Source organism: Rhinichthys klamathensis, unplaced genomic scaffold, assembly GCF_029890125.1.
Source record: "Rhinichthys klamathensis goyatoka isolate OS25496 unplaced genomic scaffold, OSU_Roscu_1.1 h1tg000098l_1, whole genome shotgun sequence".
NCBI classification, from domain to species: domain Eukaryota; kingdom Metazoa; phylum Chordata; class Actinopteri; order Cypriniformes; family Leuciscidae; genus Rhinichthys; species Rhinichthys klamathensis.
In genome coordinates, this window is record NW_026606637.1 from 4,008,173 (window position 1) to 4,123,954 (window position 115,782).

Consider the following 115,782-nt stretch of genomic DNA (forward strand, 5'->3'; position numbering starts at 1 on the left):
AGGGAATGCTGTCACTGACAGCCTAGTGTGACCTGACGGTGAGTGGTTCTAGCGTTTCATTTGAAATTGCTGGTTCTGACAGTTGTCACTGCCTTTGGGCATGCACTCCCCTCAGCATGGCGGAGTGGGTATTTCGTTCCCCATAACGTCGATGACGTATTGTTGAGTTCCCTTCGAAAGGGAACGTCTCAGGTTACGAATGTAACCTCTGTTCCCTGAGAACAGGGAAACGAGACAATACGTCTCCCTGCCATGCCTCGGGGCTTGCCTACCGTACAGTCCCTTCAGACGATAAGGTGATTTGTCATGTTTGCAAGGCGCCCTTATATACTTCCAGGTCGCACGTTAATCATTCACGTTAATGATTCACGGGCTGTCGCCGGTCAATGTGATTGACGTGATTTGATAGTGATTTCAGACACCTGTCACGCCTGAGGCGTTCCCCATAACGTCGATGACGTATTGTCTCGTTCCCTGTTCTCAGGGAACAGAGGTTACATTCGTAACCTGAGACGTTTTTGCTCACCCTCAAAAAGTGACAATTTTAACATGCTGTAAAAATATCTGTGGTATTTTGAGCTAAAACTTCGCATACACACTTATTTTTACTTATTTTACATCTTGTGAAAAGGGCATTATAGGACCTCTTTAGTCTTTAATGGTTATGGTTAATAATAACAAAACATCACATATATTTTTGTTTGCTGGTTACAGCCTTTCAGCAAACATATGGCAAAATCAAGTGTGGAATCTCCTCAAAACCAGTTCAAACACAATAAACACCTCTTATATAGACCCGGATTGCAGACCATGATTAGCCAGCTATATATATGCATTTTTATGCAATTTTTAACCATGCAGCTCTAGCTATAACACACCTTTTCTTACTTGTTTACTATATGAGAATGAGACTCACTATTATGGCATGTCAGTGTAAAGCTTTAAAGGTGCACATTGTAATATTTATGTTGCACTGGCCGATATGGTCATCTAAATAACATTCACAAATCCCAACTGGACACAAGACCTGCAATAACTATAAGACTTTGATCAGGTTTGAATGTGAACTAGCATAAATGAGATTTGAGACATACAGGAGACATACAACATTCCGACACTTATTAATGTTTCCTTTTTATTTTGGAGTGAAATATGACATGGACACTTTCTTGACAGGCTTTGTGAGCTTCACACACACAGATCTGTAAGGTGTTGAGGTAGAAGGCTGTTATGAACAAGTGTCAGAGTTTTGAATTTGATGACTTGAACTAAGCTCTACATGTCCAAAAGTGAGCAACCTTGGTTTAAGCCAACTATATTGTTAATTTCTTGCTTTATTTCGTGGTTAATTTCACACATACACAAAATTACAGAAAAAGTAAATACTACAACAACAAAAATATATGATATTATAAACAATACTTCTGCTATACATTTTCACTTTTTCTCTAAAAGATTATTAAATTTCTTTACCCATCTGCAAGTTAAATATTTTGCTATAACGTTATAATATATAATTTGACTTTTTTTTCATAGAGCATAAACCATTCCTTATATGGTTTATTGTAAGAGAGTACTGGTTAACCTAACACGTCTCATTGTGCAGAGCATTGGATCTAACCTTGTTGCAAGTGGAACATGTGTGATAATATTGTCATCAGAGAGACCCTGACCTTCATTTGCAGTTTGTCTGTCTACATACAGGGGGCAGTAGTACAGGGATGAGGAATTACAGCGTGAGCTTTTAGAAGAACAGATCCTGTCACGTTTGCTCTCTACAACACTGACCCAGAGGGGTGGGAAAGGTGAAAGTTGAGGGGACTGAGTGTCTGTAAGAACTCCAGAACCTGGATCCCATAGCGCCCCCTGGAGCTCCAGTCCAGACAGACATATAGCACTTGGGGGTGGAGAAGATGGTGATACCGTATCATGTAGCACCTGTGTGAAAAAAGGAGAAACAAGCTAGGTAAATCATATAGCTCTTTCCATGAATACAGTATACTTTGGTGTACTTAGAGGCAAAGTTCCATGTTTGTTTGTTTTTTAGTCTTGAAAGAACTACAATCACCCGCTAGCCTGGGAAAACCCAGACAACTTCCGGCAAATTTAGATTTGCTCTGAAAGTCAGTCTGGCAAAGAGCTCATTCAAGCCCATTTCCAATCCGTCGAAATCGCGGCACCAATCAGAAACGTTGGGGGGGGGCTTTACACGATGACGACAGCGCTGGGATTTTGAAGCAGATTTTGTAGCCTACATTACAAAGATGGATGCCGCCGTCGAACATCACTCGTTCGAATCAGCTATCGCGTCTGTTTTAAGCGATTTTAACGTTTCCTTTTTTTTTTTAAACGGGCAAAGAACAACACTCTGAGATGTTTCTCCGCCGCTCTGCATACGTCATCTCCTTCATCGCTCTGATTGGTTTTAGGTCTATCCGCGACGTCCGTTGGTAACGCGCCTCTGGAAATGATTTGGCTATGACGCTTTGCCAGACCATAACTCAGTTACAACTGAGAATGGTCTGGTTTTAACCAGGCTAATCACCCGCCACTTTATTAGGTACAATTGTTCAACTGCTCGTAAACGCAAATATCTAATCAGTTAATCACATGGCAGCAATTCAATGCATCATCAGATTAGTTATGTAGGCATGGTCAAGACGATCTGCTGAAGTTCTAACTGAGCATCAGAATGGGGAAGAAAGGTGGTTTATGCTGCCTTCACGTGCAATCGAAACTTCCTACTTCCCACTTCTGAATTTATGGGTTCAAGTTCAAGAGCTGGGATTGTTGTCGGAAAGAACAGGGATCATGGAGGACACCAGGTTTATTCTTGCCTATTTATTGGGAAAATCTTATTAAAGCCAAAATTATATTTAGTGTTCCATTCATTGACAACCATATATATATTCCGGTCAAATACATGCTATTTTCACTGTGTATTAAACATACAATACACTTCATATGATTATTCATTGTAAATATGCACTACTTTAACGACAAAACCAGGGAATAGCTGTTGTGGATCATTGTCCCCTCCGTCAACTTGGGAACTTTGGTATCAAAATTATCCCAGAGGTTCCCAATGGTAAATACAACTTGAGAGGGCATTAATTTCCACATTTTCACTATGAAATTCATATTTAAGATAATTCTGATTGCACGTGAAGGCAGCAGTGAATGACTTTAAATGTGTCATGGTTGTTGGTGGGTCTGAGTTTCAGAAACTGCTGATCTACTGGGATTTTCACGCACAACCATCTTCTATAGGGTTTACAGAGAATGGCCAGAGTTCAGAGAAGAATGACCAGACTGGTTTGAGCTGATAGAGAGGCAACAGTAACTCAAATAAACACTTGTTACAACTTTGGTCTGCAGAAGAGCATCTCTGAATGCATAACATGTCATACTTTGACGCAGATGACTTACAGCAACAGAAGACACACCTGTCAGCTAAGAACAGGACACTGAGGCTACAAGCACTGGCTCAGCAAAGTTGGACAGTAGAAGATTGGAAAAATGTTGCCTGATCAGTCTAGATTTCTGCTGCAACTCCAATGGCAGGGTCAGAATTTGGCATAAATAACATGAACGCATGGATCCATCCTGCCTTGTATCATTGGTTCAGGCTCCTGGTGATGGTGTAATGGTGTGGGGGATATTTTCTTGGCACACTTTGGGCCCCTTTGTACCAATTGAACATTGTTTTAATGCCACAACCTATCTGAGTATTGTTGCTGACCATGTCCAGCCCTTTATGACCACACTGTACCATCTTCTGATGGCTACTTCCAATAGGATAACGTGACATGTCACAAAGCTCAAATCATGGTGGTCATCAACTGGTTTCTTGAACATGATGAATTCACTAAACTCAAATGGCTTCCACAGTCACCAGATCTCAATCCAATAGAGCACCTTTGGAATGTGGTGAAACGGGAGATTTGCATCATGGATGTAGAGCCGACAAATCTGCAGTAACTATGTGATGCGATCATGTCAATATGGACCAAAATCTCTAAGGAATTTTTCCAGCATCTTGCTGAATCTATGGCATGAAGAATTAACGCAGTTCTGAAGGAAAAAATGGGGTCCAACTAGGTACTAGTAAACTGTACATAATAAAGTGGCCGGTGAGTGTACAGTATATGTTTGATAAAATGTTAAATAACGTGAAATTAACATAAGTAGCTAGTTTTAAACAAATCCAATGTCTGTATTTTGCCATTTTCCATAATATTTTGTTCCATTTTTACACAAATTGAAGTGCCGACTCTATTCGTCATCAGTTACTTTAGTAACAACCCTGTTACTGAATTTAACTGAGAGGAAAAGTTATAAAACAAATATTTTTATTCAATTCATGGTAAATATAAGTATCAATAATTAAAAACCAATTTATTCCCAAATAGCTAGCCCTTATTGAGTGACAGCTTAATTTATGATAAATTTGTAACCCTGTTTTTTAACCATGTTGTCCATTCTGGCATAATATTTTAATTTGATACATTTTTCTATTTTATTTTGAAAATCACACAAATCAGAGTAACAGAGTTGCAAAGATTGCTTACCTCATAAAAAAAAAATATATATATTTAAAACAATCAACATTTCAATCTCTAGGTTAAGCAACTCTGTTTACTGACAAAAAAACAGCAACTTCTTTTTAAAGAGTTTCAGATTCTATTCTGTACCCTATTTGTGGAATTTATCTGGCTGATTTTTCCAGGCTGTGTTTGAAAAACTGAGATTTACCTTGAAATGCAAAGAGTAAAGACTGATATCCTTCTTTTGGATGTGGGCTGCATCTCTGATCAGCGCTACCAGAAAGCCTCTGGGATTGAAAAAGGCAGCCAGTCGATAAACATGAGGCGCAACACTGGATGACTTCTCCCAAAGGTATGACCTGAGCAGGTCTGCTTGAGTCTCCAGACATGAGAGAGCTGATGATGTTAGATATGCAGCAGTGGAGCTTGTCATGTTATATTTAACTGGCTGAAAATTGTTCAAAAGGAGGAAAGACACCAGCGAATCCAGACGCTCCCACTCTGCCAGGAAGAAACGATGCAACGGACCAAGAGAAGCAGATTCCATTCCCATGCCAATGTGCATTTTCCTCAGCTTGTCTTGTAAAGATAGCAATCTTTCCCAAGACGATCTATAGTCTAGAAGTACTTGGGGTTGCATTAAAACAAGACTGGTGTCTCCTCTGACATCAGCATAAATGTTCTGTGACTGATGCAGTAGAATGTTGAGGGTATGACTTTTTAGCTTCACCAGTTCACCTGCCATACCTGGACTAAAGCCCAGAATTAACGGGTCCGTACTGCTAGTGATACATTGAATATGATGTCTCAAGTCTTTCAATAGGCTCCCATTTTCTGGAGGAAAAAAGGAAAAAAGTTGATAAATGTGTGTGATGAATAAGTGAAGTAATTATTATAGGAAACTTAAAAAGTACTATATAACAGTGGTTCTCATTTAAATGTTTGACTCCAAGGCCCCACGAGTGTCCACAACAATATTCGAAGACCCCCTTCCCCTTTAGGCTAATAGGTTTCCTCTGGTACATCTGTCGTATTGACAAAGTTTTTTTTTATTTACAGAATCTTTAGAGTTCCATAGATAAAAATGAGTAACTTAAATAAGTATAATTAAAATAATATAATTCTAATATAAAATAGTTTAATTATATAGTATAATTGGAATAATAAAATTTCAGAATAAGCAATGTTTTAAGAGCTAAATATAAACAAATAAATGTTAACCAATTTTTTAGCCAATTAATTTACATGACGTTTTTACATGACTGTCTGTGATTTATTAGACAAGACTTAAGGATAAGGATTTAAAAATATATATTTCTTAACAATTTACTAGAATTTTTTTTTTTAGATTTAAGATTTTTTAATTTACATGACTTTTCCAGATCTAGAAATATCAAAATAACCCTATTTTATCCCAGAAATGTCACGACCATTATCATAACCGTGAGATTCAACACATTATTGCAATAACTCAACCAGGCATCGGCTCTTTTTTTTGTGTATGCCATGTTTTTTTTAGAATTTTTGGAATTGTTTAAATGAGGGATATTATGACATGTACGTTCCCGAAAGAAAACTGAAGACTGAAGCCCAGTGCAAGTTAGAGGAACCGAGGCCTACCTCGGTGATGGTGGGGTGTGTGTGTGTGGGGGGTCGGGTTAGCTTTTGGAAGCATGCCTACATGTTCATGTTTGCCACCGCAGGGCCCCCTAAAGTTGCACCTCCTAAGGACGGTTAAGGACGGTCTTTCAAGGAGTTCAGAAATAGTGCTTACTGATATAGAGAATAACTCCCTTTGGAATGGACTTTGGGTAACACTTTATTTTAAGGTGCTTGTAATAAGCAGTAATTAACAGTTAATAAGACACTTATAAGATGCATATAAGCATTAACTACTTCATATAAGGGTTAATTAAAGGTCCAGGCCCTGAAGAGATCAGGGAAACTACTCCCTCTTGGGAAGGTCAATTTTTAAGTGACTGGGAGTTTGTGTTACCATTTCTGTTTGTTCGGCTGTTCTAAAAGTGCAATGTATTGATACTTGAGAAATTTATTATTTTATTTAATTTATTTATTATCATTAGTTAATGCTTATATGCATCTTATATGCATTTTATAAGGTCTTATAAGTGTCTTATTAACTGTTAATTACTGCTTATTACAAGCACCTTAAAATAAAGTTACCGGACTTGGTAATGTGTGAGCATGAAAAATGTCTAAGCACAATCTAAAGAAAGTTGAAAATGTAAGAAAGGATAAATAGGCCCTCTTTAAAGCTTGTTTTCCCTTTTTTTTTTTTTTTTTTTTCATTTTGGACCACTTGGAAGTTTGCTAAGGCCCCCAAGTGGGTCCCCCTGGCTAAGAACCACTGCTATATAGTTTTTGGAAATTTAAGTCATAGTGTGTGCTTGCATACCAAATCTTCCTGTAAAGTTATTGATATCTGAAAGAATGTGTTGCCCACGTCCCCATAATGTAGACGGCTGACTTAGACATGCCCTAACCACACTCTGCACAGCTGCTAGATCAGCATGGTCTGACACGTGGCTCCCATAAACCAGGTGACCTGTTGAGAGAACAGATCAACCAACATAATTTGTATTGAACCAAGAAAATGATTTTAAAGCATTTCATGTGCCAGCAGTACCTGCTATGTACTCTAATGCTCCAGTGGGATCACTACAGTGTTTGGTTATGCGGTGATGTGCATCAATCAGAGCAAGTAGATCTTCCTGAGTCCTATGAATGGAAGAAAGATTGAGTTAGAATGATTTATAATGTATTGTACAGTGATGTGAGTTCAAATCCTCACCAAAGGTAAAGCTGTCCTTGACCAAGGTGTTTGAATGTTTGTCTCTGCAGCAGGACAGAGTGCAGGATGGCACACTGAATGTGCACAGTGTCTTCAGGAGAGAAGAAGAGTGTCTGTTTTACTGAGGACCACAATTCATCCTTCAGGTCCCAGGAGGAATCGCACACCACGTGCAGGGCTCTAATCCTAACAGCAGCTGTATCAGATAATAGATTATGTACATCAGAGAGCATTTGTATGCTGTGGACTCCAGAACTGCAATCAACCCATTTACTTTCTCTGAAAAGGAACACATGCTTCTTTTTTTTCTTCTTTTTTCCTGGGATCTGTTCTTCGTACCTCGCTTAATACATCTGAGATGATTTGACAGATGCCAGATCTTCTAATCGTGATAATTGATCTCTGGTTAATTTGGTTCTTCAAACTAATTTGCGGATTTGATTAAAATATCTGGATTCAGTTGTGTGATATTCCTGCGTGTTCTTGTGTTCATTGGAAAGGGCAGATATATCGATATGTAACAATGCTTCTGTCAAGACTGTTGTAATGACATCATATAATAAAAACAAAGGCGTAGCTTGATGACGCTGTTAATAAGTGTGGATTCATGGAAGCTGTCATCTTCAACTCCACAGCCGATGGAAAGGAATCCAACGGACTCGGGCGTGTTCACGGATGAGCTAATGTATTAAATTTGAACGAGGTCGCAGGGCAGAATACTAATGAAAGACATGATCTCTCTGATTATGCTATGTTAGCCACTTGACAAAACTGTCTCTAAAGCATGGTAAAAACATGGTACTCGTGGTAAATCAAGAAAACAACTGATTCACACAATAAGACTATATAACAATGATTAGTTTTCTGTTGATAAATGTATCCAAACAGTTGGAAATAGAAAATTGCGCTTTAAAACTGGAAATAGAGGGAAACGCGGATATGATGTCATTGACAGGCGACGCACGGACACGGTCCGTGTCCTGGTTAAAATTCCTTATTTCTCTGGATTTAAACACTGTTGGAAATGTTTGGGATACTGTACACAAGTAAGTACACAAGTCAACAAAATATATAACATTGTTTAAGTGATTTTTGGATATTTTAATCTAATAATCTTACATATTGTGCCTTTAAGAAAATAAATATGGTTTTATTTTATGTCGACCTTTTCATTACACCATGGTGCAGACATTTGACTGATTATGATGTGTAATGCCTACCTGGGACTGAGTGAGGTCTGTCACCTTTAGTTATCAGCCACAGTCTGAACTGGGGATGCACAGGTTTTTCTGCACTTCCACCGATTCGAAGAAGCCCACCATCTGTCTCCAAATCTGTCAAATGCCCAGGTGGTTTACAATGAGATAATGAAGTCTGTATAGTTCGTAGGTGTAGTTTGTATGGTTATTAGAGTCACCTTTTGTAGTGCAGGACACTACTTGTGTTAACTTGTTCACAACTCTGACATCCCAACAGTCCAGCAGATGACAGTTGTTCAGGACTAACCAGTGGCCATTTTGGACAGCGCTGTCCAGTGCCAAAAGAACGGCATCTCGATGACAACCAGATCCAAAAGAAATAACACTCAGCTTCACCTGTTGAAAATAATGACATAATTTAAAGGCATAGTTATATTCATTATAAAATAATGATCACCCCTTCTTGAATAATAGTATATGTGTGGCCATGATAACCTAAAGATATATATTTTTCATGAGCCATTTTTCCACCGTCAACGGATCTAAGAACAGCAAGGAACAATTCCCGTTATTTTTCTATTTGAGCTTGGTTCGGCAAGGCATGATTACAAACCCGGCCCGTAATTCTCAGCACGGTTGGCTAACCGTAGTAATGTAGTGATGTCGCCACTCAGGATTGGTCACTTGTCTGTTGCCTGGCTACCAGTTTCTCTGTAACTGGCTAAGTGCACTAAGCAAAATAGACACAAGTTAATAATAAAATTAAAAGAAACTGCTCTTCCTCCATAACGCGGTCGCTATAGACCTTATTCAGAGCACCGCCATGACAGGTATGAAAGCGAGGCTGTGAGGGAGAAAACTTACCGTGTTTTCAACGGTATCCACTGTAAAAAGCTGTATAAAGCTTCTAGATCACTTTTAATTTTACACAGCTCATGTTGTCTGGAGTTTTTTTGTCTATTGAAATTTCTTGGAAAGATATCTTTGCAGTGTTCCTTCAGCAGAACAATCCAAAAACAGATTAAATAATAGTACAACCCACTGAAGAGACGGATGTCTATCCCTCACAGCCTCGCTTTCATTCAAAGGTGGTGCTGCTGTGAATAAGGTATATTTACATCTCATAACGTCTGTAAACTCTTGCGTTAACAAGGCAACAACCGACGCATTTGTATTACATTCCAAAAAGCTCTGTTTCCGCCCCACAGTGGATAATGAAACCATACGGCACGGAATGGAACGGTTAAGCAATGAGAATTGTTTGGATCGACTGTAGAAACGGATAGGGGGAGAGAAAGGTCGTGAACTGATGAGGAGAGGAGGGGAAATGTCACAAGTTGGATTGAGCAGCACAGAGCACATGTACTAACCACTAGGCCAAAGCTCTGACTTTTAAAAATAGACCTTATTTATTTCCACATGACTACACCAGTGAAATTTGTTTCCACTACATTCATAGAACAGTGCCATGACCTTATTAGATTGACAATCCCCCTGGAGTAAGTACCCTGCTCAAGGACACAATGGTGGCGAACCAGCAACCTTTCGGCTATCAACCATGAGCCTAAACCACTACACCATCCATGGTCATTTCTACTAACCAGTGTTATTTTTAGGGGTGTCTTTAAATTAAGTTACATTTTTAATTAGTTTTTGTTATTTTATATATTATTCATTATAAATTGATTTTATTTTGTCATTTTAGTACTTGAACTTATTTTACTTCAGTTTGCTGCCAAGGCATTTTCAAAATTTAAATTTTTTGTTTCAGTTAAGTTTTTCATCAAATATTTATTTTATTTTATCTCTCTTTTATTTCAAATAACTTACCCCTTTGTTGTCCGCTTGGCACTGAGCAACTTGTTTAATCAAGTGGAGAGGGTAGACGCTTACTGGCACTTCATTTTTATCTGGTAAATGTACAACTACAGGACCTTCATTGTTGGACAAAAGGTTGGAGATCATTTCCACAGAGCCCATTGGAGGGTCTTCAGCAAATGAATGCAGCATATGTCCTTGCGCACAGGCTGTAAGGTCCTCTTCCACTGCTGCTAGCCAATGAGGACACAGCGTCTTCCAGAGAATAGCCCGCTGCATTGTGGACAAATGAGAGTGAGACTGACAAGGGACTGGTCCAATCACTGTGGAGGAAGGAAACCGCACGTATTCCCGCCATAGATTGGACGAATTTACCAGAGATGACACGAGACCCCTGAAGGGTGCAATCGTCTCTAATAGATAGACATCATCTCGAGAGTGTGTTTGAATCCAGCTTGGCAGCTTGGGGATAGACTGTGTGGATGGTGATAAAAAACACTCTGAAGATTTCCAATTGCTTAATCCTCTGAGGAAAGTGACTCGTTCTACTTCAGGGCAGCCCTCATTGTGCACAATAACGGCAACAGATACCAATAATCTGTATAAAGCAGAATGGGTCTGGAACAAGCGGGGTTTATACTGAGAAAAGACATGAGACACAATCCTGTAGGTAATCTCTGATATGACAGCTCTGGGTACCATCTCTCTGTGAAACCTCACGTCTGGGCTCTCCAGAGCTAAAGCTGACCGTAACGTGTGCAGGAATCCGTGAAGAGTGAAAAGATAACATGGTGAAAGTCGGGACACGTCCTGGAGAGCGTTGTAAAGGGATAAGGTGAGCTCTGCTATTTGATAAAAATCATCCATCAGGGGTTTGTGCTGATCTGTCTCTTGAGATAGCTCCTTGATTTCTGTCTCAAGTTCAATAGAGACACTCTGACATGTATACACGTGTGGAAGGAACTCAGGGTCCTGGAGAAGTGGGGCAGATGCATGCATGACATACTCCATCAAGGAAATCTGCGATCATAATAAAATTGAAGTTAGGACATGTGCTGTTAAGAATATTTCATAAAGCTTAGCTTTCCAAAAAAGATCTAAACTTCTTGACCAGCCAACCTTGTTTTGAAAAAGTTTATACTGAAGCATCTGCTTTTTTGTCTGTATTTGGTGATGTTGTTTCCACAGTTCTGAACACTCAGTCTGCATCAGTTCTGTCAAAATAAGGTCCCGAACTTCAGATGTGCTTGGAGAAAGATCAATCATTTGAACCTCCTCCAGGATAGAAGGGTGAATTTCTAGCAGAAAATGTGGAAAAGAGTTGATTAAAAGGCAACACCTTACAGCAGGGGTTTTCAAACTAGTTCATTGGAAACCCAAATAGGTGCTGGGGGTCTATGTAAATATGTGAATGGGAAAAAAAAGAAGTTTTGTTAGGGCTGTCAAAGTTAACATTTTCACTTAAGATATTAAAATACATGATTAACACGTTTAAAATGAGATTAATATAAATGTATTCTATTGAGAATACTAGTTATTTAATAGAAAGAAATACATTTTGTAAAAACAAATTGCAACTGGGATGAAAGGCAATACTCCCTGTAGAACTGATTTTTGGACTATATTTATTGTGAAAACACTACACAAATAATTCTGAATTCATCTAAATATGTTGCTTTTCAATAATTTAATTAATATAATATAAGGTTTCACTTTATTGTGATGGTACCCTTAAAACATTCTCTTGACTATAAGTAACTTTGCACCTACATGTTGACTAACTCTCATCAGAGTGTTAGTAGAGTATTAGTAGACTGGTAGGGTTAGGGATACAATAAGTTGACATGCAGTTGCAAAGTTTCTTATAGTCTGTAGAATGTCTGTTGGGGGAGCATCACAATATAGAGTTAGCAGATATTAAGCATACTACTAATACTCTAATGAGAGTTAGTTGACATATAGTCAACAGAATGTTCAAAAGGGACCATCAAAAGAAAGTGTTTCCAAATATAATATAATATAATATAATATAATATAATTTTTTTTAAACAGAGATAAATGAAAATGTACATAGATGCCTTAATTTTTTAGGAAAAGAGTCTTACAATCATCATATTTGGGGGTTCATGGTAGGAAACTTTTTGGAAAATTCCTGCTTTAGAGACTTCTAACAGGATCATACAATGAGTATCCTGTCTGAAACAACACGATATAACACATCCTTAATCACTCACCATGTATCAGAGTTCGAACTGGAAGGGAAGTGCTCATTACAAGGTGAAAGTCAGGATAAGCAGTTTTAACTGGGTGGCTCTGACCAGGAGAACTGGCTGGTGTAACAAACTCCTGAAGGATTTTTAGGTTTGATATTGCTCGTTCAATATGCGTCACCAATACTCTTAGACCTGCAGTGGATGAAAGCAAGGTGAGATTAAAATTATTCACAGTGTAGATTTTAAAATGAAACTGAAGATCAAAACGAAGAAGACATGACAGATGACTGACCTTTTTTTGCTCCGTGGTTTAATTTATCAAGTAACTCTGGATCATCAGCAGAAACTATAAGTCCATATTTATCCAACTTATAACCTTTTTCTTCACCTCTTGTATATCGACCTAAAAAGAAATTTCACTATAACTGAAAGATATTTCTAAGTAGTAAGACATATTAAAAAAAGACAGATTTTCATACTGACCAGGAGGAGACCATGTCTGAGGTTCCTCATCTTTCTGATGATCTGCTAGTAGAGGACAGCGATGAGCCCAAGCAACTTTGTTCCCCCAGTGAAGAACACTTCGGACCAGATCAGAGGAATCTCCATGGATGCGATGCAGATCTAGTCCAAGTATTCGATTTAAAGCAATTTGAAATGTCTTACTGATGGGAATGGCCACGTAGTGTTCACAAGTTGTGATTGGGGCATCATTGAAAAGTGCTGCATTTGGGTATTCCCGTTTCATTTGAATTTCACCAGTCAGACAAAGTTTGTGCCACTTCTGGAGCAGCTCTTGTCGAACATCAGGCCCGAACGGACCCAAGTAAGTAACAGCAGCTGCCAAAATCAGGGCGTCACCTGCAATGCATTGTTTAGCCAACTCTGCTTCCTGTAATACACCAAAATATTGAGTCAAATAATGTCTTGTCTAGTTTCATTTGATCAATATGCACATTGCTTGAAAAATTCTGTTGAAATACCCATCGACAACTTTAGCTACCTTTCCTTCTGATGTCCAATATTTAATGTGATGTTCAACCAGTTTGAGAGCAGCACACGACTCTCTCTCTTGAGCCTCTGCGGTACTAAGCTGGGTCTTCAGCAACTCCATGTCTCGTCTGTTGAGCTCCTGTTGTCTCACCAATTCAACTAGTCTTTCCCGCTCTGACTCCTCCTGCAGCCTCGTAACCCTCAACCGCGCTAGACTCTCAGCCATGAGCTCATCTAAATTGCACTTTTTAGCCTTTTGAGGTGCCATGTGGCGCTGTACGCAAGCATACTTGTATACTGCTGTCACCCAGCGACACAAAGATTCACAAGCCCGGCTCACATCTCGCACAGAGCTTGGCTGAAAGGCTGGTGCCTGTGTTATATGACCCAACTTTTGAATCGTCTCATCAGTTAATTTAGAGCAATCGAAAAATTCCAGTTCCTGTTGGAGCACAAGAGGGAAATGATACAAATCTCAAAACAAGTATGGCTTCAAAGGGTTCAGTAAGGGATTATTTTTACCTGAAAGAAGCTGGATTGCACCAAAAGTTGTCTGCTACTGTCCCAGCCACATGGACGGTTGAATAACATGCATATAATGTCCATGACCATGACGACTCCATCAGGCGGCATCCTGTAGTGCCGCATCTCATCCAAGTCAGACTGGCTCAAAGACTGCAGTGCATCCACAGCTGCTCGATACAGTGGACTCACCTGCACACAACCAGCAACAATGAAAAACCCATTTCAGTGTGTCCAATGTGTGATCATAATAATCAAACCAGACCTGTTTAAAGGCATCTTGAACTTGTTGCTGAACTCGATGTGACTGATTCTCTAGATCGGAAAGCCACTCTTCTTCCCGCAAACTTTGGTTATGGGTTTGTTCCAAGATTTTTTGTGACGCATCCACCGATCTCTGCAGCTGGTCTAGACACTGCAATGATACATGAATACATAGTTTACAATAGTGAAAAAAAAGGACATTGGGATTATTTTTGATCTGAGCTATTGACACAAATGTTTCAGGTCCAACCACTGCTCCATTTTCTTCGAGAGCCTGAACAAAGTAAAATCACTTTTTGAACATAATTTACAACTACATCCTACTGCTTCTTATGTACATCATAAGAAGGATGGCGTCTACGCTAATATTAGTCTCTCTGTTTATCCCGAGGGACCCTCTATGGTGGACCTGCGCCTGGACACATCCCAACTCATCCTGAAGTGCCAGCCTCCTCAGCCCTGTGAAGGCCTCATCGACACGACGCCATCAGCTCTGATCCTCAACAACAACTTGTCTCCATACCGGCGTGATTACTTCAACTTCCAAACAGATGGAAATGGATAAATACTCGAAAAGTTCCTATCAAATCTGACTTGTAATGCTGCCCGAATCATACACTGTTCCTTCGTTGGCCAGAGGAGAACTGGCCCCCGACTGAGTCTGGGTTCTCCCAAGGTTTTTTTCTCCATTCTGTCATCTGATGGAGTTTTGGTTCCTTGCCACTGTTGCCTTGGCTTTTGGCTTGCTTAGTTGGGGACATTTAATATTCAACAATATTATTGATCTGCCTTACTTAAGGTGGACGTTGATGCAATTTTCTTCTAGAAACAAACTTTGTTGTATTATTTTCATGTTATCACTGTGAAGCTGCTTTGATACAATCTGTATTGTAAAAAGCGCTATATAAATAAAGGTGACTTCACTTGACTTCTCCATTCAACCATTGCTGCTGATATGTACCTTCTGTTTTGCTTCACATTTGGCCCTAAAGCTCAGAACGTCCTGAGTGTCCCTTGCAGCTGTGTCGGTCATGACCTTCACATCTGCTAGCACTTTTGCCAACCTAATAAGTGAATAAAAAAACAAGAAACAAACACAATCATTTTTTTTCAAACATTTCATACATGCATATAATGTTAAAATGTTTTAAAATGGTTTAAAAGAAGTCTCTTATGGTCAAGGCTGCATTTATTTCATAAAAATATAGTAATATTGAGAAATATTACATTTTAATGTATTTTAAAAGACATTACTCCAGTCTTTAGTGTCACATGATCCTTCAGAAATAATTCTGTTTTGGTGCTCAAGATACATCTTGTTATTATTCTTATCTTATCATTATCACAGTTGAAAGGAGTTGAGCTAATATTTTGGTGGAAACCATTATACATTTTTTACAGGATTATTTTAAAAATAGAATGCTCAAAAGAACAGCATTTATTTGAAATATTATAAATGTCTTTACTGACACATTTGATCAATTTAACGCAGACTTGCTGAAGAAAAACGAACTGACCCCAAACTTTTGAACGGTAGTGTATGTGTTTAAATACAATAGCTGTACTAGCAGTCCTCTCACCGGTTGTACTGAACTCCGCTTTGCTCAAAGAGGTGCCGGCAGAGAAAGAAGAAGCGATCCATCAGCTCTATGTAGGACCGAGGGCCAAACGGTTCAAAATGAAGCAGTGTGACAGCGTATTCTGTAGCCAATAGATGTATTCCAGCCATCGCCTTAGAAATACTATAAGCTAAGCTATCCTTGGCAACTAGAAATGCAATAAAAAAAACACAAACTCTTTTTTTAAAAATCACAAAATTATCCATTTGTTAAAATTAGAAATATGATTATATTCAATAGATTCACCTGTACTTTCTGTCTCTGGTATCTGCTCACTGGCTTTTAAATGATACAAGGCACTTTCAGCGAAAGACTTAGAGGTCCAAGGTTGATACACTTCTACACAACAGCAGAGACTCACAGCCTTGGTGACATGCGACTCCAAATCTGAAGATTTTCCGGTTTGTCTTTCATGATTGTCCGGGAGGAGAGGATAAAGAAGGAATACGTGCGTATTTCTTTGGATGTTTTTGAAATACCTGCAAAAAAGGAATTATATTACATTAACTTTACTTTCAATTGGGAATAAACGCACAATATCAGTACTATATAAGCTATCAGCCAATATTAAAGAATTAATTGATCGGTATCGCTTGATACTAATTATTTATTTGTGCTTGTTCATTTCACATATTTTTACATTAAGATTACCTTTGTCGTGTCAAATAATACATTGAGATTACTTTTGATGTCTGTTAAATGTATTTTTAGAAGATTTCAAATTAAATTTTTCATATTGTACATTATAATGTGCTGAATATGTGCGGCCTAATTTCAACTGTAGCATTTAAAATGATTGATTTTATCTATTTATTTATCTTTTGTGATTTATTAATTTATTTAAACAAAATAGCATATCACATAAACTTTGATACCAGTCATTTACTGGTTATCAGCCACAACATTAAAATAAGTATTCATTTATCAGTATCTTCATTAATTTTAATATTGGTACATCTTTACTTTCAATGTCTTGATCTGCTTCAAAATCACAAGAAATCCAAGTATAAAAATGCAAAAATATTTCAATAATGAGATACAAAATGATGAACAAATAAATAAGCTTAATTAAAGAATAAACTGAAAAAACATCAGTATCTCAAATAAATGATATGAAAATGATACTTATACCCTACATTTCAAGAGCTTGGTCATCCCTCAAATGGCTCCATGTTTTCATCCTTAGCTTCACTTTCTTCAGTTCTTCATCTGAATACAGTCCAGGCAAGATTCCATTCGTCATCATTACCAGCAGTTCATCCTTAACAGCCTGGCTGGTGTTCTCATGAACCAGTAAAACCAAATGTACGGCATCCACTCCAGTTCCGCTCCAAACCGCTTTCATCATTTCCCACAACTTGGTCTCATTTCCAGGATGAACCTCAATTAGTTGGTATCCTGTCAGAGCAGCTGCTAGACGAACAGTGGTCTTTCTGCCTGTTTTCTTTGTTGCTCCAAACAGAGCTCCGTGTCCACCAGGAATAAGAAAAGCTCGGATGACATGCACAAGCTGATGTATGTTCTGGTGATGCACAGCCCATTTAGGACTATAATAAGTGTCATCAGATTTTTCCATTTTATTTTCCTCTCTGCTTTCAATAGTATGAACCAGTTGGTCCATCAACATATCTACATCTCTTTCCAGATACACACAGTTGCGTTTAAAATTATGATGCTGAAGAATGTTGTTCAATGGCTCACAAAGTTCTGGACTGAAGATCACATTCTGGATGGAAGAAGTTGTTTCCTGTAGAAGCTGCAGAAACTCTTCACGTGCAGCTGGTTTTTGGTTTATGTAGTCATATCTGTTTTCACCAGATTCAGAATGAGAAGAAAACATCATTTGAAATGAACAACTTGAGGATTCAGTTGCAGATTCAGATTTACACTCTGATGTTCCTGGTTCTCTCTCAACATGTCCATCATCTTTTACTTCATCTTTACTGAATGAGGATCCATCCTCACCAATTCCTGGGCTATACAAGCTGGGGTTGCTCTCTACAACATAGCTCTCTTCCCTCTCTGTCTGAACTTCTGTCATTCCAAGCAAGGGAATCACATTCTCTTCCAACTGGGAAGGGGTTGAATCCCGTTGCTGGTTTCCATTATGTTTGTTTGACACAGATGATTGATCTGTAGGGCTTGATATATCTGCTGAAGGTGTTTGGGAATCAGCTGACAATCTAGTGCCAAAATTCTTCTCAGAAACTTCAGCTAAAATTGAGATAAGTTTTCGGCATGCCTCCTCTGAAGTTAGGCGATCACCAAAAGTGCGCAAACACTCATGCATCCACAGACGGGCAATGTTGAGATCAAGAGCTACATGACCAACAACAGATGGAAAAAATACTTTTTTCTCAGCTGAAGAGAAACTCCTAAAACCCACACTACTCTGAAGAGCCTGCTGGACACCAAGTCTTGGCCTCCAGAGGTACATCCCTTGAAACACTTTATGAATATCATGCAAAGAAAAGATGAAGTTTGGACTATGTGACGCAGCATTAAAATATGTACGCACTGAAAAATACATGTCAAGAGTTGAGGTTATGATGCCGTTTGCTATATCTGCAACCCTCTGCATGGGTTGTATTTCTTTCAGCCATGTTTGCAATTTCGAGGAATGAATAGAAAACAGGATTTCAGAAGTCATGCTTGGGAGAGACAACGTGGTGAAGAGTCGAGAGAGCCGTGGAGACATCCGACTGTTCTTGCCTGCATTAGGAGCAATGCAAGTGCCTAGAAAATGAATTGCTCTTGATTGAATCAGCTTGAAGTGAGTGTCATCGGATATCAACACTTCACCTCTAGAAATACATTGACGCAATGTCTCTAGAGTCATTGATGTCTTTCCATAAGCATCTGCAAAAAAGAACAGAGACGCAAGCTAAAGTTCATAAATGTTAACCTTTTGTTAAAGTTTTTTTTTTGTCAATGAAGTTGGAAAATGTGCATCATGATGATTAATTGATGCTGTCTGAAATCAGATGAGAAGTACTACTAATTATGTTTTTCAAGAAGAAAAATCTTTCAAGAATACAATATATGATATGATTACCATATTGTACTCGTTTATAATGTTACTTCAGGAGCTCAAGTAAATAAATAGAAAATAATGAAAGATATATATGGATGATTGATATTTTGGTTTATTAAAACAAATGTTCCAGCAGCTGACTCAATGTAACTTTTTTAAAGACTCACCAAATGGTGCTTCACTAAGGTCATCAATGAACAGAAGAAGGTCTGGCTGCTTTAAGACCTTCATGTTGTTTATTTGAGTATCCTGGTATCTAAATTTCTTGAGTGCCTTGCACAAGTCAGAACGGTGAAGGCCTGGACTGGCTTGTAAATGCATGTGTGGTCTTGCTCGTGATATTAAAGACTTGCACAGCATTGTTTTGCCAGAGCCAGACTCTCCCACAAGAAGTGCTGGCTGTTGAGCATCCAGAAGCATGTCCAGTAGATATGCATGTATTTCATACTATATCAAGGGCAAGAAGTACACAATTTAATCACCTGCTGAATGAGGAAACATATCATTTTTATGTTAATATGTACTCTATAAAAGGCAAACCTGAGGCACAGACGTGAAGAAGAGCTGTGGACTCTTACGCCTACTGCAGTTGATGAAATTGGTCGTGTCTCTCATTTCACTGAATTCAAAGAAATGCTCAAATACTGTGCCTTCTGGTGGAGTCTCAACTTCACAATGGCTCTTATGTAGGGCCTCCCGTGCAAAAAGATCAAAATGTGGCCAGTGTCTACAATGAGAACAGGCATATTCTTTTATATTCACTGTAACAAAACAAGGATTATTGGAATATGGAGCAGGAACATACTATTTCAGTCTTTCACTTCAAAATGTCTCCTTTAAGTCAAGGGGCCCTATCTTGCACCCAGTGTAATTGACTTTGTACACCGACGCATGTATCATTCCTATTTTGCACCCGACGCACAGTGGACTTTTCCCTCCACAGACGCACGTCGGTAAATTAGGGAATGAACTTGCGCTCCCGGGGGCGGTTCAGCAAAAAGAGGAGGCGTGTTCCGAAGCAAACGTTCCCTGGTGCTATTTTGCAGTTTCAGAAAACAATTCCGCCACAGACTAGGAAAAACCTAGTCTAAAGTCAGTGGCGCGTTATTCAGATGCTATTTTAAGGGCGCATGCTTGACCATAATGTAGCGTGTGCACAACGCGCATACACTTTGCTTCTCTGATAAACAGACGCAGCAGTTCCCATTTTTGCAAACCATACATAATTACAAGGAAAAATATTACCACACGAGGGTAATCATTGTGGTGTCCATGAAGATGTGAAAAATAGGCATAAATCTACCTTACACATTTACCCAAATTATTATACGCCTGTTTAACCGAAGCTAATTTGGGTGGGTTTCTCCCATCCCCATACAATGTCACTTCTGTCTTTTACGGCCCTGACGAGAACGTCGGTCTCCTCGGCTGTGAACCGCTCCTGGCGTGTGCCTGGCAAATCCACCATTATAATAGCAATCCGCCATGCAAGCGCGCCTGCTTTTAAAGGGAATGTGAGATGACGCTCTGATTGGTTTATTTCACGTTACGCCCAAACCACACCTATGAGTAATTTAGCTACATCAGACCAACCCATTTTAGATTTGCGTCCGAGATCCGCCCACAAAGTTACTTGCGTTTCGCGTTTGATACTTGAGTTTCAGATCGTTAAAATAGGGCCCAATGTGTTACTTGACTTTTCTTTGTAATTATTTGTGAAATTTTCAAAGTATATCCTACACCATTTCAGTGTATATCATAACTTCTAGAATTTAGTATCTTCACTCATGAATTACATGTATACCTAGGGTTCAAATGTCCTCCAAATCCCCAAATGTAAGCTACAATGAAGAGGTTTCTTGCTTGCAAGCCCCATTGAGTAGAGGGAGCCATGGCATCACTGCACGGTGGCTGGACAACTTGTGCATTATCTAGTGAACAGAGAATGTGAATGGTACGTTTATATGCATTGTTAACAAAAATTATTTATACAAATGTGATAATCAGTGTCTTAATTTAGTAAACATTTCAATAGGTCAAACAATCATATTCTCTGAACCTAGAAGGCTGTTCCTTCAACTATATAGACACTATAGGGAGTTGTCACTTAAAAAACACTTTTCTTACTCTCACTAGTTAAATTAATTTGATTTTGACAATTTAAAAGTAATAAAATAAATTCAAGCAAAAAAAGTAGTTTCCAAATATGTTTTAATGTGATCTTCCTTTAACAAAAATAAAGTTAAAATCTGTTCCTTTTAATAAAAATCAACCCCCAGCTAAGTGTCCAAAGCTGAAGAATCAGCCATAATGCATAGATTTGTACAACTGATGAGATGAAATTGTGTGTGGAATTCTACCTGTTGTTTCCGTTTTCCTTGAAGTGTATTTCAAGTCTTCTGATTTTCCAGAATGCTCCAAAAGTACACGAAGAATCTTAATAAAGGACATTATTTCCTGCAAACCATCAGTAATCCTAGATGAATGTCTGCCTTCACATCCATCACTGGCCAGCGCTGGAGAAAGTGCTTTGTTTTTGAGAAACGCTAGTGTGTCAGAGAAAAGGTCTTCAGCAAGGTGACTCCACATTTCCAGAGTAATCTGGTCCATATTATGCTCACTAGAGAGCACATCCATCTCACACTTCCACACAGATCTCCACAGGTTCTCTCCAGAAACATATACCAGACTACAGTGTGTCACAACAGAGGGGGTTGAATCACCAAGGTTTGTGACCTCAGCTAGTATTTTCAGTTTTGATGGCTCAATTTTCTCTCCTGATGAAAGGTAAAGATAAGGATGTTCAAGATTGCAAAGAGTAGTCAAAGAGTCCAACCAAGCAGGTCTGCCAAATGGATCACCATCCAACACAATCCATTTCAATCGCTGTGTTTGCAAAGTTTTCTTTCTTTTGAAAGAGTCGATGGGCATTGGCTGCTCAGAGTGTCTTAATGCTTTAGTGAAAGCTCCATCAGACCAGGAGTTGTCCATGCCAAAATAACCACCAAAAAACTGTTTGTGGGACAAGGTATTGGGGAATATGACCTCGGTGCTCACAGCTGTCCAACATGACATAGACAAATGATGATAGATGTCTTTAAGATCTCCTTTAGGATCACCAGCAGATTCAACCTCCAGATCCCTGGAAAGTTTTTGAAGTGCACTTACAAGGGCTTGATACAAAGTTGTTTTGCCACTACCTGCTGGTCCAACAAGCACTACAACATTGGAGAGCTTCAGAGCTTGATGCAGGATAAATACATTGTGAAGCATTTGTGTGTCTGCATAAAATCCTTGTTTATGCAACTCCTTTTTCACTGCATTTCTAAGCACACTTTGTTCCCCTTCATCAATGAACTGTTGTAGACTTGGAATGGAACTCACTTTGGGAAAGATTGCCTCAAATATGGTATAAAACTGTGATGCTCTCATTGGATCTGACACAGTATACTGCATGACTGACAGAACTCCTTTGATTGCTGCTTGCTCCTCTAACTTCACATTCATAATTGTATTGGACTTGACCTTCTCTGGCACTGTTTCAAGATTTGTATTTGTAGATCCGGTTTCATTTTGACAAAAAAATGTACCTTTATCACTTTCTTTCAAATGACGAGAGAGATGTAAATGTGCTCCAGAGGCAACAATCACATTTTTGAGAAGGACAAGCCAAGAGGTCTGATTTCCACTGACAAAATCAGGGAGGCAATGTGAATCCTTAGCAAGGCTAAAGAGAGAGTCCAGGCGGCGACTTATGGTAGCTGCTTTAGAGAATCCGAATGACACCAACATCACTTCTGCAATGATTCTGTAGTGTGGCTGCATCATTGCAACAGGCCTCATTGCAGCTCTCAAATTTTCTGGTATCTCAGTTGAGTAGCCATTAGCTGAGATTGTGATACATCCATAAGTTAGCTTGGCCCAAATATTTTTTCCAGCAATGTGACATTCCACCTCACTCACTGTACTGTTGAACTTTTTGATTAATTCTCCACTGCCACACTTTCCAACAGTGGAGGACAACTCATGTCCTTTCTTTTGTGCTTGTCTTTGAACTGCTGATAAATGTTGATGAATTTCGGTCAACTGTTGTCCCAGCTCAGACAATGTCCCTTGTCCCAACAAATCCACAGAATCAAGAATGAGCCAAGCCCCAGTTTGAAAAGCACCAAGAAGCATTTGGAAAACAACTGAGGAACCAGTGCTTGAACAACACTTCAAGATGACCACTTGTCGTCCCAAAGCATAACCCAATTGCACAGCGGCATGCAGTTTGCCTGACATGTGGGGTCCACTAATGAAAGCACACTTGAAGCTTGATAGGGCAAGAATTATGCTCATATAAGCTTGCTCAGTTGAAGGGGTAGTCACTATCGTCCAGTTCTCAGGTCCAATGTATTCATAGCCATATGGCAATTGAGTACTCAGAATATCAACACAGACAGACTGATCCTCTTGAGATGGAAGTAAATCAGAAGTCGTTGCATTAGGATTTGGAATGATGTAATATTTCATAAGCTTGTGCCATTCAAAAGAGGACTCCAAATCTCCTTTTACTTCAACAAGCCTATCGGTTTGGCCAGAGTGCTTCATGGTTAGCACAACCAAGACACGCAGAGCTGTCAAAGTGCGTAGGAATGGTTTCTCATTTGAATTTGCAGCTTGTTCTTTTATAAGCTGGCACAAATACTGCAGTTTTGCTGCATTTTGGGACTTGATTCTCATCCACATGGCAGTAGTAGTACAATGTGATGACTTCTGGACCATACTACACCACAAAACCTCCTCTGCCACCAAAATGCATTGCAAAGGAAACTGAGATATTAGATTCAAAAGTGAAGGAGGATCATGAGCTACTTCTGAACTGTTCCCCTTGCTATTCCCAATCAGGTCTGGGGTGCCAGGAAGTTTTTCGGGCTTTGAATTTTGCTGGACAGCTAAGCATTTCAGAAATGTCTTTCTCACTGCTTGATATAATTTTTGCTCAAAGAGACTAAGCCAAGCCACAGGACTGAGATTTGACTCAAGAGGACAGACGAAGGGAATGTGTTCACCAAATTCTCCATATACACCATGAACCCACATTCGTTCATTACTTAGAACTGATAAATAATTTTCTCTGCAAACATCACCTTCAACTTGAACCTCAAGCTGCTTCACTCCCTTGAAGCATTTCTGCACCAGAGGTAAAAGGGAGGAAGGTGCTGGGAGCTGTAAAGAGAGAAGTTTCATCACTTCTCCATCACTGAGATAGTAGAGTCTAGGGAACTGGCTTCGTGGTGACTCTAAGACGTAGAGTAAGTGACTGGAAATCTCCTCCATTGTTGTGAGTCCATTCATAAAGGCAGCATATAGACTCTGTCCTTGTAAATGGTCACTGGCCTTTGTTGTTTCACTCACTCGAACAAAACTGGACACATTTGGGTCATTAACTGTGATCTCAATGATTTCACGAAATACCTTATCCACCGGGTGAAACTTCTCGTGCTACAATAGAAGAAAGTTTGATTAGATAGAGAAAATTGTTTCACTTAAACTGCATTAAACGAACTAAGCATAACATCAAAAACATACCAACTCAGAGTTTTGGGAGCGCATTTCATTGAATGTTCTGCTTAAAAAGATCCATTTCTGCTGATATCGCTCAAATATATCAAGCAATTCATCTGTAGTTAAAGGCAAGAGAAAACAAGAAATGAACATTTCTTAACACCCTCTACTGCAATTGTTGACCCCTATCTTGATCTTACGAATATACCTAGCTTTTGTAAAAGCAGCAGCCAGTGTTCAACCTCTTTCTGAAACTCAGCAACATGTGGCGAACGCAGCATATCAGAAAAGGTCAGAACACTTTCCTTAGTCTGAGCCAAAAGCGTCTCTAAACCTAAACGGAAAAGTGAGGAAAAAGATCAAAAATTGTATATATGTAACTGTACATCTGTATTAATAGTCGAGATTAGCTGTATATATGGGAGTCTATATAACTTACCAATAATAGTGAAGGTTCCACCATCACTAATGTGATGCTTTGGTGCATTTTGAGGTTTCTCCTTTACATCACCTAGTGGAGGACTTTGCTGTTGCTGGACAGTAATAATGAACCTGGTATGATGGAATTCTGCCACTTCCCAGTGTCTCTGAAGTGCTCTGAATGTCTGTTCCATGTCTGCCTCAGCTTTGGCATCTAGATAGATCTGGAACCAAATGCACATCCACACCCCATAGCTTATAATGATCGAAATGCAGTTAATGTTAAGTCTTCACATTACATTTACCAGTGTAAACAAATGCTACTGAACCTTGTTGATTTTACTTTGATCCCTCAGTAGCTCTTTGGACATGAGATCAGCCACCGTTACTTTCAATTCCCGGTCATACGGCAGACCAACTCCTACAGAAATGGAATGTATGGTTGGTTTCTAATATATATATATATATATATATATATATATATATATATATATATATATATATATATATATATGAATGATATTACAGGTTCCTACTAATTAAAAACTATTAAAACTGACCTGACACTTATGTATGTTTATGTCATTTACCCTTTGAGATGTTTCTCCAGTGCTTTTGCTTCAGTGTGGGGCTACTCAGCTTACTCAATACAGAGAGTAGCTGGCTGAACCCCTGCAAAATCTGTAGGGTTTTCTGTAGCAAAGGATCATGGGAGGGTATAACTTTTGCAAATGCCTCTGCCTGTTGTAGCCATTCATTAACCTTGTCTTGGGTTTTAGCAACCACAAACTGCAAAGATGTAAATGCAGGAGAAGTTATATAAATGCAGGATCAAATGAACTGTTTGGTGTTAATAACTACATACCTTCCTGAACTTTAGTAGCTTCCACTCTTGGATTTTTGAGGACGACATGCTCATTAGCTCCCAGAGCCCTCTCCTTGCTTCAATATTCTGCTGTGCTTCAGTCACAAAAGTGAGATCCAGTAGGTGACCTGAAAAAATAAACGAAACCCCTGACATGAAACCATTGCATTAAAACTACTGGAAGAGAGGTGTTTAAGATCCTGAGCACATTATCTTACCTCTCAGAATTTCGCTGGCTCTGCTCTGATCATTCAACTGCTCAGCAATCATATAAAATTGACGGCACAACGGTTTCAGCTGGACAAGCATTTCTTTGCCATTCTGGTCAGGGTCGAGATATAGTCCAGAGGTGGCTCTGGAAACCAGGTTGTCTAATTTGTTCACTAATGAGGAAACATTACTGTCCAGTGTATCAAGCATAGACGGAAGCTGCTGGGAAACTATGTCTGCAGCTTGTTTCAGGAGTGGAACAAACTGATTCCACAAGTCATCTACCTGCAGAAATAGTTGGTTGTTAGATTTTGCAACTCAATGAAATCAATTAAATAAATTACATATTTTTACATGTACCTGCTTCAATGAGAGAACGTTGTTTGAAGCTATATGAATATAATTCCTTCTCGCAGTTTCTTGTAGAGAGTGGAGGTCTTCCAGCCTCTGCTGCATATCTCCTGACATTCTCTCACTGTGCTTTACCTGCATAAATATAATCATGTTGAATGATTACTCCACAGTTTACACTGATTGACCAGTACGACACAGCAGTATGTCAAAGTTAATACCATGTTTGAAAAAACTGTAAACTTGTGAAAAGTATTTGGCTCAGACTCCATGACTTCCAAAGCTCTTTTCAGCTGAGAAGTGAGATTCTCAGAGCGTATCTGCAAATCTTCACACAGTAGCTTTAGCACATCCTCGTCAATGGTGATTAACATGGAACCTAAACACAAAAACAGGACAAGAAATTAACATATGCCTGATACTCATACATAATCGCTTTGTTTTTTAAACTGCACAAGAGACTAACACTTTCTGTATAGAAAAATCCCATTCATTTTCTTCAATGAGAAATAGACTTTTAGCATTAACATATAAACCATTTGAGGCAAACCTACCATGAGCTCTGAGGATGTTAAGAAATGGTATATGCTTCTATACCAAGCATACCAACCATAATCTTATTTTTAATCAATAATTTATAGTCAGTACTTTTATTTGTAGGCTATTATTGTGCCATATTGTGAAATTATGTTGTGAAGTTTTAAGATAGTTTTATAGACTTTCCACTATCTTTTTTTTTTTTTTTTTTACTGAGCACTCGCAATGAATCCTGGGATTGCCTAATGTAACGGCTGTAACTACATCATTCATCTAGGTGTTTTATCATTACTTAACAAAAAATGATGCACATAGATCACAAATTTCATTATATTATTGTAGATGTTTTGCAAATGACTGATTTTTAAAAGCATAAAATTGACAAGTCTATGATGCAGTAGGCATCTCAATTTAGTAAAAAGAGAAAAAAAGAAAACATATAATTGGAATTTAGACACTTGAAAACACACCGATATCCTTTTGGATGTTGGAGAACTCGACAGTGAACAACTTATTTGATGTAGTAAAGAGCTGAGGCATGCTGTAAACTTTGTCCATCCAAAAATGAAGTTTCTTGATTAGCTCCTCATATTTCAGAGGGGAACATCCACGCAAGGTCTCTAGAGAGCCTGAACCCCACTGACTGGCGAACAGATGAACACCTATCAACCAAGAGTGGCTCTCACACAGCTGGTGCACCTCTGTAATGGCATCCTACACAAGAGAATCATGGCATCAGAACTGCAATGTTTGTTTTGTGGAGTAGTAAAGCTTCTGGACATATTTGTACTCTTCTAGGCATGGTATTTATTTGAATTTAAAGCATACACAATGTCAAGTTGGAAAAGTAAGAATACCTGTGCAATCTTTTCCTGCTCATTCTGAATGCCTTGTGCTCCAACGTGAGCTTTTAAGTTCCACTCCAGCAGTCTCTGTGGCAGAGGCTGATAATGGCCTTGCACTCTTTGTGCCTGAACTCTGAGAGAGTTCATTTTGACTGGCACTACAGTTTGGGGTGACATATCACGCTTCATTTGGGAAGAAACACTGTAAGGACCTGTTACTTCACAACCTTTGGCTTTAAATTCTGAAAAGAGAATGCTAAATATGATAATGTTATGTTACATTCGTCATACATGCTGATTGTTAAAGAAGAATGTTTTTATTTATTTAATGGAAATACTCTGCTGAGTACCTGAAATGAGGTCTTCAACACAACTGTTGGGAAAACAGCCTTTAGAGTCACATGACAAACTGCAGGAGTCAAATACCTGTGTGGATCATATCACCAGTTTAGCATACCCTTGTGAAAAAGAAGTGTGCTTAATAAATTATAAAAAAAAAATTTAAACTACTTGAAGATAATATATTAATAAAATGGCACTTAAATTTTAAAATTAAAATTCTGTCATTAATTACTCACCCTAATGTAGTTCCAAAATCCATAAGACCTTCGTTCATCTTCTCGTCTCTTCATAATATTAAGACTGAACCACTGTAGTCACATGGACTATTTTAACGATGTCTTTACTACCTTTCTGGGCCTTAAAAGTGGTTATTACATTGCAGTCTATGGGGGGTCAGAAAGCTCTAGGATTAAATCAAAAATATCTTAATTTGTGTTCCGAAAATGAACGAAGGACTTACGGGTTTGGAACGACATGAGGGTGAGTAATTAATGACAGAATTTAATTTTTGGGTGAACTAACCATTTAAGTGTACTTAAAGAGAGTGAACTTTCAAGAAGTTTCTTAACACACTTATACACTTTTAAAAAGTGCACTTGTAATAATGTCAAATTAAGTTTTACTTAATAGTGTGTTTTTCAAAATTTAATGTTAATATGTGCTAAATTGCAAACTCGTAATTACAAATATATTTAAATAGGCCTACATTACATGTGAGTTTCACTAGAATTTTTTTAAGTATATTTTTGTTTACCTTAGATCGGTGGTTCTCAACAAATTTCCAAGGGGGCCTCAACATGACTTAAAATTATTTACAATAAAATAAAACAAGCAGGATGTACAACTGTCTAGTTATAGCAAGCTCTAAAATATTTTAGTGGGTAGAAATTGTGAGTGGGGGAGGGGGGGGGATAGCTTCAAATATTGCTGTGGACAATGGGGGCCCATGAAGTCCAAAAAGTTGAGATCCACTGCCTTAAATGCTTGTTAGTATATTCGGGGTTACACTTTACCCATATGGTAACACTTTACTTGAAGGGGTGTACATAAGACTGACATGACACCTTCATAACCATGACATGACATATGTCATGAATATGAAGTAGGGTTTATGCATGTTTATGACAACTGTCATTAAGTGTATTTTGCTCAATAATGACATTTTGAATGCAAATATGACATTGTTTAAGATGTCTTTGTTATGACACATTGACATAAACAATAACATCATAACCTGTCAGTGTCTTTGTCATGACAACTTGACATTAAATTAAGTTAAACTGTCATGTGGTTGGTTTTGACATTGGCTGTCATAAGGCCATTATAACTGTGTCATGAATATTTTTCGTGACCTCAACTACAGTGGTACAAATTGAATTTGTCATTAAACAGTTATAATGGCTTCATGACAGCCAATGTCAAAACCAAACACCTGACAGTTTAGTGTAATGTTAACGCTAGTTACGCATGTAACTGTGGTTCTGTGAATTCTGGATGACCGCCAGAGGCAGTGTAAACACTATGGATTATCGCAGCGCCAGCTAGATAGGTCGAGAGAATATACCAACAAAGTCACGTGGCGTGACGTATGCTGAGCCCTGGAGGGTAAAGCTACAGTAGCTCAGCACTCTACCTCGGTACGCCTTTCTCGCGCATTCCGAGTGACAGAGAACTCTGGCGGTCATCCAGAATTCACAGAACCACAGTTACATGCGTAACTAGCGTTCTGTTTCATTCTTACTGACCGCCAGAGGCAGTGTAAACACTATGGATGACACATACCAACATAGTCATGAGGAATGCCACCCACCTGATGAAATTAAGGCTGCTCCAGAAGAACCGCAGAACTAACGGCATGATGAGCAGCAACGTTGACCTTATAAAACCGGGCAAACGTGCATGGAGAAGCCCAGGTAGCAGCAGTGCAGATATCCACCAGGGAAACTCCTCTAAAAACAGCCCATGAAGATGAAATGGCCCTAGTGGAATGGCAAGTTAGTCTCCAGGGCAGTGGTCTCCCTGCCGCCTTGTAAGCCAGCGTAATGGTCTCCACTATCCAGTTCGACAACCTCTGTTTCGACACTGGAGCACCTTTCTTCACACTACCATGGCAGACAAATAACTGGTCTGACCGTCTAAATTGAACAGTAGAGTTCACATAACACTTCAAGGCCCGAACAGGACACAAGAGTTGGGCACTTGAATCGGACCCTGAAGAAGTCTGAAAGGAGGCCAGTTCAATATGCTGATTTATGAACTGAGGAAGAAGGACCTTCGGAAGAAAAGAAGGATTGGGTCGTAGAACCACCCCGGAGCCATCCGGTAACCAACGCAAGCACAGTTCACTAACAGACAACGCGTGCAACTCACTGACTCGTTTCGCAGTAGCAATAGCTAACAAAAAAGAAGTCTTCAAGGACAACCATTTAATGTCAACATTTTGCAAGGGCTCAAACTGGGGTGAGCACAGGAATGCAAGTACGAGTGACAAATCCCACACAGGAAAATGAGGATTCCGAGCAGGGTTCAGACGGCGTGCGGCCTTCAGAAAACTGCAGACAAGACGGTGAGAGCCAAGAGAAGAGCCACCAACTGGAACATGATATGCAGAAATTGCAGCAACGTACACTTTCAACGTGGAAGCTGCTTTTCCTTCCTCCAGTAAACGTTGAAGAAAACTTAAGACATGCGGAATGTCGCATGTTGCAGGATCGAGCCCCCGTTCCTCACACCATGCAGAAAAAAGCTTCCAACGGGAAGCATAAATCTGTCGTGTGGAAGAAGCCCTAGCATTAGAGATTGTGTGAATAACAGCAGGGTCACAATGCTCCAGGGAAGGATTTAACCCAATGGCCAGACCCAAAGCTGCAGACGAGCCGGGTCCGGGTGCCAGACACTGGCCTCCAACTGGGAGAGGAGGTCCTTCCTGGGGGGAAGCTTCCATGGATTGCCTGTCAGAAGTCTTAGCAACAAAGGAAACCACAGTCTGGCTGGCCATCGTGGTGCCACGAGTAACACTCTGTGCTTGCACAGGGAGATCCTGTGCAACGTCTCCCATAACAGAGGGGTAGGTGGAAACGCATAAAGCAGGCAGTTCGGCCATTCGTGAGACAGCGCATCCTGGCCCAGGGGGCTCGACACTTCTGTCCTTGCAAACCATAAGCGAAAGTGGGTGGTCATCTCTGAAGCAAAAAGATCCACCTCTGCTCTTCCAAATCATAGCCAGATCTCCTGCACTACATCTGGATGAAGCCTCCATTCTCCTGGATGTACTTGATCCCTGGAAAGAGCATCTGCTGTCTGGTTGCACACTCCTGGAATATGAGCTGCCCTCAGTGAAGCGAATCGTGGCTGACACCATGTCAGGATCTCGTGAGTCAACCATAGAGACCTGCGGGATCTCGTGCCGCCCTGGTGGTTCAGATGGAACACTGTTGAGGTATTGTCTGACCGAACAAGAACATGGCGGCCTGCCAGAACCGGCATGAAGTACTTTAGAGCCAAGAACACTGCCCTGAGTTCTAGCAGGTTGATATGTTCCGCCGCCTGGATCGGAGTCCAGCGCCCGGAAATACCCCTCCGATTCCACGTTGCCCCCCATCCTGTGAGGGAAGCGTCTGTCGTGACCAACTCCCGACGAGAGGGAACAACACCCAGGGGCACTCCTGCCTTCAGAAACTCTAACTGTCTCCACCGCCTCAACGCACATATGCAACGGTGAGAAATTATAACCAGTTGATGACGATGTCTGGTGGGATCTAGCCGCAAACTGTTGTTCCATAACTGGAGTGGTCTGAGATGGAGTAAACCCAGGGGGATCACAACTGTAGCCGCTGTTAACATCCCTATCAGTCGTAGGACCACCTCGTACTGCAAAGACACACCCGGACGAAAGCGAGCCAAAAGTTGTAGAATGTTTGTCACACGTTCCTGAGACAGGGAGGCAGACATTAGGCAGGAATTCAGGGTCATTCCTATGAACGTAGTGGTCTGTGATGGAATCAAACGGCTCTTTTTCTTGTTCACAGAAAACCCCAGCTTCTGCACATGTCTCAAGAGCAGTCTGGAGTCTTGTACGGCCTGCTGCTCTGTGGGGGCACAGAGAAGCCAGTCGTCCAAATAAGGAAGAATACGGATACCTCTCATCCAAAGAGGAGACAGAGCTGCGCTCACACACCTTGTGAAGACGCGAGGAGCAAGGGAAAGGCCGAAGGGTAGCACTTTGAACTGGTATGCTTGATTCAGGAAACTGAAACGTAGAAACTTTCTGTGATGTACAGCAATTGGGACGTGAAAGTATGCATCTTTCAGATCGACACTTACAAACCAATCGTCTGCTGTCACAGACCGGAGAACATCGGCTGTGCGCAGCATTCGAAAGGGAAGGACCTTCAGGAACAAATTCAGAAGCCTTAAATCGAGAATTGGGCGGAAACCACCGTCCTTCTTTGGAACAAGAAAATAAGTTGAATAGAACCCGTCTCTCTGAACGAGGGGATTAACTTTTTCTATGGCTCCCTTCTCTAACAGTGAACAGATTTCCAGAGAGAGAGCCACTGCGCGAACCGCGTCTCTGACAATCGTAGGAACAATTCTTGAAAATCTGGGAGGCCGGCGCCGAAACTGTAGAGTATATCCCCTGCTCAGAGTCGCCAACACCCAGGGGTCTGCTGTGTTGGATCTCCAGTACTCCAGTTGCTCTACAGAAAAACGATCGACCGCCGGCCTGACTGTCTCAGGCTTTACGTGTGCGATTTTTAGTGGTCGCGGGGGGACGCTGACGGGGCCCTCCCGGAAACTGTCGATGAGGTGGGCGAAAAACTCTCGCATCTTCAGGAACACGAGGTCTTTGAGGGGGCTGTGACTGAGGTGTAGCCTGCCGGCGGAAACGCTGCTCCGATGCGGCATAGTGATGTCGGGTCTGAACCGCTGGCATCCTAAAGGTAGGGTTGCGCTGCACCTGTGTCAGCTGACGAGTGGCTTCAGACAGCTTTACCCGCTTTTCCAACAGTTCCGGAATATTTGGACCAAAGATATGCCCGGGAACAAAAGGAAGATCTCTCAAGGTTTTCTTACAGTCCTCCGGCAGTCGTGCTTGGGCAAGCCACACTTGGCGGCGGGCTGCCAGAAGCGTGGCTGTAAGACTACCCAGCTCGCGGGTCACATGGCCTGTCGCCAACAGAGCAGTTTGCAGAAATTGTGAAATAGAGGGATCTGCATTTGCAGGTTCCAGCGTACTGGTGGCAGCAAGAAGTAACTGGCAGATCGTGTTTTCTGCTCGAGTAATGTAGGCAACAGACTCGTATGCCTTTTTTAGCAAGGAATCCGTACGACCGCATTGCGCACTGGGGCATCGCACATTCCCTCGTAGAGCCTCATCAGGAGAGACCACCAAAGCTGCCACAGGCTGCTCTATTTCCGGAGCACGACCCACCCCGATAGAATCTGCTTCAGCCATAGATGCTAGCGTTCGAGCAATCTTTGAGCGCCGCTTAGGTGGACCAGAACCAGTGAGAGCATTTGAGAATTCAGCCACAAAATCCTTACATGGTGGCATGGCAAAAGAAGTTGCAGCTGTGGTCTGTCTGAAAAACACATTAGTTTGTGCAGATTGGACAGGTGACTCATCAAGTCCTAGACGAGCAGCTGCCATTCGAAGCACAGCCAAAGTGTCATCGGAGGAGGACTGGGCTTGTCCAGACGACTGAACTGACCCCCCACTAGAGCCCTCTGCTGCTGGGTAACCAGTGAAAACAGCCTGAGGTGATGGTTGTGTAGCAACATCCATAGGATCCCCATGATCGTGAAAAAAGGAATCTGAAGCACTTGTAGAAAGCACATCAAACTCTGAACGATGAGAAAAACAAGGGGAATCAAGAGACTCTTCCCCAGCTCCCTGGTTTTGAACATTCTCATCCTCCTGTGTCATCCTCACAGGTGTAGCAGATGTGACCGGCTGAATTGAGTGAAGCAGGCGTTTCAGCTCTGCCATCTCCGAAGAAAGCACCGACACCGTCATAGAAAGTGAACCGCACCGACACCGTCATAGAAAGTGAACCTTTCTCAACATGTGAATGTTCATCATCCCGCGATTTGGCCTTCTTAGCTGGGAGGGGAGCACCAGCTGCCGCCGACGCCCTGCGCTTCCGAGTGCGCGAAGGGGCTACATCTAACTGCCCTAGTTTCACTGTAGAATTAGGGTCTAACTCGGCAAGACGGAGCCGTCGTTCCGACATAGGCAAAAGGCTGCAGTGCATGCACGGGTCCGTGAGAGCCTCTCGCAGATGTTGAACACCCAAACACGACGGGCAGATGTCATGACCGTCGTCAGGGAGAAGATTATTAGGGCACAGCTTACAAGTCAGTGGAAAACCAGTGGCTATCGAGCTGTGAGCCATAGTTACTCGCTAATAACACCCTCGGATAGTACCGTAAGGTTAAGTTAAGCGGGATGAAAAAATAATTAAAATAAAATAAAACGATTACCTCGGGTGAACCGACAGGTAATACCAACAAAAAATTTATGAAAAAAGATAAGAAGTGTCTAAAATGGCCGGCGGATTGAACCGAGGGACAAAAAGTGTTACATGGATACGAGGAAAAAACACTCTAAGTAACGTTAGATAACTTATGTCAACGGGAGACCGTTAACTCATAGCGCGGCAAACACAAGCCACCGGATTGCACCGAGAGGCACAGAGTGTTACCGACGAAGCAATATGAAAAAACAAAACTCACCAAGTGCCGTTAATTTAAATCCAAATCCTTGAAAAAATCCAAATCCTTGAAAGAGCGTAGACACGCGCTGTCACAGCTTGTGAGGACGAATCTCGCTGCTCTTGTAAACTGCACTTGACAGCGCGTCACTCAACCAATACAACCTATCTCAACTAGGCGAGAAAGCGAAAGAGGTAGAGTGCTGAGCTACTGTAGCTTTACCCTCCAGGGCTCAGCATACGTCACGCCACGTGACTTTGTTGGTATATTCTCTCGACCTATCTAGCTGGCGCTGCGATAATCCATAGTGTTTACACTGCCTCTGGCGGTCAGTAAGAATGAAACAGAACCAATAAAGCTAAGTGGTTTCTTAAAGGTGACCTATAATTCAAAATTGAATTTACCTTGGTATAGTCAAATAACAAGAGTTCAGTGCATGGACATGACATAGAGTGAATCTCAAACTGGACTGTTTTCGCGTTCTCATTTAATTCACGTTTATGAAAAACACCCCTGAAAAACGGTCGGTTCTCCACACAATACCGACTGTGACGCAATAGTCGGGATCATTAATATGTACGCTTCCAAATATTTGCATAATGCCAGCCCTCAATGCCAGGCGGAACTGCGCAGCCGAAGCATGGCAGTTGCTCAGTGTGGATGTACACATGAACACAAAAGTATTTTTTAGTTCCTTCATCTGAGCCTTTGAAGAAACAATGGGTTAATTTTATTTTCTCTGGAAATTTCCAAACATTTCACTGAGTGTTTCCTCAACTTGGGCCAATACAGAGCTGGCCTCGGATCGAGCTACCAAGCAACACTTTCTGATGTGTAATTGTTCAAGTTCAGACAGGTAATCTTTCTCTCAAAATCGTTCAATACTGTTTATGCATCAGTAAGTCAAGCCAGTGACTAAAATATCAGCTTCACATCGTTTCTTTTAGTAGGATGAAAAAAATCGTATTTAAAGTATGAACAAATTAAATATAGAAAGCGATCAAAGAACAATCTTTCCACACAGCGCGAGTTTATCTGGACACTTGCCAAACTCGTTATGAAATCAATGACGCACGTTACTGCACAACGAAGCTCTTACTGTATTTACATCATCGTGTTTGCATTGGTGAAAGCAGAGAGAGTGCAGAAACTGCTTTGCAATGATAAGATCTTCATTCTCGCGATCAACACACTGGCATCTGCTCAATGCTCACCACGGCAACCTTTTATGTGATGGGAATAGATCTAAATACTTTAAAAACATCTCACGATTCGTTAATCTCGATAGCTGTTATAGTAAAAACGTATAATAGCTGTAGTAAAAGTATTCGGGAGAGAGTTTCACATGTAATGCGTTTGCTATTTCATATGCAAGCATGTCAGCCAATCACAGCAGTGGCCGCGGTTACACTGAATCCCACAGCAGACACGCCCCTTCAAACAGAGTGTTCAAATCAGAGGCTAAAAGCAGGCTAGGAAAAATGCCATTTATTTCTAAATTATGATTATTTTTTATCTAAAAAACATACTAACATTATAAGGGTAACCCAGGAAACATTATAAAATAATAAAAAAAAACATTCTAGGGCACCTTTAAGTTTGATAATTAATCTGCTATGTCATGTTTATGACAGGTTGTGTTGTCTTAGTAATGTCAAGTTGTCATGACAAAGACACTGACAGGTTATGATGTATTGGTTTATGTCAAGGTGTCATAACAAAGACATCTCAAACAATGTCATATTTGCATTAAAAATGCAAAGACATTTAATGACAGTTGTCACAAACATGCATAAAACTTCCTTCATATTCATAACATATGTCATGTCATGATTATGAAGGTGTCATGTTAGTCTTATGCAGACCCCTTCAAGTAAAGTGTTACCATCACATTAGTTCATAATTATAGAGGTAATTATGAACTAATATATAAAGATGTACTGTACTTACATGCTATTTAAGTGGGGCAAAAAACCCTCTAAATTCAGCTAACTGCATTTGATATAAGTTTAAACTACAATACATTTTCATTGAATTGCAATTAACATTTGTTAATTAACTGTACGAAAACATTACATTCAGTTGACCCTAAAGAATATTCTTTTAAAGTATATCATTTTAAGCACTTCTTTTTTACATGGGTAAATACTACATCAATGTGGTGAAAATAGTCCTTATTTGTAGCAGTATACTAATACTAATAAAAATGATTAACACTGCTAGCACAAAGGTAACAGATAAATTAATAAGAATGGGTATGCAAAACATTTGCAGAATGAGAATAAGTAAGTGTAAAATATGAGTTCTTTCCGCATGATAGCATTTTTTTTTTTTACCAGCTGGTGACATCTCACCTGCAGGACAGAGTCTGCTACTGACAGCACCGCTCCAAGCAAAACCTCTTGAAACAAGTGCAATGGAGGAAAAACAGTAAGCTGATCATCTGCTCCAAATATAATCTCTGCTTGAAAGAGACAACACTGTTGCTCCCGTTCTCTCTGAAAGGTTTAAAAGAGAGAACATTTGTAAAGGAGAAAATTAATTCCTAGATTACATAAAAAACAGACGTTTCTTCCTCAAATCAAATCAAATTCAGAATTAAATCCTTGTCACATACTTTTAAAACATTGTTTAGGAATGCTGTGATCTCACGCTTTGAGATGGTGACAAGGTTTTGAATAGTCATGTGGTCAGCTAGAGCAGCAAGGTTTCCCAGCGACTGTATGTCCTGCTCTGCCTTACTGAGTTCTTTCTGTAGGGTTTTAAAGTATGTGAGCTGAAGGTATAGGGATGGACTGTTCTGGTAGAGCTTTGTGTGTTCCACTTCCATCTGGAGCTCCTGACGTGCTTGGTAATTCTTATCCTTCACCTGCAAGTAAATAATGATGTTAAGTGCATATTGTATATTTATTACATTAGACAGGTATAGTTCACCCAAAAATGAAAATTATGTATTTATTTACTCACCCTCATGTCGTTACAAACCCATCAGACTTTCGTTCATCTTTAGAACACAAATGAAGATATTTTTGATGAAATCTAAGAGATTTCTGTCCCTCCATTGACAGTCTACGCAACTACCGATTTGACGCTTAAAAAAGTTCATAAAGAGATAATCCAAGACTAATCCATATGAATCAGGCAGTTTAGTCTAAATTTATATTGATAAATGTTTACAAGTGAATAAAAGTTTAATTTAAATCATATAAAGCGATCATGTCTCTTCAGAAAATTTGGACTAAACCGCTCAGTTCAGATAGCTTACTTTTTTTTAATTTTTGAAGTGGTAGTTGCGTAAACTGTCAATGGAGGGATGAAAATCTCTCAGATTTCATTAAAAATATCCTTCATTTGTGTTACGAAGACAAAAGTGAGGTTTGGAATGACATGAGGATGAGCAATTAATGACAGAATTTTTATTTTTGGTTGAACTGAAATGAAATTTCAACTCTGTCATTCTGAACCTGTGTGACTTTCTTTCATTTGGATAAAGGCATGTTTACGCCAAGAACGATAACTATATTAGTGTCCACACCAATGCACGATATTGTTATATTTATTCTCAGCGTTTGCTGCAGTTATGTCGTCTTCTGTTTTAAATGCTCAAGCTCTTAAAAGCAGGATGGATTCTGACTGGCTGTCACTGTTTTTATCAATCATCAGCTGGGAAAAAATTGTTCTGAAAGTGATAAAGATATTGTTGTCATCTTTATAGTTGTGGTGTGGACGTGATTTTAAGAACTATATCTTTATCACTTTATCGTTATCGTTATAGTCCTTGACGTGAATGGGCCTTAACACAAATGGTTCTAAAGAATGTTCTATGACACATAACAATTTTGTTGTTCACAATTGTGAAAACAATTTTAAATCATTATTTAAAGTATATCTTACTTGACAGTTATGGGGGTTAAGGCTAGTTAAGTTAAGGTTTTGAATGGCATGAGGAAGAGTAAATTAGTGAAGTGTAACTGTTGTACCATACCACATCAAGTATTGCAGCACGACAATGTAGAAAACTATGTAAAGAGACTTGAGCTGTCTGATTCTTTTCCAGAAGTGCACTTTGGAAATCTAGGAGTGTGTAAGTCCTTAAATCATCTTGTGGCAGCCAATTGACTTGCTTTAGCTCTTCAATTAATCTAGGAGAAAAACAAAATGCGTATATTATAGCAACGCAAATCTTTAATTGATTTCAATTTCACTTTTAATATGTCTTGAGGGAAAAAAACCTGGAGATATGTAGTAAGGCATCCCTGAACTGGGGCACTGCTATCAGCAGCTGAGACGGAAGGAAGTCAATCCTGCGTTCGACAGTAACCTTGTGTGCATTTCTTTGCCATCTGAAAAAGTTGTCAAGTATACAGTTAGATAACTGCTTTTATAAAGGTCTGTATAATCAGACATTCCAAAGTTAACATAACATTAAAGGGTTAGTTCACCCAAAAATGAAACTTCTGTCATTAATTACTCACCCTCAAGTCATCCCAAACCCATAAGACTTTCGTTCATCTTTTTGATGAAATCTGAGACATTTCTGTCCCTCCATTGACAGCTACGCAACTACCACTTTGACACTTTAAAAAGTTCATAAAGAGATCGTAAGACAAATTCATATGAATTGAGCGTTTTAGTCCAATTGTTTTTAGAGACTCGATCGCTTTATATGATGAACAGATAAATGAGAGAGAAAAAGATGCGTTTTCAAATGAAGACGTATTAGTGTGGACAAGACATTAATTTAGGCTTTTATTCACATTTAAACTTTGATCAGTGAACATAAACAAAAGCTCAACCAAACCCGCTTGACACGCGAGAACAAACCTCAATGGTTCTTGAGGAAACTTAAACGTGCTGCGTAACACGAGAATGAACCTCATTGGTTCTCGCACGTCAAGCGAACATGCCTGAGCTTCCATAACTGATGTGTGAGTTGATGAAAGTTTATGTGAATAAAAAAAAAAAATTCATCATATAAAGCAGTTGTAATTCGTTTTACGATCACTCGATGAACTTTTTGAAGCGTCAAGGTGGTAGTTGTGTAGACTGCCAATGGAGGGACAGAAATCTCTCATATTTCATCAAAAAGATCTTCATTTGTGTTCCGAAGATGAACGAAAGTCTTACAGGTTTGAAACGACATGAGGGTGAGTAATTAATCACAGAATTTTCATTTTTGGGTGAACTATCCCTTTAAAGGGTTAGTTCACCCAAAAATGAAAATTCTGTCAGTAATTACTCACCCTCATGTTGTTCCAACCCCGTAAGGCTTTCGTTCATCTTCGGAACACAAATTAAGATATTGTTGATTAAATCTGAGAGCTGGATCACTCCTCCATAGGCTTCTTAAGGGATCGACACTGGCCGGCCCAAAAGTTATGAAAGACATCGTTGAAATAGTCCGAGTGACTACAGTGGCTCAATCTTAAGTTTATCAAGCGACGAGAATACTTTTTGTGCGCAAAAAAACAAACAAAAATAGCGACTTTATTCAACTAATCATTTCCTTCTCTGTGGACCGTGATATTTCACGTAGTGAAACTACGCAAAGCTTCTGTGTTGTACGTCACACGCATCACACACATGACCAGCGTCGGCCAATAGTGAGCCTACGTGTGACGTACAACCCAGAAGCTTTGCGCAATATCACTACGTGAAATATCACGGCCGTACAGAGAAGGAAATGATTAGTTGAATAAAGTCGTTATTTTTGTTTGTTTTTTGCACACAAAAAGTATTCTTGTCGCTTGATAAACTTAAGATTGAGCCACTGTAGTCACTTGAACTATTTTAACGATGCCTTTCATAACTTTTGGGCCGGCCAGTGTCGATCCGTTAAGAAGCCAATGGAGGAGTGATCCAGCACTCAGATTTAATCAAAAATATCTTAATTTGTGTTCCGAAGATGAACGAAAGTCTTTCGGGGTTGGAACAACACGAGGGTGAGTAATTACTGACAGAATTTTTATTTTTGGGTGAACTAACCCTTTAAGGCTAAAGTTAAGTCACCGTTTGAAGGTCTTGCGCAGTAAAAAATCTCGGATAAATGGGATGTCTCTCAAAGCTCCCCAAAGCACAGACTCTCGAAACCACTCTGCCAGGGTCCAGAGTTCAACGCAGAAGCCATCCTGCATATGTATTATAGTTGTGTGGGAGAAGGTGTGGTAATCTGCGCCCGCTGCACTGCGTGAGACCACTCGCAAGTCATATGGTCTGATAAAAAAGCCAAAATATATATATTTATATCAAAATAAAATATTCTACTGCAGAAAAATACATTTTAAATAAAAACATTTAAAATAAAATAATGACTGGCACCTGTAAGGACCATCTTCAGAAGCCTTCAAATAGTAAAATTCACGTTCCCCCAGATGCTTTTTCTTGGCTAATATCTCAACTACCTCAGTTCCAGTGAGTGGTTTGTATTTGGGTTTGCATACTTTCCCTGTTTTAGTGTTTTTCTTTGGGACACTTGGAAAAACATACAAACTAATTACAATCTTCAAAGCAAAACAGAGAATAAGTGAATCAATGGAATGATTCGGCAATAGTCAACTTACCTGAATTGTCCGACACTTGAGTGCTGAATTTCTTTGACAGGAGTCACAAAACGGGGTCCTTCGTTCCACACAGTCTCTTTGACTGCCAGTCCAATGTCCATCTGTGATACCAGCTGAGGTAGTTTAACAACAGACGGATCATTTTGCGCTGGAGACAAGGTCCTAAAACTGAGGGTGCGAAAAGGTGAGGGTTCTCGCTTAAATGCTGGTGTGGCAGAAAGAGATTGACGACTTAGCAGTCGGGGCTGAGAGGCTGCAGGTTCAAAACTGCAGTCTGATGAGCAGTCAGACCTGTTTCCTCTTTTGGTTTGGGTGACCGCAGGTCCTGCAAAGCCATTTCCTTGAGGTTCTCTCTTCGGTGATGACATTACTGATTGCACATTGAGCTTGTGAGGAAGTCTTCTTCAAGCCCATCTTCTGAAAAAAACCATCACTGTTTCATGTTGTCCTGGCAACATGAATCAAATAGCAGTAGCCTATCCAAATAATGAGCACAGATCAGTTTACACTGACCACTAATACTGCATTATTACAAATAAAATGTCCATGACTACAGTATAATTAGCCTAGTAACTTAGGCCCGAAGTAGCCTACTTTTTAGACAAAATTGAAATTTGTCTAAAAAAAATAAAATGGTGTAACGTTAGTTGTTTGGAACTCGAATCCTTACGAAATTTAACCATGCATGCTTTACTACAAAAAAACTAAAAACATGGTTAATATAGTTAAACCATGGTAACCACAAAGTAACCACGGTTTTGCTACACTAACCATAGTTTAACCATGGTATTTGTAGTAAAACTGTGGTAATACAAATGGTAATCAATCCGCCAACATGGTTAGCCTAACGTTACTGCACTTTTACTAATAATCAACCACGGTTCATTGCAGTCCACAGGAGTACATTACATTAACGTAAAAGCATGGTATAAGTAGCCTACATTACACTTGCGTTAATAGAAATAAATATAGGCTATTATTTGGTCATTTTCAAAGTTTAAAGAAGGCCTAACGTTACTTTAATTTATACTACCGAGGCAGTGAATGTTGCTTGGATACGAAGAACGAGAAACAATCGCAAAGTTTGTAACGTTAGACCAAAAGTTGGTTGGTCAGACACAAATATAACAACTCTGCTGTTTAGCCTGATTTGTGAATCATATCATTTAAATATAAATATATAGTGAAGTAAAATTGTCCTACCTGAGATCAAATCTCAGCGCATCGGTTAGTAAGCACTGCAGTAAGCACGTCTCGTTCCCATGGGAACAGCCCCAAACTCGCTACTCGGTCTATGGACGGTTACAATAAAATACTTATTTGGCAAATAAACTATATGTATCATACGGCAGGAAAACTAAAACTAACCTTCGGAAAAGCTCCATTTAAAGGGACCTTGGAGTCAATCTGTTAGAATGATAACGCGTGCTTATATGCTTTAACATTAGGATTGGCTAAATAAATAATATTAATACATATTATCTGTACAATGGTAGAGTCAAAAGGCTCACCGTAATGTAACTTAGCCTACTAGTTGCAGACAGTTATTATCCCTATGGGAAATATTCCTGGCTGCTTTTAGGGGTTTGGTGTTTGGTGAGAGACCGATTTACCAGGTATCCATCAAACAAGTGACATTATATAATGCATATTTATTTATTTATTTTAGCCTGTTTAGTCAATTTCACAAGGGATTTCTCTGTGAAGGCCTGTGGTGTCTGTTCCATTAAGCTTATTGACCGGTATTTTAGATGGATTAATAGATGGACTGTCCTTTATAGGCTACTGTGGCTTAAGCTTTCATTTTTACGCCGATCTATCTTGCAGAAAATGAACCTCTACAGAAATGTATGCAAACCACATTGTTTTATAAATGCAGTTGTGCATCCAAATGGACTGAATCCTTAAAATATAAACATTTAAATAAAAAATAAATTAACCTGAATTTGAATACCACAAGTCATTCTTTATGTGTTATTTGAGACCAATATTCTGATGGGCTATGAACATACAAATCAGTGGCATATGTAGGCCTAGCCCTAGTGTTCTGAAATGAGCAGGGAAAGTCCTCCGTTTTTTTAATAAATCAAATGTAAATTCATGTCCCAGTTAAACTTAATATAGTCACATTTTCCTGGTTAAATAAACATAACTTTACATTACATCAAAAAAAGAAAAAAAAAGAAACCAAATACAATTCTATTTTTTGTATTTTTCAATTTATTAGTAGGTTAAATCTCATAAAACATCACTCACAGACACGGAGATGTATCTTTAATTTCCCCAAGCTGTTTACCCGTCATCATGTTTTCAGGTCATTTCAAGTTTGATTTTGACGTGACAGCAGTAATATCTAAGTGGCTGAGTTGGTTACTTTTTTTTTAAATTCGTTTTCCCATAACGCCATCATTTTGTTCATTCAGACTGACACACGGGATGTATCATAAAACCCAATCATATCACAATGGAGGCATTGCCTCCTCTCATGTGACTTATATTAATTCTCAATTACCCCCCACTAAACCCTCCGCACGCTTTAGAGGGACTGTTAAAACTCAATGGGCTCAGGGGAAGCATGAGAGACGAGGCGTCCTGCTGTACCTTTACCTACTAGTGTTGCTGTTGGAAACGAGTGACTTATATTATATTACTTTTTAATGTAATATAATATTTGTATTGTTTTATTTTTATAAAATGGATTGGATTTATACAATGGCACTGCCTCCATTGTAAAATGCAATGATAAAAATGTATTTCACACATTCATCATCATGTAGATTTTTTTTTAATACCCAATAACTGTATTAATGTTTGAACACACTAAACAAAATTCCAAATAACAGTATAAAAAAAAAAAAAGACAGTAGATTTGTCAGAATTCAGTCATTTTCTTATGCGTGTCTGCTTTCTTTTGCTCTCTCTGGATGGACTGTTCCTGAGCCTTAAGCTGCTCCAGCAACTTGCGGGAAGCAGCGAGCTTCTCCTCCATTCGACTGACCAATGTAGCATCCCTGAGGACAGAGGGAAAGGAAAGACTTAAAGAAACTAAGAAAGAGACAGGGGCGGTTCTAGGGGCGGGGCCACAGGGCCCCTGGCCCCTGCTGAAATCTGATTGGCCCCTGATTGGCCCCCGTTCCATCAATCGTCGACAAGAAGAGCAACCGGATAATACCACACCAACCAACCGTCACAACATTATTTCTGTACAACGACATCAACCAGAGCTAACCGAACAAAATGGATGAAAAATAAATGTTTAGTATGAAACAAATTACAGGGATTAAAGTGGAAAAAAAAATTCAGGCCAAGTCATATTCAGCCGGCATTTCAACGTTGATTCACCGGTGAATCAACGTCAGGGACCAAGGTTGAATCAACGTTGGATTATGATTCGATTTTGCAAAACGATTTTGCTACCACATCTTTAAATTACTATTAGTAGCCTCTTATTTAAAGTTAACATTATAAAATACGTAGACCTACACCACAAAACTAGTTGAGGACGATAAATTAAAATTGGGCAATTTCAGCGTTATGGACGTGACATTTGTAGTCAAAACTTGAAATATAAATTCTCAAAATGCATTTAATACCAATATATTGAAACTTCTGTATATATATATATCCATACTCGCTTAATAAAGGAGTCCAGACATTAGAAAAATATAAGTCTACACATGCATTTTATATTTAATATGAGGGAAATACAGATGCGTTACGGACGTGACACAAAACATCTTTAACTTTTAGGTGGCAAAATATTGTTTTAGTTTACCTAATTCTGTGAATTCTGTGAAGAAGGGTTGGTTCTCCCCAGAACATAAAATATTCATTTTATTTTATTTTTCGTGTTCGCATTTATGAGGAAAAAACAATGTTACGGACGTGACAGTTCTGGAAGCTGCAGTCCGTAGCTTTTTGGGTTAAAAATTATCCAAAATACATATTTGAGAAAATACATAACCAGCCAGTGTTCGAAACTATCTGCTTGCCTTAGCTCGATTCAAAGCGGTAAGCTTGTAATAATGTTTTTAATTCCAGTGGTACTGGTGGATTTTCGCGGGAAATTCGAGCATGTCTTTGCGTCATTACGTCACATCTGTACACATAAAGAAGGAGTCTCGGCTAGTAGGCTATATTGCGTGTGAGGATGCTGGAGGTGGAGATTTATAGCCTTTTCTCACAGCACTTGATATAATTAAACTTATCAATTTGATGGCGGATCCAGAAAGGTTCAAACAACAATCACCAGTGACAACAGATTCACCCGTTGTAAAATGCAAAAGACTTCGTTCGGACTTCGGAGTGGCTACAGAAAAAAAGAGACTGCAACCGGACCCATGCGAAAACAAGGATACATATCGGAAGGACATTACATGTAGTCACGCAATGCTGACGTTGTTAACATTAACAATTTGAGAGCAAAGTATAATTTGCATGGTTTTGCGTGATATGATAACTTATAAGCGATTGTTAGATTTAATCAGCGCGATTTACTGCAATATCAGAATCAGAACAAAGGTGGATGTTTCTTACTAGTTCAGATGACATTTTCCGGTGAAAATTCTTATGTTGGTCATACTTCCAAAAAGAATAATCTGTGATTCTTAATGCCATTATCCACACCGGCGCGGCGACTAACAGCCTCACAGTCTCCTCAAACAAAGTGTTCATCCGCGCTGTGCGGCGGTGTCGAGGGTGTTGAAGTACAACTCACGTTAAGTTGATAATTACGCGAATAACTGCAATTGCAGATTTCGAACAGAGATGGCGACAAAGAGGAAAAACGCCGGACTGCAGCTTTAAAGAAATGAGTCCTCAAACAGTCATAAAATAGATTCATTTAATTGATTCATTTGGAAAACTCATTGAAATGGTCTACATTAAAAAATTAGTCATCAGAAAGTCTGATTCAGCCAATCCGTTTGTTCAGACAGATCATTTAAATAATTTAAATTCAGTTTAATGCTGCTGTTAATCACTATTTTCAACTCAATTATATAAATATGGTGATTTACAATTATTTAAATTAAACTAAATGATTTGTTCAATTGAAATGAGCAAAATAATTGTATGTCCAAAAGTCTCCAAACAGCTTCAAACTTCAAAAGAGCAGACGGTAGTTGAACTGCTTCCGCAACACCGATAAGGGTAATATTGAAAAAGAGGGGGTGATGAAAGGGAAAGAAAATGAGGAAAGCATACCTTCCATTTCGTTTTCTAAGAGACTTAGTGAGTTGCTGGATCTCCCTCTCCACTTGAGTGACTTTCTCGGTGGCCTGGAACAGACGAACATTCAGTGAACGTTTGACGCTCTTTCCGCCCCTGTAGGCCTCTGCGCCAGTGACGGATGAGCTTGATGAATGAGATGCAGGCTGAGATCCATCACCAAGCTTAGAGTTCAGGAAATCAAAAACATTGTGGCGTGTTGATGTGGAGGCCTTCCTCTTCCTCTGTTTAGCCTTCGGTTTACGCGAGGGCGGGTTATCCTTAGCGATAGCGGCTGCAGTCTTTCTCTGAGTGAGCTCAGCACATATGTCCAATGAGCGGCCCTTGGGAAGAACCACTGCCTGAACTGGCTCTACACGACCAGAGAGCGTTTTCCCCAAACCTATGCATACACGGAGACACTTTCTAGAAACGCATGCACAAGACAGAAACGTGTTCTGATGCTTTAGACTGAGGTCTGTTATGGTCACCTACCTTTACCAAGCTCATAACCCATTTTCAGCATAAGCTTGGAGCCAATGCCACGTGTGTGAGCCTCCCAACCGCAAAACTCTGCACCGTTAACCTGGGCCACATCCTCCTCTATTGATACTGTAATGAGATACAAAGTCAACTTGATTTTAACAATACCCTGTAAATGTATTGAATAACTCCAAATCTATGCATCTGTATTTGTGTGTGGGCAGTGAACCTGCACATATGCACTAATAACTGTTAAACTGCAGGTTGACATGTTAATGGGACATTTTGTTAATGTGAATAATGTAACATTCTATTTATTTTGTACTTTTATAACACAACTGCATGACCTTATTCTACATCTCTTAATCCTACCCCATATGTAAACTTAAGTCCCCCTGAGGTTAAATAAAAAAAGTTTTTAATGTTGTTTATAAGTCTATGTGGTGTTTTTAATATGCTATAAGACAAACCATGTGCAAATTCATAAGTTGACACCATTGCTGAGTATTTTCTCCTTAAAACTGCAGTGAACCAAAGACAGTTTCAAAAACGCGGTTTGAAGTCGCTGGTGTTTCTGACGTCACAAACTACCTTGTAACCAATCAGGTCAAAGAGTGATCGTCGACGAGTGGATCTCCGAGCTGGAGTGAGTGAGTGGAGGCGGGGCTAATTTTCATTTTCATAGAGCATGTATCTTACATTAGTAAAGTGTGTAGAGTTACATTCAAGCTATTGTAAGGCCTGAAAAAAAAAATCAAGGAAATTTTTTTTTAAATATGTAATTTTGGTGATCAAAGATGAGTTTTAATGAATAAAATTATTGACTACAGGGGAACTTTACCACCTTTCAAACTAATTATCAAAAATTAAGTGTTTATTGAGGGAAAAGTCATAGCTAATAGACCATTTTTTCCTATTGTACCAAACTCGTATCGAACTGCGAACTGTTGCGTTTTTGCCTATTTTTCACCTTTGTTGTCATTGGCTTTTGGCTAGCTTAGTTGGGGACATTAAATTTAACATTTAATATTCAACAATAATATTGATCGGCCTGCATTGACACCATTATATGAGAATTGAACTGAGCTGGACGTTGACATTACAGTTTTCTCCAGAGCGGCTATATATAAATGAACTAAATGTATAAGTTTTTTTACAACAAAATGAAACATCACTGAACTTACTTAAGCTGGACTGAGACGCAATTTTCTTCTGGAAACAAACTTTGTTGCATTATTTTCCTGTTATCTCTGTAAAGCTGCTTTGAAACAATCTGTATTGTTAAAAGCGCTATATAAATAAATGTGACTTGACCCCAAAACCGAGGTACGTACCGAACCGTACTGTGTACCGTTACACCCCAAATAAACACTTTCATTTAAATATACATTTTTCACATTACAGCATGTATTGCTATATATATATATATAAATAATGGGAATTGAGGGGAATATGCTTATTTGTTATGAAAATTATGTCACAGTCAAAAACAGCTTAATGGTTTTAAAAATATTCTTAGTTTTTGTTGTTGCTTTTAAGCAAAATATAATTTATTTTGTTTTTGAAGAGAAATAAGAAAACCTGGACAGTTCTTTCAAGAGATTCACACAGATATGTTTTCCTCAGACTGTGTGCATTACAGTATATAATGCACATCCCAGGGAATGGTGTAATTACGCTTTAGCACCTTTAGCATAGCCGGCATCACACTGGTCAGTATCATCCTCAGAGTCCGATGAGGAAGAAGAGGAATAATCGTCCTGACGAAGAGGAGGAATGATCCCATCAGCCTCCAGCACAGCCTCTTTCAACAGCAGCGAGTTAAATTTCACTGTGTAAAAACCACCTTCAATCTCTGGAAACAGAGAAGCACAATGTCTCATAAACGCTTGTAATGTCTTGCACTGTTTTACCAGATCTAGTGAATGTACTGTTGCGTTTTTGTACAGTCTATGTTTGAAGCTGCAATTTTCCATTAAATTTCCCCTTGGGGATCAATAAAGATTCTCTCTCGGCCGTGTAAATTGTGGGGAAGGTAACAAACAAATTATATCATGTAGCAATATCTGTTCTTTTTCCTTTTTTTTTTTTTTGTTGGTGGATTTGTACCTGATATTCTGGCTGGATACCAGATGCCATCTTCATGCTTGGCCAAACACGCAGAGCCCGACTCCATATTACTGATGTCAGCCTCCAGGAAGTCTCTGAGCTCTGATACACACACCACCTCACCATGAGAGAACCTGATAAACACACACTCTGGTCGTGACGGTGTCAAGATCAATACATTTCTTAAAATATCAGTTAACTTTTTATGAAAATGAAACTTTTTATAATTAGTGCATGCTATAAATGCATGCTATTTATATATAAAACATATTTTTATCTTGGAAATATAATTGTTATTTAAAACATTTGTATTTATTTAGGTAATCATTAAATGCATAATATTCATAAAACTACATTGAAAATAAATTTAAAAATGAAAATTATGAAAATATACGTTTTAGGTAATTATTAAATATATTATTTATTTACAAAAACGTTTACCTTGAATATATATATATATATTTTTTAATAAAAATAAATGTTAAAAGTATTAACATTTATGTAGGTTAATATGGTATTATTTAATATGATATTTTACTTTGAAAATATAATTAAAAATTTGTGTGAAGTGAACTCACATGTATTAAATGTGTAAGGAAAACGCTTAACAACGCTTTTTTTTTATATATATATATATATATATATATATAAAATGTGGACATTTTTATATCTGCCAGTAAAAAAAAATCAAAGCTGACTCCACACATTGTACACCAAGCTTACATTAAACATGAAAAAAAATGCAGCACCAGGCATAAAATGCAGCACCTGCAGTTGTCCATGAAACGGCACTTTCCTTCAAGGTAGAAGCCGCAGGGTTTCATAGATTTGTGTGTGGGATGAAGGTAAAACACCCGGACTCGAGCCTCTTCTTCTTCTTCTTCTTCTTCTGGCTCTTCATGGCAAACCACCATGGCGTTATGGTACTCTAGGGTTCCCCATGAGGTACGGTAAGGCGCACATACCTTAGTTCCACTTATATCCTCCTCTTCATGTTCAGGTTCAGGTTCAGGTTCAGTGTTTTGTTTTACCTCAGCAAAGTTCTTTGACAGTTCCGCATTGAAAGCTGCAAACTCATCATCCAAAGCCGTCTCCTGAGTAAGCGATGTGGGATTTTGGTAAGTCGAGGGCTCCTCCAAAGAGGCCAGCAATTGGCTTTTTCTGACAGACAGCAGGCTGGATTCAGTGAGCTCAATGAGCTGCTGCAGGTCCTCCTTTAGCTTCAGCAGGTCAGCCTGCTCCGCTGAGCCCAAACCAGCAGATAAAGCCACCTCCACCTGCTGAAGCTGAGCGCTGTAGGTCTTGATGGCTTCTTCTAGACTGCTTTCATCCATGGTGAGGATCAGGCTCTTACATGACAGGAGCTCACTGTGGCAACACTGCAGGAATAGAGCATGCCAAGAAAGGGATCGTGCAAACGTCACATTATTAAAAACAGTCTACTTTTTACGCATTTCAAAATCAGCTCCTAATTAAAAAAATATATTGTGTTCGTGTGTTATTAATTTATGGGATTTCTCATGAGTGTGGTGTGGAGAAAATAGAATAATGCCGGTTAGCTTTAAAGCTATGTTAGACAGCCTAATAGTTAGCACTCTCTAGCTAGTTTCATTTCTATTCAAATACATTACTTTACGTTTGTACCTGTTACAATGGTTAAAAATCACAGACTTACATTTTAAATCTTCTGTTGATCGTGTTCATGGCATTGTTTTGTTTCTGTTTAGACAGAGACGGTGAAAATATCTTCCACTGTGAGTCACTCAACTTTGACCTCACCTACGTCATCAGTCAGCGCTACCTACATCGAGCTTATTTACGTTTTTTTTAATTAAGGACTTAAAATTATACATAAACCAGCTAAAACTAAGCTGCTGTGTTTTTTAAATGCACTGAAACTCATGTATTCTTTTTTTCTTTCTGGTGGCTTATGTTGTTAAAGATATGACTGTGCACTGTAATGCCTTGTTCTTGTGGCACGATCTTAAAAATAAAATAAAATAAGCACTTAACTTTCCATTCAGTATTTTTTATTGAATTGCTCTATAAACGTACATTACTTACTGTTCTCAATAAAAAGTTCCAATAAATTTTTTTTCTTTACAAAATATTACTCATTCCCAGACACTCCCGAGTCCCTTTTATTATTTTGAGTGTATCATATTTAAAGTAATTAAAACACACACGAAAAACAGGATGGTCAGGAAGCCATTTTATTTGTCCTTAATTCATACCGTTTGTATGTATTCATGTATTTATTGTATACATTTATTGCTTGCTTTTTGTAAAACTGTATATCCAATCAATTTTAACTTCTAAAATGTTTAAATATTTTTATTAAAAAAAAAATTGCACATTATTAATATTATCTTAACATTGTACTTTGCATTATATTTTCCTGGCAATAAAAAAAAATGTAATGAATCATTCATCCCAACTCTATACTGTACATTTTCCCTATGTGCTGTGTTCATATAAACGCATTCAGGAAAATATATTTTCTCGGGCGAATATATTTTAATCATTAAGATTAAAACAATAGTGCTACTTCATGGTACAGAGAAGATGTCAGAAGACTGAAATCACTCAAACTATTTTTCATTTAAAAATGAATTAACATTTATTAAAAGAACTTGTAAAACACAATTTAAAAGAAGTATAAAACCCATATATTTATTTTTAATACGTAACGTAATGAATTTAATGAAAAATGCATACATGTCAGTTTCATTTAATTCATTTATTTTTTAAATCAGTAAATTTAACATTCTCCTGCATAAATCTCTTCATGCATGATATATGTAAAACATACAAAGATATTGATTCAATATCTCAAAGTTCTAGCAGCATTCACGAAAAGAAGGATGATATCTTGCTTTGAGTCTTTCCTGCAGACAACTGAGATGCTGTAAAGAAAATAAAAAATATTAAGAATAATTAGAAAACACTTATCTACTATCCCTGTTGCAGAATACAATATTTACATACTCTAATTAAAACACAATACCTTGATTTGGTGGACTTGATCCCATGTCTGAATCCTGGTTTGCTACAGAATCATTTCCAGTCAAGGCTTTTAACAGCTCACCGAACTGCTTCCTGTGCTGTGGTCGAATGAGCACAGATAAACCTAGACCAAACCGAACAAGTTCAGCCTCTTTCCCAACAGATATTGTTGATAGATTTTGATCAAGCAAAATGTTTATGATGAACCTAAAAGAAATTGACTAACGTTCTAGTAGAGCGATGTCCTCATCCCTCTCAGTCAATAAACTCACAACAGTTGACACCATGTGTTCATAATCGTTTGACGTCTTATACGCCTGCAAGGCTAAAAACATCTGACGGGTTTTTTCTGCACCGATGGCCTGTTTGATGTCTGACAGCAGAGAGGAGCACGATGGACCTTCTTTAATGGATGTTTGTGGCTTCTGGTCTTCACTACTTACATTCACTGTTAAAAATTACACAAACTTTATCAGTTCTAAATGTACAAATGTTTGCCTTTAAAAGTGAGGAGCAGGCCTTTTTAATACAGTTACTATCAATAAGCTCCAATATACCTCCAATTTGACCATCCCCTCCATTAAGTGCTACGGTTCCCAAGTGAGGACCACCTTGGTTCAGCTGTTGACTCGAGTTCAGCTGCTCGTTGGGTGGATTTACAGGCGCCATCTCGGCTTTTGCTAGAAAAATAACAAAACGTTGTTATTTATGATTACGGGGAGATAAAATAAGGCCCACTGTAACTGCTACACACTATTTACTAGTTAAAGGTTACCTGTGTTCTGCCCAAGAGCCTTTTGCTCCTCCCTGGACAAAGAATGCTCTTGTTTATAGCCACAACCTTCACCTGTTAACTCCAAGCAACGCTCATCGAAATCTTTCTTATGGTGTGGTCGGATGAACTGATAAAGACCTTAAGAAAAAGATCAGGGGAAGATCAGTTAAGATCAGAGGAAAAAAGTTTTGTTTTAAAATAATTGATAATGACACAAGTCATTCTGGATAGACAAATAATCAACAGATATTTAGAAAGCTGATACTTGAGAGTTAAGAGAATTACTCAGACTGTTATTAATATGGAAATATATAAGCTCAACCATAAAAACAAAAACAAAAATGTATAAAAATATTATATAAATGTGGTATAACAACTTACAACCACAATTAAATTGAAGCCACAAGTGTGGTTATACCTCTAAAACTGCATTTTATGAATTAATACGACCATGTTATGTGCTTTAAGAGAAGGCTAATAAAAATGCTAATGACATTATTTATTGCCCCTATAACTCCCCTGCACTCTAATGTCTGGACTGGAGAACTGCCCATTCACGACTCTATTGTCCTTTCTCGACGAATGTTAGCACCTCTGCCGGTATGAGACTTCATTATTCTTTTGTTTTTATTCAGCCATTATTAGCCTTTATTCTAACATTACATGTCTTGCCCATCGACACCACTTTCATCCCAGATCTGAAGTCTTTCTAAAAAAACAAAAACAAAAAACCTTATTCTTGGGACCTTATGTGAATTTTTGTAACGAAATAGATGGTGAAACCTCCTGGCGCAACAGATGCATTAGAGCTACAATTAGCATCAGGCTACATAACACAATTTAAAAGATTAATATTATCCAATAATATTATAAAACCACCAATGAGTGTTTGTAATAACTTCTGATTGTAATCTAATATGAATTTTGGTTATAATGTTGTTGAAATAAGTTATATTTACTTAGCATTTTATATGGAGCTAAGCGCTACACCTGCTTAGCATGTTCACTGTAAACATTAATTTTTCATATGAATATACTGCAAAATCGCATGCTAATCACACAAAAACCATATACTAACGTAATCGTGTGTTTATTCTCTTCGTTTTTTTTGACGTGTAGAATTATTATTTTTTTGGCTTTGTTTTTCAGAGCTCAGAACGAGGAAGTGCACAGGACAGTGTCATCCTACGTGAAATTATGGTCACGTTGACTCACATAAGATGATTGACAGCTCGACGCCGAATGAGAGAGCGTTGAGATCATAGCTAATGTAAACCAGGAACAGGACAGACAAAGCGTGCTCTGAACGCTCTTTCAACTCTTCAGATTGCATTATTCAGTGAGAAATAAATTGAAATGGTATTCTGTATGGCAAAATATTTTGTGGCAAAAGGCTGCAAAGAATCATAAATACGGAGAGAATGCGCATCATAAAATCCCTTACAACATAAAAATCCTTACACTAACTGTTCTGTTAATAACCCTCTGTCGATCCAACTGTCTGTTGCAGGGATACAAAAATGCGGAAGTATAATCTGTAGTTTTCACGTAAACCCAGCAGCTGTCAAAAGACTTTTGCTGACAAACAAACATGATTTTCTCAGCCTAAGTAACACAGAGAACAAGTAAACATTGTTCAATTATATATACTACCGACAATCCAAAGCTGGTTGGAAATCGGCCAAGTTTAACTTTAAAAAAGCAGTGAAAACATAACTCGCATTACTCATGGGATGGATATGCTGAGATTCCGCACCTCTGAGCAGTCTGTGTGTGTTGTGGTCTTGTATGAGGGGCTCAACCACATTAGCCAGAAGGTTACTCAGGTCATCGGTTGTCTTGTACGCCTGTAACGCCTCCATGATGAGCTTGAAGTTCTCATGACTCAGGCATCGTCTCAGCTCTATCATGAAAGCTTTGCCTGTTTTTGCAGTACAGGAAGCCGTTGTTTTCTGGAACGTAGCCAGCAGAAAACAGAATACGTTTACTTTAATCAAAATGATCAAAGGAAAAGCATGGCATGTTCATTTTAATGTCCAATTCCATTTATTTTGGTAATCTACTAAATTTGATGGCAAAGTGTAATATATGCATGATGCATCACCAAATATTGAACTGCAAAAATAGTGCCAGGTTGAGGAAACCTAAAAACAGCACTACAACTAAAAAGTTTGGGTCTTTAAGATTTTGTTTCTTTTTTTTAAAGAAATGAATACTTCTAATAAGCAAGGACACATTAATTTGATCAAAAGTGACAGTAAATACATTTATAATGATAGAAAACATTTCTATTTCAAATAAATGCTGATCATTTTATTGATCAAAGAATCAAATGCATCTCAGTTTCCACAAAAATATTAAGCAGCACAACTGTTTTCAACATAGATGAAGAAATTCATAGATAGATAGATAGATACATACCGTAGATAGATAGATAGATAGATAGATAGATAGATAGATAGATAGATAGATAGATAGATAGATAGATAGATAGATAGATAGATAGATAGATAGATAGATAGATAGATAGATAGATAGATAGATAGATAGATAGATAGATAGATAGATAGATAGATAGATAGATAGATAGATAGATAGGATATTGTAAAGGAATGTGAATTTTCTATTTGAATCTCACAATCTCCAATGGAGCTCACAAAATATCAATCAAGATGCCTCACCCGCTCTTGAACCACTTTAATTTTCCGTTTCCCACCCCTCGATTCATCATCCAGACGTTTGTCATGCTGGAGGGAAAGAGTAGACAAGCGACTCGCCTGCAGGGTCACAGACCAATGAGAGAAAGGGAAAATTAGCAAAAAGATTTGCTCACATAGTTATGTTACGGCATATGACATTTTTTACAGACCTGCACAATGAGCTAATCTGATGAAAGTAGAAAGATTTGAGAAACAGATAAAAAGGGATCAAAAGTGTCATTCAAAACCCTGATCATGATTTAGGAGGCAATTCTTCACCATTCATATCTCATTTAGTCCGCAAAAACTCATTTTCTAGGTTATTCACTTCCAATTTCTCAGAGAAATGTGATGTCTTGTGCATATACAAGTGTTTCTCACAGTAAGCTAGCATGAATTCAGTAGATCTGGAAAATGGCGCAAACTTCACATGGGACTACTTTTTTATACTTTTTTTGGACCATGGCAGTTTATATCATAAGGAAAAGAGCTGCTCTGATATTCGGCATTACATCTCATTAGGTGATAAAACAGTAGAGAGAAAACAACACTGGTTCGGAAAAAAGTGCAACAACGGCCCCGTTTACACCTGGTATATAGATGCGTTTGGTCGATCGGATCACAAGTGGACGGTAGACACAATCCTGTTTACACCTGGTGCTGGTCTTTTGTCTACTTTTAACCACTTTTGTCCTGATTTCTTCGAGGGTAGGGTCTATGGGTGTGTAAAAGTATGGGCTTTTTCTTATCTCTCAATCTACTGGATGAAATAAGCTCATAAGCTCAGTTTGCAATATAAATGCGACTGTGACAACAGAAAAACATACGGAGAGCAGCAGCTTCCATTTCTGCTCTGATAGTCGCGAGACCACGCTGTGAGTGCGTGTTAGAAATCAGGAATGGTGAGAGAACATTGTGCTTGGTATGTTTTCGTCTTCAAACCAAACTTGGGTCTCCAGCCAACAAAGTTTAAATCCCGTCTGGCTAGTGCTTCCTGTTAGTGATGGGTCGGTCATGAACGATTCGTTCATTTTGAAAGAATCTTTAATATGACTCGGGACTACCGAGTTGTCTCAGAGAGTGATTCGTTCATTTTGTGTTGACCATGCATGCGCAACATCCTATAGGTTCTGTACTGGAAAGAGAAATTATTAGTTCACCTCTCGAGTCTTCGGGTCTTTCGTTCTTTTGTCACGTGACGTGATGTGACAGCGCTGGACACATAAATGAGTTAATATAATAATTCCCAAACTTTCTCATAAACAAGCACGTAGTCAGTTTTTTTTAACAGTTACATGCTGCGTTTTTGGTCTCAAATTTGAGCTTTTTTATTTCTTTCAATTTATAATTTTATGAATTTCTGTCATGATGGCTCTTTTCCATTTGAATGTGGTACTAAAGAGTTGGTAATGCTTTAAACTATGCTAAAAGTATAAACTAAAAGATAACTTTTATCTATGATGGGGAAAATCACTTTGATAAAGATTTTTTTTTTAAAAGATGGTTTTATGTCACCTAACTGCATGTTGTTTTTAGGCTATATTTAGGTGCCTAATAACAACATGCAGTTAGGTGACATAAAACCGAATGACTCGAACCCGAAGACTCGAGAGATGAACTAATCAATTCTGTATCCGGTACCGACCGCATAGCTCAGCCTATATGGGGCTGTCACATGATGAACGAACGACTCGAAGTCTCGAACCCAAAGTCGATAGACTCGAAACGTGAACTAATCCTGTATCCGGTACTACAGACTGCATAGCTCAGTTTATGAGGATGTCACGGGATAAACGAACGACTCAGATCAGGAGGAGAGGTAAACTAACAGACTGCATAGCCTGAAGACCCAGATAAATGAATTAATCATTTCTGTTTCTCATAATTTGGCCTTTTCCTTGCATTGCAATTTTTTTCTTATTCTTCTAAATGCGATCAACATTTGATGTGTTTGAGGAATTTGGCTATTAACATGTTACATTTTAAATACATTCTGCTGAAATGACTCGAAAAAAGATTCGTTCATTTTGATGAATGAGATTCAAAGATCCGAGTCAGTACAATGATCCGAACTTCCCACTACTACTTCCCATAATGTTTACGCGTTAGGTCAGCAGGAGGTCTTTCATGGCTGTTCAAACACATTCGACCACATGTGCGTCTACACTACAAAAGCTATCCGGTCAAATGCGTTTTCGACAACTTCTGGAAGTGGTCGAAAGTGGACAAGCTCAAAACGTTTTAGATGCAGTTTACACCTGAATTTAGTCAACTCGTCCACTTCTGATCCGATCAACCAAAACGCATCTTAATACCAGGTGTAAACAGGGCCTGAAAAAACTCTTTCGCAATGTAATTCTTGTCTTACCCTTTCTTCCCCAACCGTGGTGTCTTCTCTCCCTTTGTTGGTTGTGTCATCCAGGGCGTCCAGCAGGCTGACTGGTTTCCTTTTACTTGTCATATCCATCTCATATTGAATGCAAAGTCTGGCTGCGCCATCCCTTCCAGAATGCTCTTCTGACTCTAAAACAACACAATCATCATTTTTGCTGACTTGTCTTGCAATGAACTTGAGGCTTCAAACGTTATCTAATGTTAATGTTTCATTTGTTCAACTGGGCTTTTCTTTAAATCAATCTCAGAATGAGACCAAATTATAACTTACTGTTTAATTACTTGACTTTTATATTGATTACTGCTTGAAGTAATTAGGAAATCGATGGTGAAACTTCCAAGACCTGGCATATGCGTCTTAATAAAAAACACATTCGTCCAAGAGCCTTCAGACCTCATAAAAAGGGCAGAACAAAAAAGAAAAATAGAGGTGATCTCACCTAATTTTCTCCTTTTTAAGCTGGGGACGTGTGAGTCTAGTGTTTTGGCCTTTTGAGATGTGTCACTGAGCCAGACACTCTTAGCAGGAAAGCTGGAGCCTGTGTTGAGCGGCCTGGTGTCTGCATGATTCTCACTGGTCTGTGTTTTTCCTTTCCTAACGGGAACTGGTCTCTGATACACAAATCAACCAATAAATGTGCATGTCAGCTCTTATTAGTGTAAAAACTGCCTTGCAGATTTTCATTGTACAGGAATACATGAACAAGAAATAAACATACAGTTTTCTGCGCCGTCCGAAAGAAATGAGCCGCATCACGGACCATGGTACCGAAGTTATCGTAAATCTTAACGTATGGCCTCACCCAAGAAGGAAGCTGATTACGGGCTTCGGTGCCTCTGAATCTGGATTACAATCCCAAAACATTAATATTGGAGTACATGCTCTCCAGTCAAATTGGGAATTGCTGTTGTAGTATTTAGCGCTGACCTGTGATCACAGAGGAAGATGGCTCCGTAGTCTTCTCTGTGGCGGATCACTCTGCCAATGGCTTGATTCACAGCTCGAGAGGCCTGCTGTCTGTACCACTCCTGCCCAGACAGATACTGAACAACCACAGACCATAAGAACACACAAGAATTCAAAGGTGTAATATTTATTAAATAATGCAATATTTTACAAATATTTTAAGGTAATTATTTTTCATGAATTATTAATACATAAATATCACTATGTATTTGGGGAGTTGTACAACATGACATTTTACAACCTGAACTAGCCCTGCCATGTCAATAAAAGGTCATATCTAATAATTACAGAGACTTCCTGTCTATTATATCCTTACCTGTTTTATATTGCACCATATATGACTTTGATTTGGTCGACAATGTTTTTCAATTAATTCAATATTTGGACAAAATAGTATTTTTGTCTAAAAATCAAAGATTTCTTAGGTTTTTCTTTACAAGAATTTTATCCTTTTTATGCGGGGATTTTCTTTATTATGATATCAGGATGATTGTACCATCATCCTGATATTTTTCACCTTATGCCTCAAATATCAAAATGAATGTCGGTTCAGGAATTAAAAACATGTTTATGTTGATGTTCATTATATTTATGAATTTAATGTAATTTTTAATTAATAAAAATTAATGATGGTAACACTTTTGTTTAAAGCCTTTATGTAATATATAATAATATCTAATATATGCATTATACAGATATTCATAATGTATGTTATAATGCATTATACCTTTTCATAAATAATTGTAACCAAAGTTAAAATGCATTATAGTATTTTCAGATTCCTTGTTTCATCTGAAATTGGTTATGTTAATGCATTATACTTTCTAAATGTGTAACGTCACAATGAATAGATAAGTATTAATGTATTATAACGGTGGTTACAATTCTTCACAAGACCATACAATGCATCTTAAGGTGAATTACAAGGCATAATTAATGCAATAAAAATAATTTTACAATGTATTATACATAAATGCTTTAAGTAAATAGTTACCTTAATGAATAAATAATTTATATATTAACTGGTGTTTAAAAGACTGGCATGGTTAAGACTTTCTGTTTATGAATGTTTTTTTTTAAATGCAATTGCATTTACTGCAAATACATTTTATTTTATTTTCAAACACAGTAAAAATGGCAATATTGTGAAATATTATTCAAATTCAAAATAACTTGTCTGTATCAATATTTTAAGAAGTCATTTATTCCTGTGATGGCAAAGCAAAATTTTTTAGCATTCATTACTCCAGTCTTCATTGTCACATGATCCTTTAGAAATCATTCTAAAATGCTGATTATATAAGGATTTAAATAATTCTAATTGTATTAAAATTGCAATAAATGACCATGTTAATTGACAATTTAAATCTTATATATAATGTCAGCAGTTGGTACATAGTTACAATATCTGCATTCCATAAAAAAAAAACCCAGTCGAGCTTTTTGAAGAGCAGGTACCTTCACTCCACTAATTTTATTTCTGCACATCTCGTCCAGATACTGCATTTTAAGCACCACTCTGGGGTCCATTCTGGGGGGAAAGGGAAGTCCAGTGATCACAACCCCTCGACCGTACGTGTCTGCAAAATCCAACCCTTCGCTTGCCTTGGGGAAAGATGGAAAGCAAAAAGAAATGTGTTGATATTACTGGTGTAGGTTCATAATTTAGTATTTTTATTACATCAAATATTTATAGTCTCACCTTTCCTCTACATACAGCGAAAAAGCTTCCTCCGCTGGAGTTTGGGTCATTCACCTTGTCATAATAACCATCGATCACCTGCAAAAGAATCCAATTTCAGAGCAGCACTGACTGACAGCTTGTGCAGATCAAGCTATGCTGGCATTTTGTTAGCATCTATGTCAAATCATACTGAGTGCACAATTATTAAAATGACTGATACCAGTAGCGTTTACCTCAGTAAAAGTGCTTTTACCCCTCGGTTCTACAAACATGGGCTTCACATTCTCAATGCGATCTGCATGCCCATTAGCCTGAGAGAGTGAAGGGGATATAGTGGATAGTGCATAGTTACTTAAATGCTAAAGTTGGCAAGAGATGAACAAGGTGAACATTTTAAACTTAGAAACAAAAACAAAAATGCACTGGTAAAATAGTATTTTATTCATTTCACAATAAACTTGTGAAAGCAAGTGTAAGAAACATGCTGTCTAACTCTTAAATTGTTTTGGTTCTCTTCAATGAATCAGCTGAACCATTTCACAAATTGCCCTGAACATTTTTTACGAATCAAAATCACAACTGATCGACTCGTTTGAATTGGTCAGTCCGCTACATACTGTATCTTTAATGCGGTCAGACTGATCACGCTCACCCTCCAGAACTCCAGAGTCTTATCCATCACTGGATACGAGGGGAAGAACACCAGCAGTCCATGAGGCACCACCCGCGTCAGATTGACTGCAAACCCAATCATATCACACTAGGGGTGTAACGGTACATGTATTCGTATTGAACCGTTTCGGTTCGAGGCTTCCGGTTCGGTACGCATACAAACCGAACGATTCCTTGGACCATTTTTCCTGCCGACAAAATTCGCGCTGGTGCGACCACCACAACGTTGCGCAATATTGCAAGCGTAATGAAAGCGGAACGAAACTTGGCAATCAGGAAGTGAGTGCTTCTAATTGACTTCACTTTTCTCCGTTGAAGTCTATGGGGTCGCTGTGTCCATTTCTTTTACTGTCTATGGTGCAGCCAGCGCGAGCCGATCTCGATCAAGCGACACTGTAAAAACACAGCGCTAAGAGATCCAGTGAAGAAAACATTTGAATTCGCCACTGAAGTAATAACATCGCTGCGAGATCTAGTGAGAAGCATTCACATTTCTCCGTTATTAACCGTAGATCTCTATTAGATCAAACAGCGCTGACGTGGACACCAGGAGAAATATTGTGCCGTGAATGAACTAACGTTAGTAATACTTTACGTCCACAGACCAGCAACATTCACCATGGATTTAATATAGTAACACTAAATGTAACCAGTTTGGCTGGAATAGTGAAATGCTTTCAAGTACTTCACACATCTTTTTCCAGCACTTCAAAACTCAAATATTATATAAATAAATATATGAAGAGTTCTTCTAGAATGATAATTTTTATGAAGCTTGTATATTTAAGTTCAGTAATTTTACTCAAATGACAATTAATAGGTAATCTTCATTGCCATTTAAGTGAAATAAGCTTGATAAGCTTATTTCAAGCTTGATAAAAATTTTCATTCTAGAAGAAAATTTCAAATGGCTTTTGAACTCTTCATATTTAAATGTTATTTTTAATGTGATGACCAAAACATTATTTGTTCATCCTTCAAAGATGACACCCATTTATAAACCTGAAAGTTTCAAGATGTAGGAAAACTCACACTTATTTTAAAATTATTTTTTCTTTTAACAAATAGGAAATTTCTCTGGCATTTCTTACTTTTTGCTGTATCGAAAACGTACCGAACCGTGACTTTAAAACCGAGGTACGTACCGAACCGTGATTTTTGTGTACCGTTACACCCCTATATCACACTGATAATTATGCTGATCATCAGATCATTATTGATAAGAGTTTAAGATCATATGCTGTTTCAGTGTAAAGATTTCTCACCAAGAGTGTTTCCCATAGACGACATGTTTTCAGGAACAAACCTTCAAAAACAAAAGAACAATATTTACACATCTCCTAATGGCTCATATATATCAGACACCTCACAATATAGCAAACGAGTATAAACAACAAACGTAATTCTGTTTTTCTGTTGCAAGACTTTTATTTTGAAAGACATGCATGAAAGCTGTTGACTCTTTTATCAGACGCAGTTTAAATAAAGCGTGTCTGAGATTTTTTTTTTTCATTTAATCCACAGCCTCGGCAAATGGTCCTGAGCGAGTTCATGGCGGTTTGGAGCGTGAGCTTCCTGTTGAATAATGACGTATGCGCGGGAGCAAACCAAGGGGGTAATCCATCAGCCGGAAGTTGAAGGTGCCTCCGGGGGCCGCCATTGTAGCTGGCTATCACCTGCTGTTAGCATCCCATTGACTCCCATTCATTTTGGCGTCACTTTGACAGCGAATAACTTTACATCTGAGGCGTCCAAAGACTCCATTTGTCCATTATTTATTTCTAAAGAAACACGACAATGTATAAAAGGCTCCATTACTTTGTATCTTACGTTATGGCCCCGTAGAAGCCATTCTTGTAAAATTAGGCTAACGATTGCGTCATAACCACGGGACGCTCTGTCGCACAGTAGAGAAATTACCGTATAGACAGAAGTAGAAGCTCGTAGGCAATCGTTTACTGTCTATGAGGCAATCGGGTGGACATGGAGGCATAAAGTCAAGGGAGAAGCCCATAGATAGAGAGTTCATAAAAGCAACGGGACAAAATATTTCAACAACAGATTTGTTTCAGATTTCAATTCAGATTTGTCCCGGCACAGCTACTAGAAGGTCAGAACGGTTGCTCACGTGACAACTACATCGTCAAGCTCAGTTTGAGCCTGCGCAGAACGCTTGGCTATCAGGAAGTGAGTGCCCATGTTGGGCTTCAACTCTCTCCGTTGAAATCAACGGGGTCGCTATGTCCATTTCTTTTACTGTCTATGGAGCAAAAGAAGCGGCAACCTTCCGGTCTCTCTCTTGAATCCAACATGGAAGTGACTTAAACTGCAATTCACCGACTGGCCACTAGAGACAGGCTCCAAAAGCGAGTCAATCCCATATACCCCCTATGTTAACATGCCCAACTTTACAGTAGAAAAAAATATGTTTACAGCCTGGTACAAAAAGTGGTTTTGGTCTATATAGCTAATTTGGCCTTTCATGACACCTGTGAGGAGGGTGATTTTTTTTTATAACTCATTCGTATAAATTATATTAAGCTGTAAAGTTCTGCATAACTAAGGGCGTGGCCACTTGAGTGACAGGTGGATTGCCGCTGCTTTCACTACCAGCCGTTTGTCTGCTGTCTGTTAGCCGTCACGTCACCTCCCGCTAATCCCGCCTCTTTGCCCATTTTTGGTTATCCGGGAGTGACGCGCGGCCAAGATGGCGACGGCCGGCTCCGCCCACTTTGGGTTTCAAAAATGCTCTTCAGTAACCTACGGATGACGTCACGTACACTACGTCCATATTTTTTTTTACAGTCTATGAAGCAAATTCACACGTGAGCTGACGCTGTGTTTGTTTACAACAGAGAGGGAAGATGTGTGTGTTGTTTTGTTCTTCAAAATGGTTCATCAGTATTAGCTAGATTTTTACAATTAATGTGCATAAATTAGCAGCCTAATGACCATGGGAAAATGTGGCACCCATGGCCAAACCAGTGGAGAACCACTGATATAAACTACTTCTATGGTACTTTTTGGACCTTGACAGCCTACGGTCAATATAATTGACATTAGTGTTGTCAAAATATTCGGTACTTCGGTACCAAGTCGGTACTAAAAAAATTTAAACGTCACGGTACCAAGTACCGGTGGTACCGAGTACCCGGTCAAACCCGGTTCTGGACGCGCATGCATGCACGAAGGGCGTGAAGTTGCGTCCTCTTCATGAAAGCGCTGAGACATGGCGACCGGCGGCGCTGCTGATGTGGTGGCTGTAAATCCACTTGTTGATAAGAAAGGAGGAAAGAGCCATGTGTGGAAATTAGTGTTGTCAAAGTAACGGTACTGTAGTACCGGGTATATTCGGTAGACTATTTAAATATTAACCCTGCATGTTCTGCTTGTCTCTGTGTGAATGAATGGCGCAGACGCACGGTTTCATTTAACGTTACCTCACACACACACACACTAAAGCACGATTGACGCTCGCGCTGTTTTCAGTCTCTGCTGCCTCACGATATGATGACATGATTCATGACTCAATTCATCTCCAGAGCCACTCTGAGAGTCACTTCATGAGCATTTTACCGTTTCATTTGAGAAAAGCTATCGTCATATACTCGCACAGAAACTCAAAGGTCTTCACGGCAACCCGTCAAAATAAAAGTTCGGTTTAACTTAAAGAAAGTGACAGAAATAATTATATTAGGCTACTGTACAATATATTTAACTTCGTCTCCATTAATTAAAAATACTACTACTAATAATAATAATGTGTGCATAGAAGGTTGCTTATTTTTCACTTTTTCATTTCTCAATATCATCAATATTTTCGTTTAAACAGCATGTAGCCTTCAATGGTTTCATAAATTTACCGTCATAAATAATAAAGTCATTTTTCAAATACTTAAATAAATTGGAAAAATAGTTCAAACAGATTTTGCTGTGGTACCGAAATTGGTACCGAGAACCGTAAAATTTTAATGGTATCGGTATTCGGTACCGACTACTGGAATTTTGGTACCGTGACATCCCTAATTGACATTTCTCAGATTAAAATAATATCCCCTGGGTTTAAAACAAACTGAGGGTGAATAAATAATGACAGTTCAAAGCAGAGGTTGTTGATGTGACTCACCTCCTGTCAAAGGCTGTGCTCAACTGCACGCCGTCCGGACCTTTTTCAATGATACTGACGAAGATCTGATCACGCTGGATGACATGAGGATTCTCCAAGGATACGGGAAAAGGACTGCAGAAAATCAGCAGAGAATTAGCACCCAACCAGCATCCACTCATAAACCTCAGTGGGGACAGCTAGAGGAGAAGAGCACGAACATTTGCATTTCACAGGTGAAGGATGAGAGCGGCGAGAGAGTTCCACTGGTCAGAATGATGCTGCGTACTCCCTGTCCGAGCAACTCCTGCATGCTGAACCCCGGAGAAAAACACCAGTAACTCAGCACATTCCCTATAAAATATACACAACACCATTTCAATCTTTTATAGTTCTGGCATACAAGTTCAATGTGCAAGATCACGCTTTTTCAGCATTTCATCATGGAAGAGGTTTTCATGTGCACCATCAATGCGACCAAAACATGTAATACTGAAGCAATAATACACATTATGGCCCGGTTTCACAGACAGGGCTTAGATTAAGCCAGGATTAGGCCTTAGTTCAATTAGGGCATTTAAGTAGTTTTTATAAACGTGCCTTAGAAATAAACATTACGGGTATGCATCTTGAGACAAAACAATGGCACTGACATATTTTAAGATCAGTTCAAGTTGCTTTCAGTTAAAACAGCTCAAACATGCATGCATTTTACTCTGAGACTAGGCTTAAGCCTTGTCTGTGAAACTGGGGGAATACATTTCAGATTCTCCATGACTAGAAAACTACATAAAAAAAAAGAGAATGTGTGCTCCAGTCAATAACAAGTTAGCAACTTCCCTTTGAAAACATTTTGCTAGACATAAGGTGTCTCAGAGATTGAATAAGAGTCTCATACCTTGTTTCTTGGTAGAGGAGGAAGCCCATACATCAGTCACCTGTTTCTTCTTGAAGTTGCTGGTGTCTGGATGAATGTGGACCTGATATCAGACACAGATTTGGGAATCAGAAGCATAAATGGGAGATGAAAGACAAGAATTAGAGGAACTATCATCTGACATACACATCATCGTTCTAAAGTTTGGGGTCAGTAAGATTTTTTTTATGCTTTTGAAATAAGCCTTTTGTTCAATAAGGCTGCATTTATTTGATAAAAAAAAATTAATATTATGAAATATTACAATTTACATTTTTTTTATATATTTGAAAATGTAATTTATGTAAAGCAGCCATTATTCCAGTCTTCAGTGTCGCATGATCCTTCAGAAATCATTCTAATATGCTGATTTGGTGCTCAAGAAACCTTTCTTTATATCATATATGTTTAAAACAATTGTGCTGTACTTTTCAGGATTCTTTGATGCACAGAAAGTCAAATAGAACAGCATTTATTTGAAATAAAAATCTTTTGTAACATTAGAATCGTCTTTACATGTCTTTAAATCTTAAAATGTACACTTTTGATTCATTTTCTTTTATTATCAAATTTACAACATAACACCACTCACTCCAACTAAAACCTGATGTCTGCAGATATGTAACAATGAAGACAGCATTAATGTGAAAATCAATTGAAGCAAACCTTGAATTCCTTCATGCCGTTTTTCATCTGTGATTTCTTGCTGCCCTCTGTAGGTTCAGCCCCAAACACCAACTGATTCAGGACAAACAGACAAACACAATAAAAATACAGAAAATGGCCAATTGATCTCTTTAGCATGCTGTACACTTCTTACCTGGATTATATCTGCTACTTTCTGTAGTCCGCTGGTGTTCAGAAAGACACCAGGCCCTGAAAAAAAAAAAAAAAAAAAATACACATATGGGTAAATGTTGAACTGACAAACAGAAAAGGTCAATTATATTGAGGACCAGTTGTTAATACTCACTCCCTGCTAAATATCCTGTGATCTGCTCCATGGCTTCCACTATAGAGTTTTTTGTTTCAAAGTTCACATTAGCCGTTTGAAAAATCTCATATATGAAGCTTTAAAAGAAGAAGAGACAGAAAATTAGCAGTTCAGTTAAGTAGTTGTGCATGTAAAAATGAACATTCCCAGCACCAAACTGAATCAGTTCACAGGTTCAGTGATGCTTCACTAACCTGCCGGGTTTGGTGATTCCCTGGTTATTTGCTGGCATCTCAAAACCGTTAATGGAAGATTCCAGATCCATCAAAATTTCTGTAAGATTAAGTTGTGCTCTTAGCTAAATGTTTTTCATTACTGAAAAAATGGATTCCAAATAACTCCAGAAATCAAATATTGTATTAAAATAAATACATTTGAATATTTGTGTGTAACCTACGTTTTATTTTTGCAATTGTGGTAATATCCAGTTTCAATCCTGTAAAATCATATATAGGACAAAAATAAGGGAGTTATTTATTGGGATATATATATTACATATATATAGTACCGGTAAAAACTTTGGAAACATTACTCTTTTTAATGTTTTTTTTCATTAAAAGTCTCTTATAGTCATCAAGCATTTTTTTTTTTTAAATACAGAAAAAAAATGTAATATTCTGCAATATTATTACAATCTAGATAATGGCTTTCTATTTTTGATGAATTCTGATCTTATTAACTTTTTATTCATCAATGAATCTGAAAAAAAGTATCACAGGTTCCAAAAGTTTTACAGTTAGTTTTCTCTGTATTTTTGATCAAATAAATGGATGCTTGATGTGCATAAGAGACTTCCTTCAAAATATTAAAAATAGTAATTTTTCCAAACTTTTGACCAGTACTGTACAGTATATACACAAATATATAAGCCATTAATTTTTTTTGCCAAACTAACCTGAATTCAGTGATTCCACATTAAAATCTTCAGCAGAATCTGTTTTGCTGATGTCTGAGGCATGTTCCCGCAGCTGTCGATCTACAGCGTCAATGGCAGAAATCAGGTCGTAAGGGGTAAGGTCAAACGAGGTGGACTCTTCACACATCTTCTCCTGAAAATGAACACAAACACTTGATAGAATATAAAACAAACAACAATATAGAATGGCTATGAGGTCTCAAACAACATCAGCAAGACACTTACAACATTATGAGCTTCATCAAAAATAACCACAGCTCCTTTCAGCTCTATGTTGTGTGCTCTTCGACTCTGTGAATCAACAGAAATCAAAATTGTGAATAATAATAAAAAAAAGACTATCATAGAACAATACATTTTAAATCAAAAATATAATTATTACAAAGTATAAAAAATATATAATACCATTAAAAAGTTTGGGGTCAGTAAATAAATGTATTTATTTACTTTTTTACATTTATTTTTAAATGAAGACTTTCATTTAGCAAGTGACAACAAAAATTAAAATGTTACAAAAATTCATATTTTAAATAAATGCTGTTCTTTTTGACTTTAAGAAATGTATCGCACTTTCCACAGAAATATTAGGCAGGACAACCATTTTCAACATTGATAATGATAAGAAATGTTTGTTGATCATCAAATCAGCATATTAGAAAGATTTCTGAAGGATCATGTGGCACTGAAGACTGGAGTAATGATGCTGAAAATTCAGCTTTGATCACAGGAATAAATTACATTTTAAAATATATTAAAATAGAAAACTGTCTTTTAAACTGTAATAATATTTCACAATATTATTGTTTTTTATTATATTTTCAAATCAAATAAATGCAGCCTTGGTGGGCATTAGAGACAGCTTTCAAAAACAGTAAAAAAAAACATTTTGAACAGTGGTGTATCTAAAGTGATGAGATGGGTAGGGTAAATGTCTTACCTTTGGGTCAAGCAGGTAGTTGTAAGGCATGAAGATGACATCAGCGTGTTGTTTGATTGAGCGGGACAGGTAGTACGGACAAACTCTATGGAAACAAACAGTCTGAGCAATGTCGCTATTTACAAACACTCAAAGAAAAGATTCCCAATGGAATCATGTCAGGTGCTGCATCAGCAGTGCGAAGAAAAACACGATTTATTTCAGTGCTTTGATCAAGCCCTTGAAACAACGTGCAGAGCCTCACCTTTGCTTTTTGCCTGTTTTTACAAGATCCTCCACATCCAGGATAGAATTCATAATTTCTTTGTCAGTGCTTTTCTCTTTAAATACCAAAGAAAATAGTCAGCAAGTTCTCGTAGAGTAGCACATTAACAACTAAAACCATTATAATTGAAACTCTTTTATGTAATAAAGTTTCAAATCTCTATTGACAGGTGACCAATGTTAGTCTCATACCATCAACATTGTTGTAGAAGACACAGGAGCGGGACGACACTTTTGCTCTGCACATGTGGACCTTGAAATAAGCCATAATGCCTCCATTAATATGGTGTTGAGATACAGCGCTGGTATTTCAAGCGTCAGTTGTGTCACACATACTGACAGTGAGGTACTGATCTTCATACCTTAATGTGGTTACTCTCATGACGCATCACTTCCTGGTTTATGCAGAGCTGTTCTCTAGATCCCAAAACACAAATTTTTGGCCTATAATAAAGAACAATACTATCTGTTAGTAAAAAAAAAAAAGAGAAAAAGAAAAGAAAATGAGGCCATTATAACATTTTAATGACAAATTAAATGTGTACCACTGTAGTTGAGTTCAAGAAAAATATTCATGACACAGTTATAATGGCCTCATGACAGCCAATGTCAAAACCAACCACATGACAGTTTAATGTAATGTTAACCCATAAAGCTAAGTGGTTTCTTAAGTTTGATAATTAATCTGCTGTCATGTTTATGACATATTTATGACAGGTTGTGTTGTCTTAGTGTCAAGTTGTCATGACAAAGACACTGACAGGTTATGATGTATTGGTTTATGTCAAGTTGTCATAACAAAGACATCTCAAACAACGTCATATTTGCATTAAAAATGTCATAATTGAGCGAATGACACTTAATGACAGTTGTCATGAACATGCATTAAACCTTATTCATATTCATGACATGTGTCATGTCATGATTATGAAGGTGTCATGTCGTGATTATGCACAACCCTTCAAGTAAAGTGTTACCGAGACATCTTTTAAAAACATTTACAAAATGTTCAAACGGTAGCGTAGAATATGGAATATAGAATATGCTGAAAAACATTTTGGTAGGAGGTAATCATGTTTTCATATTCTCAACAATCATGAATGGCTAACTGTACAATATCCCTTAAATATGTGATAACTCAGATAGCTGACCTGTATGATGTGTTCTTAAGCTCATTTATGACCTGTGTTAGCTGGGAATGGGTTCTGGAAGCATATATGATCTTGGGGATGTCCGTGTAATAAGCTTAAAAAGAAAAAGGAAAAAGGAAAAGACAAAAATCATGATATTGTTTCTTGTGTTTTGAAATATAATTCCAATGGTTGCCCAGAATGTCAATTGTCAATATGATTTGGCTTACAATTCATACAACAATGTAGCCTTTAAAAACACAAGAAATGTTTACAAATGATATTGAAAATAAATCAAATCGACATCGAATCAATAGATGAAGGACACTACTTGGAGCGTCTCCGTCGGTGGCTGCTGTTCCCCACGATGACATTGGTCTGTCAGGGAAGAGCTCCGTGCCGCCCATTCTGTCTGCTATCTTGCGTGCAGAGATGGTGTCTTTAAAGTTCTCTCTCCAGCCCAGCGCCGAACACAGCAGACAGAGCGTTTTACCAGTGCCAGTGGGACTTTCAAGAACACCATTGACTTTCTGAAAGAGTACAAGTGCATGTCATTCTTATTAACAGGAAATGAATAGAACAATGTGACCTTACAGGAAGACTTTAACATCTTTATTGTATTAGATGAAAGCGCCGCAGCCTTCAAGTTATACATGAATCAAAGGATAAGTAAAACAAAAATGTCATTCTACCCTCAGTAAAATGTCATTCTGACATTGCATTTTACCTCTAATGGAAAAAGTTATTGAACTGAAAATAACAGAGAGTGGTAGACTTTTTATCTTTGTTGACTATAATCTTTAAAGCCCCTGAAACGTTCAAAGTAGTTGGCAAATTAAATTAAAGGGTGTTTCAAAGACTATAAAGAAATATTGCTGCAGTAACGTTACATGCAAGGGTTGTGTATGGTGAATGGGTTTCTCACTTTCTGCAGGCACTCGATGACTTTGTTCATGTAGTCCTCCTGGCACGGGTATGGAGTGAAGGGAAAGTCCACAGTGACTCCTCTCACCTGAATATGAGGCATTTTCAACCAAAGCACAATGATCACATGTAAAGAGGCTGTAAAAGTCACCCACTCTTAAGTCTAAGCCCAGAGACAACCACAATCTTTTAACAAAATTCGAAGAAATAATCATTCATTCTGGTAGGCTCTTTTTGAACATAATACAACGATGTTAAATGCACCAAAATATGACATCTAAGCCAAGTGACAACTCCAGTAGCGCGCCATTTGTTTATCTCTTCTTCTTTTCCGCTTTACGGGTAAACTAGTGCCGCGAATATGATTCTGCCACCTACAGGCCTCGCTGGAGAAGTGCAGCCGGTAACGCACAGAAGGTCATGTCGCAGCATTCAAAAAAACATAATTGCTGAGTTGCTTACCTGCCTTCTCGCACATTCAGAATAAATGCGATAACTTAAAATTGTACAATTGTAACTTAATAAAAATCTTAATTTAAATAAAATCATATTAAAATTGCAATATCACTGTAATTAACTAATTAACTGTTGGGGTGCTTGCATGTGTTTACACTGTGTTTACGAAACCCCATTTGTCACACGGGTTTCTCATAACTGAAATGAAGGAAATTATTATTATGGAATTATATGAAGGTCTCTAAAAATACGACTTTTTAATTAAAAAAAAAAACTAAATGGTATATGGCTCAACTTGCCCATATGACATGTTAGGGGTAAGTTGAGCCAAGTCAAGAGCATGTTATGCATTCTAGTAAAATAAAGATTGATCAATTCACTTTGACAGGGAAAGCATTGAGATATAAAAAGTTTTTTAAAAATATATTAAAATATAATAAATTTCCATTCAAATCCCATTTTTGCAATCATAATTCATTCGTATTATGAAAATGGATGTTTGGTGTGTGTGTGTGTGTTCTTGTTTAACCAACACTGGGAGGACCAAATGTCCCCACAAAGATAGTAAAATGTGAAACATTTGAGATGCAGGAAGTTTTCTGTGATGGATAGGTTTAGGGTTAGTGAAAGAGGATAGAATACAGTTTGTGTACAGTATAAAAATCAGATTGTTTCAACCTTACATTTGGATTTATCTATCTATACCAATGCCCCATTTAAAGTCTGCAGCCCAAATAAAACCAACTTATTGCTATTTCCTGCATTTGGCTTAAATATAACGTTATAAATGCAGCCGGTAACGCACGCTGCACTTAAAGCATATGTCAAAATAAATTGACAAAATGAAATAGTAGCAAATTTAATGAATGGTTAGTTTTTTTTAATAAAGCTTTTTGTGTATATATAATAAATATGTTTGACTTGATTTTTATTTGTGTTCATCCAGTCTGATTTGCCTTTATTTTCACTTCTCAGTATTTCGTCACAACATGGCGACGCACTCAGATGCCAGGCTCGAATTAAACACTGAAAACACACAGGTACTGTACCTCAACCTGCTCATTGGTGAACATTTATTTCAGATATAACATCATTAACATGTCTAACGCTATGAAAGATTTGCTATACGGACAGGAAGGGAACCTGTCGCCATAAATGTGTGTTATTTACGAAGGAAGTAGCTTTAGCCCGCTAACCAGCAGACAAGCCAACTTAAAAAAGCACTTTCAACTTACGCTATCAAAATAGCAAGGCTAACCATTGCGATTTACAATAGCGACGTTTTTTTACTTTTAGCGCTGACATAAGAGTGACGGTATGGATTTTTATTTTGCATCAGTGATAAGATAATAAATGTGTTGAATGCACGCGCATGTGTGTGTTGAACAGGGTAAATGTGGAGTTAGCCTGAGGTTTACAGCTTTACTGATTTCACGACAGTATTATTTTTGGTGTTAATATTTTATCTGAGCTTTGATATCCTTAATAAATAGACATTTTAAACTCTCAACCCAGGGAAATTGATGAATATGAGGCTCGTTTGCCACTCATTTAGGGGTTTGGCTTGCCATAAGATTTAACATGAGAATAAATTATCTTTCTAAATAAACAATATAGACTGCTAGTATGTGTTAGGAAAGCTACGTATGCTTAAATACATGCTTGAATTTTAATAATTTCATATTCACAAATTTGTGGTGTATAATGCAATGGTCAGTGTTGACGCATTTTCTGTTGCACAGATTATTAGTTGGCACGTGCTTTGAATAAATGCCTCGTTGGTCTTCATGTCTTAACCCGTTCCCTCGAATTTAGCTTGTTCTGGTTATAATATAACTCTCTGGCTGTGGCTCAAAGTCAAACCCTTGTGAGGTGAGCTTCTTTTCAGACGTGTGAGATGCCCCCAAAATGCTGCCTATGTAGGGAGCTCACTGGGATTTGAGACAGCCAGATTCGCGTGTGGCTGCTCTCTGTGTGCAGGCTGTGCAGCACGTGTTCATCTGTCTGTTCCTGAATATACTGAGTTTGTTTGCACTTGGCTCTGTTTGCAATAAAAATCTTGGCCAATGTACTAGAACAGGCATCTTTGTATTGGATGCGCAATATGTCACTTAAATCAACTTAAATGCAGTGAGTCAGGGGTTAATGTCAGTGTTAGCTTGGTTAACTTAAATTAATCTCAAAAGGTTTTTTTTTTGCATTTACACCATCAGGGCACTAAAGTCATGGAGGAAATCATCGGGGTCTGCGGTTTAGAGGCCAGAGGACTCGTTGAAGGGAGCAGTTCACCTCTGGATGTGGAGACTCCATCCCAGGATAACATGGAAGATTTTGTGGGCCTGGTGAGCAGTGAGGAGGAAAGAGGGGAGACGCCAGGCAGGGAAGATAGCAACCCGGACCCCCTCGATCGGGAGTTGGGCCCTAACGCTGCGAAAACCAAGGACCATAAATCCTTCGGTTAGTATTCACCATTAAAGGAATGGTTCAGGTTTAATGCAATACATAAACAGGGCCCCAAATGACTTTAAGCCGTAGATTTTTTTTTAAGTTGTGATAGGATGACTGGTTTTAACAGGTTATTCTATGCATTATTCTTCCCTTGTTGTCATAGGCAAAGAGGTTTTGTTGCTGATGCAGGCACTTCATACTTTAGCCACCCCAGAAGAGAAACTTGCTGCCCTTTGTAAGAAATATGCAGACCTGGTATGTATTTGGGGTTAGAGAAATGATATTGCTCAACAATAGACATATTTCATAATTAATGTCTTTACAGAGAGGCTTCACTCAGAAAACAAAATTTGCAATCCAAACACGTATGATTTATTTTCTTCCTTCATTGAGGACAAAAGGAGATATTCAAAAGGAGATGCTCTTTTTTTTTTCTTTTCTTCATACAACAAAAGTGAAAAGGAAATAGCTGCACAAAGTATTATACAATTCATGTAGTATGAAATAGTAATAGTGACGTGCTGAAATGCATTTTTTTAGTGAAACAAAATGTAAGTTTTAATTTAGCTGAAAACTGAAAATAAAGGTTTGGTAATTAAATTTGGTCAATTGTGTCATTACATTTACATTTATGGATTTGGCAGATGATTTTATCCAAAGTGACTTGCGTTTAAGGTATACTATTTTTTTATCAGTTCATGCATTCCCTAGGAATCGAACCCATGACCTTGGCATTGCTAGCACCATGCTTTACTGTTTGAATTAGAGGAATCTTTTAATTGAATTTGGTATCGTGTTCAGGATATTGTGATCTCTGGTGATAAATTAAAAACTATTTTTTTTAGATACTTTTTTTTTTTTTTTACAAAAAAACTGGTCTTTACTGGTCGGCGCATTATTTTTGGTCCACGTTGCTGACATGTTTTGCTACTTTAGCTTTTCCTCATTGTGTGCATGAAATAGATGTTGAATCCTCATTGTGTGCATGAAATACATGTTGAAACAGTTAATTCATTTCTGCGGAATATTTTGGGTTGCTGAAATTTCAGTGCATGTCTAAATACTAATGTGTCTTCCTGGGACAGCTGGAGGAGAGTCGCAGCATGCAAAAACAGGTGAAGGTGTTGCAGAAGAAGCAGAACCAGGTGCTGAAGGAGAAGATCCACCTGCAGAGCGAGCACAGCAAGGCTGTCCTGGCACGCAGCAAACTGGAGAGTCTTTGCAGGGAGCTTCAGCGCCATAACAAGACCCTGAAGGTAGAGCCACCAGAGGTCATGCACATTTGATTTAAAGATTCATGTTGGCCTTAAGGCCGGGACACACCAAGCCAACGGTCAGCGAGCATCTGTCGGGCTAGTTTTTGCAGTGTGTTCTACACGTCCGCTTTCGTCAGGCTCAAGTCGGCGACAGTTTGCCTGATTCAGCATGTTGAATCTGCTTTGGGGCAATTGGTGAGTGGGAACTCTGATTGGATATTCAGTTTAGCGAACGAGTCAGTGCACGAGAATTAAAGGCCCACTGAAGTGCCTTAGAACGCGCAGTTTTGTATGATGCATTGACGTAATTTCCACTGAAAGAGGAAGCTAAGGTGGGACATATTGAATGGCTCCTCCCCCTTTTTAAATAGCCAATAGCGTTTAGTTTACCTCACAGACTGCAATTCGTACTTGACAGCACCATGGAGGCGAATCCGAGTGCTGATGATATGTTGGATTCAATAGTAGAGGTGTGAATAAATTCTAGCCATTTAATTCTTAACCAACGTACAGTTGGAAAACGTATTAAAACTCGAGCGTTTGAGCAACTGAACACACATCTCCAACCCGTATTGCTCCGTGACGTGTCAAAGATAGTGATGGGTCGGTCATGAACGATTCTTTAATATGACTCGGGACTACTGAGTTGTCTCAGAGAGTGATTTGTTAATTTTGTGTTGACCACGCATGCGTAACATCCTATAGGTTCTGTACTGGAAAGAGAAATGATTAGTTCACATCTCGAGTCTTCGGGTTCGGGTCCAAGCCTTTCGTTCTTCCTGTCAGTCCCATATATGCTGTCAGTACCGGAAAGACAAATGATTAGTTCACCTCTCAAGTCTTTGGGTGTGATTCTTCTGAGTCATTCGTTCTTTTGTCACGTGATGAACGAATGACTCGAACCCGAAGACTCATAATGTGAAATAATCCTGTATCCGGTACTACAGACTGCATAGCTCAGTTTATGAAGATGTCACAGGATAAACGAAAGATTCAGGAGGAGAGGTAAACTACTGCAAAGCTCAGTTTATGAGGATGTCACGGGATAAACGAACGACTTAGATCAGGAGGAGAGGTAAACTAACAGACTGCATAGCCTGAAGACCCAGATAAATGAATTAATCGTTTCTGTTTCTCATAATTTGGCCTTTTCCTTGCATTGCAATTTTTTTCTTCTAAATGGGATCAACATTTGATGTGTTTGAATTTGGCTATTAACATGTAACATTTTAAATACATTCTGCTGAAATGAACGAAATTACTCGAAAAAAGATTTGTTCATTTTGATGAACGAGATTCAAAGATCTGAGTCAGTAAAATGATCCGAACTTCCCACTACTAGTCAAAGATCGCTTAGTTTGGCCAGGTGGTATTTATAGCATAGGGGGCGGGACGCTTTAGATTCTAGAGAGCATTTGATTGGACAGAAGATGTGATTAGAAGCTGAAGTCTGCGGCGATGTCATAAAAATACATAATCCATTTTAGCAGAAGTGAGAGACTGTAAGTTTTGAATGCTTATATCTCCTAAATGTGAATTTTGTCATTGTTTTGGAACACACCAGCTTATTCATAACCTTAAAGCTAACATATTCATACTACAAGCTAAAAAAAAATCATTTTGATTTCAGGGGGCCTTTAAAGCAAAAGAGAGCAAGTAAGTCAAGACGGCACAGGCAGAAGGCTGATCTATTGTTATGTTAACCTACCCGAGCATTCCAAAACACTAATATTTTCATAACAACATGAACTGCTTAAAATGTAGAAAGTTATCAATATAACTGATATTCAAAATGGTAAACAAGCGCTGCTTTGTTTACGTTTCGTATATCATCATGGATGTCCTTGTGGACTGTATTGATACCTGCTGATATAGACGCGGAGGCTCAGAAAGCAAGTGCTAGTTTGCAGTCGGCTGCAGTCTGTGCTGTGTGTTTAAGCGCAGCTTTTTGGTCCAGACGCAGCCGACACGAGGCGACAACACCGTTGGTTTTTCAAAATTGCTAGTTCTTTGAAGTCGGTTTGGTGTGTCCCAGGCTTAAGTTTAACCAGATAACCATTGTGACAACAGGAGGAGAACGCTCAGCGGTTCAGGGAGTACGAGGAGCGGCGCAAGGAGGCGACGTTGCACTTCCAGATGACGCTGAATGAGATTGAGGCCCAGATGGAGCAGCACAACTTGCATAACAGCAAACTGCGGCAGGAGAACATGGAGCTGGCTGAGAAACTCAAGAAGCTCATTGAGCAGTACGAGCTCCGGGAGGAGGTGAGGCAACATCTGTCAAATATGTAAAATGACTGTATTGCTTTGGTTAAGTCCTCAGAGAATTATGAGGTGCAGAGGTTTCATTTGTTCTGTACTCTGTAAATGTTGAGGTGTTTTATTCATTCATATTGCTTCTGAGATATGACATTTTAGTAGTCATGGCTGGTTGGGTTGGTGGACACGTGACAGCCAAGAATATTTGCTGCTGTTTCATTTCATGGTTTTACATTATATTTGCTTAATTCTAAACGTGTTCCTCAGACATGCAGTGTCCTCAGAGATGTTTTGCGTGTTGAGCTCGTTCCAAATGTGCAACCTCAAATTAAATCATTATGAAGTAGCTGGTTCACTGAATAAACGCATAATCACATCTATGTATGCAGGATTATGCGTAACGTACATTGTCTGTGATTTTATTTGATCAAAAATACAGTAAAAACATTAATATTGTCCAAAATATTGTTTTCAACATTTATAATAAGAACCATTATTAATAAAGCAGAAAATCAGCATATTATAATGATGTCTGAAGGATCATGTGGCACTGAAGACTGGAGTAATGATGATATAAATTCAGCTTTGCTATCACAGGAATAAATGTCATTTTAAAGTGTATTAAAATAATAAAAGTTATTTTAAATTCTAATAATATATTTATCACAATATTACACAGCAGCTTTAAGAAATATAGATTATTCCAAACTTTTAACAGGTAGTGCATATGATCACTTTATCGGGCTTTAATGTGGATTCAGAAACTTGTGAGTTTATAAAAAATAAAAATAATATTTTAAAATTGGTCATGGTGTTTCAGGCTTTGAGTAACAGCTGAGCATATTTTTTTAAAGGGGACCTGTTATGCAAAATTCATATCAACTGACCATCTGCATGCGCACTCTAGTTTCATTACTGAACTAGATATTTGCACTATGAATCAGTGTGTTTATGATTACAGTAAATTAAAAATATAGATGCAAGCAGCAATTAACAGGGTTCAAGTGTTTTAAGCATAATTATGCAAAAAAAGTATAAAGTTTTATTTAGCAAGCCTGTAACCACCTACATTATAGATGGAAAAGACCATTTACAGCAAATACAGGCAATTCACTAAGGAAATATGTTTTTAACAGTTATAGCGCCACCTATGGTCCGATCTCATTGGCTTTTGCATTTCGCACTTGAACCCCTAAAAATCCCTACAAAAACAATAGTTTTAGCGCATTGCGTTTGAACCCCTAATTATATGACAACAAATACTAGTTTGCAGGATCAAGCAGCATAATGGACTGTTTTTCTATAGCTAAAATATCTAGAAATGGATGGGTCTGGAATCCTTGCACATCTTTTGAAGATTTTTTTGATGTTTTGAAGAATAATGTGAATGTGACATTTGTCTCTACCCAGCACATCGACAAGGTGTTCAAACACAAGGAACTGCAACAGCAGCTGGTGGATGCTAAACTCCAGCGGACGGCTGAACTGATGCGAGAGGTGGAGGAGAAACAGCAGAGAGAAAGAGAGTTTGTGAGTATCCTTGTAATAATCCTAATCCTGTTTTTGAGCTGGGCTTAATCCTGAAGGATTGGTACTTCAAACCAAGGAGATCTATAATATGTGGGTAAAGCTATCCTTTAGCATTCCCATTCATAACAAGGGCAGTTGCTTGGTTGGTGTGAAACCACCTGATGTATGGGTCCTATGGGACATGAAATCTGGCATGTTTGCTCACGTCTGCAACCAAGTTTATTTGAGCCAATCATCTAAGCTATAAATACCATGTGACTAGCGCTGCACAAATTATCGCAATGAAACCGCACACGATTTGGCAAAGGCTGCGATTATTTTATGCGCAGTTTGTCAGTGCAGTGCGGCTGATCGGTAGTAAATGCTGCTCCATCTGAAAGCCAGAGGGCGTCTCACGCAGACTCTCCAAATATGTGCCGCTGCAGAAGTAGATAACGCACATCATTCCAGGAAATCCCTATCATCGCTGTAGCTGAATAAACAGAAGATTGAAACGCTTTGATTAAACATGACTAATAAACACACGACTGCCTTATTCTGTGTAGAAAGCCACATCATCTCACAGAAGGATGCTCAACTGTCGTTATGAAGTGATTTTGGAGTAAAAGCATGTTATTAAATGTTGTCTTTTGTTGGACAAGAGGTTTATTTATGCTTCTCATGTTTGGAAAAATGTTTGACGCATGTTGCTTTTTCAAATGCACGTTATAAGTAGGGGTGGGAATCTCTAGGCACCTCACGATTCGATTCGATTACGATTCAGAGGGCTGCGATTCGATGCTAAATCGATTATCAGAATCTTTTTTTTTGTGTGTGTGTGACTATAAATACTTTGCTTTAAAAGTACAAAGTAATGACCCATAAAGAATTAACGTACAATATATTTTATTAACATTGCAAAGAACCAACAGGAAAATACATGTGTGTCTGAACTAGCAGCAGCATATTTGTAGTAAATTAATAATATAACAACGACCGGTAACGTTACAGCCGAGTGTTTTTCCTCCTCTGGCTGGAAACGTGTCATATGGCTTCTCATATGTGTCTTGTTTCCGAAATATTTTAGTTTTACTCTACAAAGCTTACAACTAGTGTGGCTCTTGTCCAGCTCCTTTCCCCCTTCAACTTCAGAAGCCAAAATATTTCCACACGTCAGCTTTTAACGAGGAGGGTGTTTGGATTTGGCGCTCAGCCATCGCGTCCGCGTCTGTTATGTGCACGCCACAGACGGTCCGGCCACTGCACTTCCGCGCTTCAGAGTTCCGTCTTTCGCGTTCCGTCAATATTACGTTATTATAAATATATATCTAAATTTTTTTTTTTTTTTTTTGAAAATCGATTTTTGACAATTGTGAATCGATTCAGAATCGTCCACATCCGCATCGCGATGCATCTAAGAATCGATTTTTTCCCCCACCCCTAGTTATAAGTGACTCAAACTCAGTGCTTTTAGATGGAGCAGGGTTTACAGAGCCGTACATCAATGACAAGCTGCCGTTAAATAATAATTGCAGCCTTTGCGATTTCAAAATCACAATAAGCCAAATCGGTTTAAGTGCGATAACATGGAAATTGCGATTAATCGTGCAGCCCTACATGTGACTAAACAGTAGGGTTGGGAATCAAAAATCGATTCCAATTCTGTAGGTCAGGAATTAGATAATTGTTATAAAACTTTCATTTTGATTGCTCTTATCGATTACTTTGTGTGCATTTTAATATGACTTTAAACCATTCAAGCGCAAGACGACCCGTGCGCTGTTTTCTGTGCTGCACACATATCCAAAAACGTGCACACAAAAAGCCACCTCTCATACTGTATAATGCGCGATACTCAACTGAGTTTTCTTCCCTTTCTTTCTTTTTTGCACTCGAATGGACAAATACACACACAAATATCAAAATATTCCCGTAACAGTCGGTTATGTCTTGAGTGAACATAAACAGTTGATAAAGAAAACGCATGTGTAACAGTATATTGGATCCATGCAGCTCTTAAAGTGACAGCAGCCTCAAATTCCTGCTGCCATCTCTATAATAACGTTAATCAAAAAACAAAAGACAATATTCACTCGCTGTTCTTGACTGATTTTATAAGTGAAATGTACATAACAAATATAGTTATAAAATTGTTCAGTGTTATTTTACATTTGAACAGTTTCTGTACCTGAATACCTGCAAATCTTAAAACACTGTTTATTTTAAGTGTTTGTTCAGTTGTATTTATCTGTGCGATTGCTAATTTGTTTATTTGTTCTTTTTTAGTTACTGAGTGTTTACTTGTCTTTTAATAATGCTTGAAATTTATATTAGTTAGGCTAGTTGTTTTTGCTATGATATTTTTAAACCGTAGGCCAAAGTTCCTTGTGGAAGTGTTCTTTAGACTTGATATTGCAATAAGACTTAGAATAAATCTGAATGATATCCGAGTTTTCTTTTTTCTTTTACTTTATTGCAATCGAAATTGGGTGTGTATATATAAGAATCGGAATCGTTAAAATTCAAACGATACCCAACCCTACTAATCACTCTTGACTCCAGGAAAATTGTCATCATAATGCTGATTGGTTGATCTATATTCTCTGTTCAGCTTCTGAAGGATGCGACTGAGTCGAGACATAAATGTGAGCTGATGAAGGAGCAGGAGCATCAGTTAAAGCAGCAGCTCACTCTGTACATGGACAAGTTTGAGGAGTTTCAGACCACCCTCGCCAAAAGCAACGAGGTCTTCACCACCTTCCGACAGGAGATGGAGAAAGTGAGTGTGCAGGAAGTGTGAAGTCTCAGCAGAAGTCTCTTGTGCTCACCAAGGCTCCATTTATTTGATAAAAAATACAGTAAAAACAGTAATACAGTAATATTGTCAAAAAACAACAACAGTTGAGCTACTTTATTTTGTGAAAACTGCTACATTTAATTTGTTTCTACATTTTCACATTATTCCAAACATAAAGCTTTTGGACAATGAAGTGATAAGTACTTACTGTTTAAAAGACAATCAAAGGAAAGCTTGAAAAATATGACGTTATAATTATCTGTATGGAAAGGCGTGGTTTGCATAACAATTTTATTTTCTGTGACTGATCAGATGACAAAGAAGATCAAGAAGCTTGAGAAGGAGACCACGCTATGGAGGACCAAATGGGAGACTAACAACCAGACTCTACTGCAGATGGCAGAAGAGGTGAGAGGAATAATAGAGCTGGTGTGTTTTTTTAAAACACACAGCATTTACTAAAGGTTTGTGTTCAGGGAACCGGCGAACGTTAAACATAACTTTAATAATAAAATAAACATAAAGAACAAAACGAAAGTAAAGCACCAGCAGGAGCTCCTCATGGACCACTGCAGCATTAACTAAAATAAAGCACCAACATAAAGCCCAGGCCTGGTCCTCTCTCCTCCTCCACTGTCGTCACTCCTCCTTTTATCCTTCCCTAGCTCCTCCATGGGACTCGAGACCGGTGTGGTGCGCAGGTGACGCTCATTAGCAATCGCGCCACCGACCTCACACCATTCCCACCAGAGTATGTGAGCGGAGTGGAGCGGCAACAATTTTCCCTCCCCGCTCCAAGCATTTAATAATCACTCCGCTCCAGCTTCGCTCCGGGTTCACCATTTACCGCTCCACTCCTCGCTCACTGATAACACCGCTCCGTCTTCGTTCCCCAAGGAAATTGCAAATAAAGTACTTAAAGCTGCAGTAGGGAGTTTTGAGAAAACGTTGACTTAGCCTGAAAATTTGAACAAGCACAACTTACAGGTCCCACCCCCTTGGCTCTCTGCTGCACTACAGTCCTCCCTCCACAGCTCGTCCTCCACAGCGGAGCCTGTCGTGAACGCGCAGGCTAGTAAACAGGGCCACCGATAACAGCGGATAAAAAGTTATATGGCACACTCACTAATAGGGACTAAACATCAATAATATGCTTTACATTGACTATGGCCTGCCCATACTTTGACTACAAACTTGGTCCTCAAATCATTATGTATTTTCCAATAGCCTACATGTAACTTTATAACGTTGCACTCTTTCTATAAGTTATAAATAGCTAGTAAGATAACGTTAATATAACGGTAACTAACGTTACAGTATGTAAGTAATTATTCTAGCGATATATAATGCTAGATAAGGTGTGCTCGTACATTATTTCAGCAACATGACAAGCCAGTGAATTAGCAGGTTTCAATTGTTGCTTAGCAGAGTGCGTGACATTTTATCTACATGTTACGCGGCTAGAGTTTTGACACCGAGTCAATGGGCTCTGTGTAATTCTTTCTTTTTCGCTTGTTTATCGTCATCGGTCTTTTTCCTTTTACCTCTTTGTTTTATGAGCAGGTGTCACTCGAGAATTGGCAGTTTAGGTTGTTTCTCCGTCATAAGCACAGCTGCAGCACGCCGGCAATCTTGAGTTTGAACGACGGCTCGCTCTGTGCAAGAGAGGGGTGTGATCAGCGCGTACACGAGTGTGACTGACACTGCTAAGACACTCCTCTCGGCTCTGATTGGTTGTTTCTGACCGGGAGCGTGTATTTCTTGCAAATGGCAATAGGACCACTGGGAGGAGCCAGAGGAGCTTGATTTTTACACAGATTATCTGTCTCATATTCTACTGTCAGGACATAATGACAGTTTTAGCAAATACATGTTTTCAAAAGTTACCTACAGCAGCTTTAAGTATGCTTTAAAATCTCACAAAATTTCTCCTCGTCATAATATATAGGCATATTAAATAAATAAAATAAAGAACAACATTAGGAGAATAGTTGCAATGTGGTTTATTGGATAGTGTGCAAACTTTTCCTATGACATGCTATGCTTATTACAGGTTATCAGCATTATAAGTTAAATATCATTGCTGCTTTTTGCAGAGCACATTTTGTTTGAAGAAAATAAGTACGTTTTCATCAGTTATTTTATCTACGGGTCGCTACATTTCTTACAGATTTCTGCTCATTCGAAATCAAATACCGACAGTACTTTAAGATTACATTTGTTTGAATGCAATGCATTAGTGAGAAAGCGAGGTCTGTTTAAAATGTGCTTTCACCCGATCCAGCCCGATCTCATGAAAGTGCGTATCTATTGCACACGTTTTTATTTCTCGTACCATTTATATGGCAAAAATAGTTTTTGCTTGCATAGCCCATGATAAGCAGTTTTCGCGTGCATACAATACGCACTTTATGGCAAGAACGCACTTCAAACCCATTACCCTAACCAAGGGGTTTAGTGAGTTTCATTTGCACGCAAAAACTATTTTTTGGCATATAAATGGCACGAGAAATAAAATTCGTGCTATAGATACGCACTTTCATGAGATCGTGTTGCCCGATCATATTCAGTAGGCTTGATAATTATAACCTCCCGCTGTCACACGATCCTTCAGAAATCATTCTGATATGCTGATTTTCTGATCAAGAAACATTTCTTATTTTTATCGATGTTGAAAACAGTTGTGCTGATTAATGTTTATGTGGAAAACATGATTTAGTTTTTTTCAGGATTTTTTGATGAATAGAAAGTTCAAAAGAGCTAGGTATATTCGTAATTAATTGGTTTGATCTTTTGCAACATTAATAAATGTTTACGGTCCCTTTTGATCAATTTAATGTGCACTTGCTGATTGCTGAAATTGCTACTTTCATTTGTCTCGTAGAAAACAGTGCGAGACAAGAATTACAAGGCCCTCCAAGGCAAACTGGAGCGTCTGGAGAAGCTTTGCAGGGCCCTGCAGAGAGAACGCAACGACCTGAACCAGAAACTCCTGGCCCTTCAGGGCCCAGCGAAAGATCCTGAGGAAGAAGGTACAGGGCCTCCTGACCCCCAGCCACAGGTGCTCTCCAACCCAGAGATGGAGAGAGAGGTGGAGGGAGAGACGGAGGGTTTGGTGCCTGAAACAGAGAAACTTGGGCTTCAGCCTGAGGAATCAGGCACCACCTCATCCAGACAACTCATTGACGACTGAGCCTGGCCTTCTGGTGCCCTTTCTTTTCTTTTTTTTCTTTGTGGAGGTATATATTTTTGTCTAACAATTATTATCATAAAATTTGTGAGAAAAAAGCAGGACATTAGTGAAGACGCTGACTGCTCTATACGTTGGCAATCGAGCACTTTTTACTCCCTGTTTTCTATCACATTGTATTTTCGTAGGAAATGGTCATGTGGTCCAAGACGGCCACCATGCAGCTTTGTTTCGTATATTTTTTTTTTCTTTTTTCTCCACCCCCGCCTCCCCAATCTGTTTCCAGCCCTTTCCTGTTCAGCTGTGCTGTGGTTGCACATCTTTCGTTTCTCTTTAATAAAATGTAGCTCTTCGCTCTGACCTCTAGAATCTGAATAAATCATTTTAGATGCATATAATGTTTAACATTGCTATTTTAAAATAACCGTACATAGTCAACTAGCCAGTCCAGTTCTAGCTGACCAGATAACATTGAGACTGGAAAAACAGGGCATTAATAATAGAGGAGAGATACATTAACACACACTTACCTTCTCATTGGCACTTTGAGTCAGAGCCAAGACTTGTCCATAACAAGTCACGCTTCTATTGCTTTGACTAAAATGGACATGAAATGGACTTTAAAGGATGATACATGTCTTATGTAAGAGAGGGGTCAAGACTTCTTCTCACTGCCTGTGACTGGTTTTCATATGAGAATCTGATTAAGGGCTAGTTTGGCTTTGTAAAAGGCTGCTACATCTCCAACAATTATGTGAAATACTTGGACAGGGTCAAACGGTCTCACTGAAAGTTCTACGGTAGGGACTTTTTTGTTGTATGACAGATGAAGAGAAACGCATTACCAACAGAAAATGTAAAGTGCCACGTGCATTTATATTACATTAAAATTCACTTCAACTTTGCAAACCCATTTATTTAAGAAACAGGGTAGGTTTTATTGAATCAGGGTATCCAAGCCACTTCAAGCCAGTAGGATGTTTTTTTTTTAAATAATTGGTTGATTTTTTTTTTAATTCTTCCTTTGCAAAAATCTCTTCTTAATACTTAATGATATAATGGCATATTGTTTGCTGAAAGAGCAAGATTAGGCGAGAATCTCCTTCCTTTGGTTTGTTTTATTATCCTGATTCTCCTGTTGATCAGTCCTAATGATAGCTTTTGTTTTAATTGGAATTATTATTATTTTTTTTACAATTTTTTTTTTCTGTTAAAAGGGTATTTCATCCAAATATCATTTATTTATTTGCCTTCATGTCTGTCTAAACCTGTATGACACTTTAAAAAAAAAAAAAAGATATTTCAAAGATTGAACTGTTTTTGACCATATAATGAAAGTTAATGATTGACTTGCATTGTATGGACAGAAAAAATGAATTCAAAACCTTTTATGTCAAAGGTTTGGAACAACATAAGGTGAGTATGTGAGTAATTATTATTTTAATTTTTTTTGCCTGTCTGAAATGGACAGGTCACGATTTTTTACTCAAACTTAACGCAAAACTTTCACATGTTAAAAGGGGCCTTGACGCATTTGATGCTGAATATTCTGAATGTGATTCTCTTTTTTGGACTTTCTAATTAACAACAATAAAATGTTTGTTATTCAATTCTTTACATTCAATGCTAAAATGTTCTGAAGAGCTGCAAACATTCTGAATATTGCTAATGTGAAACTATATGTCGAGAACTGAACTTATGAATGTAGAAGTTGCCAATATCCTGTCTAAACAAACAGCCTCACAGACCTTTAAGATCTGGGTTGCGTTTCTCAAAAAAATCGTGAGCTAAATTGATTTGTGGCAACAGTTCTGCGATCTACATAGGCTTACGATGCTTTTGGGAAACGCAGCACTGGTCATCATCACGTGGAGGACACAGGGTCTAGAAACACTTGCCTCTTCAGGTCCATTATAACATCTGGCTCTGTTCGTGTTCTGATCTGAACCTCACACTGACCAGTACATTCCTCAACACTGAATCCAACAAAACTCATACAGCATTTTCATTCAGTGCGCATTGAACATGATATTAATCTACTTTTAGTTGAACTAACCACATATGGTGTTTTTTGTAACCAAATGTAATGGATGAATGCAGTCACATAAGTTTAGAAGGGCAAGTTGTTTTCTAAAAAAAAAATGGGCTGACAGGTCTGAATGTGTTCAACTTGCCAAACTGTAAAACTCGACAATGGAAAGGTAGATCTTCACCAGCTTCCATCAATTCTGTTTTTGTTCTCTTTTCATCATCTAATCTCAAATTTTGGATAAGAATGTTGATTTTTATTATAAGAACAGCACTTGATTTGTGTGGATTTCCTTGATGCAAGTTTCACCTCAGTCAAATATTGTATCTGCAGAAGTCTGTGAGCTATTATTTTGAGACATACATCTGTATTTGGGGTCATGCTCATTCTAAATTTGTGGAGGTGTTGGTAGTCATTTGTATCGCTACTGCATTATTTTTGTTTTGGCACTGCAGATTCTCAGGTTATGCAATAAATCTACCTCTTCAGGTAAGACATACTGTGAAAGAAGCTCAAGAGAGCTTTTCTTTCTCCCCCAGCTCAGCCCGTGACCCCTCTGAGATTGTACAACGCTCTTGTAGTTCTGTCTTGCTTTTCAATAAAACATTTTGTAGAATCTTCCTTAGTCATGCCTTGTTTCACCTCATCTTCACGTGCCCAGACACAGCGAGTAGTACTATTTAGCATTCACACTAAATATGTAGCTTCAGATGTCGAGACAAAAAGAATCTAACAGTTGATCTGTAGTTTATTTTCATAAGTGAATTAAGTACAGAAAATTATCAACAATTTAGGAATACAAAATCATTCTAAAAGTTATTACAAAAGATTTATTGCAAATTGACACCAGGTTTATGCACAAAAAAAAAATTGAATTGTGATGAGCCACACCAGGCCGTAACTTCTCAGAAGTGATTGAACAAGTGGTGCAGTCTTTCTCCAAACCATCTGAGGACAAACTTCTCTACTGAAATGGGTGTGGGCTGAACCTTTTAGCCTACAGAAGGACCCTGTAATGGATAACGTATCTGCTATGTATGGAGTAGAAAGTAAAAGGGATGGATTTTACTGAATAATGCTGAAAAGCAAAAGCTGGAGTAAGAAGCCATGAAAGGGTTGTAGATTTTTAATGAGATCAGTTATGACGCCTGTCCCTCCAGCTCTGACGCGGGGGTGTCTGGCTCTTCATCATTGTAGATGTTCTCAGCCTAAACGAGAGAAGTTTATGACATCAATGGAAAGTCCTAATATCAAATACATAAAAAAAAAAAAATGGAAATCTTAAGAATCTACAGTTTTGCTGTACTTACCATCTGCCATACTTGCATAATGTTGTCCTCTGACACAGAACAGATTACCCAGGGTTCATTTGGGTTCCAGGAGAAATCTGAGATCTTAGCTGTATGCCCACCATGAATGAACTGCCAAAACAAACAAAAGTGGATTATTAGACTGTCAAAACTGGCTCTTTGATACCAAGCAGAACAAACAAAAAAGTTTGTAAAGGATCTGTAGTACCGTGTACGTTGTCACGATAATGGAATTTCTAACTTTGTATAAAACGATATCTTGAAATATATCAATATTCCATACCATGGGGGAAAATAATTTACATGTACACTGCCATATAGATATTTTCAATATTATCTCAGAATTTTTGTACATGCATTGAAATACTATCAATATTTTCAAGCTTCAAAAATTATACACATGATAATAGTAATCCACATAAATCGAGCGGTTTAATCCAAGGCTTCTAAAGAGACAAGATTTTGAATCTAATTTTGAATTTAATTTTGATATTTTATACTTAATCTATTACCATTACAATCATCTCACTTAAATGTATTTGTGTTTTTACAATGGGGTAATGTTGTTGCGCAATAGCTTACACATCGCACAAGGAAGCTTGGTTTCAAACTTTACATTTCATTGACATAAAAACACAAACAGTCAATAATAAAATAAGAACAAATAAACAGAATCAAAAATAAATACAATAGAATAAATATACAAATGGAATAAATAGTGCTTTAAGTTTGTCAGGTACTGTAGGTCTAATAGTTGCATTCAGGTAAGAAATACTACAGAAATAAAAGAAAGTAATCAAATGTAAAATAACACTGGATAGTCTTCATTGTAAAAAAATAAATACAGATTAATCCTTACAATTAAGGTTAAAAGTTATTAAGCGAGTGATTTTCTCTTTACTTTTGCTCATTGATTAACAGACGGCAGCAGGAATATTAGGCTGCTGTCACATTAAGACCACATGCATGGATCCAACACACATGCGTTTTCTTCTGTTTACCTTCAATCAAGACACAACCGACTGTGTTTAATGTAAATACTCGCCAAGACGAGCATTTTGACAATTTTCTCAAGCTGTTTAAGACGCCACTTTATATGTGTGCGCTTTGGGTGTGACCGTGAAATCTGTGAGAAGTAAAACTATGCGCTAGACCCACAATCCCGCATTGAAATTCATGCCCTATAACCCCAACACTATAGGAGCGTATTGAGACGAGTGAGTGAGAGGAGGCAAGTGTGTGTGTGTGTGTGTGTGTGTGTGTTAACTCGCTGTCGGAGAGAACATAGACAGCAATAAAGCGCAGATGGTATCGATATATTGATAAGGCAGAAATGTAATATTGGACCCTATTTAATTTGAGTTAAATTTACCATTTCTGACAACACTACAAGATATTAATACTTTAATTCAGAAAGGATGTATTAAATTGATCAAAACTGACAGTAAATAGATTTCTTACAAAGATTTCTATTTTAAATAAATGCTTTCTTTTGAACTTTCTATTCATTAGAATGATTCAATTCATTTAGGATTTCTATTCAATCAGAATCCTGAAAAAAATGCATCCGTTTCCACAAAAATATTTAAAAAGTAGCACAACTTTTTTCAATATTGATAAAAATCAGAAATGTATCTTGACCATCAAATCAGCATATTAGAATGATTTTTGAAGGATCATGTGACTCTGAAGACTGGAGTAATGATGATAATTTCAGCTTTGCCATCACAGGAATGAATTGAATTTTATATTAAATAGAAATCCGTTATTTTGAACCGTAATATTCCACAGTATTACTGTCAAAAACTAGTATTTTTTATCAAATAAATGCAGCTTTGATAAGCATAAGAGATTCTTTCAAAAACATTACAATCTTACAAACCCCAAAAAATGTTTAAATATATAATCCTACATTAATAATTAATTAATATATATATATATATATATATATATATATTAGTTAAATTTGTATTATTATTTTATTAAGTTATTTACACTAGTATTCAACTTTATACTAAAATAGAGTGTGATCAATAGTGTGTTTTTTGCTGCGGTATTGAAATAGTTATCAATAATCATATCATTATAGCTCTATCTGTCACAGTAAATATTTTCAGCAAATCTATCTCGACTCACCAGCAGCTCAGGTGGCCCGTCCTCGGCGTCCTCCGCAGACTGCTCTTCTCCAATTTTACTGAAGGACATAAATGTAATGATGCAATCAATAAATGATCAAGGCATTTGTGGATCCAAATACAAATAGCACAAATGAACAGTTCAAATTAAACCAGGAATGTGCATCAAGAAAGAAAAAAAGGTAGTAATGCCATACCTCAGGTCCCAAACATTGAGGCGTCTGTCTGTGCCACTGGAGGCCAGGATGGTCTCGTTATGAGGAGACCACTGGACCTGTCAAGAGCATCAGCATTATTATTACTGCACTATTGTTTACGGATTGCATGTTGTTGTATTGTAACAGAATCTTGAGTTACCTGGAAGATTTCATCCTTATGTGACTCAAAAGAGTGAAGCTTCAACTTCAGGTTACGCAGATCCCACAATGCAACAGTCTACAGCCACAAACAAACAATGAGCATGTCATTTTTTTTTTTACCATGTGATATTTTTTTCTGAATCATGCACACTATTAAATAGTAGGGATGAGTCACGATTTCCGAATATTCGATTAGTTGATTCTATTATAGAATATTGAATAGGTTCATGTAACCAGAGGGTGGTGATGCCAATAACGCATCAAACAGATGTCAATGAACTCTCAGACAACAGAAGATGATACACATTGTCTCACACCAGAGCATGTGAGCGGAGTGGTAATATTTCCAGAGCGGAGAGCGTCTTTCTGGAGATTCCCGTTGCTCGCTCAGTCCACACAGCGCCGCTCGCTCAGAATACCCTTTGTGACATGCTGGTTACAAAATATGTGAAATAAGTAGGGCTGCCCGTGCACGACTAAAACATTTCTAGTTGACTAGTAGTAGTTCATTTAAGCCATTAGTCTAATCGCATTTTTATATTGATTTAATTACTTGAATATATATGCCCACCAAAGACATAATGAACGTTTTCGTAATATATTGCCTATTCCGCATCTCAAGCGCACGCATTAAGCTTGCCACAAAGAACTGGCAAAAGTAATGATTATGCATGAGACATTTTAATTGTTTATTAATAAACTAGTGTTTTCTGTGTCAGCTGCAAAGATAAAGTTGACGATGCTGACTCGCCATCTTCGCAGTAGTGAACGCGCCTATAGAGAGAAATGCACACTTCTTACGAATTATCCTACATAAGCAGAGAGTAGCCCATTTCTTTTCGTTTTGAATTGTTTTGTTTAAAAGTAGACATTTCAAGCTTTCTATAGATGTATTTCTCAGGTCTGTGAGGCAAGTAGCTTATACGCTGAGTTTCGGTTCATTTATGAGACGCACTCTCAAGTTGACGCGCCGGCGCCTCCATGTCCTGATTATATTGTCTGCTATATTTCCTTCTTATTTATTAAACCAGGCAATAGGTTGATGAAACATTGATTAAAATTAAGATACAATTTATACAAAAGAAATTCACTTTAAGGAAAGGTTTTCTACAAAACAAAACTTAAGTGGTCAAAATCATGTCTGATCCACTCCAAATGTTTTCTGATATATTGGGCATGCTTGATCTTCCGTTTACCACAACTGATGTGTGAGTTGAATGTTTATATGTGAATAAAAGCCTAATTTCAGTCTGTTCATCATATAAAGCGATCAAGTCTCTTCGGAACATTTGGACTAAACCATTCAATTCATATGGATTAGTTTTACGATCTCTTTATTAACTTTTTAAAGTGACAAAGTGGTAGTTCTGTAGACTGTCAATGGAGGGACAGAAATATCTTAGATTTCATTAAAAATATCTTAATTTGTGCTTTGAAGATGAACGAAAGTCTTACGGGTTTAGAACGACATGAGGGCGAGAAATGAATGACAGAATTTCTATTTTTGGGTGAAATAACTCTTTAAGGGGATTCCGCATGAGGAAGGATCTCTAAAGCAAATTCTTCCTACAGATGAGTGTTTATGTGTGATTATGTAGATCGCAACATGTACAGACCTTGTCTGCTGAGCCACTGGCCAGAATAAACTCGCTGTATGGGTTGAAGGACAGGCAGTTGACTTCAGCCGTGTGGGCGTCCACAGAGTGACTGGGCTTTGATGTGTTATTGGATCGTGTGTCCCAGCTGTAGAAGACAGACATTTCATTGTGTAATACAACTTAAATGTTTCACTGATTCCTGCACAGCAGAGGGAGACCAGTACGCTTTGCTTACTCACATCATGAGTTTCTGGTCATCAGCCACAGAGCCAAACAACGATTCATGTAGAAGGTGCCAGGACACGTCCTCCACCACAGCTGTGTGCCCAGTGAAGATGGTCTTGGCATCTACTATTTTCCCCTCCTTTGGAACAGCACTGATATCCCACAGACAGATTGTCTAAAGTTGAAGAACAACAGATGATCCTACATCATACAAGCTAAGTAGGGATGAGTTGATCCAATATTTAAAATCGGTCCCATACGGGCCTTTTTTGTCGGATTGGGTATCGGTCAGTCATGGATCGTATAGTCAGATACTGTGCGTTATGGTTGTTATAATATAGTATATGGTTTATATAATATAGCTCTATAAAAGACAAAAGACTACTATAAAAGCACCATTAGATTTTCGTGCATTATATTTTGAAGCTTCTGAAACCATTTGATAGCTTTATTTGAGAAACAGAAATATTACAATGTTAAATTTAAGTTCACAGAAACTCTTCAAACTGCAGCAGTCACGTCATTCTGCATTCAGCATTTAAACTGCGTGCCGCATTCGGTTTCGACAATCAGCAAAACTCTCTCCAAGATGTTTTAGTGTTCCCATTATTACGCATCATCTGTACGTAAAGGTCTGTGCTTTTGTTTAAAAGGACTGTATTTTGGACTCGTTGCCAGGCGTGTTAGATTAAGGCACTGGAGTAGCAGACTGAATGAAACGTGTCATTCACACGCATATAGTAACTGGTATTTAAAACTCTATGAAAAGGCTCAGTAAACTGTTGGGTAGATGCAATTCACTAGGTGTTGCGCACACAATGGGTCTCATTCATGAAACATTCGTAAATATACGAGTAAATATGCGAGTGATTTGCGTGTAAAGAGACCTTCCCGAAAACTCTTCTCCTGATTCACAAATACTTCGTAAACGTCAGATGTGATAGTGAAATGTGTGTGTGTGTGTTAATGAATTCCAATCAGTCGTAAATGGGATGCGCGTGCACGTTCATTCTCAATTACCATAAATCCCGCCCATTAAATTCGACTGACGACTATATATGTGCATCATATTATGACATGAATGCGAATGAAAAAAAAAATTCTCAGATGCAGAAATTGAAGTTTTATTATCAGAAGTTCATTCAAAACGCCACATTTTATTTTCAAGCGTACATAGTGGCGTATCGGGTCCTAAAAAAAAAAAGGAAGCTTGGCAGCATATTACAGATGCAGTTAATGGAGTTTCATCTGTTAATCGAACATTCCCAGAAGTGAGAAGAAAATGGTTCGACATTAAGCTTGAGAGCAAAAAACGAATTAGTTCACTTCGGAAAAATAGTATTCAAACTGGAGAAGGACCACCATCACAGATGCTATTACTGGCTCTCATAATAAGAAAAACCGTATGCAATTACTATATATAATATTTTTTCAAAATGCTGTGCAAATATGTATCCGATTAAGGTGAATTAAAATGCAGCCTTATTAATGAGCAAAACGTTCGGGTGTTAAGCGCACTATTTACGCCTGGCTGGGAGCAGGTGTAGATTTCTTGTGTACCAACTAACATTTGGAAAATACGAACATTTTAATGAATCCGAAAATTTACGCCAGAACCACTTTACACACGATTTACACAAAAATTCGTTCTGCTCGTGTTTCATGAATGAGACCCATTATCTTTTCTGTTTGAGTTAAACAGACTTTTAATGGTGGAGGTAATCTCGCCCGTGAAAGTGATGTTGCGGGATGCGCATCAACACACTTTTGTGCTGCTCTGCATTAAAGCTTTTCATGATAGTTTTGCACAATAAAAGATAATAGTTAGCCTATTTATTTGTTTTATCATATCCATCATGTTTGTTGTCCTATTAAAAATCTGCACCATACATTGTGAAGAAATGCTGTTTATAGTGTGTATAGCCTATATTTATGTAATTGCAAGTTTTTTTAAATTAAAGGTGACCCATTATGAAAAATTCACTTTTACATGGTGTTTGAACATAAATGTGTGTCGGCAGTGTGTGTACACAACCACCCTATAATGGTAAAAATCCACCCACTCCTCTTTTTTTAAATCCCCATAAATCATAAGCGGTGTCTCAGAACAAGCGGTTTGCAGATTGTAGCTTTTGTGACGTCACAAATGTTTAGGCCCCGCCCACAACTGCTGACGGACTATGCCCTATTAGCATAGACCCGCCCTGAGTGAGCTGTACACAGTCCGACATGTTTATCTCCTCGTCAGAGCAGCATTCAAGAAATGTATTCTTATTATTAGAGATACTAAGAAAATCACTCACTGCTCTTGATTGAATTAACAGTTTTTCTTTTACTAGAAAAGAAACGGTTTAAAACTCACAGGATGGGCACTTTGGGCAGTCTGACATCCAGCTTACAAACCATTTATCAGAAGTTTAGACTGATATGGCTTTAAAACGCATGCATAAAATAAACTTTCATGATGATGAAGAACTGCAGTGTCACGTAAGCATGACCGCGATAGAGATGATAATCAAAACCAAACAGATGTTTTAGTGTTTGGCAGAGTATCAGAAACACAAGCTGTAGCGGCTCCGCCCTCTTCTGGAAAGCAGCATTTCATTTGCATATAAAGACACAAAACAGCATGTTTTTCCTTCCACTCAAAAATGGGCATTTACAACATGGTATAATAAATGTAATGTTGGGTATTTTGAGCTGAAACTTCAGACACATTCTGGGGACACCAGAGACTCATATTACATCTTGTAAAAAGGGGCATAATAAGTCCCCTTTAGGATCTGTAGATGTAAAAGGTCTACATTATTGTTGGATTTAAGAGGTTTACTGGAATTACTGTTAATTTTGATGCTGTATCCAGTAGCCTAGATAAAAATATCTACCTTTTTTTGTCATAGGCTATTAGGCCTATGTATTTTTTCGTTATCTCTTTTTTATAATGAAGACCTGTACAGTGAGGTATAGATTTTATAAACTGATCAAGAAAAAAAAAACACTGTAATGAGTATCTGCCGATACCTCTACCAATCCAATACCAAGCTTGCAGTACCGTTGGAATTGGAAAAAGTGGTATCGAACTATGTGAGGTCAGTTTGAATTTGAGATCACTCACATGGTCGTCTGATGCACTAAGTAAGTTTCCACTCAGGTTGGGGTTCCAGGACAAACCGTATCCCTCCTTCTGATGTCCCCGCAGTCTCAGGTCTGGACTACACTCTCCACTGGGGTCTGCAAATGGACAACTCAGACATTAAATCAAAGCAAGCGACTTCACTCATGATTTAATATAGGGCTGCAACAACTAATCGATAACAATAGACTAATCGGATTATTGATTAATCGCGTCTGTGTGCTATGCTGTCCGACAGTCGCGTCACTTTACAGCAGTGAATAACACTTCTCTTAACAAAAACGCACCTCAAAAATAATGGAGGTCAGAGTGTTATCTGATGCGGGACCAAAGTTGTCCTAAACATGAGCTTAGAAGCTTTATATTAAACTTCAAACAAACTCAGTATTTAACACGATTTGTCCTGTTTAAGAGCTCAGCATAAAGTGTGAGGTACGATATATCATTTTTGATTTTGCGATATTGCGATGCGTGCATCCGCCATAGTCACATCGCGGGATGTGCATTGTCAAGTATAGGGATCGTAGTTGATCGGTTCCAGTTCGGAACGCATGTGATTCGTTTAATTGCTAAATTTAACCATCATAGATTGAAAGTTATCATTTGCATATGTTTTTAAGTCCTGTCAGTTCAAATATCAAGCGCAAGAAGACTGTAACTCGCGCGCTGTTTTCTGTGCACGCACACAGAGCCACGCAAACAGCAAGTGAGCACCGAATTCAGGTCTCTTTCTCTTCTTTTGAGCTTGAACGTACACGCAAAATTAAAGCTGCAGTCCGGCGTTTTTCCTCTTTGTCGCCATCTCTGTTCGAAATCTGCAATTGCAGTTATTTGCGGAATTATCAACTTTACGCGAGTTGTACTTCAACACCCTCGACACCGCCGCACAGCGCGGATGAACAATGTTTGAGGAGACTGTGCAGCTGTCAATCACCGCGACGATGTGGATACTGTCATTCAGAATCACGGATTATTCTTTTTGGAAGTATGACCAACATAATTTTCCCCGGAAAATGTCATCTGAACTAGTAAGAAACATTCACCTTTGTTCTGATTCTGATATTGCAGTAAATCGCGCTGATTAAATCTAACAATCGCTTATAAGTTATCATATCACGCAAAACCGTGCAAATTATACATTGTTCTCAAATTGTTAATGTTAACAACGTCAGCAAGCATTGCGTGACTACATGTAATGTCCTTCCGATATGTATCCTTGTTTTCGCATGGGTCCGGTTGCAGTCTCTTTTTTTCTGTAGCCACTCCGAAGTCAGAACGAAGTCTTTTGCATTTTACAGCGGGTGAGTCTCTAGTTGTCACTGGTGATTGTCGTTTGAACCTTTCTGGATCCGCCATCAAATTAATAAGTTTAATTATATCAAGTGCTGTGAGAAAAGGCTATAAATCTCCACCTCCAGCATCCTCACACGCAATATAGCCTACTAGCCGAGACTCCTCCTTTATGTGTACAGATGTGACGTAATGACACAAAGACATGCTCGAATCTCCCGCAGAAATCCACCAGTACCACTGGAATTAAAAACATTATTACAAGCTTACCGCTTTGAATCGAGCTAAGGCAAGCAGATAGTTTTGAACACTGGCTGGTTATGTATTTTCTCAAATATGTATTTTGGATAATTTTTAACCCAAAAAAAGCTACGGACTGCAGCTTTAAGTCAAAATGTCCGTCTCGGTGAGTATCCTCATAAACACAGTCGGTTATGTGTTGTAAACAATTGAGAAAGAAAACAGATGTGAATCATTATATCGGATCCGTGCATTCATCTTAAAGTGACAGCAGCCCAATATACCCGCAGCAGTTTGTGTCACCAATGTAAATCAAACAACAAAAGAGAAAGAGAAAATTTTGTAGTATTATTAACAAGTATAAATTGTATTAAAGGGGTCATATAACGGTACATGCACTTTTACAAGTTGATTGTAATGAGATGTGTGTTGGCAGTGCCTGTACACAACCATCATATAATGATAAAAATCCATCCAGTGTTTTTTTTTTTTTTTTAAATCTCCTTATATGTTTTCCTGCCTCAAATCGAGCCGTCTGACTGTGACGTCACACGGTCGGACGCCCCTCCCACGATTGTTGATTGACAGCAGCGTTTCAACACAGACCCGCCCTGAGCGAGCTAGCTCATCATAGTCCGTCATTGTTGATACGCTGGAGCAGAATGGCGTCTAAGCGATTGTGGTGTTCTGTTCTTGGGTGTCATAACGAACACAGCAGTCATTTTAATGTTCCTAAATCCGAACCGCTGAAGACGCAGTGGCTGAGTTTTGTTTTCGAAGGGAATATTCCCCACGATCAACGTCAATGCTTTCATGTTTGCGCAAATCATTTCACACACCAGACTGCTTTATAAACGAGGGTCAGTATAAAGCTGGTTTTGCTAAGAAGCTGCTCATGAATAAAGAATCGGTACCAACTATTCGTGTTCCTGCTGCACCTCCAGAAGAAGTGAGTGTAAAGTTTTATTTACCTTTATATTAATCTTCGCAAATCGCTTGCACGCTTCACGATGAATCCGCTTAAGGTTTACACTCAGGGTACATTACGGCATGTTTTCTATGTACGACGTTCTCAATATAATTCATAATCCCACGTTTATAATGAACAACGCATTATGGATATTGTGTGATTACATACTGTGTACGCAGGTGTTAAAGTTAACGTGGTAACACTACACTAAGCTTACTTTTGTAGATGGTTTATAACGGTGTCTCTTACTGATTAAGACTAGAACGGCCACGACGGTCATTTTGACCGTTTTGAATTTTATATCTGCAATAACTGTTGAAAAAATAATAAATTCCTGCTGGTACCTGACTTTTCCTAAAACTGTCTGTATTTTCATTTAAAATGTTTTTAATATAAATTACACATAAGGCAAAAAAACAAATGAACATATTTACCTATTTCGGTCATAGACTGTCATCTTGACCGCACTGAATTTCGCGGTATTCTTTTGTTACATTTCCCGCGGTTGACTTTTGTCTATTAGGAAATAATCAGAAGATTCAATTGCAAAACGAAAGATATGTTTATTGAGAGCTGGTCAGATGCTGGGAGAGTTCAGGTGTGTAAATGTCCGGTATAAAGCCCTTGGCAGCTTAGGGACGCTGCGTGAAGAACCAGGAGTGCTGAACATGGATGGATGACACACGGAAAACGGATACAGGCAGGGAACAAACACGCAGGAAAAATCCACAACGATCTGATCACCACAACAGTGACACTAAAAAGGGTTGAATCGCTAAAGATCAGCGACCACGCACGCACGCACACAAAACAAGACGAGAAAGGAGACAGCGAATTCATAAACCGTGACATTGTCTCTCTCACTGTCAAAAGAATATCTAAATAAGATACTTTTAGTTATTATCTTGTTCTGAGTTTTATTGAATGGATATGGAAATATAGCTATCTGTTGTGTGAATACTGATATTATTATTTATAAATGTATAACTAAACTTGTTTAAATGTACAGTTTAGGGGTGACCCCGAATAGTCGAAGATTCGATGCTTCGATAGGAGGAGCCTGATTCGACTACCAATCTCACGGTCGAATCTTCGCAGATGTGTTATTAAACGAGGATTATGTCATTTTGGCTATATGAGTGTGCTCAATGTCTGATTTCACATAGAGCTACTGGTTTTCTGTCAATACGTTAATATACAGCCTATCATAGGCGTAATTCTATGGGGGGACAGGGGGACACGACCCCCCCAATATTCAACGAAGGGCAATTTGTCCCCCCCAATATTTGATCATATTTGGGGCGCGTTTCCATTACAGATTTGCGCAAAACTTTTGCGATATTTTCTAAATGTCGATAAAAAACTATTGCGAAATGACGGCGTTCCATTAACCGATGTTATGCGACTAAAACGTCTTTTTTTCCTCTCGCGATCAGTCATTCCAAAAATCATGGCAACGGACGTTGGTAGGTTTATAGCCTCTATCACAGCCACCGCATAGACATTATTATTATTAATGGAAGGAGACGTGGCGTGTTATCCAAGCGTTAATGGCAGGGAAAGACACGGAGTTCCTGGGTGTTTCTCCCTTATTGTTTATTTTATGAATTCAATAAAGAACTCTGTCTCGTATTGTGTCCAAACGGTCAGTGTACTTGCATTCATTTTTCTTATTTAACCCGTAATTGCAAAACGAAAAATTAACGGTTGTTGTATTTTTAAAACGCAAAGGAGAACACCAATATTTTAGTTTGACCTGTAGGCCTACACCAAATGCTGCACAAAAAAATAAAAAAATAAAATATATATATATATATATATATATATATATATATGAATGAGAGAGAGAGAGAGAGAGAGAGAGAGAGAGAGAGAGAGAGAGAGAGAGAGAGAGAGAGAGAGAGAGAGAGAGAGAGAGAGAGAGAGAGAGAGAGAGAGAGAGAGAGAGAGAGAGAGAGAGAGAGAGAGAGAGAGAGAGAGAGAGAGAGAGAGAGAGAGACGAATTTTCGGATATTTGTTTATGACTTTTTGCCCCTTTATTAAACATTTAAAATATTCACAAATTAATATGGAGAAAAAAATGTAGATTTTACTGGTTTTCTAAGGCCAAATTAGAACCTGGAAATTATATTTTTCCCGCAGTGCTGAATGAGAAGAGCCATAACCACAGCCTACAGAAAGGGGATGTATAGGTGAGTTAGGCTATAATAAATGTGTCTGAAAAAATAACGAGGCATTTTAATTGTTTATTAATAAACTATTGTTTTCCTAAATCAGTGTCGGCTAAAAACATATCTCCATCTCCGGATGCACCTTTAGAGAGAATGCACCTTTCATACGGATTACATAATCAGAAGGTATTAGCTTTCGATTCGAATTTGTTCCTTTTAAAGTGGACATTTAAAGCTTCAGTCTACAAAGGCTAGCCTATCAGTTCTCGCGCTTCAGTTCACGGAGATCATGAAAGCGCGCCTGATTGTTTTATTTTATTTTACAAAAGCACATCGTTTTCTTGTTATTGTGAGATTACGCAAATAAAAGTAGTTACGAATAATGTATTATTATATTCTGTATGACCAGAAATGATAGAGTATTTTAAGTTGTTTCGACTGTTGATAGGAAAATGCAAGTGTTCGCGCCCACGCCTCGCCATCCAGTGCGCGCTCCACACCCAGTCCGCACACACACTTGGATATGCGTCAAAATCTTGTGTTTATTTGTGATAATCTTAGCCCTATTATTATTGTCCAACCTGTATTATGAATGAAATGTGACGAATTGCTTTGTTCCTTTTTTGGATAAAAGCGTCTTCTACATATAATAAATGTTATAATAATGATGATAATTATTATTATTCTTTGCGGACACGGACCCAAAACACACCGCGTATTGTAAGTCAGGTGACTGTAAATGCGCAAAACCCGTTTCCATTGCAGTTTTGCGAAATATTCCTTTTTCAAATTGCCTGAAAAGCCTCCTCATGCGAGCGTAAAAACTTTATTGGGATAAACGGGAGTTTTTGCGAAAAATGGACGTGTTTCCATTGTGCGCATTTTCATTAGGCTATGCAATTTCAATTTGCGCAATTTGAAGGGTAACGCGGCTTGTATGATTATGCGGGCAGGGCCAGATGTGATTGCAAATAGCCTACGTCTTTCTTCCCAGCTCCGAAAATGTAAAATCCCGGCCGGTCCATTTCCCAAATCCATTCGGACTTGCCTTACACTATACATTTAGCAAAACCTATTTCTCCTGAAATCCATGTCATGTTTTCCTATCCCTAGTGCATCGTCAGTGAGTTAGGAAAAACCAAACAGAAAAAGAGTTAGGAGGAGCGCGGAAATTGACAGACATTTGGCACATAGGCTATCTATGAATGGTAAATATCCTGTTATCCTGTAACCGTAATTTAATCAAAATGTTTTTAGCCACTATATGTTTATAGAAGAATATAAGAGAGAGAGATCACTGACCGCTTTGTTGTCAATTCAGGCCTGTAATTGATGCCGATGCTGTAATCATTGTGAGTAGGCTATACGTTGGTTTGACGATCAGATGTAATAAAATTCCTTGTTGTGTTATACAATTACAAACATTCGGACTCTGACTTTTATTTTATTTTGATTAAAAAAATGTGTGCATGCGCCAACACAAAAAGTTCCACAGCTGTCCCCCCCAATGTGTGATTGACAATTTCGCCCTTGCAGCCTATTATGATAATGCTGTCAATAAAAATGTGCAAAGAAAGAAGCTTTTAATAAATATTTTTTAACGTGCGTGCAGCGTGAATAAATCCAAACACCCCGTGACAGATTTAAGTTTCACTTTCGATCCGTGACAGAGGAGCGTCTTGTCGGCAGGGATTTAAATCTTTAAAAATGTCTGGGATAAGAAAATCTAAAGATGCACACCATCAGAAAGGATATTCTCCAAGGCTGGATTTAGCATCAGGAAAACCATGATCGCACTTCTGCCGGCCAACGTTAACAGGTTGGTTTTCCTCGGGACATTCTAAAACGCTTAACGTGAAAAAAGCTTTTAAAACGCTTAAATGGCACTTTTACGTGCTTAATGTGCTTTACGTGCTTAGGCTACACACCTTAAGAAACCATTCTATGTGCAGATAAGCAGATGAACCCAGAATATGAACGCAACGCATTTCTCCTATAAAGTCACGTAAAGCTTTTCTATGGGAGGAAAATGCTTAACGTAGCCTATAATAAAACGCGTTGCGTTCATATTCTGGGCTCATCTGCTTTTCTGTAGGCTATATAGTAGGCGCTTTATTAATAAGGTGTGTACAGAATTTGATCTTTTAATATAGGCTAACAGTTTTAGGACAAAGCCGTTAAGCATTTTTCACGTTTAGCGTTTTAGAATGTATTTTATCCGCGCACACAATTTGAAAAGACTCAAACGGACACAGGCCGAGTGAAAGACTGGATTTTGTTTTCTCGATCGATCAGGTATGGGTACAAGTGATTTCAAAACATTTCAGCCGGTTCTAATTTGATTTTTGGATACTGTGAACACGTTTAGCTAAAAAGACTGCTGCTCCAGTTTAGCGTTTATTGTTGTTTCTGCAGTTAAAAAGACAAAGTTGACAATCCTGGCCATACTTTCGTTATTTTAATAATTTATTTATTTTTATTTTATTAATTGATCACTCAGGGTGATCTAACTTGTGACTTGTGTTTTGAATATTTGTTCCCCTGCACTTTAGGCATTTTGCACACATTTGTTCTGCATCTTGTGACTTGATTCTGACATATTTCGTTTTGTATTTTTATTTATTATAAATGTAGGCCTATATTGTGTTCTTAATTGTTGATTATTTTTCAGTGCATCGATGTTGCGCTGCCTGTAGGCCTACTTAGAGCATGCTCGTACAGGCAATTCAGCCGATTTAATTTGATTTGCATGTGAAATGCAAATCCTATCTGCAGTGTGGCCTTTCTGCAGTTATTTATGTTATTTCTTAGTTTTATTGATCCAAAATGTTTTTATACATTTTCTTCTATATCTTTGTGTGATGTTCTGTACATCGCGGCTTTAAAATGTTAAAGCCCCGCCCCCTCCCCAACACCACACACATGATTCGACTATTAGTCGACTATAGGCAGGACTTGACGATTCTGATTCGACTATGAAAATCCTTAGTCAAGGACACCCCTAGTACAGTTTGGTGTTGTTTTGTTTTTAAAAGATATCCTAATACAATAAATGCATTAATCTCTCAATTGGGTATTTATTTATGATTAATTAAAGATATAGAGTTTGCAATCTAACGGTCAAAATGACCGCTTGTGGCAGTTCTAGTACTTATGGAATTCTGGCACTTCTAGTGTTAAGAAGTAATGTCAAAAAATCAAATTGATACGTTTGCACAGATGTGTCCTCAGAGACTCCCGCTGCCATTCTTTCTCCAAACTATACCCTCAACTGTTGTCAAGGCAACACTGCACGTGTGTTGTGTCAAAACGGCCCATAGAACAGAGAGGTGGGTTGATAAAGCTCATTATCATTTAAAGACACATGCACTTAAATGACGTGCTGAAAACAAGAGCTGTTTTTGACCAGATAAAATGAGTGTTTTCTTACAATACTATTGAGAATTTTTCATTTAGGTAGATTACAAACGTTTCATTTAGACCCTAAAGAATCATTAACTTGTATAAAAATGGCATTATATGAACCCTTTAAATGTACTTAATTTATACAGTGAAGACTTTGCAGTGTGATTTTACATTTGATTATTCAATGTCTGTACCTGAATACAGTTAGATTTACCTGAAAAACAAAGCACTACTTATTTCATTAGTATCTTTGTTCTATTGTATCTACGCTTGTAATTTGTTTATTATTTTCTATGCAGTTGCACTCTCCTACAAAATCACCCCAATTATTCTAGAATTATTAATTCTTTACAGATAGAGCTATTCAAATCATCTGGTGATATTTTTTTCATATCGCAGAAAAGCAAAATATCGCAATGTCAGTTTTTTTTTTTCCAATATTGTGCAGCCCTATGTTCAACACATTTGAGTTATGTTAATGTTTTAAAGTCACGCAAGAATTTTCATTTTGCAAAAAGGCTTATCCTGACATCAAGCAAGTCTCCATTAAACTTGACAGACTGTAGTGAACGAGCACCGGCGCAGAAGAGCAATAATTCTGATACATTTTGTATATAAATTTTGTTAGATTAAACATGCAGTTTGTTGGACTTGTTTTACATTGTATTTTCATGAGAGCAGTAACTGTAAATGGACTAATGTAATGAGGTAAAATAATTGTGGTTTTGTTTTTCTTCATTACTGTGCGCAAGTTTTACCACTTTATTTTAAGTTTTAAACCCTTTTTTTGCAAATAATGCATATAATAGTCCACATAGAAACATCCACAATTTTTGTTTCATTGCCTTCAATTTGCATGTTTTTAAGGACAGCATTGGGAAGAATAACTTTTAAATAAAATATAGAAAATAAAATTTGCCTCTGTTTATCTGATTTATCGAAGATGCAATTAACCAATTAATCAATAATTAAAAATCATTTTTAGTTCCATCCCTAATTTAAAGATACACTATGTCACTTTTTAGTTCCAAATGAACAAAATTTAAATGAGTCAATACAGCATCAGTTCTTCTTCCACAACTTGTTTTTGTCCCACCCTGATTAACTATAGTAAGCTTATTATAAGTGTTCATATTTTAAACCTGGTGGAATGGTTTTCATGGGAAATAGCGTACATACGTCCCTCACCCATGCATGTCTCGTCATATCCGTAAATAGAGAAAAGTTGCTCTGGCTACGTTGACGCGTGTATGTGGTGGGAGTGGCATAGGTTAGTTGTCACAACGGGTGAGAAACTTTTACATGGAGCAGCTAAATCTCGAACCCAATCACCCGTTTTAAAAAAAAATGCAGAACAGAGGAGAGTCTGCTGGCAAAAAGAGAACTCGTAATAAAACAAGAATCAGCATTGGCTTGGCTTTTAAGAGATAGTGAGAACTGAGGGATTTGAAATGTTGTAAAAGTGATGCGGATATGGCGTTTTTATTACTCAACGTGTGAGTACGGTATTTTATTGAAAAGAAAAATTGCTATGTGTAGCTGTTTAACAGAGTTCATTGTAAAGCATTATCTATTGTGAAGGGTCAATTCATTATGGGTTGTTGTAGCGCTGTGCTGAATTTATTTTCAAGGAACCGTGCCTGGGTTATAATTATTAATGGGTAAGGCTACAGTAACGTCTTCAGCTAGTCAGCTTAGGATCCTTTCCATCTAAACTGGTTATTTCTCTTAAGTCTAGAAGTGTATATTCATCCCCACAGTCACGCAAAGCTGAAGCACAACTAAAACAATGTTCTTCCGCAAAAATGCATGCAGTTTTTTTTAACCACTAAAGGGCCAAAAGTTACAGAGTGTACCTTTAAAATATATCAGGGCTTCTTTGGATCAACTGAAAGCCACTGACCTGGTTTAGATGGGTGTTTGGTGTAGTCAAACACCAGCACGTCAGAGGTGGGGGTCTTGGTGGCGATGATGCAGGGGTTTTGTGGCATGTATCTGGCTCTGTTCACTTCTCCTTCATGGTTGATCTTAATCTCAATCTCAATCTTTCCACTCACTGACCCAAACCCTCCAAACTCTGGGGGGGGGGGAAATTATATACAATCATTATTGTCCAACGTCTGATCGCTGTCCTTGTTTCATTAACTTTATTTGTGAAAAGTATCAGTTTGAAGCATTCAACTAAATAAAAAATTAACTGTCAAATTCATGGGCCCAGTTTACACTTGGTATTAAAGGGTTGGAGCACCCAAAACTGAAAATTGTCTCATCATTTACACATACTCATGTCATAAACCCATAAGACTTTCATTCATCTTTGAAACACAAAAGATATTTCTGATTAAACCTGAAATCTGTATGATTCGAGCGGTTTAATCCAAGTTTTCTGAGGAGACACGATTGGTTTATATGATGAACAGATTTAATTTAGTCTTCACACATAAACAGTGATCAACGGGAATTCAACCGTGTCTGCTTTTCATATGGATTACTTTTACAGTGGCTTCATATACTTTTTGAAGCTTGACATTTTGGTTAAATTTTACTTTCAATAGAGGAAGTCTTAAATATTAAAAATATATCATAATTTGTGTTTTCAAAAAGGAAAAGTCTTATGGGTTTGGAACAACATGAGGGTGAGTAAATGATGACAGAATTTAAAAAGTTCAACTTAACTATCCCTTTAACATCCATATAAACACTAAATACAGGTGTAAAAAAGATCCATCACATTCTGAAGTTGTCAAAAATGCGCATCATATTTGTGGAAAGATTCAGTCTTATTGATCAACTGAATCTGGATTTCCCCCCAACGTCCTGACCATACCTGCTAAAGAAACACATACGCAAAATTGATTTTAGTATAATGACTTCAACACAAAAAAATACAAAATTAGCATTCATTCATTGTCAGATCAGCTCTAACCTCCTTTCTCGCTGTCGTAGTGGGACGCGTCAAACTGAGCATCATCATTAGGGATCTGGACACTGGCGATGACTAAGTGGTTCTGCTCATCCGAAGTGTGTGTGCCCAACACCAGCCGATGAACCGCATAGTCCTTTCCCTCAGGCCTGCACAATGATAGACAATGATTTGTAGAGTGCTAGTCATCTGTTATGTTTCAGAAGGTGGACAGGCTAGTTATTGGATTACCTGTTCACATCAGGAAGCCACTGCACCGTTAAACTCGGCCACTCGAGTGCATGTGTCATGACAAGATCGTACAGGAATGGTGTGTTTTTCTTCCAGATTTTGTATTCCTCATTTATTACTCTCTCTTCCACTGCATCATCATACACTGAGAAGATAGAACAGAAGGATAGATTCAGGCCAAATGCATTCAAATAAACATTTCTCAATAAATGCATTGTGGGAGTGCAGTGGGCAGTAAAAGGTTGCTGTATTCTAATACATTTGCAGAAACTGAAGTGTAACATTGTAAAGTTCCTCAACTTATAGTTACACTGCAGCTTATGAATGATGGAGGGAACTTGGAGAACAACAGCATTTCGATCTGTTTGAGAAACCATTATCTGTTTTATTCAAGTTCGTAGAATCATTTATCAATGCCAGAGGCTTTAACCAAAGTAAACCTTGAGTACTTGGTAAAAACGTGCTCAGGTTGTGACACTCATTCATTCGTATGTTAGAATGTGGGTCACATCCATTAGCACTTTAGGCTAAAGCTAGCAAACTCTGCCAAAGAAAAAAAAATATGCACGTAAATCACAACGAAAAAAGTTTACCTTCTTTGTCTGCCATTTTGGCGTGCTTTTCTGGGGTTAGCCACTGAATGAATTGTGGGGTTTAAAGCCAAAAAGCAGAAAAAACAGGTTTTTAGGGTTTTACGTTCACGACTCCGTCACTTACAACACCAGCTCGCGCATCCCAAAAGCGCAAAATCTAGCTGGTGGTGTCTGATTCACAAGCGAGTCGTTCTTCTGAACCGACTCTTATTTATGATTTGGTCAAACCGATTCACAAAGAACTAGTAAATCACTTACAGATGGCCTTGGCTGGTGTTAAAAATAGTCATACATTTTTTTTATTTAATTAAATCATTATAATTGCTGATTATTATATTCATTAAGTCAAATGGAATGGAATATACCTATGTTTGAACGGTTTAAAATTAACATTAAAACGTACCTGTCTTGTTTGTACATTTTGCTTGGTTTGCAAAAAAAATGCTTGAATGTCCAAAAGCAGATGGCTTTGAGTAGGAAAACTGTGAAATGTGTTCATTAGCAATATTAGAAATACTTAAAATGAAGTATTATTATTATTAATAATAATAATAATACTGGGAACAATAAAGTACAGTGATAAAACCAAAAAAACTGTGAACAATAGATTCAATTAATTTCAGTTCATTCAATAGATTCAAAATTCAATCGAACAGGTTAATTGAAACGAGCCATTCATATGAACCGATTCGCTGAAATGAATTGACCGCCCAATGCTACTCTGAGCATGCGCGTTTACACGCGTTTAGAGTACGACAATAAATGTGATGTCATCTTTGCGCGCGCGTTCTATGATCGGTGTGAAATGTGTTGCCTTTGCTGCTATTGTTGTCTACCTACGTAATGTGTAAATAGTGGTTTAAAATGACGGATAATGATTGTTGCTCTTTGCAGACAGACCCGTCAGAGATGCAGGACTCTGAGAGTCGCTTAGATGAGTGTGAAACTGCTGCTCTTGTGCTCAGGTGTTGTATGGGCTTTTTATTCTGTAGCTATGTTTAAATTATTATCAGAAGTTTATTTTTATTTATTTATTTGCTATTTATTTATAACCATTTCTAAACTCATTTTTAGTCAAAAACAACGACGAGCTGTTCTTAAACGAGAAAGAAGGAAAAGGAAACGTCAAGCTCTTGCTAAAATAAGAGAAGGTAATTTATATTTTAATTTTTGTTTGAGGTGTGTGTGTGTGTGTATATATATTTATATAGAGATGTTGGCTTGTTATCTGCTCTCTCTATATATATTATTTTTATAAGGAATACATTACGTGCTTATATATAGCAGCACGTAATTTATTCTTTTCTCACACTTCTAAAGTTAACCTTAGTTTTAGGTAACACCTGTCTATGCAAACATAACCCTTACTTACTTGCTGTAGGTCATTCACAAAATAAAGAGAACCAAGAGTACAAGTCTGAAGATGAGGAAGAACAGAAGGCTGATGAGCAGAGGTTTGTCATCTTAAGTTCAGTATGACAAGCTAATATCATTTGGACAAAATACAAAATATGTCACACTGTTTTACAATCCAGTGAGCGATTACACCAGGATTGGATGGAGAGAGAAAAGATTGCTCAAGAAGAATTTAGGCTGAAGAGGGAGAAAGAAGAGGCAGTGCAAAAGAGAAAGGAGGAAGAAGAGGTGAGCAATTTCTGGACCACACCTATATATAATTGCAAGAAAAGTCCAATTGCTGACGTTAAATCCTTGACATTCTGCAATGGTCTGGACAAATCTCAATTAAAATACATATAATGCTCCAATATCTTGTTTTTCTGTAACCAAAGCGGAAAATAAGAGAAGAATGGGAGGAGCAGCAAAAGAAAGAGAAAGAGGAGCGGGAGAAGAAGGAACAGGAGAAGAAACAGAGAGAGGTGATCCCTGCACTGGGAGGATAAAGAGGCTGATGTCTACATATATCCTCTATCAGATATCAAAACATTTCATGCTACCTGCAACAAATCAGCCTTTAAAGTTTCAAGCTGTTTGTCAATCATGGTTTTACATACACACCACATTCCAGAAGTCTCTGTTTCATGTGTACATTTTGTGATTTTGTTTGTTTAGCAAAATGTTGTCTTCATTTCCTTAACTAAGATACACAAAATCGATTTAAAATGCAGCAAGTGTCCACTTCCAATGAAGAACGTGTATCTTTTCGTGTCAGCTGGGTGTATAGTGATAATGTTGCTTACTTATGCCACAATAAAGAACATGTGCTGTGAACAGTCGAATTTGAATTACAAAATACTGATAATATCAGTCCATAATGTACAAATTATCTGCCAGATTGTCTTAACCAATTCTAACAGACATGTGCTTGCACGCCACACAATTTCACCCGCCATACTGTGTATGTTTGCACCATTTCTAGGAAGCGGTACAGAAAATGCTGGATGAAGCAGAGAGTCAGGTAACATCTTGCTTTCCATGTCAAATGCATGTTGGAAAATGCAGTTCTGTTTGCAATAATCATGAAAAGTCTCCTTATTTTGTTGCATTTAGCTGGAAAATGGTGTTCCTTGGAAAAACCCTGATGCCCCAAAGGATTATGGGACTGAAAAGGACAGGGCAAACTGCCCCTTCTTCCTTAAAACGGGTGCTTGTAGGTTTGGAGACCGGTAAGTGTTTGCAAGGTTTTGACTGATAGTCAAAGTGCCATTTCTGATCAGGTTCTAGATGATGTTTTTTTTTTTTTTTACTGTGCGTAATGAACAGGTGCTCCCGAAAACACGAACACCCAATATCCAGCACCACCCTGATGGTGAGGGCGATGTTTGTGACGTTCGGGATGGAGCAGAGCAGACGTGATGACTACGACACTGATGCCAGTCTTGAGTACTGCGAGGAGGAAACGCAACAGCAGTTTCTGGATTTCTATGAAGACGCTCTACCAGAGTTCAAGAACGCAGGGAGGGTGGTGCAGTTCAAGGTAACTAAAATAAAAAAACATATTCCAAGCCAATTTGGTCCTATTGTAACTCATTTCCTCTCCACGTGGAGGATAGTCGAAAGGCGATCGCAACAAGTTACAATCTGGCACTGGCATTGGCCTATTTTTCACAATAATCATTTTTGTTAGGCAATGTTCCCTTTCACTGGCCGCAATGGGCGCCTTTCACTGGCCGCAATGGGCGCACAACAAAGGAAATACTATCTTTGATGATAGTGGTCTGAAATCCTTTCAGAACATTAAAGCCCAATATTATTTACCAGGAACCTCTTTTTTATGTTTTTGCATATCAGATCGGCCCTTCGAGCATATGGGGTGCCTTGGGATTCCCAATTACCTATTCACCTTTTGCGCAAAATAATTCTTCCTTCTTAGAAATGTCCCTCTTCTGTTTCAGTTATTTATCTTTATCTTCTTAAACATTCCTATAAACCATTATCTATTACAACTGTTCGGGTCTAGGATCTTAATGAGGATGTGCATGATTCTGTTCAGGTATGGGGGATGTTTAAGTCTTCAAGGAACCCTAACCATCAAATTATACACTGGAAATTACTACATAGCGTTAACATAACTCCTCTGAAGCGATAATATGTAAATATGTCCTCCTCCTGATATCTGTAAGACCACGCCGAACACTGAGCGCGTGTTAGAAATCATGAATGGTGAGAGAACATTGTGCTTGGTACGGTTTACGTCTTCAAACCAAACTTGGGTCTTCAACCGACAGAGTTTAAATCCCGTCTGGCTAGCGCGCTTCCCATCATTTTTACGCATTAAGTCAGTAGGCAGAGAGTATGCGGTCATTAATGGCTTTTCAAACAGATTCGACCACATGTGCGTCTACACTACAAAAGCTATCCGGTCAAATGCGTTTTCAACAACCTCTGGAAGTGGTCGAAAGTGGACAAGGTGTAAACAGGGCCTAAGTCTAATCTATGTTCTCAAGGATCTCAGGGCACATACTTGTGCTTCTTCTGGGAGTATCCCTCACTCTCACCTCACTCATATCTGTTAGGCCAGTGGTCTCAAACTTGCGGTGATATTTTGTGGCCCCCTACTTGACATTAAAGTTTAATGTTAGTGCGGCCCGTCGTTGCGTGTGCCGCGTTTTAAAAAAATAAAATAATGTATCCCTTATGGGATACCATAGATAGTCTCGTGACAGCTTACGGTGACAACCGCGAAGTACAAACATACTGCGCCTGGAAAAAAAAAAATGAGCGCGTCGCTTACTCGCTTCTATTATGAGCGCGCTTGCCGCGCGCCTACATGAAATAACGAACTTGAGCGCGCAAAATATGTTAGCGCGATATGTGAACAGGCCCCTTGGCGAGCTACCACCAATCAGGCCATGAGCTACTGGTAGCTCGCGAGTGACGTGTTGGAGACCCCTGCGTCTAAAACAATGTGAGAATAATCATTTTGAGCTTGTAATATGTGTCCAAGAGGTTGATAAGAAGGTTTGCTTTGATTTGTGCAAAGTCAGTAATTTGCCTTGAGACACTATACATGTGTAGAAAGAATTCAATAAGACGGGCAGACATGACTGCAAATATTTGTATTTCAAAAGCAATAATTGTTTTTCTAAGTATAATAAAAGGAAATGTGCCTTCCAAAAAAACATTCAGTATCATATTGAAAATAAAAAGGACATGAGCAAATATAAGCATCACAAAAATGTGTTATAAGGAAAAGGAAAATAATGTTTGTAAAATGAACTGTCAGAAGGACAGCTCATGAAGAACCAATCATGTACAGAAAGGAATGTTCAAATTCAGAGGAACAGTTCAGAAGAAACGTTAATAATAAAGATTGAGAAGATTGGATCAGTTGTGCTCCTTTTTTGGAATACTTGAATACTATTTTTTTGTGGAATACTTGATGCGGCCCAGCCTGACCCAGACTCTACCTCCAGCGGCCTCCAGTTAAGTTGAGTTTGAGACCCCTGTGTTAGGCACTGATATATGTTTGTATCCATGTCATTTCTTTTTGAATGATTTTGAGGATCTTACCCTATCCGTTCAACAAAGATGTTTACTGTTAGCTGCTCTCACAGCGGCAAAAAAAAAAGTATAGTTAACCACTGGAATAATCCTCCTCACACAATGGAGAGCCGAATGTGGACTGTGTCTTTTTTGGACATTGTCAATGGAACTCTCAACCTTTCGTATACATGGATGATCCCACATCAAGACTGTGAATATATGGCATGCTGCTTTTGATATTTTCAACTTTTTTATCATCTTTGTTGACCTGTATTTTCTTTTTTTAGTTTATTTATTTTGTATCTAGATTCTGTGTTTGTATTCTATTTCTATATTCTTGAAGTCTTCCAGGGGTGGGTTCTAGGTTTGTATAGTTGCTTTTTGCTTTTTTATTCTTGTTTTTCTTTGTCTGTAAAAATGGAAACTCAACACAATGGTTGTTTAAAAAATAAAAATAAAATTAAATGTATTGTTTAAATATAATTTTATAGTTTAATAATAATTGTAACAATTTTAAATAATTTGAATGTAATTTATATTAAATTAATAAAAAATTATTCAGGTTTGGTCAAATTAACAATATTTGTTTCCCCATATTTGAATAGGTGAGCTGCAACTTTGAACCTCACTTGAGAGGAAACGTTTACGTTCAGTATGACACGTAAGTCCCGTATTATTAGTCATTGCTGTAGAAGGAGAAGGGTTGTAAATATGATTTCATTTTTGATATTTCTGTTATATATACCTGCAGAGAGGAGCAATGTAAAGAAGCTTTCATGATGTTTAATGGCCGCTGGTATGCTGGAAAACAACTGCAATGTGAATTCTCCCCAGTAACTAGATGGAAGACAGCCATATGTGGTAAGAAAACGAGAAGTTTCTTTGTAATTACTTAAGTCTTTCTTTAGTTATCATTTAAAATATGCCTATATTCTTTTTTTATATGTTCTCAGGACTTTTCGACAGACGGAAATGTCCGAAAGGGAAAAACTGCAACTTTCTACATGTCTTCAGAAATCCAGGCAATGAATTCTGGGAGGCAGACCGTGATCTTCATATGTCCCCTGACCGCGGTGGAGGCTTTTCTAGTCGGCATTCGGGAATGTGGTCCCAGCGTGGAAATAGCCCTGAACGATCCCAGCGCAGGTGGACGGATCGAACGAGTCGCAGCCGTGACCGGTACAGTTACAGGGGAAGGCGGAGCCGTAGCAGAGAGAGGCACAGTCGAAACAGGGAAAGGTGGAGTCGTAGCAGAAGCAGAGAGAGAAGGAAGCCAGAGCAATCAATAATTAGGGGATCTCAGAGAGAGCAATCCAGGAGGAGCAGGAGTCGATCCCACAGCAGAGACCGGTTAAAGCAAAGCGAATATTCATCAGCAGACTCGAGAAGAAAGAGGTCAAAATCAAACAGTCCGGACCATGTATCCAAAAACGGGTCTGTGAAACGGAGGGGTCACAGGAAGGAAAGCCAAAGCCCAGAAAACTCTGACCGAATGGATACACGTCAGCACAAGCACTCTAAAAAGAGCAAGAAGAAAAAAAAGGGTAAAAAGAAACACAAAAGAAAGAAGAGTAAATCACGCAGCTCGAGCTCGTCCGCTGGATCTGGCGAGGATTCCCACAATGAGGAGGGTAGCAAGACGCCGTCGAAATCAGAAGCTCCTGCTGAAGAATGTACAGCTGCGGCATCCAGTGCAGGTTCGCCAGAAGATAAAGTAGAGACCGCAACTTTGGGGTTTTGTCATCCAGATGAGGAGATCCAGTGCACGCTTACAGACTCTACCAAACCCGATAGCATCACACAGTCTCCATAGATTCCATACAAATACATAAACTGTTTCTGTTGTCTTAAAGCAGCTGTTGTTATTTTCGTTTGCATATCAAAATGCCTAGTTTTTACGATTTTTGCTGATGAATACATTGCCTGTACATTTGTAATTAAATCTAGCATTTTCTGAAATCTTGTTGAAAGTGTTGGTGGTCATTTTTATTTATTTTTTTAAATGGGTAAGCAGTTCTTGGGGATTATTATTGCCATTTTATTTAAAGTTGCGATGTAACAGAAGTAACGACAGATCATTTCTTCCATCTGATGTAGGCTACATTGAATGAAACGCATTGGGTCTCATTCATGAAACATTCGTAAATATGCGAGTGATTTGCGCGTAAAGAGACCTTCCCGAAAACTCTTCTCCTGATTCACAAATACTTCGTAAACGTCAGATGTGATAGTGAAATGTGTGTGTGTGTGTGTTAATGAATTCCAATCAGTCGTAATATGGGATGCGCGTGCACGTTCATTCTCAATTACCATAAATCCCGCCCATTAAATCCGACTGACGACTATATATGTGCATCATATTATGACATGAATGCGAATGGAAAAAAAATTATCAGAAATTGAAGTTTTATTATCAGAAGTTCATTCAAAACGCCACCTTTTTATTTTCAAGCGTACATAGTGGCGTATCGGGTCCTAAAAAAAAGGAAGCTTGGCAGCATATTACAGATGCAGTTAATGGAGTTTCATCTGTTAATCGAACATTCCCAGAAGTGAGAAGAAAATGGTTCGACATTAAGCTTGAGAGCAAAAAACGAATTAGTTCACTTCGGAAAAATAGTATTCAAACTGGAGAAGGACCACCATCGCAGATGCTATTACTGGCTCTCATAATATGAAAAACAGTATGTAATTACTATATATAATATTT

General features: G+C 38.2%; 6 protein-coding genes across 7 annotated transcripts; 2 read left to right on the top strand and 4 right to left on the bottom strand.

Moving 5' to 3' along the window:
• Positions 1–1,113: 1,113 nt before the first annotated feature.
• LOC130086560 (dynein heavy chain domain-containing protein 1) lies at positions 1,114–41,786 on the bottom strand. The gene is made up of 45 exons (XM_056252621.1): positions 41,419–41,786; positions 41,177–41,329; positions 40,868–41,071; positions 39,091–39,201; positions 38,844–39,000; positions 37,476–37,727; positions 37,213–37,356; positions 32,888–34,133; positions 32,068–32,229; positions 30,874–32,011; positions 28,150–28,172; positions 27,812–28,041; positions 27,425–27,668; positions 26,639–26,796; positions 26,427–26,552; positions 26,075–26,351; positions 25,857–25,984; positions 25,582–25,780; positions 25,321–25,412; positions 25,011–25,215; positions 24,780–24,905; positions 24,596–24,687; positions 21,382–24,508; positions 20,826–20,952; positions 19,562–19,748; positions 19,189–19,468; positions 17,124–18,846; positions 16,234–16,466; positions 15,949–16,135; positions 15,330–15,432; positions 14,370–14,519; positions 14,105–14,296; positions 13,593–14,024; positions 13,073–13,481; positions 12,882–12,992; positions 12,611–12,781; positions 11,496–11,674; positions 10,389–11,396; positions 8,777–8,954; positions 8,580–8,693; positions 7,360–7,555; positions 7,195–7,286; positions 6,964–7,113; positions 4,756–5,381; positions 1,114–1,938 (listed from the first exon to the last, which is right to left on the bottom strand). The coding sequence occupies exons 1-45, from the start codon at positions 41,784–41,786 to the stop codon at positions 1,561–1,563; spliced, it is 16,188 nt and encodes a 5,395-aa protein (XP_056108596.1). The 3' UTR covers positions 1,114–1,560.
• A 2,292-nt stretch (positions 41,787–44,078) lies between these two features.
• zgpat (zinc finger, CCCH-type with G patch domain) lies at positions 44,079–51,020 on the bottom strand. Its single transcript, XM_056252719.1, has 7 exons — positions 50,894–51,020; positions 49,987–50,597; positions 49,219–49,352; positions 48,797–48,964; positions 47,122–47,238; positions 46,624–47,029; positions 44,079–44,429 (listed from the first exon to the last, which is right to left on the bottom strand). Exons 2-7 carry the CDS (start codon positions 50,550–50,552, stop codon positions 44,291–44,293), a joined length of 1,530 nt encoding a protein of 509 aa, XP_056108694.1. The 5' UTR covers positions 50,553–50,597; positions 50,894–51,020; the 3' UTR covers positions 44,079–44,290.
• A 919-nt stretch (positions 51,021–51,939) lies between these two features.
• On the bottom strand, positions 51,940–71,929 carry rtel1 (regulator of telomere elongation helicase 1). Its single transcript, XM_056252718.1, has 33 exons — positions 71,603–71,929; positions 71,009–71,207; positions 70,699–70,792; positions 69,910–69,991; positions 69,740–69,800; positions 69,528–69,603; positions 69,284–69,368; positions 68,572–68,637; positions 68,326–68,479; positions 67,828–67,866; positions 67,625–67,703; positions 67,410–67,507; positions 67,257–67,312; positions 67,103–67,174; positions 66,419–66,500; positions 65,742–65,874; positions 65,542–65,655; positions 62,681–62,721; positions 61,396–61,481; positions 60,977–61,054; positions 60,762–60,839; positions 60,518–60,664; positions 59,021–59,136; positions 58,812–58,935; positions 58,533–58,704; positions 58,067–58,221; positions 55,681–55,776; positions 54,756–54,951; positions 53,000–53,137; positions 52,782–52,904; positions 52,451–52,672; positions 52,226–52,348; positions 51,940–52,124 (listed from the first exon to the last, which is right to left on the bottom strand). The coding sequence occupies exons 1-33, from the start codon at positions 71,702–71,704 to the stop codon at positions 52,069–52,071; spliced, it is 3,543 nt and encodes a 1,180-aa protein (XP_056108693.1). The 5' UTR covers positions 71,705–71,929; the 3' UTR covers positions 51,940–52,068.
• Positions 71,930–73,020: 1,091 nt separating this feature from the next.
• On the top strand, positions 73,021–86,159 carry txlng (taxilin gamma). The gene is made up of 9 exons (XM_056252720.1): positions 73,021–73,097; positions 74,271–74,514; positions 74,669–74,760; positions 75,591–75,761; positions 77,832–78,026; positions 79,431–79,550; positions 82,141–82,308; positions 82,639–82,734; positions 85,211–86,159. The coding sequence occupies exons 1-9, from the start codon at positions 73,047–73,049 to the stop codon at positions 85,517–85,519; spliced, it is 1,446 nt and encodes a 481-aa protein (XP_056108695.1). The 5' UTR covers positions 73,021–73,046; the 3' UTR covers positions 85,520–86,159.
• A 2,116-nt stretch (positions 86,160–88,275) lies between these two features.
• rbb4l (retinoblastoma binding protein 4, like) lies at positions 88,276–108,289 on the bottom strand. Of its 2 annotated transcripts, none has more exons than XM_056252722.1 (12): positions 108,129–108,289; positions 107,536–107,680; positions 107,308–107,453; positions 106,285–106,458; positions 96,288–96,403; positions 93,187–93,347; positions 92,966–93,092; positions 91,348–91,425; positions 91,188–91,264; positions 90,992–91,049; positions 88,856–88,966; positions 88,276–88,753 (listed from the first exon to the last, which is right to left on the bottom strand). In XM_056252722.1, the coding sequence occupies exons 1-12, from the start codon at positions 108,142–108,144 to the stop codon at positions 88,685–88,687; spliced, it is 1,278 nt and encodes a 425-aa protein (XP_056108697.1). In that variant the 5' UTR covers positions 108,145–108,289; the 3' UTR covers positions 88,276–88,684. The 2 variants fall into 2 exon arrangements, with proteins under 2 accessions (XP_056108697.1, XP_056108696.1); XM_056252721.1 differs by having other exon boundaries at positions 106,285–106,461.
• A 657-nt stretch (positions 108,290–108,946) lies between these two features.
• Positions 108,947–115,031, top strand: zrsr2 (zinc finger (CCCH type), RNA-binding motif and serine/arginine rich 2). Its single transcript, XM_056252723.1, has 11 exons — positions 108,947–109,093; positions 109,203–109,279; positions 109,510–109,582; positions 109,664–109,772; positions 109,919–110,005; positions 110,506–110,544; positions 110,637–110,752; positions 110,850–111,063; positions 113,678–113,733; positions 113,824–113,933; positions 114,026–115,031. Exons 1-11 carry the CDS (start codon positions 108,993–108,995, stop codon positions 114,883–114,885), a joined length of 1,842 nt encoding a protein of 613 aa, XP_056108698.1. The 5' UTR covers positions 108,947–108,992; the 3' UTR covers positions 114,886–115,031.
• The last annotated feature ends 751 nt before the right edge of the window (positions 115,032–115,782 follow it).

Excerpts from the sequence above, each read along its gene's own strand:
- LOC130086560 (XM_056252621.1), bottom strand. The coding sequence starts at position 41,786 with ATGTCATCACCGAAGAGAGAACCTCAAGGAAATGGCTTTGCAGGACCT. Across the intron at positions 28,042-28,149 it reads TGTTGAAGACCTCATTTCAG|AATTTAAAGCCAAAGGTTGT; the intron begins GTACTCAGCAGA and ends TTCTCTTTTCAG. Across the intron at positions 20,953-21,381 it reads AAGGAAAACGGAAACAACAG|ATAATGCACAAGTTGTCCAG; the intron begins GTAGAATTCCAC and ends TCTGTTCACTAG.
- zgpat (XM_056252719.1), bottom strand. The coding sequence starts at position 50,552 with ATGGATGAAAGCAGTCTAGAAGAAGCCATCAAGACCTACAGCGCTCAG. Across the intron at positions 48,965-49,218 it reads GTATCCAGCCAGAATATCAG|AGATTGAAGGTGGTTTTTAC; the intron begins GTACAAATCCAC and ends CTCTGTTTCCAG. Across the intron at positions 47,030-47,121 it reads GGGTTATGAGCTTGGTAAAG|GTTTGGGGAAAACGCTCTCT; the intron begins GTAGGTGACCAT and ends GTGTATGCATAG.
- rtel1 (XM_056252718.1), bottom strand. The coding sequence starts at position 71,704 with ATGCCTCATATTCAGGTGAGAGGAGTCACTGTGGACTTTCCCTTCACT. Across the intron at positions 69,801-69,909 it reads ATGAGAGTAACCACATTAAG|GTCCACATGTGCAGAGCAAA; the intron begins GTATGAAGATCA and ends GCTTATTTCAAG. Across the intron at positions 65,656-65,741 it reads TTCACCTGTGAAATGCAAAT|TCCTTTTCCCGTATCCTTGG; the intron begins GTTCGTGCTCTT and ends GATTTTCTGCAG.
- txlng (XM_056252720.1), top strand. The coding sequence starts at position 73,047 with ATGGCGACGCACTCAGATGCCAGGCTCGAATTAAACACTGAAAACACA. Across the intron at positions 74,761-75,590 it reads GTAAGAAATATGCAGACCTG|CTGGAGGAGAGTCGCAGCAT; the intron begins GTATGTATTTGG and ends TTCCTGGGACAG. Across the intron at positions 79,551-82,140 it reads AGCAGAGAGAAAGAGAGTTT|CTTCTGAAGGATGCGACTGA; the intron begins GTGAGTATCCTT and ends TTCTCTGTTCAG.
- rbb4l (XM_056252721.1), bottom strand. Across the intron at positions 91,426-92,965 it reads CCAGTGGCTCAGCAGACAAG|ACTGTTGCATTGTGGGATCT; the intron begins GTCTGTACATGT and ends TTGTGGCTGTAG. Across the intron at positions 91,050-91,187 it reads CTCAATGTTTGGGACCTGAG|TAAAATTGGAGAAGAGCAGT; the intron begins GTATGGCATTAC and ends TATGTCCTTCAG.
- zrsr2 (XM_056252723.1), top strand. The coding sequence starts at position 108,993 with ATGACGGATAATGATTGTTGCTCTTTGCAGACAGACCCGTCAGAGATG. Across the intron at positions 111,064-113,677 it reads GGAGGGTGGTGCAGTTCAAG|GTGAGCTGCAACTTTGAACC; the intron begins GTAACTAAAATA and ends ATATTTGAATAG. Across the intron at positions 113,934-114,025 it reads ATGGAAGACAGCCATATGTG|GACTTTTCGACAGACGGAAA; the intron begins GTAAGAAAACGA and ends ATATGTTCTCAG.